Here is a 144179-nt window from a genome sequence, read left to right on the forward strand (position 1 = left end):
TTGGAGGTGGAACAACCCAAGCAGTAATTAATGAACTCTGCTGCCAGTCAATCTTGTCTAAGCAAGCACTCAAAAAGGAGAGAATGAGACATATATTTATAAACATCTCAAAATTAGTTCTGTTTACTAACTACAGGTACTTTCCTGATCTTGTGTGTTTATTCAGAATTTTCACTGACATTGCTGAAACATCTAACGGCCATGAAGGACTTGGAAAAGGCAACTTTGTGATCAGGCAGAAGGCATCTGATTCACTCTGCTCATATGGCAGGAAAAGTTATAAAGGATTGTGACGTGTATTTAATGGTGCGTCAGAATTTGTGGCCTCAGGGAGCTCTATGCTATATTTCTGTCTCATTTTTGTATCCTTTAGTAATGAAATTCTGAGAATAAACTGGTACAATGAGAGAGTAACCCTATCATATCGCTGTTAGGCATATAAATATTTATATCATTTCTTTTTCTTATCAAACTGTCACTCTTTTTTATTTTTCCCCCACTGAAGTCCTAGATTCTTTACTATGCCTTCCCTGAAATAACTTAGGAAGGCTCATGTAACATCAGAGGAGAGCTAGAAACATCTCAGTATGGAAACTTAGTAGGTGTGCCAGGTGGAAAGGCCAGACTAGTAGGCACAGCTTAAGATCTGGAGCTGTACAGAAAACTGACCGCCACTAGAGAGCGGGAGCAGAGCGAAGGGAAGAAAGCAGTGCAGTGTGAAGAGGTGAATATTTTTGTGAGCAAATGGTGCCAGAGGGCTCTATACCCCTGGAGAAGACATGCTGTAGCCACAATGTCAAGGACCAACAGAGAGGTGAGCAGCTAGAAAAGCCCTCTATGAAGGAGCCAAGTAAACAAGATTACTTTCTGCAGACCTAAAATGAGATAGCTCATGCCTTGAGACAGAGGAAGAGCACCATGACTGGCAATAAAATTTTACTACATTAAAAAGAAAAGTGAAGAAATGAAAAGAAAAAAAAAGGTAGGGGGGGAAGGTGGTAGGGGGGGGGAGAAAATTCAAACAAACAAAGCAAAACACAAAGAAGCTTGGAAGAGCTCTATATTTCAGACCTTTGTGATCTAGACAGATTTACCAGGTAGCAAAATTCAAGTGATGCTGTTCAGTGCTTGTTGAGGGAGGTAGTGATTGTGTTCGCTGCAACCAGGTCAACTACTTGCTCAGCCTCGTAGTTGACCTGAAGGAGGAAGTGGAGAGGCTGAGGACTATAAAAGAGTGTGAGAGGGAGATTGACTGGTGGTGTCAGTCCCTTTCAGCCTCAGGTTCTCGGCACACAGCTGAGGCTCCTCATGGAGTATGTAAGCCCCTGCCACCTTACAAACAGGTAGTAAAGGGGAACCAGCAGTGATCCCCCTGTCCTTTCTTCCCCCTAGCAACAATTTGAGAAGGGAGGAGGAGTGGAAACAGGTACCTGCTCGGCGGAGGGGGCATCCCCCATCCCGACCATCCCCGGCTCCCCAGGTGGCTCTGCATAACAGGTTTGAGGCCCTGGAATTTGAGGGGGGATGAGTGAGAGTGTGGAGACAGGTTCATCCATGAGGTTGCCTCAGGCAAAGCGGTCGCCTCCAAGCTTCAAGACTGCATCTACCCATAAGGACAGAAGGGTGATTGTCGTAGGTGACTCCCTTCTGCGAGGAACAGAAGGCCCTATATGCCGGCCCAACCCTACCTGCAGAGAGGTGTGCTGACTTTCTGGGGCACGGATCAGAGACATTCCAAAGATAATTCCTGGGTTGATTTGGCCTTCGGATTATTACCCACTTTTAATAATTCAGGCTGGTGGCGAGGAAGTTGATAAGGAAAGCCTGAGGTCTATCAAGAAAGACTTCAGGGGAATGGTGTGAATACTTGAAGGACCTGGGGTGCAGGTGGTCTTTTCTTCTATGCCCGTGGTGTCAGGGAAAGGTACAGGGAGGATCCAAAAAACCCAACTCTTAAATAGATGGCTTAAGAGCTAGTGCAGACACAATAATTTTTTTTCAGGGAGGTTGTGGATGCCCCGTCAATGGAGGTGTTCAAGGCTAGGTAGGACGGGGCCCTGGGTGGGCAATCTGATCTAGTAAATGTGTATGTTAGGTGGCCCTGCTAGGCAGGGGGGTTGGAACTACATGATCCTTGAGGTCCCTTCCAACCCGGCTCATTCTGTGATTCTGTGATTCTGTCAAATCTTCTAAAATAGGTATGAAACTGAGTCAGAAGACTGAGTTAAGCTGCATAGTTTAAGTGTGCTGCAGTGAAAACACTTACAGATTATCTACAGTGTCATCTTGATAATTCAAGTATGAGCAGCCAAGTTCTCAAAGAGTTTCCATATCTGCACCTGCTATATTTTAAGACATTGTACATGAAGGAGAAAGACTGAATAGTCAAATATGTGCATGTATGTGTTCATGTGAGAATATATTTTCATTTATATAATGTCAAATTGGTTTTTCACCATGAAAAATTAACATGAGCTTTCCAGAATTCATACCACAATTAATCTTTATATCACTTTATAGCAAAGAGTTTTGGTAGTACAACAAAGAGCTCTGCAGGTTTTGCATAGTGGGAGATATCTAAGTAGTAATGGGATATTCACAAGAAAAAGTAAAAAATGAAGCAAATGGACAAATCTCAAAAGATACAACCCCAGCACAGAGCCAGCACACACTGTGCAGCACTCATGCAAGTGCAGGCAACAGGTTGAGGGAGGGCAACCTGGAGCTCCCCAGCACCAGAGGGTTGTCCATAAATGAGCATGAACACTGACACAGCTACAGGCCTGAAGCACATGGCATACAGGGAAGGCCCAATATTTAGCCTGGTAGAGAGGAGAGGAAGAGCTGAAATAATCACAGTGACAGAAGCTGGAAGGCTGGAGGATCTCAGGGGATCCTAGTCCAACTGTCTGCTCAGCCATGATTTTCACAAGCAGCTTCAAGGCTAGAAGTGTTGCAAACTGCTCATGCTGCTTGTCACCAGGCCTCCATCATGGAAAGAAGACTTCTAATATCTAGTGAGTATTTCCACAATTGGGCTATTTGCCCAACAGCACTGAGGTCTCCCCTTATCCTTCTTTTCTTAAAGCTAAGAAGATAATCAGTAAGACTTATTTGCATATACAAGGACTTTCTCACTCAAAATTTATCTGCCTTTCTAACATATCTATACTATCTTAGAGCTAGCTGAAAAGCACCAAAGTCAGGCACTGGCTTCTGTGAAACCAGCAAAAAACTTCTATCAGTTTCCATTTGCTTAGCACTTGTGGTGGGTGATGCGTCACACCTTAGATGCAAATTTTTCATGGGCCTATGTGATCACAACCTACACTAACCAAAAAGTATTTATTTATATTTTTCACAAGTCTTTGCCAACTAAAAAAAAATCATGAAAGAGACATATCTCCACCAATATTTTATCACTTGATATCATAAGTTTACTTCAGACTAGAGTCTGGCATGTATCATTATGGGACACGCTGAATGTTGTTAGTTTGTGGGGGTTTTTTAATTCATTTTACAAATGTGCAAGATGCCAACTCATGGGAAAATGATAATGCCACAACAGGTTTCAGAGTAGAGCAAAAGCTTCTTTTGGTGATTGTCAGTGAGGAGAAGAAAGAACAGAAAACACAGCAAATCATACTGGAATCTTCAGTGGAAGGTAGTAAGGGAAATCTATTTTCAGTGAGACAGTTAATGATATGTTGTATAATTTCCTTGCTCCTTCAACAGTAAAGCACTCTAAGAGACTGGAACACGAAAGGAATGAAACTGCTGTACTTATGGCCTTGGGTGGGACAGATAGCAGAGGCACTGCTTTAAGGCTGACTTGCTAAATATATCCAGGTGAGGCAACAGCGCAAAATGTCATTTAATTAGAATAACAAGTTTGAATTTGACAACCTCCTGATGAATATGGCATATTTTGCTTTAAAACCTTGATTCATTTTCCAGGCTTAGGACTGCTAAGCATGCTGTATAAATATAGTATGCATATAAATTCTTATGAAGTTTAAGTGAGCCCCCTCAGAAAAATGCTCCTTACTGCAATCACAACAGTGGGAGAAACTGCTGTGCAAAAAGTGTAGAGACAGGTTCACATGCATGAAGATGTGCTGGCAGTGGCTGTAGCTGATGGCATACCTCAACTCCAATAGTCAAAGTTACTTACAGAGTAAAATTAAACAGAAGAGGAGGCAGACATGAGGAAAGTGATGGGGCAAGCTCTGAGTAACTTTCTACCATGTGCAGGTGTCCTCTCCCACGCAGCCAGTGATCCCTATGAAATCCTGCATTAATACTTTTTCATCATGTACTGCTGGATGTCCCTGCTGGTCAGTTTCCCACTGTTACCACTGACAGCAGTTTGAGCTGGTAGCCCTGGACCTGTATGGCTGGTTGGCTGTAGAACTGTGTGCAGACACGTGTCCAAATGAAGATCAGATCTGGGAAAGTCGGGAGCAAAGGGGCAAATCTCATGACCATAGGCTGGCTTCTAGAGGTAGAATGTCTCTTCTTTTTGTGTTTGAAAGTCATTTATGTAAAATGAGGAGACAGGAACAACAGCAGACATGAAAGATTAATATTAGGTAGACAAGAATTAAAACACAAGAGAAAAGAAGGAAAAATCACTGTTCTGTAAGTTCCTTAGAACTTACATAATAGGGAAAAATTAATTAATTTAAAATTCCAACATAAACAGGGGAGGTTGAATGCAATTCTGGTTAATCTGAATAACTGGAAGCTATTTTGTGAGAAAGCAAATATTGTTTCAAAACATTTTTGCCTAGAATCATTTACCTGATGCTAATACACAACAGAAAATTTTGTTTTCAGGAAAGGAATTTTCCTCATCAGTATGACACACGAAAAATGAGAATTTAGCTGAACAGAGAAAAGCGTTCTCTGTCAAGACAGAGATGAAATCAGGGATACCAAAGCTTCTGAGTTAATTTTGTTGATCTGATGACATTTCAACCTGAGCAAACAGGGAACCAAATGTGCAGGTGCAGTGAGTGCTGTGTGAGCACTGAAAGCCAAAGTTTCAGGCTCCAGCAGCACTGGAAGGGAAGCAGAGGCACAGAGAAAAGAAAGGTGATTGGATGTGGTGATGCACTGGAAGAGGTTGCCGAAGGAGGCTGTGGATGCCCCATCCCTGGAAGCATTCGAGGCCAGGTGGCTCTGGGCAGCCTGGTCTGGTGGTTGGCAACCCTGCACATAGCAGGGGGGTTGAAACCAGATTATTATTGTGGTCCTTTTCAACCCAGACCATTCTATGATTCTATGATTCTGTGTGCTGGATCCTGCAGTAGAACTGGGCAATAGTTATCAGGTCACAGTAGACAAGGTAAGAAAAATAGTACTGAAAGTTAAAATGTGGAATCTTTCAGAGATCTGACTTACAACCAGGTGCTGCTGAGCAAAGGCTGAAGAGGGCCAAGGGTAACCTTAGACTAGAACTTCTACCACAAGATCAACTCTAGCCTGTGTTAGAATAAGTATTTGTGTCTGAAGATCTGCCCATTATGTGCATCAGTTCTTACTCTGCCTTGTGGGCAGTATCTCAGTATTGGAGCAGTACCTCTTGTCTGCAGAAAATAACTCGTTTTAAAATGTTTGTATGGTAATAATCACTTGTCTGATAGTTCTTTCCTCATTAAAGCAACCATCAAGACTGCTGCTGCAACAAATACAAAAACAGTAATTGAAAAGCAGGAACACATAGTTTACAAACAGAATAGTTAGAAAACAATGTGTCTCAAATGGATGCCTTTCCCACAGGAAGGTTTTGTTTTAAAATGATATTGTTTGATCAGGTTCTGGTAGTATTAAATGTATGAATATGCCTGGAGATCTTCATGCCACCAGCATCGCAGGGCAGCAAAGAGAGGTTCTGAGGTAAACATGGTCTGCTGCTCTTGGCTGTAGGCTGTGTTTGAGAGCGTTTATAATACAGTGCTGCCTGCTGGGTTAAACATGTGCTTAGATTGTAAACTAGAGGGTTTGAAGGACATACTTTTGTAAGCAGCTGCTGTTGGGCTGACTCAAGGTTTTTTTCTTCTCCCTATGCCACTCTTTTCGGGTCGAAGTTTCCAGGCCTCAGCATGGAGGAATCTCTTCTCTTTACCCAAAGCCCAAATTCAGCAAGTTTTCATATACCTTTGACTACTGTGTATTTGCTCTACTTAGAGAGGCAAACCCATGCTGAGAGGATTGTCAGATTAGATTGCAGTACCCAGGATCTGCAAATATTTGCGACTGTCTCAGCATTAAGAAAGCAGGTATACTATCTTCAGCTAGCTCCCATTATGTTACAAAATGAAGTGCATGTGTTATCCCCTAGAGGCTTTCTAATAGCTGAAAAGAGTGTGTACACATAGCAGCAGATGCTACAATAATCTGTTATGAAAATTACTGCCGAGTAGGCTAACAAAAAATCTGCACATCTGTGCTAAAGTCTGGGGGAAGGAGAAATCAGAGATGAGAAATAAATCTGCAAGAACTGGAGGATTTCTTCACAGATTACAAAGTGTCACAGATATCAGACCCTAACTATAACTTTGCTAAATAAGCCACCATCTAACAGCATCCTTGTGCCATTTCTAAGAACAGAATCTAGCTACGATCACAGCCTGCAACATTTGCAGGGGGAAGCATACAAACGGGACTGACGGCTTAAATGAATTTACATATCCAGAGACACCGCAGTAATTACTGCAACTGATGAGGGCACCGGAGGAGACATCGCTGCCGCCGCCGCTCCTGCCCACAGCCCCGGCCCCTCCCCCAGAATCGCGGGCAACGTTGGGATAGCTCTGCGGGGAAAAGGCTGCCGCGTCACCCCGATCCAGGCCACCCACTCGCCCTTAGCATCACCGACACACGCCTGAGCGAGGAGGCTCCGCTGAGATGGCTGCTGGGGGAGCTGATGCCGGTAGCCAGAGTGTGCCTCTCACCCACCCACGAGAAGTGCTAAGGCGATGATCCGACAGGTCAGAAAGGCTATTACACTGGCAGAACAACACGACAAACCATCTAGATCTTTCTCAAGAAGTTAAACATCTAATCCTGTTTTTCCACACCTCCCTTTTCATACAAGAAGCAGGGTGGCAAATAAGCCAGAAGATATGACTTCCCTGAGTGTTTCACAAGGCAAGAACAATTCAAAGAGTAAGAAGGGGCTGTACTGAATGTTTTGGGAGTCCAGAGGCAAGGGTTGGGATCTGGCAGTGTCTGCAGATGCGTAGCAGGACACAGTGGAGGCTGCATCATTTGGAATCCAGAAGCAATGTTGGGATGAACAGGGTTATGAATTTGTTAGATTTTGCCATCCTGGTCCCAGAGGGCTCAGCTGGGAGTGAGGGGAGGCTGTACCAGGCCAGTGGAGTCACACAGTGACACCTGCCACTCTTCTGAGAGCAGCAAGAGTGGAAACGTCTCAAAGTGAAGGCAAGATTAAAAAAGAAGGCATTGTTCTCACGTTGTCACAGAGCGTCCCTGTTGATTCAGCTGTCACGTCTACCCGAAAATCAGAGACAAAGAAGGTCAGAACTGATGAAATCTTCCTGTAGGTATGGTGGGCGGAACAGTAGGCGCAGGTAGGCTGGTTATTTAATGTGTTGCAAAAAATCCACTTGTCTCTTTAGAGGGATCCTGGAAACAGCTGCTAGTGGGACAGCCTGTCAAAACTGTGGTGGGCAATGCTGCCATAATCTTTCGGCTCTAAACAGTACAAAGCTATTGTACTTGTAGGTATTTTGCATGCTCTTGAGGCTGGAAATAGCTCTTCCATATTAGATGCTTCCAGCACTGGCATTAGATGCTGAAAACCACTAGCCTGACATTCCCAGAGCCTTTCAGTACAAGATGCTCTCTTTTTTTGTGGATCACAGCAAACAGCAGCTGGTGGGATGTTTGGAATAGTTCACATGTTCCTCAAATTGCAAATAATAGGTATAGATCACAGCATCTCTTCTACCCAGACTTATAGTCCAGCACAGGTAGTTAAGTGCCCCAATGTCTGCTGCTTTGTAACAACAGCAGGCTTAGTCTGAAGGAGGGAGGGAAGGAAGAAGGTCATTCTCAGAAGACGAGTTTTTCTCAGAGGTATCAGAAACTATCAAAACAAAATGTAGACATCTAAAATAAGTGTTCCTACCTGAGGAGCTCGAAGCAGCTGTTGTACCGATGCAGAGCTCTGTGTGATCCTCAAGGAGGGCAGACACCTCCATTTGGATACAATGGCACCTGAAAGGTTCAAGTACAATCTGCTTGGTGTGGACAGTTCAAAGGACGGGGTTAGCATCTCATGTTATTCTCTTTTCTGTATCCTTACCACATTATTTTTCATTTGTTAGTAGCTACATGTGTACATAGACACACCTGAAAGAAGAACTAGCTTATTGTTTATGAAGTAATACCAGCAATTTAAGCTTCTTCACAAATGGGGTCTCTTTCCACCCCTCTATAGGCCTGCCCTGTGCAGCAGCACTGTGAGTGCAATTAGCTGGGGGGCTCAGCACACAGCATGGAGAGCACAGCCAGGGGTCCTCCTGTGCGTCAGCCCTGTGTGCTGTGAGCTTGCAGAGACACTCCCACCAGCTTTGCTGCCAGCACTGCCAATGCTCTCTTCCCAGGAGGGAACTCAGAGCGCAGCCAGGCTCTGAGGCTCAGTGTGTGGACTCAGGGCCCAGGGGCAGAGCCATGCCCATCTATCTCAGCCTCTCCTGGGATTCATTGCAGTAGAAGTAGGCTTGGTGCCTTTGCCCTGCATTGGTGACAGGCACAGAACAGCACGTTGTGCTTGCAGTGGTTTGAACAGATAAGGAGGTCTGGTTGTTTGGAAGAAGGTTTTGGGTTGTGCCCTGATACAGCAGATGCTGTAACACCCTCTGTTAAAATCCCTGCGCCACAGACTGGACTGAGAGAAAAAAGTTTCAGCAGCCTGTACCAGATTTTCTCCTTTAAAAAAGGGAAGGAGCAGCTGCTTTTTGAATTTTTCTAAACATTAATTCCTTGAAGTGTTTTCTCACTTGTGGCCAGCCTTTCAGCCATAGTGATGAGGCAGTGATTAAAATGGAGAATAAGTAATTCCTGCAAATATAAGGCTGCAGTTTATGGACAGATGCTGAGGGAAAACTCTGTATTTTTTTCCATCCTCAAGTGGCCCAATTAACAGATTTGAGTTCTCAGTAAGGTCACAGTGCCCTCTGCTGAAACATGAAGCCCCAAGTGAAAATATATATATTTATACAAATTAAAAAAAAATTTAAAAAAAAAAAAAAAGGAAGAAAGAAAGAAAGGGAAAAAATCAGAAGAATTAAAATATATATAATAGCAATATTTTTTTAAATGCCATTTGGAGCTTCAAGCATTCTGTTTTTGTTAATTTAGTTGGAGCCATTGTGATTCCAACCTTATAGCTCTGCAATATAAACTGTGCAGCATTGCTCATGACAGAAACCTCAGGAAGCATTACTGATGCTACAGATGGAGACTTAAAAGCCACTGGAAGCATGTTTTTTCTTATACAGATAGAGGAAAGAAACTGTATACTAGTGGTAATTTTTCAAAACTGGCATTAGCTGCTACAAAACAAAACAAAGAAAAGCTAGATTTTTAACAATGTTTTCTAAATGTTTGGAGGTTGGAATTAGCTGATTTTAATGTCCCTTCCAGTCCAAGCCATATATCTGTTGAGTTTGTGTTTTACCTTGCTTTTCATTGGCAGAGGAAGGGTTAATAATGAGCATTCATTTTGCTGACCACCTTTTTTCTTTATGGGTGTGGTAACCCACAATGACTAAGAAGAGTGGAGAGAAGAGCATCTAATAGATGTGTAAGGCTGAAATAATGTTGAATAACTAGGTTTAGACATTTGACATCTGAAGAAAAAGTAATCCGAAAGTAATGAAACAGGCAAAGAAAAGGGACTTGTGGCAGAGATGGGCATGGTCCGTCCTGGTGTGCTATGCCAGGAAATGCATGGGTCCTGAGCATCAGTGCAGTAGTTAGGGATGTTACTTAGGCACTGGTCTGGGAGTGAACAGCTCTGTAGGCAGAAGCTGAGAGTCTGGCACAATTGCTATTGCAGTTATCAGTGGGCACCACATAGCCCAGTGCATTTACTATCTTCTGTCTATGACCGTACCTTTCAAGCTAGGGCTGAAAGACTGAAACTGTCTTCACCACCAGGTATATATGCTCCTTGGAGTCTACAAATGGGATGGCTGTTACTTTGATGTTCCAGAGCTTTAAAAAATATTCCATCTGGAGAGGAAAACCGGTGTGCTGCCTCCTGCCATACTTGGTCTCTCCTGGTCTGCAGAGCTCTGTTGACATCACTCATCAAGAGGCAGCAGCTTCTGAGGTTTTGTTGCTGTGCTTTTAATTACTGGATACAATGGCAGAGCAGTCTGGGAATGCTTTTTCTAGTTGATTAAGCCATGGTTTGTAGCCGTGCTGAGAGTCACTGTGGCTCAGCCTCAGATTTAGTGAAGCCACATATTTTTGTTTGAGGATGGACATCTGTTGGAGATTTTCAGAGAGGAACATCTGGAACAACACTCAAGACAGAGCTAAGAGACAAGAAAAATCTCTTCTTCAGTAATTCCTATTGCCTCTTTAATCCCTCCTTGATTTCCCCTTGCTCCCACCCAAGATACTCTTTCATCTGTGCAAGCAGCAACCCACGCTTTACATTTCTGTATGCGGAACTCAGCAGATAGCTCCAACTAAGTTCACCCAGGGGTTATTCTAATTCTCTCCAACAGGATTCCAATTTGGAGGCTCACATTAACCCATTAATTAAAGTGACCTCCTTTTTATTATTGCAGCTTTGGCTTAATTAGTTAAAGTGATGGCAGGACATCCTTTGTTGCAGGGAGATGCTGCAATACTTGACAGACAGGTGCCAGCAGAAAAGCAGTGTAACACCACTGCCACTCCGGATCCTGCACACCAGTGCTGCAAACTGCCCAGCAGTGCCAGCTGCTCCTTACAGCTCACTGCTGCAGGCTCATCCAGAGTTGCCAAAACACCTTTTGCAAATAAGCACGAGCCTGACACTTTATAGAAATTAGTGTTTGTTCCTACAAGGCACAAGGAAAGCTGTGCTTCCAAAGCTGAACTCCAAAATGTTTAAATTCAAAAAGATTTGGCTACAGAATCTCTTATTCCTGGGCTGCTCAGCCAATTCATTTCTCTCATAGGCTTCTGGCTCTGGTCAAGCAGGTGGAATACCTCTGCTTCTCACAGTGATGCTCTGTGATTATTCCCTCTCTGCAGAGTGTGTGCTTGCAGTTTTTTTCTACATCTGCTGTCAAGGCCTATAAAGCCAGCTGGGGCAGGCTGCGGATTGGCACGTTGTAGCATTTCTTGCTTCATGAATGTTTGCTAACCGAATGTACAAAAATGTAACTTCCTTCCATCGAGACTCTCTATCCGCACACTAATCTTTTCCTGAACAATTTCCTTATTAAAAGAACTTCCCTTTTCCTGGTAATATCTCAAAGAAATTTAATTTGATAATAAATATATTCAGCTGCCCCCCTTTGTTATTCCATAGCTGGTGCCTTTTGATCTGAATGTCCTCTAGAACAAGAATATGCATTGCTCTTTTTCTGAATCAAAGGTGACACCCACTTCTCTGGAACTCTGAAATAAATTATGCTGTGGCATGGGAGAGGAAGGAAATCAGTAGCCACTGTATAAGTTTTGTTTACTCAACCAGTGTCTTGGCCTAATACACTCTGTTCCCTGGCCCCTCTTACGGAAGAGCTGCTTCCTGTGTGGGAACCCACTCTTCTTTGTAACATACTTTGCCTGATAAAGAAAATTCACACCAGCACTTACAGACATTTCTTACTGGGTGTTCTGTGAACCCTGCAAGTAGCCCAGGACAGCCTCTACACACCCCAAGGTCTGGGTTCCCCATAGGCATGTACATATGGACTGCATTCACTTGGTAGCAGTGTAATTGACTTTGCACCTTCTGAACAAGATGTTCAGTTGTACCCATGCATACTATCTTTCATATAAAATATAAGACATATTGCTTCCAATGTAGCAATGCTAGGAAAGATATACACAATTCTGCAAAAGAATCGTGACTACAGACTGAAACCAAACTCCACCCTTCCCACTGTTACACTGGGAGAGAGATTTTTTTATTTTTTATTTTTTGCCTGAAAAATCTCATTAACACATTTTTTGCATGAAGTTTTGTTCATTAATTGTTTACAGATCTAGTAAAAAATTTAGTTTGTCAGAAGTAGAATCTAGAGCTAACAGACTAAAAAGAGAAACTTTGCATTTTCTTAAGACCCTACTTTGCTGCCTGTATCAGGAATAACAGCTGCATATGTTCCTAACAGTGTGAACTTAATTTTAGAAGCTGGTTTGTGTGCCTCTATTAAGAATAATGTCATGGAGACTGAATAGGACTGTCCTCGGGTTGGGGGATAAGAGTACACAATGACTTAAGTGTGAAAGCAATAAAACTGAAGAATCATAAAAGAAACAGACAAACAAAAACCCCAGCTAATTATTTCTATAAAGAATAGACATCAGCATTTCAAATCTTCATACCGGTGCTTGCTGTAAATACATATGCTCTACCAAAAGGAATTTAATCCAGGTCACTCACCACACCGCCTATAGAGAACCTAAATCCATTCTGACTCCTGAACTCCTGATTACAAAGGCCCTATTTGATACTCATTGAGTTGCACCATACACAAAACTGACAGTGGAGATCAGTATTTCTGGAAAACTTCTGTGCTTTTATTTCCTCCTGTTTGAAAGTGAAGTGCCCCTATTCTCAACGTTTATTTGAAAACTCAACTTTCATGCAACTTCCGTTGTCAAACATGTTGCTACAACATGACTCAAGAAGATAACATTCAAAGGAGAAAGTACATTTTGGTTAATGGTTCTGCTGAAAGAGTTATACTGCACTTTGAGATAGATAAAAATGGTGGGAAAACAGGTGAGGTATGACCTACTCCTCAGAAAAAAAACACAGGCAGCAAAACAGTTGCAACACCAGAAAGTAAAAATTCTAAGGGAACAAAACAATTAACCAGAGAAGAGTCATATCCTTTATGGAATGGTAAGGAATGGATGAGGGGAACTCATTCCTCAAAAGCAAAAGGCAGATAATAGGGCTTCTAAGCTATAAAGACTGCTTCTGTCCACTCCCAACCGTTAAACCCTGACTGAGCTCTTATTTTACATTTATCTGCCACTTTGCACAAAGCACCGAAGTGGCAGTTTGTGCCATCATGATTCATGTGAGTATATATATATACTTGTCTCTTCCAGTCCTTGGAATCGTACTATTGTGAAGGGCAGAAAAATCTGATATCAATACAGGAATCGGGAACACTGACAAGAAAAATTATACTCATGTCATGCTGCCATATGAAAATTTATGGTAGACTATTAAAAAAGTCATTAAAAAGCAGAAATGTGCAGTGTTCATTACTGAGTGATGCTCATCATAGGATCATTTCTGAGAAACAAAAATAATGAGACTACAGATAACTTGGTGTTTTCTACTATTACAGAGAACATGCGCCACAGTCCTAATTTGAACCAGAGATGCAAGAACACTCTTAGATCATAGGTCACACCCTGCAGATGGATGGAATGAAACATCTTCTGCTGAAGAACCTCACAGGCTCTAAAAAGATTACTTGTCACCATCTGAGATCCATCTCTGAAAACCACCAGTTATACAGAACATACCCTTAACTGATTCCAATGAATATTTTGAAAGCATTACCCGAAATTTTACACAAACAAACAAACAATCAAAACAAAACAAAACAACTTACCCAACAGCAGTTAACCATTATAACCTTTCTAAAAGTCCAGTTCTGGCTGAGTACTATTTCTTGTAAACTTGAACTCAAGAAAATATTCTTGAAATAACACTATGTATGTTCCATTTTGAATAAATAATATGTGAAGGCAGGCCACTGCATGTTCTAAAAACATTTCCTCAGAAAGAAGTTATAAATCAGGATATTCAGCTGTCCCCCCATTCAACTTGGCCGAAGATGAAGTGGAGAATTTGCCTTGCAGGCCTGGAAATTAACTCTGCTTTGTACTTTTAAATACAGTAGACTGAGAAAGTTGAAAGATTCATCCTTTAAGTGCAAAGATTAAATAGAACAGTTACCTCAAGATTTCTCTGTGATCTGACCGAGCTAACTTCCCACTAGTACAGAAGCATTTCAAGAAATGCACAAGACTCACTATTTTTTTGAGTATAGGCTTAGGGAAGGACTGAAGAGCAGACAGAGGATGTTTTATCAGAAAAGGCTAGGCAGATCTTAGGAAATCCCCAGATTGATATAATGCAGAATCATCCTATGGTAGGAACGCCACTTTGCAACACCGGCAGGCCTGGGTTTGAATCCCCCCTGTGGTGCAAGTGGTAGAAGTGCCGCTCTGCTACACAGGAGGCTTGAATCCCGGGGGTTGGTCTCAATGATCTCTAAGCTCCCTTCCAACCTGCATGAGACTGTGAGACTGTGAGACTGTGTATCCAAGCAGTCACATTTTCAGTTTCTTCACATAAAAAAAAATACAATAGAAGAGGTAGTTCCATGACTTACCAGCCACATCATTCCCAGTCATGCAAGTCAACTCTCAGACAAGCATTTTTTTAATATAGGAAGTTATAACTGATATGGAAAATTACACTGCTCGTAAGCCAGATAATTTAAAAGCTCATAAATTGTCTCAAGCCAAATCCAAACGTGAACTTACATGCTTCAGTGCTGTGTAGAGTATTGGAACTTCAACTAACATGCAACACAGGAAAAGAAAGTAAACATTAGGGAAAAAAAAGTGCTTGTGAAATGTGAGGCAGGCCAGAACCTTCCCAAAGTTACTAAAATAACCTGTATGATGAGAGGAGGTGAAAACGTAGTTAACCAGGAGAAACTCAAATGTGTGCAGTTTTGAAGTTCAGCTTTATTGATTCTTTGATTTGGTAGATGTTTGGACACCAGGATACACATTAAAGCTTTACCTCAAACAAATATAGCTGTGGCGCATACTTTATTCCTGTCACTGATCACTGCACTGTGCATCCTTCCTGTAAAATGTGAAAAGACATTGAGGGGAATTGAAGGAAATCACACCGTGAGGCTTGCCCAAAATTAAGATAACTGGTTCCTAAAGCACACCCTTGCTATTATCTCAATACTTCAGATAATTTCCAGCCATTTGTGTAGTGGCCAGAGAGATCATCTAACTGATTGTAAATTTCTCTGATCTCTGCTCCAAGTAGTTCATTTTTTTTTTTTTTTCAATTGCTGTTTTCTGTTTTTTAGAATCTTAGAACAATTGCAAGAATAAATGCAGAATGAGAATGCACCCACATGTGCCCTAAATATCTCCTGCATGCTGTGCTAGAGCTTTAAACTCCCCTTCCTTTGTCTATTCTGGTGAACTTTTATTTATATTTTTGACTGTGAAAAGACACAATTTGAGTGAGGAATACCAATGTTCTTCAAAGAAATACATTTCTATACAAAGCCTGATCCTGAAAAAGCAAGTTCAGTGAATTTTGGATGCGGTCTGTCTGAAGACAGAAATTTCTTTTTTAAGGTCTCTGTGACCTTCAGGCATGAGGTGAAAACTATGTGGCTCACTCTTACTTTAAAGGGTGAAAAGACCTCCAAGATCATCTAGTCCAACCACCAACCCATCACCATCATGCCCACTAACCATGTCCCTCACTGCTACATCTCCACGTTTCTTGAACACCTCCAGGGATGGTGACTTCACCACCTCCATGGGCAGCCTGTGCCACTGCATCACCACTTTCTGAGAATAGATTTTTCCTAGTATCCAACCTGAAACTTCCTGGTACAGCTTGAGGCCATTACTTCTCATTCTATCATTAGCTACCTGGAAGAAGAGGCCAACCCCCCACCTTGCCACAACCTCCTCTTAGGGAGTTGTAGAGAGTGATAATGCCCCCCCTGAACCTCCTCCAGATTAAAGAATTCCAGTTCCATCAGCTGCTCTCCTTAATACCTGTGCTCCGGACCCTTCTGCAGCCCTTCTCTGGACTCACTCCAGGACCCCTGTTGCACTATAGGCTAACAATCCCCTCCCTGCTCTAGCATGCTACAGTATTTTTTGATGGAAGCCAGGATGCAGCTGGCTGCCTTGACCACTTGGGTACTCATGTTCAGCAATCAACTAACATTCCCATATCTTTTCCCTCTGTGTAGCTTTCCATCCACACTGCCCCAAGCCTGTAGCATTGCATAGGGTTGTTGTGTCCAAAGCGTGGGACCCAGCACTTGGTCTTGTTGAACCTCATACAACTGGACTCAGTCTACTGATTCAGCCTGTCCACATATCTCTGGAGGGCCATCCCACCCTCAGATCAGCACTTCCTCCCAGCTTGGTGCCATTTTCAAACTTACTGAGGGTGCACTCATTCCTCTCATCCAGATAAGGATTTTAAATAGAGCAGGCCACAGTACTAACCCTTGGGCAGCACCACTTGCAAACAGTCTCCAGCTGGATGTAACTCTATTCACCACCACTCTATTCTCTGGGCCCAGCCCTCCAACTTTACCAAGCAAATAATCTACTTGTGAAAGAGCACAAAGATATTGCTTGTACAGGCAAAGAGAAAATTAGGCAAAAGCCACAGACTGCCTGCTTTTCCAGTAGACTGCAAGGGAAGACAGTCTCAAAGGCTTCACTATAGTCTCCATAGAATACATACACAGGCTTTCCCTTATCTAGTGGGCAGGTCACCATCTCATAGAGATCAAGTTGGCCAAGCAGAACCTGCCTTTAGTGAACTCGTGGTGGCCAGGCCTGAGTCCCTAGTGTTTCACACCTGCTTTGTGATTTCACTCAAGATGAGCTGTTCCATGACATCTCCTTATGAAGAGGTCAAGCTGGCAGGCCTGTAGTTAGCCTGAATCCTCCTTCTGACTCTTCTTGTAGATGGGCATTGCACTGACAAGTCTCCAGTCATCTGGAACCTTCTAGGTTGACCAGGGCTACAGATAAATGATGGAAAGTGATTTGAAGAGCACTTCTGCCAGCTCCCTCAGTGCCACTCGGTGGATCCCTTCTAGCCCCTTGCACTTTAGATGGTCTAGGTGGAAAAAAACACTTTTTGTAATGCTTTACAGAGACCAGGCTAAGCTCTAGCTGGACTTTTGTCTCCCTGAGTTTCCTGCCCCTTCTATCAAAGGTGGCATACTTTTTGTGGTTTTTTTTTTTTTTCTTTCTCTCCACCCCACTTAATACTCATGAGAAGCCCTGCGTTCAGCCAGCCTGATCTTCTTCCCCACTGGCTTGTCTTATAGCACATGGTGATGGCCTTGCAGGTTATGGCATTAGGTGTATTTGGAAAAAATAAGTCAGTTGCATTGATGATTTTAGCTGTACAAAGCCTCTGCAGGACACAAGCAGGTAATCACTTCTGGAAACAGCCCAGTCCAATGCAGGACTTAAAGTAAGGTCAAGCTACATCTGCTCCTTGGATGAAGGTGCCACAGACTCTCTTTTAATCCAGTTCAGTGCTTCACCACCCACCCAGTAAATTGTTTTGTTTTTTGTTTATGTGGAATTTCCCATATACCCATGTGTGCCCTCTACCTCTTGCCTGTCACTGAATACCACTGAGAAGAGCCTGACCACATTTTATTTGCTCTCCTTGCTGCAGGTATTGATACACAGGGCTGAGGTGCCCTTCAGACTTCTGTCCTGCAGGCTACTGGGGACAACGGCACTGTAGTGGCCCCCACCACACTGAGATGCAGCAGCTGAGACTTTAGGCCCACAGAGTTTAGAAAAAGGCCCATAGATTCTGTAGTAGAGTTCTGTAGCTCTATTCCTAATATTCCCACTTGGTCTTTACAGGGTAGAACACACACCATAAACCCCACAGCTAAATTGTTTGAAATAAAATGGTTTACAGTGCTCAGACAACACGTATTATACAAAGTTACTTGATGCAAGAACAGAAGAGACTCAAGCTTCTATTGCTTTGTCAGATGTAAAAATTTATTTACGCTATTTATCAAATGCTTAAATTCACACAAAAGATGACATTTCCACTTCAGGTTCAATTGTCCATCAGTACTCCTTATACTGGAGCAGCCTTGAGGTTTCCAAGTACAGGTTTTACAAAAGATGGCTTAGAACAGCAGAATCTCAAACAATGGCCAACTTCTGAAGCCTAAAGGTCACTATCCAAAAGGCATTTCTCTGCTAAGCACAACCCACAGATCAGAACAATGGAAGTCCTAAGATTATTGCAATCCCCAGACACTAACCCTACTGCACTCAGAGCATGTAAATCACATTGTCCTGCACTAATAACACCAAACATTATAGCTAGTCTTAAAAATTTACCACACACACAAAACACTTTTTTGTTTTTTAAGCATTATAACAACTGTGCATCAGAACAAATGCAAAATTCATAATCACCCATTTGGCTTGGTTTTGCAATAAAAATAATATCAGTCACCTGTATGTTATCTTGATCTCATGTACTGTGCTCTTTTCCCCTCCCTTCTGACTAAGGAAAAAAAGGTATTAGATCAGGCAGTTCAATGGTAGCACTGAGGTAGCGTATTTTAATTGAATAGAATAATAGGTCTGCTAATGTGCCTCCTCTTCTTTAAAGCACACACACACACACAAAAAAAAATCCCCTGTTTTTCAACTTCTTTGGAGAAGACAAGTGAACAGTTCATTTTTATCAGCCACTCCATTTTAAATTCAAAGCACATAGCATCTCTGGATGGCACATATATAATAACAGCTAGAATGAATGAGAACACATACAGTAACAAGGAACAAGGTCAGTTTTATTAGAACTATAGTTACATTTTCAGCTCTGTGGTACCTATTGCTCCCTATTATGAAATGCATCTTTACAGTCTCTGAAATCTAATTTCAAAGACTAGAATTCTGAAAATGGGCAGCTGTGTCTCAGTTCTTCTAAATGATCTCCCCACTACCTGTAGATAAGGTCAAACAATTGCAACAAAACCCAACAGAAATCAAAGACAGTTAATAACTGAAATTGCCAACATGGTTATATTAAAAAGAATCAAAAGTTAAGGCAAAATAGATAGCATGAAAGAATGAACTGAGCACACTTTCCACTCAAAATTTAGAGCTGTGATAGCCTTAATCACAGAAGGAGTAGAAGCTCAGCTTCATAACAAACTGAGAACAGGTTTCTCAGTTCTGCCTTTCTGCTTAAGAGCTTTAAAAGTCCATCTGTATCCAGTCTTAACAGACAAATTAATTGATGAAGTAATTTTTACAGACTCCTATTGGAGTGAGTAGTAAACAGTGATCCTGAAGAATGGCAGTCATTTTCTGCTCTGTCACGCTGCTACACACGGCCTTGTTAAAACTCTGTTGCACAGTACACAATCCCCACCCAGCCCCAGGCTAGGTCTCCGAATCCCCCCTCTCCACCTTTCGTACAGCAAATCAAAAGTTTTACTGCAGTTAAAACTCCTGGAGCACAACTGCAAGCATAACAGGAATTGTTTTTTTAACACCCGGGTTTGAGAAAGTAACTGAACTTACTGCTAAATAAACTCTCAGGAAAACATGTATAAAGCAGAAGGAAAATGCAAGTAAACTAAGAATGACCAATTCAAGCTGTTTAGAGAGACTTAAATGTTAATTTTTCAAGTAATCCAAATAGCACTCCAACACCAGCTATAAAAAATTTAAGGCTTTTATGAACACTCTCTTAAATACAAAAGGAGTATTAAACAGGAAAAAAAAAAATGTTTACAGTAAATACAAACATCTGAAAAATCTCTGAAACCTGTTTATACAAATAGTAATAAATTCTTTCATATTTTGTACAACTAGAAGGTGCACAGACTGGCATTCAAGCGGTCAATGATGGCAAATGTCTGTCAGACAATAACATGATTTCCTTGTATAACAACACAGTTTAAAATGCCATAAATTAAAAATAAGTTAGTTCACATTTTCTTCCCCCAGTTTTTATGTACAGCTTAGTCTTTAATGAGATCTTGTAGCCTTCTTCAGAAGCTCGAGGTCTTTCTGTTGACTCTTGACTGCTCTGGTACAGCCATATTCTTCCAGTTGCAAAGGGATATACTTTTCTATCTGAATTAGCCCATGACCAGCAGGACTGGTAAACAGCTTAATCCAGGATGGCTTAAAGTTTCCTCTGAAGCCCAGAAAGGCCATGCTTCCTGCAACAAATTGTGCAGTGTTACAGGAGCCCATTTATAACACACAGGTCAGCAAGAACGGAACACTCTACCAAAATCCTTATATTAATTATATTAACTGAACATTATATTAATTAAAAAATGTTCAGTTATTACTCAATATTAAATTCTCTAAAATCTTCAATTTGAAAACAGAACTACCACAACAGTTATAAAAACTGTTCCTTCACACAGAACTTACGCTACCACCCAAAAGGGTCGAGAACTGCCCCATGGGGCCCATAAAAAGCGATTATCCCTCAAAATACCAAAGCACATAATTGCAACAGGAAACACTGGACTGGCACAGGAAATTGTTTAGAAGTAGAGTGCATATCCCTCAAATTTGTTACATGAGACACAACATAAAGGCTTTGGAAAATAAGCCCAGGTTTCCTTTATAATCAAGTTACAGAGAACTGCTTGCCACCCATCTGTATGCAATACACTTCATATGTGTTTCCTCTGGGTTACACCAGGCAGACAAAGGGGGAAACCTAAGTGCTATCAAAGAAATGCAAAATTTCACCAACCATTGCTCTGAAGGTAAGGCGGTTTGGCTGTCCCCAAGGACTTTAAGGCTTCTGATAAGTTACTAGGAATTTCTACCTTGCCTCTTGTGCTCAGTAGAACTACAGACCTGCAACAGAAACAGAGCAGACACAGCAGTAGTTACAACTGTGAAGTTTTCCTGGTATCCTCCACAATACTTTTACAGTTTGCCATCTTTATAGCCCACTTTCTAATGAGTTTTTATGTTAAAGCTGTACATGGAAATAAGACAACATTCTCTGTAAAGTAGTGTCTAGAAGACCATACAATTGGAAAAATATTAAAAATACACCTCCTAAGTTTAACTCAAACCCCTTTTAAATAAAAATTTCCAGTGGCTTTTGTATATTAAAAAATAATAATTGAACCACTGATCCAAAATTAAAGTACCAGAAAATGGATTTTCCTGACACCATCTTTTTTTTAATGATAAAATTTTTCACTCTGGATCAAGAGAAAAGTCACTCCTAGCCCAAGTAGGACATCTTGTAGCATAGTCTGTGTCACTGTCTGTAAGTGCTCTTTTTGAAGGCAAAGTCATAAAGAGGCGCTACGACATGAGGTTCAGTTTCTTTTTGAAGTGACAGGCAGGCAATATTGGAGAATTTTAGTGAATGGCTTTGCTTTCCAAGCAAAGCAAAGTTACCTGTCATATTTCTCCTTTTTTTTTGGGGGGGGGGGCCCTCACTGCAAGAAAGACATTGAGGCCCTGGAACGCGTTCAGAGGAGGGCTACGAAGCTGGTGAGGGGTCTGGAGCACAGGCCTTATGAGAAGCGGCTCCTCATAAAGGAGCGTCTGAGGGAGCTGGGAATGTTCAACCTGGAGAAGAGGAGGCACAGGGGAGACCTTGTTGCTCTCTATAACTTCTTTAAGGAAGTCTGTAGTGAGCTGGGGGTTGGCCTCTTCTCTCATGTAATCAGTGATAGAACTAGAGGCAATGGTTCCAAGCTGCGGGGCAGGGGAGATTCAGGCTGGACATTAGGAAATATTACTTCTTGGAAAGGGTAGTCAGGCACTGGAATGCACTGCCCAGGGAGGTGGTGGAGTCACTGACCATGGGAGTGCTCAAGAAACATTTGGATGTTGTGTTGAAGGATATGATTTAACTGGGAATTATTGGTGATGGTTGGACTGAATGATCTTCTAGGTCTTTTCCAATCTCGGTAATTCTGTGATTTTTCTCAACTTCAATACACATTTTGCTTGCTTTCTGTACTGTTACTTAAACTTTATTAGTTAAATTCTTACTACAGAGCAGAACATACTGGAAATAAACAGTCATTACACATACCTTTGTGGAATTCCAGACTTTAAATAGCCACCTACACGCTTAATGTCTACTCCGGAAAATAAATTATTTCCTGACACTGTGCCAGTGCAGGCATCAACTACAACAACGAGTATACCATCATCCTTGAAGGAAAACATAGTGTTATTGACCTGTATGGGAGGAGGGAAAAAAAATATCATACATTTACAATGACTTCAACTGCTGTTTGACTGTACTTAGTGAGACTCCTGAACTTGCCCAGAAGCCTTCAATCACCAGCTTCAGTGTGGAGACCAGTCAACATTTGGGAAGATTTACTACCTGTTTTAGGAAGCTAACATTCAGATAATGAACTGTCTGCACTTCTTGTCAATAGCACAGTTAACCATTCACTGTGGATGCATGATTTTGTCCCAGTGCCCCCTTTTGCTCTTACTGCTCTAGATTCAGCAAGATTCCTATAGAATTTTTCACATTTTGCTGCCTAAGGAACTCAAACGTTTCACTATTTCAACCAAGCTAACACACTGACCTTGCAGAGCATAAATCACTTAAAACTCTGTGGTGTGAGCCTATCTGCAAATGCTATCCTCAGCATCAAATGCAGGTCTGCTTCAGCATCTGAACAGAAGCAAAGCAAACATTTTACACAATACCACACAGAATCAGAGAATCATTTCAGTTGGAAGAGACCTTTAAATGTCATGTAGTTCAACTCCCCTGCTATGAACAGGGACATCTGATGGTTGGACTAGATGAACTTAGAAGTCTTTTCCAACCTTAATGATTCTATGATTCTATCATCTACAGCTAGGTTAGGTTGCTCAGAGCACTGCTCAGCCTAACCCTGAATGCATCCAGGCACAGGGCATCCACCACATGTCTTGGCAACCTGTTCCAGCACTACTTTCAGACTCACTATGACTGCATCAGAACAACTACTGAAAACTATGGGCTATTTCTTATGTCAGCAAAACTTAATGGCATGAACAATTCATCCTATTAAGCCACCAATCTGTTACATCAAGAATAACTTCAAAACCATACATTTAAAACAAAACAAAAACATCTGTTAGTTGTTTTTTCTGGTTGCTCTTCCCCTCCCCCCAAAAAACAAACAAACAAAAACTGCTATCACTAAATGTACAACCACACAGGTTTCATCAGGAATTCAAATATTTTAAGTTCTTCCTTGCTGGTACAGTCTTCTCTCCAGCAGCAAAGGATTTGCAATTAGAAATATAAAAGGAGAAGTTGGGAGCTTTCTTTTCAGAGATCAGAAGACAGGTTTCTGACCAATCATTTTCTAAACCATGAACAAACACTTTTTATGCTGGTGAAGAAGAGTGAGCTTAGCATTATGCAGGGCAGTACAATGGTTTCAATACCAAGACCTACAGGGAAAGAAAGATACAAGAAAACTACAAAGAATACTCACAGAAATAAATGCTTGCTGATCTCTGCTTAACTCTTTTCTACCAGATAAATTAATCTGCACAAGGAGGTAGTTTTTGTGAGGATCACTGGTGAATACCATCTGGATAACAAACAGAACACTTTAAGTACAGATATGCATATGTCACTGACACTTTACCATGTAATATTTTGCAACAGATAGCTCATACTCCAAAGTAACATGACATAGTATAGTATATCTTATTCCAGTAATTTTTCTCATCTTTTATAGAGAAAACACATGATGCAATTTTAAGTTTATACAATTATGAAAAATCCAAAAATGAAGAGAAGGTTGGCCAACAGTATGCCTTGAACTACAGATCTCTGCAGGAAAGTTTTCCTGCATGGTACACAGTTGATGGAGTAGCTCTACTTATGTCATGCCTTCTCTATCACATGTATAGCAGGAGGCAAAGCACAAATATGGAGCAGTGTTTTTCCTTCATGCTACAAGAGTCCCCCTGTCTTCTTGAGCACAGAAAACATGAGTACTGCAAATTGGTAGGTGTTGTATTCCGTGTTGACAAACTGAAACTATGCCTTTAACACAAGTAGTATGAAACACCAACAAGATGGATGAGAAAAGTTTTTGCCTGTTTTCTTTTACCTGAGTTGTGCCACACTTTGTGCATGGTACAGTAGTTTTTACTGGCATTTGCTTTATGACAGCTGGTCCTTGGTAGTACTTTGGGTAAGCTTTTGCTATGCAGTTACTGACCCCTTTTGCTGAATCTTTGGTCACAATCTTGATCCTTTCACATCCCTGAGATGAGCAATAACTGTGACCATCCCTATTGTATTTGGCTTGAAGAAATAAAAACAGTAATCTGTGCACACAAAAAGAAAAAAGGGAAGGGAGGTGAGAGACTGAGAATATAAATTGATTACAAGGAAGATAAGTATTTATGTTAAACCTTAGCAGCTACATTTCATGATTTTCAGAAGTAGAAAACTACGGTACTGACTTCTGTAATTGTTCAAACTTCTTCTAAGTATTTAGAGCTTACTAGAATTGTGAAGTTCCTACTGCCATTTCTGAAGTCTCTAACAGTTAAATGAGATGTTGCTATGAATGCATATGTTCTGAAGAAAAAAAAAAAAAACAACAAAAAACAGCCACTCCTCAAAACAGAGGCAGGAAGCTAGGAAACAATAAGACAAAAGTGTAGAGCATAAATGTTTTCCATAACTGTAGATCTTTAGAGATACCAACAGTAACTGTTTGGATATTCAGCTGTATTTACCAGCACTGGACAAAGCAGCTACACTGCTGCACATTGAACAAATGCCTGGAAATGTAATTTAGGGTGTTACCAATGCAAAGGGGCCAATAATTTGTCTATTATATATTTAACTGTTATCACTGGTAACTAATGTTATCATTGTAGCTCTTAGACAAAGGAAACATAAACAATCTTTAGAAAGCTACAGTCATCTGCCCATTTTCCAGATAAGGAAATACATTCTCACATTAATCATTTATTTCCACATTAAATAACAAAATTCTAACACACACAAGTGATGTATGTAGGACTTAACTGCAGTAAATGTTGACCATACCTTAAACCTCTCAAAAGGATCTCACTAGCCTCTGTTAGGAAAACTTTTGAAATAGAAGCTAGGAGTTTTAAATACTATCCACAATTTTCAGGAATATATAATTCACAAAACAGTCTTGTCACAGAGACGTTCTCAGAAGTTTAACAAGAATATACAGATGTTTTCTGAAGATGGGAATTAACTTCCTGCAAGACACCTCTCTGCAACACTGCAGATATCACCTTTTCCCCGGATGTGGGATAGGGAATATCTGTATAACTGCAGTATTCTTGAGAATGTATTCCCATAACCAGTAGTGCATTTTATAGGTTCAGAGTCACATACAATATTCTTTCAAAGAGACTTTGGACTCCTTTTTAACAGCTTTCCTCTAGCACAAGTGTCTCAATCAGTTCTTTTCACTGCTATCATGCTGTCTATTATCATGTTAAAATCTTTTATCAGAGTCAAGTTATAAGGGATTACCCAGTACTGTTGTCAAAATAAAACTTCTTGTCTGATCGATTCTTTTCAAGCTCCAGCATTGAAGATACAGGCACGTAGCGTTCTACCTTGCTTGACAGAGCAGATGACTTCCTTTGAAAGGTTTCCAAAACTATAGTAAAATCAGTATTTGGTTGATAACAAAGACCAACACGAATCCAGTCATTCCTGAAAAGAAATTCAGATGATAATGAGCAGCACACAGGTCACTCCAAAAACATAACAGGAACACAAGAAGTTCCTAATCCTTCTTCCACACTTTCTTTCACTAATTGTGACAGTAACTAGTATATCTTTAGAAAACATTTCATTTTATGCTTCAGACATTTAACTAGTTTATCTAACAATAAGATCGAGTACCGCAAACTATGCAGTTCCAATTTTGCCAGACTTCACTTTTGGGTATATTTTCTTCTCCAAATGATTTCTGTTAAAGACACTGCACTAAATATTAACTTGATTTTAAGTACGTGTTTATTGATTCATCTCCTGCTTTTCATACTTCAGTATTTGTAATTAAAATAAAAAATAAAGAAATAAAAGCAAAAATTCATTCTCACTGACACCTACAAGTCTCAGCTCACTAATTCTGCAGGACCTCATTGTTACCTTATGGTTCAATGATATGAAAGAAAGAAAACGCACTTATTGAAGTTGATGAGGTAAAGATATGTGACATTTGGTGCTTTTCCATTCCAATGAATTGTGTAGCCCTTCTGAAGCATCACTACTGGCTGGTACTGCTGAAAGACAGCTCTCTGATTAATACCTCTAAGAACCATGGGATTGGATGGGTACTCATCTCGTACAATAGTCATGGAAAGATTCTGTCCATTCCATGTTTGAACATAGACCTATACAATATGAAGGAAGAGGAAAGATTTGTAATCTTTAATCAGTACAACATTAAATGAAACAGCAAAAGACAGGCTGTATATAACTGCAACAGAACTGCTGCAGAACTGCTGTGATCTTGAGGTTTGTAAATATTTCACAGAATCATAGAATAGTAGGTGTTTGGAAGGGACCTCTGGTGATCATCTAGTTCAACCCCACTGTTTCCCTATAGTAGATTTCTTCTAAAAAGGATCCATATTTTGCCTGTCTTGCCCAGCATCAGAACAGTACTTGACCAGTCTCATAAAGAACAGGAATCAGACCTATATGATATTTCTATTCAGAAGATGTGTTCCAATAAGAAAAAGGTAACAACAACAACTAGTAAACCTTAAAACCCTGCCTGTGAACAAAATAAAAAACTCCAGCAAAAGAAAATGGCTCTGATACAAAACAGATAGGAGTTCAAAATGGAATTCCTGGCATATATATTCCCAACTTGCTTTTTATCTTGCAACAAGTATTACATAATCCAGTTTGCATCCCGAATAAAATGTTGCATACAAAAATAGCTGAAAATTGTAATTTACGCTTAAAAGTATTTTAAAAACTCCTTTCTTCCACACATTTTGTTCACATTGTAGATGTGTCTCAAATAGAAGTCAGAGTACTAGCCTGTGCATAGGTCCCACTGCAGATCACTCCATTCCATTCTGTATAGTTAATGCATTTGGGGTGTTGAATCAAGTAGTTATCCATTCTGCCCACATATGTATCTTTGTAATCAGTCACTGAACCATCTAGATCATGGAATATTGAGGTCTTGTCACCATCCAGATCTACTTCTTCAAACCAGGGACCAGGTTTTCCAAAGAAGGCTTTCAGAGAAACCTGTCAACAGCAATCAAAATACATACATATTTCTTTTTCCACAGGTGACGTACTAATATGCTCAATCCTGCAAAAAATGAAGGAATTTGAGAAGGGTTGATCTAAGATACCTGTGGCAAGAGCAATGCAATCTTGCATAGTAGACATTTTGTTTTTCAGTAGTAGGCTCAGGAAAGCTCTTGCTTTTGTGTTAATATGTCATAACTGCAACTGAAAATTCATTATCAAAGATACACCAGACCTTACAAAATCTCTTTTCAATTTTATTCATTGGTCAAAAAAAGAGATCATTGATGCAACTTATGCTAGATATTATTTTTCTTGTCTGGGAGACAAAGAATGTCAAATGGTCTCCACACAAGTCAAACTGTGGAGTAGGGCTGCATGCAAAAAAATAACATCTTTTCCATAGGGGCCTTTGGAAGATTATTTAAAATAAATAAACAAGAAAACTAATATACTCCCAATGGCAAAATAAAACTTACATTTGGACCAAACTTCACAAGAGAAATGTTGTTTCTTGGTGTCATCTGCCAAGGATTTTTCATCAAGAAGCCAATTGCACTGGTAAATCTGTCTGGAGTTGGCACAAAGTTCCTGAACGTGCACTTAGTAAGGTGAATAGGCCCATCGTAAATTTGAAAACCTCTAATGGGAAATGTCCTGTTAATAAAAGCAAACATTTACAGCACCCTGTAACAAAAATCATAACAAGCCTACACCTGAACATACATTGCTAAGGAACTAGTTCCTTCACTCACAATGTACTTACCGATTTCTAGGTAGTGTGCGCACCTTACTGTCTATTCCTCCAGATCCTGAATATTTATTTTGACCACCATGAAACCCGTAATTCTTGCTCTCCCCTATGAACAGAGATTCGGATACCACTTGACTGGCACCTTCATCATTCGGAAAGCTCCCATCACTATCAAAGCAATGTCAGAAATAAAAGCTTTTAGCCAAGACTCTCCAGTAAATTAAAACACCAAGACACAGTCCTGCTCCTACTCTGTGATAGTCTTCATAAAGCAAAGCAGTTCATATTCTTATTTGTAATATAAAGAACAATAAATTTAATCATTAACATTCTAACTGTTTGAAAGGACAAAAATCCTCGTGCAGAACTGTACATTACATTGTCTATTTCCCCATAATGAGCAGCACTCTTATTTACAGCCCACTTCCACAATTCTACAACCAATTTTTTACAACCTAAGCAGTAGCAGGTTTTAGCTTTCTACCCAAGGTACTATGTTTCCTTTCATTGAAATGAGAATCATAGAATCACAGAATCATAGAATTACTCAAGTTGGAAAAGACCTCAAAGATCATCAAGTTAACATTATCATCACAGCCTAACCATAGTACCCTAACTCTAACAACCCTCTGTTAAATCCTATCTCTGAGCACCACATCCAAATGGCTCTTAAACACATCCAGGGACAGTGACACAACCACCTCCCTTCCCTGGGGAGCCTATTCCACTGTTTAGCTACCCTTTCTGTAAAGAAGTGTTTCCTAACATCCAACCTAAACTTACCTTGGCGCAACTTGAGGCCATTTCCCCTCGTCCTGTCACCAGTGAGAAGAGACCTGCCCCACTCTCACTGTAAGCACCCTTCACATACTGCATGAGGCTCTGCCCACACTAATAATTCATTCATTCCCCTTTACTTGCACTGAACAACTCAGGAGGAAAATCATAGCTGCCCAAGGCATCATGCTATGCCAAAAAATCCTACATAATCATAACTCTTCTGGTGAGAAGCAAATTGTTGTGTAAAGAAAGCACAGGTTGAATAAAGAGCAAACTTTGGCAGATGTCTACTTGCAGCCTTAATAATATTCCCATTTCCACTGGAAAAATGGAAATGGGACTAATAATTAAAATATAGTCTTATGAAAGTATACCTATTAATTTTTACTGACAGACTTATCTAAGATGTTTTTCTAAACCTTTAAGAAAACACAGCAGTAATTAAGTACTCACCTGGCAAATGTCAAACCAATTCCATTGTCTGCAAACCTAAAAAAAAGTTCATAAAATCAAGCTTCAGTCACATCTTCTGGACAATAAAATATTCTAAGAGTACATTGTGATATACACTGGAAAAAACCTCTCGATCAATAGAATTGAGAAACATATAAGTAATTCTTGTAAATATTCTGTTTTTAAAAGAAGAAAACAAGAGAAAGAAAATAGTTTTTCACGTATTTTAAGCAGGAACCTGGAAGCTTCAGAGAAAACTAGACATCTCTGGATAAACTAGTAGTCCCAATCAACTTTTACACTTTTTCTTAGATTTTGTAGTTTCTTTTTCTCATTTAAAAGTTTCTCATCTAACCACATATGTACTTAAAGCAAAGGGGTTGGTGTAAAAGTATTAGAAGACAGAGCAGTCAGTTCCCATGTTTAAACATCAATCTTCTATAACCTTGCTGCAGTATGCTGTCATAAAAACAGCTTCTTAACAACATGGCAGTTGTTTGCTTCTGGATGCCTACCCAGAGTTCTGAATGAGGATATCTCCTCCCCTGACCCAAGCACCATGATCATTGTTTTTGAAAGAGATTAATCCATCAATCAGGGCAGCAACTCGAGGTTTTTCAGGGTCTGCATCTTGATGAGGACGAAACCTGTAGCAGATAAAAAAACCAACTATGTTTTATATAAAAATACCATTTGTTTTATATGGGTCAAATATTTTAGTCTGAGAGAGCCTGGGAAACAAATACACCTTTTCACCTGATAGGTAAAAAAATCAGCTCTGCTTTGTGATGGAAGTGAGAGAAGCCTAAACTGTATGCATCTGTAGTTATCTACTTCCAGAAAAGTATCTGTCATGTGCCACGAAGAGGGGACCGAAAATTTCTCTTTCCCAGTAACTCTCAAAGAACTTTTCTCAATCTTGCCAAGTTAATTGATCTGCATCACCTTTCTTCAGCTTTTTCTCACTGCCCTCTCTGACGTATTCTCTCCCCGCTTCTACTCCATCATTAATGTCACAGTTTAATGCAAATAATTAAAGTTCCTTTGAGGGATACAAAGGTGCACTAGACAAAAAAGGCTGGAGGTTTATATAAATGTTTGTTATTCAGAGGGCAAGGCATGTCATCATTTGTCTAGCTGCTGTCAAAGACGAACCCCATTTAATACTCTCAAATTTTCACATCCCATCTTCATACCCTGCCACAACGTCATAAGTTCTCACATGGCATTCTACCTCTCATAAGTTCTTGACTAACTGATGGTGATGCACAAGACCTAAATGGGATTTCTGTCAAAATGTCACAACTTCTGTTAAAAAGTCACAGCCATAACTAACAACCTGTTAGTTCCCAATGCAGGAAGTATCAAATATTACCAAATTCTGCAGCTTTCCTCTTTGTATCTGCAGCTACCTCCAGCCTAAAGAAAGCTGAATCAGAAATAATCTTATAACTGTACCTTCAATCTTACTTCTCGGTTGGGGCAACAAAACGTTGACGTTTCTTGTCACTTTACACAGGATAATCTGAAATTTTCCCAGATTCTCCACTATTTTCTCTCTCTTCATAAGCCAAAAATAATATGGATGGCTGTACTATCCCAGCAAATAATCTTCAGTAAAAGCATACAACAGAAGTGTGACCTCCAAGCCCAGAAAGCACACTAAGAAGCACTCAAAAGTAGATTATCTTGCCTTTCCTATTACTTACTGCTGGTATGCCTTTTCCTAACAATTATTAGAACTGAGCCATAAATTAGAAGCAGATTTTAAAATGGGCCTCAACTTTTAGTAGCAATTCCAGTAAATACTGTAAGCATAACATGTAAGCATGATTAAAGTTATGTTTTCCAACAGGCTGAAAACTATGTAGGCAAGAGCTCAAAAAGAAAAAGCCAATTCCTTCAGGCAAACCATGCTTTGTTGCTCCCAGACAGATAAAAAAAAAGGGAATTTACTGCTCATTTTTTATTTATAGTGTTTTAATTTTTTTCCCCCTCACATGAAAGTACAATTTCAGAACATTACCATTATTCACTCAGATGAAGGATAATATTCTTTACCTTGCATTGTTGTCCAAACAAAGATATTCCCTGGGATCATCAGCGCTAGCATTAGTTGTTTTAACACCCTTATCAATGAACAAACCAGCCTTTAAAGAAAAAAAAGGAGGGTGGGGGTGGGAGAGGAGAAGAAATTTCATACTGCCCAGCACTAAAACGACAGCAAATACTAGATTGTTAAGATTACATTTCATTAAAGACTCTTATATCATTCAGACTGGTTTAATAGAGAAACAGGATCTCTCCATGCAAATTTGGAATAAGAACTGAAAACCCCAGGAAAATAACTGCCTGGAGTTAAAAATAAAGAAGTAATGGAAAGTCATTAAGTTCACTTTGGAATTTTTTCACATTTAACTATTTGAGGTTTTACACTTATTTCCAGATGCTCTTCTAGAAAATTTGGAAGCCAACCTTTCAGTGAATGCAAAATATTCTCACAAATGCTACTAATGGAGAAAAAAAAAATAGATAGTGCTGTAAAACAATGCTTTGTATTTTAATTTAAAACATAACTGTTCTCACTACCAAAGCTGACTTTTGCCCAGACAGTCATCAACTTTAATCTCAATAATCCAGCATGAACACTTGAGAGAGTAAAAAAGAAAAAGGAAGAGTTCATGCTGCTGAACATGTATTATGTATGCAACTAACTGCAGTTACCAGTGATCCAAAGTATCATCAGATATGAATGTTGCTACGTGAGCAGATCCTTAGGCCTGCTCCTGGAGGCAGCTCTTTAAATATGGATTTTCAACATATGAACAGCTATCCTTGCTTAAAGATAATGAGCTATGGAACTTTTTCCCCCCCCTCCACAATGCACTCTTATGTTCACTGTGTTTTAATTCCAGTCTGAACAAGTGCCTCACAGCATCAGATTTATAATGACTACAACACAGTGCATCATTTCTTGGTATCCCAGATACCCAGTTGTCAAGTAAAATCAGCTTCAGATATGACAAGAAGCTATGGGCATGCTGATTACACACTGTTTTGTAATACCTAGACAGAGCTGTGCAGTTCAAACAAACCATCATTTAGGCATGTTAAAATTTAAGCAGATAACTCCTACTATAAATGAAGAGCTTAAAAAAATTTCTGAGGTAGTACCTTACCTTAAAATTAGAATGAACCCTGTTGTTATAGAAGATTCCCAGGGGTGTGAGCTCTGACTTTGTTTCAATGCCTAAACTATGAGAATCTCCAGTAGCAACCTTGTGGAACAAATACCATATTCCAGCATCCTGCAAACAAGAAGAGACAACATAACTCAGAAGAGAGTCTGAAACTACTATCAGTTCCGACATATTTACATCTAATCACAAAATAAGTATATGTTAAAGAGATGAATGTTTTAAATAAGGAGGAAAATAGCAACACAGTCCACAGCAACCATATACAGTGGAAGATATTGATCAAAACAGTCTCCAGAGAATTCTGCAGCAAAGAAGACAACCACAAATAAGGCTGCACTGAAGTGATTAAGATGCATTAAAAATTGTTTCCTTCTCAGTTAAATCATTTAACATCATACATTTCAGGTTCTCTAATATTTCAAGACAAAAAAAAAAAGTCTCTTTTCCCTCTGTGATCCCTGTATTTTATTTCTACATGAATAATCAATTTCATTTTGTTTGTTAGTAAATCATGCTATTTACAGAAAAATGCTCATAAGTCCTCTCCTCCTTACTGCTACACTCTAAGATTTTTTCATCTTCATTCACATCAGAACGCAATGACAAGCAAAGAAAAAAAACAACACACTTTTCTGAAAGTGAATAGGGACATCAAAAAGCCTAGCCAGTTCAGAGCTCTGTGCCAATAACATGCAGTAATAATTTCAGTTCATTTCCTCCACTTCAACTTCCTTGCTCTTAAAGAAGCTGGAGTTATTTGCCAAAGCAGGCCCATAGAAGTTCCTTTTCTAAACACATCTGGGTTCAAAAGGGGTGGTGCAGCAATAGCACCGTACAGCAGATATCTACAGATACAAAAAACGTTGCCCGTTTGCACTGTGCCCTTAGAAAGTTTAAAAACAAACAAGCAAAAAAACAACTGCATAAGGAGTATTAAGGTGTTAGAAAAGTAGCAAAGAAAAAGATAAATATATATCGTGCACTGTATGTTCCATATAATGAAAAAGTTTTCACCTTCCTGTTCAAGAAATATGGATAAAGTCGATTCATTCTAGCTTAAAAATCACTCCAAGAATATACTCATTTTCCAAACAGCCCTGGAAATTCTGCTTCTGAGTAACACATTTCCAACCGTAATGATGACATACTTCAACATTTCTGTGATTAACAATTCCAAAGAAAGTGTACATGTTCCACTAATAAAATACCAAAATCTTACTTCACATATAATTAAATACAGTTTTGTGCTTGGCAAAAATCAAGCAATTTTTATCCAAAATACATCATAACGCTTCAAAAATAGGTTAATAAACTTAAAAGCTCTTTAAGCACTTTTAAGCACTCTGGAAAAAAAGCTCTTTTTTCCCCTCTTATATATAGCTGAAACAAAAGAACTAAGTACTGCTGATACACCCTTACAATAGGCTCCATTGTAACAAAGGAGCTGGAGAGAGCAGCTTTTATTTACTTGTGAATTGTTATACTTTATACCCTCAAAATCTCTACAGTGCAGTGTTTATATCAAGACAGTTGAAGCTCTTTGTTTCTGAAACTGAAGCTAGAGACCTTTCATGCCAATGTAAGAGATGTATGTACCAGAATGGCAGAATTTCAAAACCTATACAAACACACTCTCTGAAAACACACAGTGCTATACAGAAGAAGGAATACTCTACAGAGGCAGAAGACCATGAAATAAGCACCTGATCAAGCAACTCATTTCCTGTAACCTAGCCAGCAACACTAAAACCAGGTAAAGCAATGTTATATCGATAGAAAAAAATGGAAAGATACTGTGCTGTGAAGAGAACTGTTTTTATTTAGTATGTGTAGTCAGGCCTTTCTTAGGCATATAGACAACAAGAATGTTCAACCCCCCACCCCCCAAAACAAATAAATTAAAAAAAGCTCACAAGCAGCAGAATAAGAAGTTTTGTGATTTTCTGCATTACAGACATTTCAACACATTTAAATGTTTTCAGTCTTGTCCTATTGTTAACAATGGACTATGTACTTTCTGCCTAAGAATATGCTAACACACCCATGTTCTACTTCCAGCATCAAAAAGTCTTTTCCTTTTCCTGTTGCCACTGACCCATTTAGAACAATCCACCTGAAACCACCCATGTCTCAGCAGAACACGCCCCTGCCAATCCCCAACAATCTGCACAGAGTAGTTCAACATTACTCTGCAAGCAGCTGCACTGAAAAAGGGTTGAAAAAGTAAAATGTTCACAGGTGGTAAAAACATAATCAGCAATCACTCCTGAGAAGCTAGTGAGAAAAGACAGACACAGTGAAAGCTTTTCTGCACTTTCTAATTCAGTGAACTATTTTCATTTCAGTGACTAAAGCTATAAAAAGAAAGACCTTCAGAGCAGCGAAACAGTAAACATGTGACAGGGCCTACAAAGGGTACAGAAACATTATTAACAGGAAAAACACTAAATCTTGGAAATAAAAGTATTTGTTTTCACACATACATATTGAGACTGCTGACAGATCTACTAATTAAAAAAAGGAAGCAGTCTAATCCACATTGACAAAACCTTAAACACGCAGAAATAAAAAAAGAAAAATGTTTTTTTGTTTTGTTTTTTTTGGTGAATAATTGGCACAAGTAGTTGTGTTGAATCACATCCATATGCATGTGCCTTACCTGTGAACCTGCTGCTGCATTACTTATAAGATGATTGTTGGGATGAGAAATCCAGAATGTTGAAACTGCCCTGAAATATTATTCAGAAAATAAGTTAATATGGAAAAGCTACAGCCCCTTCAGAAATAACTCACTCTTGCAGAAATCGACAGAAACACTAAACTGATGTCTAAAGTAACTACTTCCCACACAAGCACACATCTAATGTGTTGGTTTTCTTTTTTTAAAACTTAAATACAAAATATTTTATAATAGATCAGACACACAGTGCAACTATAAACTGTTTTAATAAGCTTCTACAACAGACCAGTGTTATGCAGACAAGCCATAGGTGACAACTTAACGGTACTGGTACCTTTATACAGAAATAAGAATGTAGCCTTAAAAAAAAAAAAAAAAAATCAACTTATGATACTTGATAAGACAACAAATCTTGTAATAAATCAACTGATGTTTTCTCTTTAATGAAAGACTAAACGCTTTTACTTCTTTAAGCAGCACTGCCACGTGAGCTGCATTTAAGGTGTTCACATTCACTAAAGATTGTACATTAAAAAAAAAAACACATTTCATCTGTATATTGTCAAGAGATCGTCAGCAGTTTAATTACCGCAGCAGGTTCGGTTTTAATTTTTTAACAATGAAATACTCACATGCAGTCTGTGGCTGGCACAGGAACGTAACTTCCATACACTTTATCCCTTATGCCAGTACACATGGTGCTGTTTCTGTCTGTAGGAAGAATAGTGCCTGGTTTCGTGACTAGTCCAAGGTTGTGGAAGAGAGTATTCCTCTGCTCAATGCCATCCTCTATGAAGAAACAGTGACCTAGTGTGTCATAACCAATGGTGTCCTTTATCTGCAGAAACACAAGTCCATTATGTCAGTAGCAATAGCATTTACTGAGATTTATTTGACAAGTGCCATTTAGTTTTGCTATCTTGGCACAGCTGCAGAGTGAAGTTTCAGTATCAGTGACTCAGATGATTTAAACATGGAGCTGTATTTCTCTCTTACAGACACACTATGCATGGAGAGCTTAGCTGCCTGCATTTATCTGAAAAGCAGAATGACAAGACCTGTTAAAAATAAGTCATTGTTTGCACTCGTTTATTTATTCATTGCAATTAAAAAACAAATAAAATTGCTTCTGAGCATTTCAACTTTAATGGGACTGTTTTTGCTCTACATGTTCTAACATTTAGTTCAACACAGCCTATTTTATTCTCTTGGCACCTACCAGCAAGCCATTAGTTGCATGAATAGTCACACATCTGGAGAAACAATGATGAATGGAAAGACCATCAAGGTAAGTCTTAGAACTATAACCTCCTTTTTCATCCACATCCCCACAAAGGTGAAAGTGAACAGGGTAACTTCCTATCTGCTGCTGGCCCATTTGCTTTAGTTCCACATAGGAGAGATGAACAGATGTAAAATTCTTCAAAATCTAGGAAGATAATGAGAAGTCCAAAATGATTTATTTGCTTTTTAACTAATGGAAATTTAAGATAATACATCACCTATACCAGATGCACACAGTTAACACCAGCCAAAACTATGAAGGCCATGACAGCCATTACTGTCCTGTTCTATATCCTGCCTTATAAGAATGTACTGATGACAAGCGAGCACCTCTCCCTGCTGCCCCAGCCTGTTTTGCCCCTACACAGGACTAGCCTGGAACAGACTGAACCCCCAGACCCTCACCATCAGCCATGGCAGACCAGGCTGCCACCACTAGAGCATGTAAGGTTTCTGTAAGCTGAAAACGCTCCTAATGTGGAAGCCAAGGTTTAGCAGCAGACACTCAGCTCCTCTGAGCAGGCTCCTGCGAATGGTTTAACTTCAGTGACTCAAAATGTTTGTTTTCTGCTCTGCCTGTGAGGCATCTGAGGGTCCTTGCTGCATCAGTGCCCTTGTGGCAATCAACACCACGCTTTACAAGACTCACAGCTTGCCATTTATCTTCTTTCCTTACATTATCTCAAAACATAAAAGAATAGCTTAAGCTCATATATTTCCCTTGCACACAGAAGTTGCCACACAGTAGGGAAAGGGTACATTTTCTTTCCCCCTATTATGTAGACCACTATAAAAAATAAAATCTGCATCCAAATCTATTGAAAAGGGAGACTTAAACTGTGACCAACACACAATGCGCACAAATACATTTGCATTTAAAACCTCTCCAGCAGTGAAGAGCTGACATACTGCTGCTCCATCCTTTCATTTAAGTGAATACAAGTTGCAGTATTGGTTTCTACAATGCTACTTTTGCTCAGCTTTCTTTATGCTTATGGTAATATAAGAAATCAGCAGCAGTTTGCTTTACATAACCTTAGCACATTCAACTGAAATAAATAAACCAAACAAAAAAATCCACCATGGTTCCAACTCAGTCTCTTTCCTCACCATGCCTATCTTCCGCCTGATTTTGGAGATGATGTGGATCTCTAGGATTGAGTCAGTGCTCATCACTTGGGGAGAGAGAAAGGCAGGGAAAGGTGAAAAGACAGAAAATGGAGATCAACTTTGAAAATGTTTTAAGTTGAATGTGCAGGTATGCAACTTGTAAGGTTTTTATCACCACCACACAGCGTTGCAAGATATGGTGCGTGCTTCTGTAACACTACATACAAAATATATAATTTAGATAATCTGCTGCAGTGCTGTAAAGTTAAATTAATTTTGAGAAAGCTGAGGATGAAGCCCTTTCTATGAAAAGCAGCTGTATGAATTTATGTTCTTTGATTTTCAAATGCTTTCAAGATTAGCACTGACTTTTTTGTTCTCAATGTACTTTTGAGATGACAGAAAGCTACTTAATGTTTTTCAAACCTTGATATGTCCACCAAATGTGTCATAGTTGAAAAACTGACACTCCTTTTCACGATAGCAGGTATTTTCTGTCTCTCCCTTGATTAAGATGTTCCTTGTGAGAACTCCAACTTCTGCCCTCATGTCCACTCCATCAATAACTTCTCCTATGTGGGGATACTGAGGTTTTTCTGTCCAAAAACAATTTTGAGAGGAAAAGAAAAAATGAGGAAAAAAGAACTGTCAATGAATAAACACTAAACAATGAGGGCTGTTCTGAAGGTAATGCCTTCTATTTTATTGTGTTGGCCCATGATGTCAATAGGCAAATGCTGGTGGAATGGTTGTATAGGCTGAACTTTTCCACCAGTATTCCATCATATGTCATTGGCATCTGACAGATGCTAGCAGAGGGTCAGTCGCATAGACTGATGTCTAGCATGGAAGTGCAAGCAAAGCAAAGGTGCATCACTGAATACCTCCGTGCAGAAAAGATGGTACCTACTGACAGTTACTGATGCTTACTGAATGTTTACAGAGACCAAACAGTGGATGTGAACTTAGTGAGGTAGTGGGTGGCGTGATTCATCAACGGCAACAGCAATATGAAAGACAAGTCATGTTCCAGACAGCCATGCACAGCTGTCACACCACTGAACAAAGAGTGCCTCCATCAGATCATCCATGCAAACTGGCAAATCATGACCAGGAAACTGTGTACGAAGCTGAACATCTGCTTAAGTGCATCAGTAATGATAATGAACACTGAAAAACTACAACGTTTGGGCCAGGATGAACCAACAAACTCTCATACAATAACAGAAAGAACACCTTATATGAGTTTGTCAGGACCTGCTGAACCCACACAAGGCTGAAGGTGACAGTTTCCTGGATGGAATCATTACCAGTGACAAGACGTGGTGTCACCATGAAGTCCATGGAGCAGTAACATGAATTTGCCAGTGAAGTAGAAGTTCAAGACGCATCCCTCAGTAGGCAAAGTGAAGTGCACTGCCTTGAGGGATAGGAAAAGGGTCATTTTTCAGGATTTTTTTGGAACCCAGTTAAACAATAAACTGACTGCTAACTGCAATGCTGTCTAAACTGAAGGCTCAAACTTACTGAGTCAGCTCAGAGAAGACATCTTGCAACACAGTAACACCAGGCTCCATAACCCCTAAAGATCATGGAGCACCTCACCAATTCTGCCCGGACTATCTGACCACATCCACCACATAGTCTGGATTTGTTATCTTTTGACTTCTGTCTGTTTGGGCCAAGGAAAGGCAACATTTTCTGAGCAGTGATGCTGCTGCAGCAGCTGTGGGTCACCTCCACTGGTACAGATTTTTATAAGTGCAGTAAGCAGGATCTTCTTCACTGCTGGAGATAATATGTGACTAATAGTGGTGACTATGTTGAAAAATACTGTTTTGTAGCTGAATATTTTCTCTACCAAATAGTGCTATTGTGCTCTTTGTAGCTGCTGTATCTTCCATGGAAATAAAGTAGGAGGTAATACTTTCAGAGTAACCTAGGTAACTTGAAATTAAACTAACTGTAGCACCAAAAAAAAAAGTAATAAATTCTGATAACTTAAACACAGTGTTCTATTATCTCTTCTTATGCTAATGTGTACACAAAGGCATGTAATTTGGCACACGATAAACATGAACTTAGCAAAGAACAAGCAAATTTGCCCTTCCCAACTGAGCTCAACAAAGTGATACCTTCAGGGCACATCTTTCAGGGCACACAATCAAAGATGCTCTTGCATGTTTCATTATCAAACAGGCTGCCATCTACATAGTTTCAGAATAGTAAAACTACTAACCCTAAAACAAAACCAGTATTTATTTGTGGATATATCTTAGTTCCAGTCCAATACTTTGTGAATGGATGAAAACAAATTTAAGAACAATGCATTAGAAAAGTTTTAATTAAAAAAACAAACAAACAAGCAAACACAGATGCAGATTTGCTTCAGAAGAGAAAGCATTGGCTGCCCAACGTGCTCTAAACAAAAACTGGAGACATGTAAACAAGGCCAAACATCTTTAGAAGAGTCTGCATAGCCATTCTGAGGACACAAACTAAAATTAGGCAAAAATAACCACAGATGCTCTATTTTTAAAATATTCTTCCAAAGAAAGCACCGATCTGTTATTTTCCTATACAAACTAAGAAAATTATCTGGAAACTTAAAGAAGATATTTATTTCTTTTCAAAATTTTCACTATCCCTTCTCAAAACTTAACTAGAAGGCAATAAGCTAAGCTGGTGGATACCACACGAAGAAGCTCAATACTGTTGTATTTAACCTGTTGTTTAGAGAGAGAGAAAAAAAAGGGCAGATCTGTAAATGAGACTGCACTTATCTACTTAAAGGTCTGCCTGTTGTTTTTCTCCTGTATTTAGCTATAATGTATACATTGAGTGCAACCAGGCATTCTATTAAACAACACTTTGTTTTATGTTGCACAAAAAGAAAAAGCTTAAGATTTAATAAGATGTGCATTCTTCAATAAGTAAAATTTATAATTCCACCAAAAATTCATGTTGCTCAAAAAAGCATTTTGTATTTTTTTATTTTTTTCAAAGCAAAAGATCCTTTAAATGCATATACTGTTTCGCAGTGAATGCTTCCCAAGACAAAAGAGTTGGAACATGCTCTTAAATAGTGGTGACAGAAAACCCTCTTAAATTTGCTTGCACCTTGAACTATCTTGTTCTGTGAAGTACTGTTTAATGCATATCAAGTAAGGAACATTAGAACAAAAGCAAGTGTCACACACAATGGCACTAAGTCAGCTTTGCAACTTCTTGCACCCTGGTATTCTCTGGTGTGTGTCAAGGAAAAGGCTGAGATATCTGAGTTCACCTTATCTAGAATTTCACAAGGCTGGATAACATATTTTAGCTTCACCAGCAAATGTTGTGGGATGCTAACAATATTGCAAAGTCAACACAAAAACTGGCTGTCCCAGAGACAGAGGAAGAAGAAAGTTTGAGGGAATACATACAAAACTTCTGAGAAATGAAGAAGAGGAGATAAGAGGAAGTCGCATAAGTACAGAGGTTGAATGGGACAAAACCACATCTTGAAGAGCACCCATTTACTGCTACCAAAGGTGGTTGGTGAGCTGCAAACCAACCCCATAGCCCACCAGAAGAGAAGGAGGGGAAAAGCTCTAGACTGAGGCTGATGGACTGTCAGGGAAGGAGGGTGCTGGCACACAGAGTGGCTATGGGGTGGCAGAAGGAAAACACAGATGTCTGCAGAGTGAACGAGCCAACACCATGGGAGGCTCTTGTGAAGTCAAACAGACTGAGTCAGATAATAAAACAGGAAATGGTCAACAACATGCAAGACCATTTTGTGCGCATCACACCCAAAGGAAAAACAGATTGCAACTAGTTAGGGATATCCTGTGTGAGCAGAGACTTGGAAGAGCCACTTGTTTCATAACCTTTTTACTTGTGCACGGGTGGAGGGGAAAAGAGATTTGAAAACTGCTGTTTTCTTCTTTTTAAATAGCAGAAAAAACAACGTACAGTGATAAAAACTTTGGAAGAGAAGGGCATTAAAGACAACAGAAACAGTGATAACCACAGCAGCCATTCAAGTTTAAGTAGAAAGAGAATCAGTGAAAAGACAGAAAGGAGTAAAAGGACAGTAAACAAGCATAACTCAATCCTGGAGGAAACCTAAAGCATTCACTGAGACTGTGAAGAAAGGCGAGAGAAAAGTTAGGTCAACAAACTTCACAGGTCAGACACAGGTTTGACATTATATAGAGAATTATATTGTGCTCCTGTACATGGCAACAAAACAATACAGAGACAGATGAAAAGACTGTTGTTACTGCTTGGGCTGAAAGGAACCATTAGGGCTATGCTGCTATTAACTTTTTCACATGATTCTTCCTATGATGACCATTGCCATACCTTTGACTTTGACCTGGTGCTTTGTACACTCTGGGCAGAGAAGGAGGGTGAACTCCTCTGTCTGATACATTGAATAGTCTGTGCTTGCAACCACAATTCGGTCTCCAGGCTCCCAACTACTAACATCATCCAGAAGATTTAGTATCACCCCACCAACAGGTTCTACTTGGAAGCCTGAAATTGGGACACCTAGTTTAAAAAGGAAGAACAAAAATAAGAGTTAACACAATGGAAGTATATGAGATTTTACAAGTTCAATACCACTACTAAGTGCAATCCTGCTCTGAAACATGACAATGTGAAATACCACTGCAGCCTGCTTTTTTGGTGGATTTTAAATAAAACCAAGGGCAGAGATGGAAGCAACCATGACAGTAAAAACCTATGAAATACTAACAAATAAACATACAACAATATAACAAATACCAGCAATGCGTAGGCCCAGCTTGCTCTGCTTCCTTCAAGTCCTTCCTTCTACCATTTAACTCTGTGCATGGATAGTCAAGGACTTAGCAAGCCAGAATAGGCTCAACATTGAGCTCAACTCTATAGCACAAGCAAGTCAAAGATGTACTTCTGTGGATTTGTTATTATTTATAAATACCAGTCAATATTATTAATTCCATAGGGCTGTGATGAAAAGAGGATGGTATAAAATAGATCAATTACTAAAAAAGTACCCTGAGAAATGGATAACAAACAAACAAAATCTTAAAAAAGATTATTCTACAAACAGTATATTGCTAATAATTTAACAAACAAGAACAGCTGACTACCCATAAAAGTAAAATGCAGAACAAAGATCTCTGAAACATAAAAATGAAGGACAAAAGCATATAAATGGTAGCCCTTCCAAGGTTTATACAATAATCTGTAACTAACATACTAAAAATGAAGACAATTAACTCATTGTGCCACTTGCATTCTGCATGTAGCAAACAAAATTGTGACTAAGAAAAGATGCTGTCCACACACTTCATCCAATGATCTGGCCATATGAGTAGAAAAAACAAAACTTAGAGCAGCTGTCAATTTAAACTGTAACAAGTAGTTCCAGCAAAAATCAAACAAAATAACACCTAATGCAGCTTTTTTTTTTTTTTTCTTTTTTTTTTTTTCCCTAACCACAGGGGTAAATGCTTTCCTACCATCGTTCCATTCACTGTAAGCTCTCACAACAAACTTCTGACCATCCACTGTGAAAAATTCTTTCTGAGCAAGAGCTTTCCCACCGGTGCTGTGATTCTCATAGTCTCTCACTGATTCATTACATGAAGAATTCCCACCACCTATAACACCAACTAAAGCCCAGGCTTGCCTGCAAAAAAAAAAAAAAAAGAAAAATAAAAAAGAAAAAAAAAGAAAGAAATAATAAAAGCACATGTTTAAATATAATTGCCCTTAAATTCTTCATGAACAGGAACAAGATGAGACAAAGAGCGAAGAAGCTATTTACAATCCTTTGGTGTGCATTCCTAATTTCATTCTAAACCAGTTTCAAAATGAAGAACTAAGATGGGTATAACTCATTGGAAAGGTGCATAGCCCTGCATAACCATATGTCCTGTAAGCAAACTGGCAAACATCACAGCACTTAACTGAGAAGACTTTCAAATCCATTTTTTTAGTATAACGTCTAACATACAAAAGAGAACCACAAGAGCTGAGTGCCAGAAGTGATATGGAATCCTGTTCACAGGCAGCTTTTGGGGAGCACAGGAAGATGTCGAGCCAGTGCTGGCTCCGCTAACACAGCACATTCCCATAACAGGGCTGCAGTTAGCTAGCAGTGTCTGCACAGAGGAGGCAAGGAGCCCCTGGGGACCAAGCTTGCATCAGGACAGACATGGCCAGCAGCGGCTGCTGGTGATCAGCACCCCTGACATGCAATACTTCTTGAAACTTCCCAGACACTTGGACAAAAAAAGGTACTGTATTCTATTGCACAACCTTTGCATAAGGGATCATCAGTGCTTCTGAGGGCTCAGGAGGAGAGATTTTTTTTTCTTCTTCCCCCTCATGAGTCCTTCCCTCAGCTGAACACTTGGCTGAGCACCCATGGGGAGCAGGGAACCATCCCGGATGTCTCTTCACTTCCTGCAGCTCTGCTCAGTGAAGCCAAGTGTTTGGAAATGGAAAACCACACACCAGAGAAAGCTGCCATCAGGTTCAAAAAACAAGAATATTTGTTGTCCTTGACTGCTCTGTAATGCTGTAATTACGTGCAAAGGATGTAATCATCTATTAAAAAGTTGAACAAAATTGCATCATTAACATTGAATCATTGACACAAAATGAAAACAGTAACAGCTAGTTGGACTGCAGCCCAGTGCCATTCAAAAGCAGATATTAAAACCTTCTTCAATCCAGTTGCCTTTCATTTCAGTCCTTTTGTGCTCTTAATTGTTATGTTTAAAAGGCCAAATCAAAGTGCTTGGCATTAACCTCTTCACAGGAATAGTATATACTGGGCCACCATTTAAGTAGCACTGACAAAAATCTTAGTGTTTCATATATCAACACTTAAAATAAATACAAAGCTATTTTAAAGCACAATATTTTGCATGGGGAGGCAGAAGTTGAGAACAATGTAGTGGATTATTCACCTCCAAGCACAGCATCTATGATTCCATGAAACCCATATCCTTTTCACCAGCTTTACAAGTTTAAGTAACTGCCCTGTTTTCACTCAAGCAAGCACTCAGGTGAGCATCTCACCCATCTCCCACAACAAATAGGACAGGACATGTTCATGTGCACTCAGAGTCTCTATCAACAAGAGAAAATGGATAGGAAACAGTTCTGCAGGGAATAATAATAATAATAATAATAGTAATAATAATAATGATAAAGCAGCTTCTTCCACTGCACTGTGGGTTAAATATTTCTATTACTTCATGCCAGCACTGAGGCCACCAGTGGAGGTGAACACCAGGAGTGTCAGCTCCAGGTGAGGCAGAGGCCGGCTGACCAGCACCTGACCAACTGCCCACTCATGCTTCCAGAAGATGGGGGCTGGTATGGGATGCTGAGGCGTTGGTCCCTCCGGCAAAACAGCCTCAAAGGCACTGCAGGCCGTCTCCCCACTGTGGGCCCCCATGACTGCATGCTTACGCAGTGGTTGCCATAAACATGCCCTTGGAGGAAGCAAGGTCAGAACATGCCATCCTGACTGATGCCCCAGCCCAGCTCTGCCAAAGCAACTCAAATCCAGATGTTAGGGAATAGCAAGGGCAAGAACAGTAGAGAAAAAACAGGGTACTGATTTCCTGGAACATACTAAGAAATTAAACCAGCTTATGCAAAACCATTTTAAGAGAAGCTGATGGACTGGATGACAGTAGATTTGATGCTCCATCCACATGTGCAGTTAACCCTGCACAACACAAAGCTAGGGTCAGAATACTTGAAAGGTTAAATTTCCTGCTTTCATAACATTGACTACGTTTCTCCTACAGCCCCACCATTTCAGCTCCAAAAAACATAAAAGAATGGTCAAATGACACAGGCACACCTGGCAACTGTACTTCAGTTACACAACACATTTTACAGATCATTCCCTTGCAGTATCAGTGAAGGGGACAAGTAACATGCAGTCCGATATATGATTATGTGATTAGTATGATGACATATATGATCAGAGTCCCTTCCTTGTATTCAGCTTCTAGCCTGGCATTCCTTGCTCCCCCAGATATAATGTCATATGCATTAAAAGCTTTATCTAGCTGACTAAACAGTTTGATTATTTGAACAGAAGAAAGTCCTTTACTGTACCCACTCTTAACTTCTATGAAAAACAGTGAAAGAGTAATTACAAATAAGCACTGAGTTCTATAGAAATACTTGCAGGCCGCAGTCTCTTCTCTATCAAAGCACTGTGCACTGAATACTGCAACCGTAGTACTACACAAAACCTTCAAAGGATCGCCAGTATTGTAAGAACAGACACTGTCCAAGTTTTATCACCCCTACCCAAAGAAGGCAGAATCCATATCTAATCTTTACTCAACATAAAAGGGAGAACAAATTATTTACCTGTAACTCAATCCTCTGACAAACTTACTTCCCAAAAGATTTTGAATAGTCACTCTAGTTTCTTCCAGCAGGTTTTTAGCAGCTGAATCTCCTACAGCAATAGCAATAATGCGACCAGGACTCCTATTTTTCAGTAAGTTCTGGAGTTTCAAGCTTTCTTCCGAAAACTCATGAGTATCAAACTTCAGCACTTCCAAAACGCTCGCCGTGTCCTGATCAATCACTCTCACATTTAGTCCTCGGGAAAAATTCTTTTTAAATGCGTAATGACCACAGGCCAGCCCTGAGAAATTCACAGACTTTGACAGAAGAGTCCATGATAGCTTCTGTTGCCCATGCAATTCCAACGTTCCTTCAGGGCCCACACCAATAAACTTTTTGCCAAATTCTGACACATCAGCATCTTCATTTGACTTCCCATACAAAATAATAGTTGCTTTGGATTTATAGCGGCATTTCTCTGCTCCAACATGAAGCATTCCACCATCCTTTATCAGGATAAAACGAGTTCTCAAAGTAATATTTTTAGAACCATCTTTATCATCACCAAAAACAAGTAAACCTAAAGGAAAAAAGCAAATATATAAAAATATATATAGGTTAAATCAATTCTGAGATAGACTTGGAGAATTAAGATCTGCAATAAGAGCAACAGAACAATTAAGATTTATTTTTCCACACCAATTAAATAAGCTACTAAGCTTACAAATACATTTATGAATATTTAGGAAAATAACTTCTACTTTATACTGTCTTTGTAAAATGGCTAGCATACCATGTTTGCCATCAGAACATAACAGGATTCCATACTTGGAAAGCTACTACACGAGTCTAATTTTACTATATCATACAGAAAACCATGCCATTATTCTCAGTGACAGACTTGATAGTGTTCATTCAACATCTGGTACATCTGGCCTGGCAGAAGGCAGAAAAGTGGAAGCAGAATTGTTCAGTATCAATATTCTAATGTATTTTTCATGTAATCATAAAAATACAAACTATGCAGTGAAATGAAGCATTTTCCTCATCTTGCCATTTCATACCTCCATCCTGTATGGTTATAGAATGTACTGTAGCATCTGAGTCCAGACGAAACAGATCTCCCTTTTTGATGACAACCTTCTTTTCAGGATCTTTCCCAGGGCTCCAGTTTTTCAGACGAGGATTCTGATCAGGACAATTCTCTGCAATGTAACATGAAATTCATTATTTATTCAAAGTTGGAATCACCAACAGGAACGCAGCAATGTTGGCAGCATGATGATGAATGTTATTAAGGCAGTCAGCCACCCACAGAGGACTCCTATCTCCTTCTGTGGTTACAGTACTGCGGCAACAGGTTTTCACATTCAAATCAATGCAGCCTAAAAGATAAGTGAGTGATGGTAAAGCTTCCAGGAGTGAGAAGGGACAATACACCAAATTAAATCACTGAGAACCACAAGCACACTGAACTGTCAACATATCTCTTGCTAGGCATCCTTTGTTTCTGCTTTGAAAACTTCTACATCATCTACAAGAGATGAGGAGAGGTAAGTGGCAAAGTCTTAGATTCACAGCAGTTACTCTAATTCCTAGGTATCATACCTGAAATACTAATGTGGCGGTAAGGCACAGAACCTCCCTCAAGGTTACAAGCACCTGTGTGAGAAAGGCTGATCCCCTCTTGCTTTTGAGCATCCCGATCACTTCTTTCAGCATAGATTTGCCAGTATGAGAGAAAGAGGAGAAATGAGAAAAGACATCCTTTGTATATTTGGAGTAATGCTTTACTACTTAGTTTCCTGGAAGGTAAGGCATTTGGATCTAAACTAACTGTGCTTTTTCAAATACCAGGCTCTGAATCACACTAGAGCTGAGATGTACATAATCGTTCTCAAATATCTGAGGAAGATTTAGCACTCGCAGGCAATGGTGCTATATGATGAGGCCAGAAAAGGAGAAGTAGCATCAAAAAGTGACAGGGTTGAGTGATCTCAGGTGCAGCTACAGCAGTGTGGTACTTACCACGTGTCCTTTTACAATATGAAGCAGCTGAGTAATGCAGCAGCACAAGAGGTACTATGAAAACAGGAAGTATATTTCATGGATTTTTAATTTTCTTACCAAATTACAGACAGCAAATATATATATATTGGAAAGAACATAACCAAAAGTTCCAAAGTAAACATGCTAGAAGCTCAACTGAGAGAAATAACTCTCAATAGCCCTTTCAAACAAACCTTATCATCTGGAGAAAAAGCCTCATCCATCTGAAATGAAACCTGGGGAAAAAGACTACTTGCAATAGCCCCTTCTTGCAAAATCTAACGAAAGAGAAACCTACCCACAGATTTAATGCAAGCCATCCTTAGTTCTGCTGACAAAGTTGTTTTCCTTTGCTGTTTCTCTCTCCACATTTAAAATCCTTTCCAACCCAGGAAACCCACAGAAACCAAGATTTGACTGCCAGTGGAAAAAAAAAAAAATTAGCAGAACTGCATGAGGCCAAAAGGCATCTGAAGTAGTAATATTAAAAATAAAAACAAAAGTGGTTGCTTTTTTCTTTTCTTTTTTTTCTTTTTTTTTTTTTTTTGTGTGTGTGGGGGGGGGGAGGAGTGGCGGGTGGAAGGGTGCAACCTAAGAAGACAGCATTTAAAAAGTGAAACTCAACACAAGCAAAAGCTGAAAAGCAAGAAACTTTGCTGTCTTGCAAGACTGCTGAGCAGACACTGAAAAAATGCAGTTCTGCTGCCTGACTCATGCAGAGTTCAGTAAGCCCCTTCCCTCAATCCTGCACAAATACTGTGAAGAAACACGCACTTCCTGGCTGGTAGCAAAGGGCAGTTCGGGGAAACCATGAGTCAGCAACCTGCTAATTTCTGCTCAGCATGATTCATGGAGGGAAAAAGATTTAGTAACTGCAAGTTTTTCTGTTGAGTCTCTGAAAGATGAGGTACAGCACAGCAATTCAATAAAATAAAATCAGGGTCTAACTTATCCTATGTTTGAGCAAGGAAGCCATTGGAATTAGAAACGGTCACTCCTGCAATATGAGCATGCTTCTGAAGCACAGCGGATCAACTTTTTGGCAAGAGAACCAGATGTGCTCAGCAAAAGCATTTTGAAATTCTCCCTTAGTAATTGCAGAGGGTTGCAGGGAAACGTCAAATATTTAGTACTTCACCATATGTTACCTCCAAAATTACTGATTGGATTTTACAGACCACAGTCATTGCCTGTGCAGCTAAGGTTAAATGGAAGCAGAAGCATAACACAGAAATTGTTAAGTAGCTATTGCCCTGCCAAATCTAACCACTCATGCTGAATTTTTTTTTTTTTTTTTCAAATCAGGCTTCTACTTAAGTGCATTTTTGTAAAAAGAGGCCAGCTGCCTTTAGGGTTTAGTTCTTTCTAATAGGGAAGAAAAAAAAAAAAAAAAAAAAAAAAAGGATATTTCTGTACATAGTTAAGAAAACAGACAAACAAAAAATACTCCCCCAAAATTCTAGAATCTTTCATGTGTTGGGGAAAGGATGTGAAGTTTGGCAGGAGAACAGAAAGGAAACAGTTCTCAAAACACAGTTAAATAGTTGCTTTCTACCTGCTTAGCCACCAAGTCTGGAGTTCCTAAGGCCTCTGGGAAAAAATGTTCAGTGTTATATTATGCTGAGCCGAAGTTTATCACAGTTTGGCAGCTAAATTTTCTGAGGATCCTGTTTACCCTGGGCAAGCTCCAGCTGAGAACTGCAAAGGCCAAAGAGAACTTTTCCCCCTAAATCTCCATTACTTCTCTTCCTGACCCTGTAGCACAAGCCTCTGGAAATGGGGAAGGAAATTGCATTTCCAGTGCTCTACATGTGTTAAGACCTCCTCAGAAAAAAAAAAAAAAAAGCTGAAAAAAAAGGGNAAAAAAAAAAAAAAAAAAAAAGATGATGACAGGAAGATAAAAGCAAGGAAGAAAAAGAAACCAGCTGACAAGCAAGAACAAAAATGCAGACAAGTATCATTTTCCCTGTGGGGAGGGTATGCCGGAGGTTTAGGATTTACACGCAATTACTACTAAGTCTCACATTCCCTACACCGCCTTTCAAACAGCCATTAAAAGCACTGACAATATGGATTTCCAATTAGCCCTTAGCAAGAGCACACCTAGCTGGAACTGGAGCAGTTGGCTTTAATACTGCATGTGCAAGGATAGAGCTAAAGGCATTAACATTTCAACCCATCAAGAGTATTTTGGCAGAACTGCTGCAGTAACACTGTGACAAAATTAATTTTTTTGTCACTTTTTCTCTCTGGTGCCTGGATGAAGTTTCTCTTGCATCAGGACTTCCAACACAGACATGTCTACAGACATGTGGCTTTCCTTTTAAAAGGTAATGCAGGGAAAATTCAGAAAGACACAGTAAAACAACAGATGCTGCAAGCTGACTGGACTTCCACAGAGAAGCAATGGGACACTGGGGGAAAACAGCCCCATCCTTAGATTGTTTCTCAGCTTCTATGCATGTCATAGCAGCAAAGACAAGAAAATGGTCTACTGAAATATTCTGTATCCTGGTTGAGCCATCAGCTCCTTGCTGACCAGGAGTTCAGTGCAGGAATTCTAAACATCTTAATGCCTCAACCAGCAACAGCAGAGGAAAACAAACAAAAAACCCCACCCCAAAAAGAATTTTCATTTAAAAAACAGGCAAACTCATCTCTTGCATATTATCAGATTTTAAAGTATAGAATGAATATAAATTTCCATAGCTTGTGCAGTACAACCTCACTTCTACTGAAACAACCACCAAACCCTACAATCTGAATTAATTCCATGGTGTAAAGTCTTGGTATCACAGTGAAAAGGTTTGTTTTATTTGTTTTGGAGAAAGCTTTTTGTTGTTATTGTTGCTTTTTTTCCTTCCAAAAGTACTTATCTGTGTCAACAGCCTAAATCACTCTTCAGCCTTCTCTTCAACTTGTAAATGGAGCACTTAATGCACATTTGTGCTCCTATTACAAGACATCAAGATCTCAATATAGCATCGATCTTCCATTGACAACTTCCCAAACATTTATTTTCTTTTCCTCCCCAGTTTCTAGGAAAGCTCAATAACTTCACCTGAGAAGAGATCTCTGCAACCCACCATAAACAGTGCCCCATTTAAGATGCATGAATCCATTTCATACTGCCATCTGAAGTTCTCCACTGGTTATTTTGTTACCTAGTGTTGCACTGACTCTGGAAACAGAAACTTCTGAAGGACTACTCCAAAAGACACTGTGCAGCCTAAGCTTGTGTTACAACAGATAACAGTTTTCAAATTAATAAATCATTTTGGAAACCTGCTTTCTTCCTCAAAAAAAAAAAAAAAAAAAAAAAAAAAAAAAAAAAAAAAAAAAAAAAAAAAAAAAAAAAAAGAAACCAAACAACCTGCTCTCCAAAGGACACTATCACCCTTCAACTGCATGTCACAGCAGTTAGCAGTATTTGGCAGAAGGGCTGTCTAGTTAGTGAGCAGCAGTGAATCATAACACCTCTTCGTGCTTTACAGCCAGACAATCTGAGAGGCTTTCCAAATTCTGTGAAAGCTGCTCTGCTTTCTAAGACAAGCTGAAAGCTCAGGGCTAAGAGGTCAGAGCTCCTTGCTCAATTTAAACAAAGCATATAAACCATTTGGTATAAACTCATAGTCTTCTACATCTTTTACTTGAACACCCTTCTACTGTTTTCCTTAGTTACTGCTTCAGCAGCCAGCATTTCATTTCACCTATCCTTTGCAAACATCAAAATCCTACGTACAATAATCATGCTCTCACAGTACTCACTTCTTCCTCTCACCAGTTGCCTTTATTTACTGCTTTGCCTTTTTCCTTCAAGTAAGCAAGTCAAATCTTTCACAACAGAAATATAAGAAGTGCCAATGAAAACAGCAAAAGGAACTGAACTTATCTATAAGCACAGCTTCCATACACACTAAAACTGCAATGTGTTCTATTTCTGCACTCAATTTTTAACGGTATTCTTGATGCAGAATTACTGCATTATGTTCACAGGAACTTCAACTTCTAGGATGACTTTGTGTAAGAACTTACCATCTGGAGCATATTTTGAAGCTATTCCCATAAAAATCCCCAGTGCAACAAAAAGTGAAAAGCTGGAAACAGCAAAGCAAATGAGGGTATTCTTATGTCTGTTGGCTTCTGCCTGTCGGCGGTGCTGTCCCGGTGGTGAGGATGCGAACATGGCCCGGGCTTCTTGTCTTGCAGAGGTAAATTCAGCTGACACGTGGCTCTGTGAAGGTGGTGGGGGACGAAGAGGGGCGATTCTCCCCGGGACATACCCAGAAGACCTGTGACTGCTCCCATTCTGAGGCGGAAGGAAAGCAGGGGAACTCCCCCTGGCACCAGTGTCTTGCATGTTATAAAGTCACTGCAACGAGCACACACAGAAAAAAGATAAGAGAGAGGAGTTCAATATACAGTACATTAAAGCCAAAAAAAAAAAAAAAAAAAAAAAAAAGAAGAAGCAATTTTAAGCCACATGTCTTCTCCTTAATGTGTTCCTTTAAACAGTATCAGTCACTCTATAGCTACTGGTCATTTGCCATGGTGTAACAGTTTGAAACAATAGCATACAACATATCTTGAATAAAATTAAACTTGAAAGGATCTGGTAAGGGAACACAGCACAGGCACAAACCATTTATGTTAGGTATTTTCCAGAGGTTTGTCACAGTTGACTTGCACTGTCCAATTAAGAAACAAGCTGAACAGTGAGAAAGCTAGAAACTCCTTTCTTCTCCACAGTTATGCAAAGAATGCCCAAATGTATTTCTTCTCCATGCAAAAGCTGAACAAGCTCCTCATTGTTCCCCTTTATGGAAGAGAAGCCAAAGTGGACAAGCTTTCATTCCACACTGGAAGCATCAAGAAGCATGTAAATTTAATAGGTAAAATACAAGACAATTTTATTTACAGTTGAGAAGATGCAACTTATTCAGCACTTTTTATTAACTGAGGCAATTTGGAGCCTACTCCTATCTACGGACAGCGGGATTTGGTTGCCAATAAAGGTGTGCTGGGATTGATGCTGCAGCAAAGTCATCTATGTCCATCTATTCCACAAAGCTGAGATGTCTGGGCTTGGGCATGAAGACTTAAAGCAATGCAACTGCTCCAGGGCTCTCTACCTACCACTAAGAACTGAGCACTTTCATTCCAGTTACTTGTGTTATTTCTATCTTTTCCTGAAGTAGCCAGCAAGAAAAGCCACAAGAAAACATTCCTTCCCAACCTGCTCCAGCCAACAGTTCTAAACTTCTGCACTTTTCTGCTTGCTTCAAAGGATCCATAACTGCATTCAACTGCTTTCTTAAGCTCTCTGGTCAAATCTGTTACACAGCAAGGAGTATTCACAAAGCTAGCATGATTTTTAATTAACATTTCTTAGGGATAGAGGATTTTTTTACTAGGTTGCTCAAATTTCAACTCACTGAAACCGAATCTTCGAAACCAAATCCTAAAAGAGATTTGAGCATAAGTTAGATGTATTAAATCACAAAATGAATTATGAAAATAAAAAATACCAACAATGAAAACTAAAACTTCCAAATACATAAAGATCCTCTCTTTCATTTACAATGGGAAGTCTGAGCCATGATCTCAAGTGCCAGGCACACTGGTGAAGGAGGAACACTACAACTGCAATCTTCTTCTGAAACATAGCAAAGGAGCCTTTTGTCTCACATTCTGTAAAATCTGACACTCCACTGTTTCAAGGCTAGAGAGCTGTTATTATTGAACTGGCTGGATTACCCTTTCAGGGGAGACAATGCGCTGCCAAGATGTATTCAAAATGACAATAAAGGCACTGAAACACTAGCTGGTGTAGCCAGTCCATAGCAAAACATGCCAAATTCTCCAGCAGTGTTCCTTGCACCTGTTTGTTGTAGCAAATTGATTTCCACCATTCTCTTCTTTGAGAAGCTGTTTCCCATACCTAATCCCTTGCTCTCAGACTTCGCTGCCCACTGCTTTATGAGCACTGTGGAACAACCTTCTTTCACCACATGCTTTTAAAACTCAGCTAGGCATCTTTCAACAGTAAGATCTTAATAGTTTCTGTGTTTTAGAAGTGCTGCTAAAAACTTAATACAGAAGGAGCTTTTCAATTTAATTCAAAGACCGTCTTTATGCCTAACTGTAACAAATACTTAAAACTTTTTTGTTGTTGTTTTTTTTTTAAGAAAAAGAACATTTTGATCCAACTTTGAGTTTGTTTGAGGTTGGTTTTTTTTTTTTGTTTGTTTGTTTTTTAAATGGTTTGAGCCCCAAACTCCTTAAGCATGGCTAACGAGCCTTCAGATATGGTGTTTACCTGTCTCACTGACAAACTGACTATATGGTGTCGTCATAACGTGAAACATATGGAGTTATTAAGTCATTTAATCGCTCAGTTGCACTAAATCCAAAACACGCAAAGCCTAACTTACTTTCACAGTGTAACTTTACCACAGTTTTGTCAACAAAGGCATCTTTAAATACTGCTAGCACTTAGAAGAAAAAAGCCATTTATTATAACAGAGAGTAAAAATGCTTGTGTACTATTTCAAGCATATTTTCTTTTTAAAGCATCCAGTCTTGTTTGCAAGGCCCATTCTGCAAACTGTAAAGAGTTTTATAACTATATAAAACTGTATACGGTTGCAAACACCGGTCACCCCAAGAACAGGTAGAAAATAGAGCTCAGAGGCACAATCTTCCACATTACAAAATAAAAATTATGAAATGCAGCCGTAACAAAATATCGAGCACAAGAGATTTACCATATGGTTTTCCATTACACGAGGTGTAACCATTTCAACACTTCCTTCCCTCTTCCTGTGCCATTTGAAATTATCTAGCTGAGAAAAAGATCCTCACCCCACAGCGCAGCTGCTGGCTTCTCTTTAAGATGAGCTCAATGATCTGATTCAAGTTACTGACTTTTTTATATCCATTGTGGAAGTTTTCAGATGGCACCACACAGATGTAAGTAAAGTAATGAGCCACACAGCCAGTAATGCCCTGGACAGTGACATTATTTGGCTGTACAGAGATAGAATAAAATGCATGGGAGGAGAAAGAAATATGTGTTGGAACTTCAAAAAACAAAACAAAACAAACCCCAATATATTTCAAGTTCCCATTTGCCAGAGTTTTTCTACTTTAAAGCTTCTTTAAAGTAGAAAAGCTTGCAAAGGCTTGCCATTCCTCTTTGAGCTGTGCCTATGCTGTCCTCCTTTACAAGCAGAAAACAAAACAAAATAACAAAAAACCAAAGGTCACAGGATCCAATGTGCAGCCACAGACACCAGAGCAAACTGGCTAACCTCCAGGACTCCCCAGGACTTTCCAGTCCCACAGAAGCACAAAGCCTCATGAAGGAGCTCTGAGATACATGTGTCTCCCCCTGATAGTGCAGCCCTGGGCAAGAAAACCACTACTTTGACAAGCCTATTGCAATTGCAGTGAGTTGTGTCACTGTAGTATTTTGCTTTGTAGCTTGTTGCAGTGAAAGTCAAAGTTTTTGCACAATACACAGCTGCTTAGCTTACCTACCAATGTGGTAGGGAACTGTCTGTGTAAACCTGCTCTTGGCCATGCCATTCAGGCAGGCTGCTGTTTCACTGTTCTCAATCTTCCCAGCCTTCAACAGAGTATTACACATTATCATCAAATCAATTTTTCACCATCAGCATTCACTCAGGGATGCATATTGGTACAGTCTTCCAGTTCATTGCAGCGGGGACGCCTGAAATTCACTAATTCAGCTAGAGGATGACTGTCATTTTGACCCATTACATTGCTGTTACCACCTCTGCGCTGGAACACTGGATGAGATGGTATGCCACCCTTCTGAAAAATGAGCACATCTCCACGCAATCCACATTCCTGCTTATGCATCCCCTCCTGCCGCATCAGCAAGCAGGTATGTACTTCTCGTATTCATCATGCCCCCCAGTCTAGTCCAAACCACCCTAAAATAAAAGTCCGTTTTGCATAGAAGCTTAGTAGAAGAGCAATTACATACAAGTTTGTTCTGCCAACAGAGCACCTGAGCTGCACAGATAACAAACTCCAATACACATCAAAGCAGGCTGCAACATCTCCAGGGCCCTCATGTGTTCCTTCACTTCTTTCTACTTGTGCCACACTGCACACTCATATGAACCTATGGGAAAAAATCTAGGAATGTACATGCAATCACAAGACAACATTGGGTTCTCCTGAGGCATGAGCACATGCTCAGAAGCAAGTGGCATGCTTATCTGTTATTCAGGATGGGGCTAGTTTCATGAACAGGAACTGTATTATTCTGCACTTTTCACATTAGCTAACATCACCCAAAAAGTGAGAAACACACCAAGTTATTTCACACTTCAGATGTGAAATAAGCAGCATACCAAAGCATGTCATATTTGCTATGAAGCTCCCCTGTCACTGAATCTTCTCAAAACTTTGTAAGCAAAGTAAACTAACTTTCACACAAAGGAAAGAAATTAACGTTTCCTTTAAAGGACATCTTACGGATCATACGAGGAACAAAACAGAAAGGAAGCTAGAAGAAATTCCACTTCTGTTGTTCTTGGCTATGAAATGCTACCAGTTGCAGTGCTGACCTATTTCCACATGCTTTAATCTCAGAGTATGCAACTGCTGTTAAGTAAAGGACCAAGGAAGAGTGGGAAAAAAACCACACACTGAAAGAATAATAGTATTTCCCCCTGTAACACAGTGCCATATTGGCTGCTTTCTTGGCACAGAGACCTGACTGGTGCAAGATCAAAGGGCAGCCAGAAGCACAAGAGGGGCAAGGAGCCCTACTAGAGGGTTCATGAGCTACAATTACCAAACAGAACATGCTGTAAATTTCTGAAGTACAGCACACACCTTCACAAATCTCCACGATGGCCATTAAACTGCTACAGATATACGGATTTCAGGGAAAAGTTTCAAACATGTCAGAAAGTCTCCAGTTCAACATGACTTAAACTATCCCTTAAGAAAAAAGGCTAGGCCACAGGATCACATCCTCTATGATCCACACTGCCTTCTGCTGCCTTGTTTCAAATATTAAGCCTATGCACTCTCATAACACAAAGCTCATTTATAGGAACCTACTTTTTCACAAAGATGTGCAAAAGCGTACAGTAAAGTACTACCACAGTTCAGTAACTGCAGGAAATCACAACAATGTCAGCAAGAGCCTGAAAAATCACTATTGACTTAAACTGCAAAAGCTCTACACAACTTCTGTCACACACTGCTTGCAGAATGCCACCACCACTGAGTCTACTTCCCTGACCAGCAATTTCAGAAGAAAATTAGAAGACAAACAGCAACACTTAATGAGCAACTGAGATATACAACAGGTAATAATTACAAAACTTTCTATGCAGTAAATAACATCGACTCAAATGTTCTTAATTTCCAGTGCAGCAAATACTGATTTTTACTCCTTTTTTTTTTTTTTTTTGAGGGGGTGAGGAGTATGAGTAGTACACAGACATCATGCAAAATTAGATGATAAACAAACACAAGCTGAGAACACACTTCTAAAAACAAGCCCTTCCAAAGTACAGATCAAGAGACAGTAGTACAAGAATGCACAATATCTAGAATATAATACAACATGCATAGATAGAAACAATCGTTACCAGCTCAACTAGTAAAATCTTTTAAATACACAAGTCCTTCTATGCTTTAGATCCAGCTCTATACAAACTTCTGGTGATATGCAAAGTAATTCAGTAATTATCCATGGATTAGAAAGGGTGTTGGGGCAGAGAGGATGTTAAGAAGACTGCTTCCCAAAGGGGACACGGAGTTTGTAGTGCATTGAATACATGTTTCACTGTAGGAAAGAATACAAAACTATGGTATGCCAACTGAAACTGCTCACATTTACAGCTTACAGCAGGCACGTCCAGCCCTCAGCCTGCAGGCCACATGCAGCCTGGCCCAGCCCATCCTGCAGCCACCCACTGCCCCACACCATCATGGTGGCAGCTCTTCCCACCAAGCAGCCCAGCCTGGCCATGGGCACATGCCCATTGCTCACAGCAACAGAATATCAGTGGGTGGTGGGCGCTGTCTGGGCTGAAACCAAGACAGGGGGAGGGCATGGTGCAGTGCTAAACTCAAGTGATTGCAAATACTCATTTGCACTGTGGTACACTGGCTAAACACAGTCTTGTGAACTGCGAAAAACATGCAGCCGTGCTTTCCAATTTGATAAAGGGATCTGAGAATGAGTTTCAAGATTGTCAAGAAACACACATTTTCTGCGACTCCACTTTAAGTCAACATAAATACATTACCTGACAATTTTCAAATACATTGTGTAGAACTACAAACAAAATCTGAACATGTCTCCATGTCTACCAGACCTTTACAAGCCCCCTCTTACCAAAGAAAAATACCCCTCACTGCACAATAACATATGGCTTTTAGCAGTATGCACATTTGCAAACAACAGTTTTCAAGGATGAAGCACAGGAAAAGTTCATTAACACTTCTGATGAACACTTTCAGAGTTCACTAAGAACTGCAGCAATTGCTGCCAAACCAGACTGATGCATTAGGTTCACAAAAACAAGGTCCCAATAGTTTCATGTTTTTGTGGCACTTTTATGCCTTAATTAAAAAAAAAAAAAAAAAGGTAATTAATTAATTAAGGTAATTAAGCCCCCCCCGGCTTTCTTTACTCTACAATAAAGGTGTTTCTTTTCTCAAATGACTATTGGGCACACTTTTGTCTTTTTTCCATAGCTTGTGTGAATGTGCTCTATAGCAGTCACTTGGTTTCATGTACACGGTTGCCAGGAAAGCACATGACACAGTGGATGAAATGCACATTTCAGAAAGCCCATGTACAACATTTAGAGATTTTCATAGTTTTGAGACTTCAGGGACATAATCTGTCTTCTCCACTGCCTACACACCAAACACTGTCCTGCAAACACTCACCTGTTCCTAACAGATGCCAAGACATACCTATTTTTAGTTTGCTCTAACACACTTATCCTTAGATGTTACATCTCACTGAATCAAAGAACAAAAGCCAGAAGCCACTGTGGTCCATGCATCTGAAACAATGTCTAATGCTTACAATGACTTCAATTTTGTTCCCTTTGTTTCTGTTTAACATGGTTAATCTTTATAAATCATTTGCAGATTGGGGAATTCTATTCTGTTTTCCATTTACTGTTGTTACAATAGAAATGTTTGACTGGAATAAATCTTTCAGAAACCCCCCCTTTTTTTGTATCCTTCTGAATCTACCAGCGCCTCAATTACAGAGGTTCCTGCAAAGTGCAGTGAAAATACTGCATGCCTGCTACAAAAGACAACGCGAAGGGAAGAATTTCTGCCATGTTCCTCATTTTCAGAAAGGAAAGGTTTAATAATTAGCATAGGGTATCAAGAGTGGAGATTTGCATTTTGATCACACATCTGTCATTAGCTTGCTGTGTGAGTCACAGCTCATTTGGGCCCTGAGTCTGTAACATGGGAAAAAAAAAAAAGGTCCCTGGCTACACAGGGATGATGTGAGGCTTCTTTTACAGAACACTTTGGTCTCCTTCAGCTCAGCAACATATCCCAGCACAAGCCTACTTCTAAGCAAACAAATATGTCTGTTCAAGTCAATGGCATCCATGTGAAAGTAACTAATCTGCAGCATTCACCTTAGGGAACCTGAAGAGGATGTTGGTGGAAGAAAATTAAAAACAAAGCAAAATAACTACTTTTTGCATTAATTATAAGAAGCTGTATTTACAGATATTCACAGTGTCTGGAAGAAGAAACATCACTGAAAACTACTACATCTTAGGATACCTAAAAAGATAAATCTCTGTAATACACTCCAGAGGAGCAAATTCCAGCTCTGGAGATAGCCACTAAATGGCTGATGAAATTGATTTCTGGTCCAGAGGAGGAGGGCATCTAATTCCTTCTTGTCAAGCATTCTGATTGAAGGATCCTTAAGAATCAATAAACACATATGAACAGATATGGCAGTACAAAATATGAAACAGAGTGAGGAAGGTGTCGTCCTTACTTTCAGCTTTGGTCAGTAGACATACATGCCCCAGGAAACTCCTGAGTGCATTGCTAGAAGCACTTAATAATCAATGACCTTTCATATTTAAATTCCATCTACAGCACTAATCAGTAGCACAGCATGGTCTCTTCCATGACTGTTTCTGCATTTCTTTCTTGCTTCTCATATTGCTTTCTCTCTCAGCTAAAGCTCTACGTGTTTGTTTTCCAAAATCACATTTCAGTATCTTATATACTTTCCTTTGTTCTGCTTACTTGAAAAATTCTCTTTGCAATTTTTTTTTTTTTTTTTTTTTTTTAAAGCCATCCACCAGCCACAAAGGAAACAATGCTGGCTGAGAAGTTGCCACCCCACAGCTGAATTACTGTAGCTGCACACTCACATTCTTTCAGAGCTGCCTTGCATTTCTATGAGCCAAGGAGTTTGCATTAAAAGATGATTAAGCTAAGGGCTCCAAATCACATCCACTGAGCAAACAGCTCTGACATCAGCACCTCTAGGCTATTTGATCCCCCAAAGGATTCTTCATCCTGTAAAACGATGACTAAGAGGATATATGACAGAAGTCCACACAGTCTGGAGCAGCACAGAAAATACAAATGACATTTTCTAAATGGGAAAAAGAAAGGGGGGTGGGGGAGTTAGAAGATGTTTCTGAACATGACCCTGTATTGCAAGTTTTGGATTTTAAGAACTTACACAGGTTCAAAAAGTGGTCAAAAATGAGAAGCCAGTCAAGGACAACTGCACAAAGAGCTTAAGAAGTTCTCTAACTGAAAGCTGTGTCATCTATTACTCACTGCTATCAGACATCAGGTAATTGTCTGGATGGACATTGCTCTACCATGACACACAATTCTTCTAAATTTCAGAAAATAAAAACTTCTTCATCATTTCCCAACTGTACGATTCACACAAGAGTGTATGGGATGCATCAAAGGAGAAGCAATTTTTCAAAAAAACAAAACAAAGACTTTAATCCACTACCAAGAATGTGTTCTGCTGAGCTGGTAGCTGCATTCATATTTTGAATTACTGTGGTAAATTCCTTTCCAGGGAACTCTAAGAACTTTGCATCCAACAGCCAAGCCTCACAACATCCTGCCAGGTGAAGCCAGGCATTCTGCATGGCTGCACTACATTTTTCAGCCCACAGTGCCAAAAAAGATAGCAGAACTACCAGCACACTCCCTTTTGTCAACTTACTTCACAGCAAAGGAAGAACATCAGATACAAGTCTTCAAGCATGCATCCTCTAACATCTTGAGCATTTCCTTTCCCTATTGGCAAGTATATCACTTTTCTCCCTCATATCTTTCTTCAAGGTTTGCCACTCCTCCCCCTTCATTTCCTTTCTCCAAGAAAACACTTCTGTGGATTTCTGAACCTACATCTACAAGCAGTTCATTCCCATCTGTCTTACCAAAACTGCCTTCACTACATCAGCAGAGAAATACTTCTAACTAAAAATGAAGCATGAAATGGATGAAGTGTAATTGTGCCTTGATTCCAAATCAGAACTATACTCCATAAGTTATAGATTTTAATCTTGTTCTGACGTACACTTCGGGTGACTTTAAAAAGTTGCTTTGCTAATGCAAAGAACAAACTGTTGATATGCTTCACACTGTGCTCCCAGCAGTTTTGGAACACAAAGAGGGACCCACCAGATAGTAAACCTCCCACTGAGTGCTGTCAGCAGTTTTTCAATCAGAACAGAAGCAGGCAAGGTGGTGGGAGCAACCCCCTGGGGATGAAGGCTGCAGAGCTCCCCTGTCCCAGAACACGGGAGGGTGCACCCTGCCCAGCCCCAGCTGCAGGTGGTGGCTGGGGGAGAACAAAGCAGTACTGCAGCTCCGAGACAGCGCTCTGGAGCATCACTTCCTCTTGTTTACAGGTGGGCATCACTGAGGCCTGAGCAGTCCCAGCACCCATTCTCCTTCCCTTACCAAGGGGAAAAACAATCTGCAGAGTTGCGCTCAAAATGTACAACAGCAATATGTGAAAAATGCTTTTTGCATACCTTCCTATAGTGTACTGCAAAGCAAGGTAACAGCTACTCTTGGTGTTAAAACCAAATCAGTAAGTTACTATATTCTTCTGCAACTGAAGAATGTTTCTAGTCTCAATTGTATACAGCGCATGGGCACCTATGCACCTCTTTAATTATCAGAATGCTGTTACTGGGCATTTTACTCAGACTGAAAAGCATCTGCCCCAGATGCCATCCCTCTCATACCATCCCTCACCTAAGCAGGAACCCCCAATCCCTTTCCATGTACAAGCCATTCTCATGCATCTCACACGAGATTTTCAGAACTTCAGGCTATAGAGCACATAAGCCCCACAGCTTGTTTGTTCCCAGGATGAGCAGATCTCATCATGCTCTACCTATTTTTATAACCATGCCTTACAGGACAAACAATCTTTTTTTTCCCCTGCCCCGTGATCTGCTTCATCAGTGCAGAAGTGTGACCTGTGTCACCAAACGGTACCTGTTCCTGACACACAACAGTCACAGCCTTCAGAATATCTCGCAGGCCCAGCCAGAAGCAGCACTGTTGTTTTCCCCACGCTGTGGTCAGCGCTTAGTCCCCACCAACCACACCAAGTATGGTGGGCTTAAAGTAATTAAAACAAACCAAAAAGTCCACATTTCTAACAGTGCTCAGCACAGGTAACATTAAAAAGATGCTTTGTAGTGGATCCTTTACAAACTGAGACTGCTGATCCTCCTTTTTCTGCTTTTTTTTTTGTTTTGTTTGTTTCTTCTTTTACCCCTCTAAGTTTTTTTCCTTCCTGGATTCCATTCTTAACCACGGCTATTGCCTGCGGTTTATATAAAACTTACCCCTCGTGACGCTTTGCCCGGATCAGGCCCAGGACACAATAGAGTCAACAGAGCCGGGAGCTCTGAGCCCGACACACCCGACCAGGCAGATTTCACTCTGCCAGAGGCGGTGCACAGGATCCCCGCAGACAAAGCACCTCTGCAAGCTGCACGCTCTGCAAAAACAAAGATGCACCTCACCTCTCCACCACCCCACCGCTGCCCATGGGCCATTCCGCACCAGTAACTCAGACGTGCTCTTACAGATCTCCTGTGCTGCATCAAAGCCTGACTGACTCTATTCTACAACTGCTTTATCTTCCTCCGTGCGTTATCTTTGCAAAGACTCGGGTATGGTTTCATCTTTGTATCTACAGGGGAATGTCTAATCTCTCCGGTTTTAAAGAAACCGCGCCCCCAGTTCACCTTTAAGAAGCAAACAAGAACAGCACCTTCAGCACGCGCCCCGGGCATGAATGGGGCACGTCTGGCGCCGCACGCCCGGCAGAAGGGCTGAGAAAAACAACGCCTACTGCTTTTCACGAGCCTCTGGGCAAGGAAAACACTCCCGGGTTATCACGAGCAAGAAAGGCAGCCCATAGCAACCCAGACGCCCAGGGACGCCGATCAGTCGGCACCGCTATCGCTGCGCTGCGGGACGCCCCGCTGCCCGGGGTGAACCCCCCCGAGGAGCGTTCGGAGAGCAGCGCCGGGCGCGGGGCAGCACCTGCCGCCGGACCGTGGGGCACATACATCCCCCACACCTGCCGGCCCGGCGGCACCGAGCGTGCGCCCAAAGCCGGCCTCCAGCACGGGCCCCGGCCGCTCCCTCCCCTTCCCCCCTCTCCGCGCCGCCGCTCCCGGGAACAAAAGAGGACGGTGCAGCCGGGGCGGCAGCCGGCCCTGCCGGGTTCCCCGCGGTTCCCAGCGCCCGCCGTTCCCGTCCCGCCCGGCGGCGGCTCCCTCCGCCTTAGCCCCGGCGCGGCGCACGCAGTCGCTCACCTGGGCCCGGCGCGGCGGCGCGCTCAGGGCGGCGGCATGGCGCTCCCCGCCCCGGACACCGCGGGCGGGCGGCTCCGGCTGCTCGCCTCCCCCCACGGCTCCCGCCCCGGCTCCCGGCCTTACGCAATTGGCGGCGGCCGTAGCCACCCTCCCCCCGCCCCGCCACCTCGTCGGGGCAGCGATCCCCTGCCCCAAAGGAGGCGGCTGCGCCCCGCCGCTGCCGGACCTCCTCCCCCGCCCCCGCGCCGGGGGAGGAGCGGCGGCTCCCTCCCGCCCCTCGCCCCACCCGCGCCGCGCCGCCGGCCCGGCCCCCTCCGAGCCGCCCGGCGCTGGGCTGCGCGCGGAGCCGCCCTAGGAGCCCCGGCTACGGCAACGGGGAAAAGCGGAGCGAGCTTGGAGGTGCTGCTGGGGGAGCGGCTGGGATCCGCGGCTTGCCCTCCCCTGGCCCGAGAGAAAGGTGGCAGCTGGTATCGAAACTTCGCTTAAAGAGAACAGAGAATAAAGTAACTTACAGGAATCAGAGCCCGGGCAGCCTCTGGTCCGGGAAAAGAACCGGTTGGAAAATCTGATTCTGGTTTCTGGGAATTTCTTTCTTTCAAAATCTGATTTGGACTATAATTAAAAAATAAAAATAAAAAAAAAATAAAAATAAATCTGATTTCAAGGAACCAGTGCCTCCAGCTGTTCAACACCAAAGAGCAACACAATGGCAGCAGGCAGGCGACGACTGGAGCTGCAGCGCTTATCTCTGCCGGAGACGCAAAGCTCCGGGAGCGCAGCCGCCCAGGTTGTCGGCTTTGATGTGGATCTGACAACGGACCTCTACTTAAGTTTGGGACCTCCCACCGCTTCCAGCGCACTGAGGCTGGGCCAAAATCACTACAGATCAGAAGGGGGAGAGAAAAAAAAAAAAAAAAAAAAAAAAAAAAAAAAAAGGAAGGGGAAAAAAAAAGCCCCGCTCAGACTGTAAATGTTTTGAATGAAAGGATTCTGGAAATACAGCCAACATTTTCCAACTTATTTATTTCCTTGGGAAAATTCCAGACAGCTGGAAACAGAGTGATAACTCATTTACACTCCTACAAACGCTGCGCCGCGTAACCTCAGTTCTAGCGATTTCCTCTTTGTTTACAGCAAGCACATCCTGTCCGCGCTGCTTGCAGCGAGCGGAGACATCTAGCGACCGAGCCGCGCACCGCGGCAGCTCCGGCCGCTCCGGACATCGGAGGCTGCCTGGGACCCATAGCCCGCAGGCACGGCGGGGGCCGGCACGGCTCGCGACTCGTCCTTCGCACGGAGCCACCGCGAAGGAAGCCCGTGGGTGGATGAATAAAGGCGTTTTAATCTCGTTTTGATCGCGCTTTTGTCTTGTGTTGTCATTCTTTTTTTTTTAAATGCCCAAGGGCGCGATTCTTTCAACACGTAAATCGTGCTTTGTTCCAACAAAGGCACTAGCAAACTGAATGTGCACGTTTGCCAGTGACGTTAGGTTTGAAGAACGAGTGAAACAGAAGGTGGTTAATCTTTACTTAATGTGAAATTCAAATATTTCAGGTGCAAAGCAAACACCTTGCTTAAAGCAAACAAATCAGCACTGCTCTGGGTATCCATTTTACACACACAGTTATGCTTGTCAGTGTGTGCGCTCAGTAATCAACACTCTTTCAGTTATCCTCCTTCATATAATCTGGTATAAAATAATGCTGAACAGGCAAATAAAATAGTGCTTCTGTTCTTCACTAACATTGAGCAGCACACATCCATTGGGAAGTTATGAGTCCAAAACCAGAAGAAGCTGTTTCTGGGCTCTTTGCTTGTGTAGAAAATTAGGACGCATGGACTAGTCTCCAAAATTCACAGCCCAGAGCGTGGAGATCTCCTTTCAGTCATATCAAGGTTGCTACAAGGGGGTGCAAGGTAGAAACACTTCTATGCATGTACAGTAGCCTGAAGCTCAGTGTATTCTATGCATTACATGCACATCCTGTTAGGCAAATATAAGAGATCCTCTGTTTTTACAGCAGATCTTGCAGGATGGTGTTGCCACCCAACAACTACAGTTTGTAAAAGCCATGGTTTCAATGGCTTTAACAGTATCTATGCCTGGAGAAAATGTGAAGAAATGAAGGAGTGGAGTTTGAGATTGCCCGAGCACTATGAATCTCTGCATCAAAGCCGAGTGACACAGGGGTGTGCTACACCTACATCTAGTGTGACCTCATTCCTCGTCTGCTTTGGGTGTAAACAGACAAATCCTTGTGTCAAAAGTGTAAGCCAAAGTTTAACAGTAGCAAAAGACAGACTTGGAAGAGGCCATCAATAGGGTGACTATGGTCTAATGATTTCAAAGAAAGAAAGAAAAACATCACCTTCTGTCTTTCTAAGCAAAAAGAAATTCCAGTAGGCTGGGGGAACATATCCAGTTACTGCTTGAAGTCATGTCCTATCTCTGCATTCCCACCTGGATCCCCATGACTCAGAAATGTTGCTGTTGGTGTACTGCAGACAGGAGAGGGAATGCACATCCTTCTCTCCTTGTTTAAGCTTTCCTGGCATGCATCCCAGGTACTCTGTGGTATTACCTTTTCCATATAGTAACCATGTTTTCAATTATCATACTAAACACATGCATTTTTAATTACTTATTTGGGATTTTAACATACCAGGTGGCAACAAGAAGTGAAATTCGTGAAATAAAGCAAAGGCTGCCAAGCTAATAGTTAACAAAATACAATGACAGTTTAAAACAACAACAACAACAAAAAAAAGACAAAAGAGTTTAAGCTGTGTACTGGAGGAATGCTTGGATAATTTGTTACTGGCTTTTAGCAGGGAATAGTTTCATTGTGGTTTCTCATGTTATAATGTTTTATGTTCCCCTCTGACTTTCCACCTCCATCTTTGCTTGCCCATTGAAGGACTACACCTGCATGTCAAAACAAAGGTGATGCTCCCTCTATTCTGCCCCTGTGAAGCCACATCTGGAGTACTGTGTCCAAGAAGTTCTGGGCTTCTCAGCTCATAATGACAGCACTCTCGTACTCTTGAGAGCCCAGCAGAGGGCTACAGAGATGCTGAGGGGTCTGGAGTATCTCCCAGATGAGGAAAGGCTGAGAGGCCTGGGATTGTTAAGTCTGGAGAAGAGAAATCTGAGAAGGGATCAATGCTTATAAATATCTAAAGTGCAGGAGTCATGTAAATGGGGCCAGGCTTTTTCCAGAAGTGCCCAGTGGCAGAACAAGGGGCAATTGCCACAAACTGGAACACAGTAAGTTCCATGCTAACACAGGGAAGAATATCTTTACTGTCATAGTCACAGAGCATTGGAACAGGCTGACCAAAGATGTTGTGAAGTCTCCTTCTCTGGAGATACTTAAAGACTCATCAGGATGAGTCTGGATGGAACCTGCTTTATCAGGGGGTTGGACCTGATGATCCCCAGAGGTCCCTTCCAGCCCCTACAGTTCTGTGATTTGGTAACACACAGTTGGTAGTTGGTTTTTTTTGTTTGTTTGTTTGTTTGTAGATCCATGAGAAACATTTCCAAGTTCCTGTTAATGAAGGGGTCATAGGCTGCACTAGAGGCTGAAAGGAGGATTCACAGACTGGTATTTCCAAAAAGTGAAGACACATGTGAATAATAAAGGACAACAGGCTAACTTACATTTATAATGGTAAGATAGTCATGGAAGAAGATGTGGTTACATTTTTTCCCTTCTACATTTCTCCTAGTGTAGAGTTTGTTGAAAGACAAAATGCATCAAATTCATGTTGCATTTATTTTTAATATAATGTAAATGGAAGTTGCAGTTCCCTCCCAAGCCACTCTATACACTGTGTAGTCTCAAATTAAGAAACCAAAATAACTTTTTTCCCCAAAAAGTGTTTTTGTATTTTTGACCAGCATGACTCAAGACACTTAGTCTGATTGCCTTCTGTATTAAAAACATTTTCCTTGACAAGGCTTTCTTTTGAAGATGCCCACCTTCAAGTCACTTCAGTTACTTTGAATTGAGTTGATATATATGCCAAAATTAATAGGAAATGACAACAGTAAACTTGGCTTACAAATTTGCTATAGTAAATTTAGCTTGTATTTATCAGAAAATGATTGTTAAATGATCTACTAGGTGTATAACCCTAGGGGCCATTTATTCCTACCTGCTGGTTTGGCCCAGAAACAGAAGCAAAATATTAGTTTAGTCAGTCCCAGGCGAGTCATGTCTGGACTGCGCTGCTTGTACTCCAGAAGTTCTGCAGACTACACAACTGTTACAATTCTTTTTTTACAAATTATGGATTATGAGCTCTTAAGAGACATTTCATAATACATAAGGAAGACTAAAAATTGTTAAATGCATACTTTTCTATGAACTGTCTATCAGAATTCAGTGAAGGTGCTTGACATATCTGTGACCACATTTCATCTCATACGTTTAGCATTGTCACTTTATTGCAATTTGCATGCAGAATTATGCATATAATATTTTTATGCCATAAATTTATGACCTGCAATTTTTGATCTTAATTTTTACTAAATAGAGAATGAGTTTGATTAACATATTGTGAAATTCATACGAGGAAGAACAGAGCTTAAACCATGCATGTTCACTCGCATTAGCAGAAATATAGTAGATATATGAAAAACGAAATAGCTGTTTCACTCTGGGAGAAAGAGGGAGTCTGGCTTTCACTGTTAAGAATTGCATTTTAAGTGATTTACTTCTACTGTTAATTATTACATATCTGATTAATGGCACAGTACAAACACTTTGACAAGTAGGAATGCTCCTCCAGTACATCATAAAGTCATACAAGCATTAATAAATACTTCTGGAAAAAGAAAAAGAAATAGAAAAAGCTGCAGCGCTTCCCTAAACCAAACATAACAAGCTCTGAAAACCTGTATTTGAAGGTAACCCACATCCTGCAAGAAGAAGCATATGCAGGTAAGAATACTTCTTATATCTTTGAAGATGTAACAGGTACATCGCAACCTTATGATGCTGAGGGAAGGTACACTTCCCTGGCATGAAACTGATGTTTAAAACATGGCTTTGCGTGATGCAGTGCAAGACAAGATTATTAGCTATTGCAAATCATTGTGCACAGCTTTGGGCTCTCAACTTTAATATGCATTCACACCATAATACTCAAAATTATACTCTTTTTTTTAAAAAAGGTATTTAAACAGTGTGAAGAGAGGCATACTTCTTTAGTAATACTGTAGAATTCTGCTTACCTTGTAATGTATCAGCAATCATACGTAAAACTGGAGGGCTTTGTTTCCAGTAAATTTTCAGTTTTCTGTCAATACAGTGTGTCACCAAACGGCTGACTAAACCCTTTTCCTCTTGGGAAGAGAACAAATACAATGGCTAATCAGAGTTACCGGAAAAGTTATCTGTTGGGTTCTCTGCGTAAGAGATCATCGTGACCTTTTTTCTTTTTTTTTCCTTTTTTTACAAAAACAGGATTTAAAGTGTCTCATGAATGACAGCCAAATGTAAAAACAAAACGTATTTGTCCATCAGAAATGAATCCTTTTGTTCTCCAAAGTGCACTTGCCACACTGCAGAACATATGTATCTTCAAACAATGGAGAATTCAAATTGAGATAGTCAGTAATCTCCAAAAACACACCACTTTTTAAAAGTCAGCTCCTAAAACAATACTCTGAGTTGAAATATACCTTGTACCAGCACAACAATCTATCTAGAGCTGCAGCCTGTTTCCTGCAGTAGTTGGTGAAGATTGATGGCAAGAGTACAAGAAAGAGCTAACTAACTGTACCTGAACATTTCATTGTCTTCTTCCCACAGCCTCTGGGGTTGTCTACTCTCCCACCAGTGGCACACTTACATTTTCCAGCCATTAAAGGAACCTCTTGTTTTCTGAACTCATGTAAGTTGCTACCATCCACAGTGTCTTGTAACATAACTGCTTCCTATGAGTACACCTTGCTGTATTTGGAGCTTCCACCTACTCATTTCATACTACATAGTTCTTACACTGAAAGAAACATCCCTTTTCCATACCAATACAGCAGGTTTTCTTATACTTGTTTCCTCAGTCCTTAGTTGGAAGAAGCTGTTTACTATTGCATCATCCTTAGTATGCTTTATCATCTGCTACAATATTATTATTATTATTTAAGACTAGAATAATTTTTATAAGACTAGAATTGCAGAAGGCCCCAGAATACGGGCATCTTGAATAAACAGACCTCATTTTTTAATTCCTTCTCCCTAAATCAACTCTGAAGTCTTCTTGCTTTTTTGGCCACTGCTGAATGCAGTGTACATTTACTAAGCAAATCAGATGTATACTCAGAGAGCAAAGATTTATATGATGACTTCTCAACTGAAATTTCAGGCTGAGAATTCAATAAGAGCGTTTATCTGACAAAGTTATTTTCTCCACGTCTGAATTAGGCCAGGGGCTTAAGAGGGATGAAAAGGTAGTCATAACTTAAGCCCTGGGGAAAGAACACCGCAGGTGGTTCTATCAAAACAAAACAAAACCACAGTGCCACAAAACCAACCAACCAACCAACCAACTAACCTGCCAACCAACTAACCAAGTACATCCCACACAACCAAGCCATTAGGCAGTCTGAAGTAATGACTGCAGCAACAGACACTGAGCAGAAGTCCTGCCAGCTTCACATTGACTGCAGGACCAGTTCCCTCTGTTTTTCACTACACATGGTGTTTCCTGGCATACATTTACCTTGCTTACAAAACATAAGGCAGCACAGCTTGTGAACCTCACTCTTAGCTGAGAAAATACAATGATTAGACCTTTCTGTAGATTCAGGCTAACACTCTGGGGAGACCTAAAACCTTACCACCTTTGTGTTGGCTTCTGTCACAGGGGTGGTTTCATGCAGGCTTTGGAATAACTTTCCTAATGGATGTGAAGAACCAGAGCTGTACTCAAATTCTAAGGAATGAAGAACAAAAGAGACAAGAAAAGAAACAAACATGTAAATGCTTGGTAAACACACTAATGTGTACAACGAGAACTACTTACACATTCAGAAGAGGATGTGGCCTTCAGCACAGCAGCTTTGGTGAGGGCAAAAAGCTGTTTGAGTCTGGCTAAAACTCGGGACTTCTCCTTGAAATACTTCCTGACTGAAACACAAATCCTCAGAGACTTACAGTCCTGCCAACAGAAGAGGGTAAAGTGTGAAATACTGTAATGCTACTAATGCTTTAAAGTCAGATGTCTTCCCAATCAGAAAGGATTGTGTATTCCACAACTACAGAGATTATCAGGAAGTTTGTTATATTAGTTCATTGAATTTACCTAATGGCTAACACTTCAACATTACTGTTTCAACACATGTCCCTTTCAGGACACAGAAAAACCCTAAATCCTACCAGTGCACTACTTAGCAACTATATCTTTCTGGCGTAACTGAGTATAAAAGTTATAAAAATAAAACAATAGTAAAAACAACATTGGGAAACATTATAGTTGAAATTTAATTTTAAATAAATAAATAAATAAACAAAGAAGATTAAGTAGACACTTCTTTTTAAAACTTGCTGGTTTTGGTACACTTCAAGGTGCATTCATTTTAATTGAAAGAAGGAAGAGCAAGTGCCTTTTTCCCATTTAATTTGCATTTTTGCTAAAAGCTTACCTCCAGTGAGCTGTATGATTTGTATAATCCATAATATGTAACCAGGAAGAAACAATACTTCTTCAGGGTCAGAGAAATATGAATACAAATCGCAGACTGACAGAAAGCCAGACAGTACATAAATCATCTTCTATTTAGAAACATCATCCTTGAAACAAAACATTAAAGGAGAGGTAACGAGATAAGATAATGGACATAAACTTTTTTGTATGCAGTCATTTCAGAATGCCACTGAAGTTCACCCAGTGCTCTCTGATCCTGTATAGTAAATATTCTCAGTGGCATGTTGCTAGATACAAAGAGCCTGCTCAGTAATAATGATCTCCATTTTTGAAATGTATGCCCCTATTTGACTCTAAAATTCAGGACTGAATTAGTCACCAATAACCTGCCCTCACGGGGACTGCAATTTATTTGATGCATTTTCAATTTCTTGAGAGTTATTATACAAACATAATCTAAGCCATTCTGTAATTCTATGAAATATATTCAGACTGTCTTAATATCTGCCTTGGAGAGCCTGAAGCTGTACAATTACATTTCACAATATGGACTGCGTATCAGTTTAATGACAGAGATTGCTGACTTGTGCAACAAAAGGTATGAGATGTGAACGGCTCCTGTATAGGTGCTACTCCTAAAGTTCAGTAATCACATTTGAAAGGGAAATATTAGTAATTACACCTGATTTGTTCCAGTAGAGAGGGGAAAAAGTTGATAAAGCTGATATCTGGCCATAATTGTTCTGCATATTCCCATCCAGAACTAAAGTGGAAACGCCCCTTGCAGCCTGAAATTGTATGCTTGGGAATAAAGCTGCATGCTTCCTTTAAAAGAATTTCACTTCCAACCTGGTATTTATTATGCCCATTGCACTTGTCATATTTTCAAATATTTCACCAGTGAGAAAGTCAGATAGCTACATGTGTTCTCCTTACTTTGTAGATAAAATGCTGACCTTCTCATAAGCGGCTGTCAACACCTGAAACTTCATAGGAAGCCTACTGCTGCTAAATATTTAGATAATTCTAGTAATGGAAAAACTGCATCTCAATGCAGTCTTGGTAAATCTAAAGCGTAAGGTAGCTACATTTGACATCTGGTTGACACTTACCTATGTATTTGATCCTCCACTGAAATCTTTTCTGGATTATAAATATCCCAAATTCAGAGAAGTCCTGGAGTTACAAAGGCCAAAGCTGTGATCTTCCTTGCCATATAACCCAAAGCACCTATAGCTATGACCTCAGGAACCTTGTCCTTCACCACCAAACTCCTAGAATTCAGAACTGGTCTCACAACTAGGAGCACATAAGGAGAAACGCAAACCCAAATGCATTTGTTATCTGGTGATTTTAAGTCCATGCCTCTTCCATCATCCTGAAGTTTAATTCAAGTGTTTGCCTTGATATTTCCAGAATCTCTATTCTCTCTAGATTGCTTGAGTTGCATCTTTATTTTTAAAAAGAAGTATTTTTAGCCTGTGTTCCAGCTGGTGCTTATAAGTATGACTTTAGTGTCCTTTAAATGCTCAAAATCCAAGAGGTAAATCAGAAGTACCCCATGACTGGGTTTGTTGGTCTTCAGGGAGAGGGATAAACTCAGAAGCTTTTAGTGATTCAACATATGTTTTTAATATACCGGATTGGGCTGGGCTTGAGTTCACTGGCTCTTCCTTGTTGGAAAGACTCATAAACATCCTTAGGGAAACAGCTCTCCTATAAAACTTTACAGAATGTATTTTATTTGGAACTGAGTATCAGATACTATTCACACACAGCTCTATAGAAAGTATATTCTTAAAAAACCTAAATGATAGCATCATTTCCATTTCACAATGCACTATTGTCTTACTATCACTCTGCTTGTATTCTCTCACAAACATTATAATCATTAAACACTACTCAAAGGGCAGCAGATATCTAACAGGATACAGACAATTTTATCTTTGAGTCAACATCAACTGCTTCTCCAGAAGCTGAAAAGAATGATGGATTTCTGTTTATGAAATGAGTTTAAAAAAAAAAAGCACAGAGGACTCGCCTGATGCCATTATGAGGAAGCGTACTGAACGCAAACCCATGCCTGTTTTCTGTTACAATCTTACTTCATATTTACAGCATGAGGGTCAAGCTCAAGAAGATTAAACACATCTTCTGGGTTCTTCCAGCTTTTGTGTTTAAGCAATTAATGGCTGTTGATGAAGTCTTTCAAAAAACTAATAAAATGACAAGCAAGTCGGGAAAACAAAAACAACAACAACAAAAAAACTCAAACAACTGTGGTCATACATTGAAACTTAGGTATAAATCTATCTAAGAGGAGTAATTTTCCAGTCTTCCTGTTGACACTGATGGACTTTCTATATTCCTACACAATTCAAAGCCTGAACCCTTCTTCTGAACTCTTATCAGCCAAACTGTTTGTTGTAACAAAGATTCTTCATCTTAGTACATTTAATGCATTAATATCCAAAAATTCAAGTATATGTCAGCAGAGGGCATAAACAAAATCAGAGAGCTTTTACTCGAAACCTCATCTTAAAAATAACTTTATCTGTTATTTTAGTAGGTTTTGTTTTACAAGCAGTATTGCAGTTCATTACAGCTTAAACAAAAATTAAGAAATACTCTTTAAATAGAAGTCTGTGTTTGTCTTCCTATAGCTTTTAACTCCTAAATACAATTTTTACAGATTTCCACAAGAAAGCACACGCTAAGATGACATAATGTTTTCAGATTCACCCTTCTCAAGAAAGCTCAATATGATTTATCATGGACATTTCGAATTTCTCATTAACATAACATGAAACACAATGGAAATTTAAGATTCAACACATGTAGAAGAAGTTATCCTTGGAGCAGTTACTCTGTTCTTATCTGTGCAACCAGAGCTTGATTGCAGGTCTACTTTAAAAGGGTTATTTATAAACCCATTTTAGTTCACAGATTGTGCTCAGGTGATCTTGTAAGAATACAAAAGATCCTAAATAGATTAAAATTCTCTAATTTGGATTGGAGTCTTCAAAAGTCTGACTTCAGTAAGACTTGTGCCTATTTCTGGAAAACTGTAAATTTTGCTCCTTTTAGTTAGTAAAATTAAAACAAGAATCTAGAAAATTAAAATCTGGTCAGATTGAATGATCACATATTTATTTTTCTCTGTTGTACTAACTACTTATATTGGGATCAGTTCCTGTGCATGACTGTAGACACTCAGATTCCATTGCCATGAGGAGCCAAGACAGCTCTGCATCTTGTAATGTCACCCAGACCACCAAAAATGTTAGCAATAGCTTTGGAGAGCTCTTATCATTTAGCTTTAAGCATTTCATTACTGGTCTAGCCCAGTGATCGCCAAAATATCAGGGACTGGGGTGCATGCAAGATAATCCATTGTGGTACAGGAACAATTTATTAATGGTACAAAAGAATACATAAAGAATATTTAAGTTCAAATTTACATCACCTTTACCTCATCTCTTTTAAAAATGTTATTTTGACATAATTTTATAATACACAATATTTCAGTACAGCAGGGCATTTATGTATGAATTAATTGAAACACATATCAGGGGTGTAACCTCGCAAATATTTTCCATATAGGAATGTATAATGCAAAACACCTGGAGACCAGTAGTTTATCCATAGTACAGTGTCGGTATCAACAAATTAAAGCACAGGGTGCACCATAATTAAACACTTCAATCAGAATAAACCACCCTCTCAATGTATGATGAAATACATGATCAGGAAAAAAGTAAATTCATTCCTCTTTGTCTTCTTTCTTCGCTTCCTCTTGCATTTTCCTTCTACTTCTATGTTTCTAATTGTATTTGGCATTTTTCTATCTTATATTTTCTCCTAGTCACAACTGGACCGGTTTAATTTTCAAAAATATATTTAATACAGACAAAAGCTCTTAGGTCCTTTTGTCTTTCCTCCCACCTCCCCCACTTTCCACTTAAATTTTTTTTTATTATTATTATTTTTGGTTCTGCCATAGTACCTCTCCATTCCTGATATCTCCCTTTTTTCCTTTCTCATCCAACCCTTTTGCCCTCCTAACCAAGAGCCCCTTTCACTTTGTCTGCAGACCCATCTTTGGGCCTTCCTGTTGTCTACTTCCTTCCACCCTGCAACCTTAACCTTTTTTCTTTTCCTCAGGGAGACCTTACATTTTCCACATCCTCTCTTTCCTGTTATTTTCTTTCCCCATGAAAAGAGAGAAGAGAAATGCTCAGGAGGAGAGACGTGCCTTTGTGGTGTTCTGTTTCCCCTAGCCTTCCGGCTACCCTTTCTCTTGGCAGCAAACCACATGTCGGAAAGCAGGAATAGCTGAACACATGCTGCAACAAGTCCCTTCCTGCCTCAGTTCTGCACACCACCAAAATGCAGCATGCGAGCCCTGGCACAGACACAGCTGGCAACAGGTTGGGAGATTTCTAGGAGGATGCTTGTGGAACACTGAGACCAGCAGAGGGACAGCCAGACAGGGCACAACAGGTGAGAAAAGGCAGCAGATAATAACCTGCAGTGAGAAATGTCCATGAGCTGCAGCTAAACGAAAGGACAACATGACTATAGAAAGCATCTTTCAGCTTATCATGTGACAGTTACATTCCAAAGCATTTGTTTCAATTACAGCACTGTTACAGTGGGAACTTACAACAGGCAGTCTGGCAGTACATGACTTAGTGATCAAAAGTCACAGCTACTTCAAGTATAAGATTATTTATTTAGCTATACTGCTGCTGCAGTCATTTTCAAAAAGACATTCCCTTGTGTTTCAGCATGTGCAATGGCATAAGAAATCATCTGCAAGGAAGTGCAAGCTAGAAAATACTGACATAGATAGCAAGTGATTTACCTTTTTGTTTTCTTAAAAACTCATAGAATTAAAAAGAAGGGTCACTGTAGGAATCTACTCACATTTTTTAAATCATACCAAAATGTTACAGTATGTATATGGGATAACTTCACTAACAAGTTAAAGATGAGCACTCAAATCCATCCCCAAAATATATGCTGACACTTGGTTTTTCTGCTTTTAAACAGTGTGTTAAAAATCACACTGCTTTTGAAGTTAACCACTTCCTTTTCTGACATACTGCTTCTCACACTATTTTTGTTCTGAATTATTGCATTGAAGTAACAGTATCAGCATAAATATCATCTGCTTTCCCTAACAACCTTTAAAGCAAGTAAAGATACACCTATAAAAGTATTGAGCTATAATGCACAGAAGCTAAATTCTACAGTTTATAAACATCAGCTCTTCTCTCAAAAGCAATTTGAAATTATGTCTCTGTTTCCAGCAGTGCAGTTTCTCTGTGCAGTTCCACCTACTAATTCTTAAGCAGGATATAACAGAGAGTATCTACAATAATTGTGATGATAAAAGAAAAAATTGAGAGAAAGCTGCTGGCAGTAAGATGGACAAAATGACAACAGATTTATTATTTACCGAGACCTGCAAAGCAGGAATGAACAAGACTCACTGCAACTTGTAGGAAATGGATTTGAACAGGAGCAGTTTGATACAGCAAGCAAGGAAATTTATGGATTCGTTGCTACCAATGCCAGAATAGCATCAAGAAATTTTAAAAGGGCACAAGCAAATTATTGAACGGAAGATAAGCAAATGTTAAAAGTGAGTAAGTTTGAATGAACCCTTAAACATTTCTTGCTCAGTAGCTTCAGAGGGTGGCACTTTTTCTATCTGTAGTGAATTTACTGGAAGGAAGCATCTCCTGTGTATTATCTGCTGCTGTGCTTGCATGTTCTGAGCCACATGTAAGCATGACAAAAGTTAATGAAAGAAGGACAAGATTACAGGGCATTGCAAAATAACTAACAAAACTGAAATTCTTGTGTTTGCTTAATGTAAAACTTTCATTATGCATATATATATATGCTGTCACTCTACATGCAGTCTATACTGCATACAACTGCAACACAATAAAATGAAACAGCAGGGTGCTTCACCTCCATAATTGCGACTGGAATTGCTCCTTTAATCAGATCTATGTGCTGTGTAACATGGAAAACCAAACCAAACCCCTAAGAACTATAAAAGAGAAGCACAGAAGCATAGACTGTTAAGTCATTCGCTATGAATAAGAATCAGACTCCTGGCTGTCATACTCATGACTGACACCGTTGAAACTATAGATACATAATACACATTTCAAACTTAGATCTTTCTGTGAACTGACACCGATGTACAGAAAGATGAATATTTTCATTTACAGTGGATGCTCCAAAATTAATGCCTCTTCTTTCATAATGTTGTCCCGTGACATCAGAGGCTGATGTTGGTGGTAAGGCAGTAGAGGCTGAACCTTCCTATCAATGTCCTGTTACATGTTGTTGCTGTGTGACAGAGGCACAGTCTGACAGATTGGCATCTGACACTGAAGTGCGTATGAAGCAAAGGTGTGTCACTGCATTCTTCCATGCAGAAAATATGGAACCCATTGACATTAACTGACACTTGCTGAACATTCATGGAGCCAAAACAGTGAATGTGAGCACAGTGAGACAGGGGGCGGTGCATTTCTGCAGTGGTGACAGAGGGTCACCTCCACTGCTGCAGACTGTAACAAGTGCAGCATGCAGGCTTTCATTCATCACTGACAAAAATGCATAGCTCATGCGGGTGACACTGTTGAAAAGTAGCGTTACATAGCTGAGAAGTTGCTCTATCAAATAACGTCACTGTGCTCTTTATATCTGTTGTGGTTTCCACAACAATAAATAGGAGGAAGCGCTTTTGAAGCTAACTACATATTTCATAAAATGCTTAAATACACTAGACTTTGTAGTCTACACAGGCACTACACTTTGAAGTCATTCCTGGTTTCTTATTATTCCAATTGTTTAGCAAATTCCTACAGACAAAGTGCCAAATTTAATAGCACTTCTATTTAAGATATGCATTCTCACAAACCTCACAGAAAAAAAGAGAAAACTTAGTTATTGATTAATGACTAAGCAATAATCAGAAACAAGTCAATACTTCATTCACATATGAGCACACTCATACAGCTACATATCACATCAAAAAAGAAAAGAAAAAAAGTAATTCCCTTGATTTTTATTTTAAGGAAAAAAAAAGAAAAAAAAAAGTTTTTGGTTTTCCTGTAGCAATCTGTTGCTTTCTTGCTGCTGAAAATTGAAACATCAGAAGTGGGAGGCAATAAAGATAATTCTTGTAATTCAAATCTCCATTTATGAGGTGGTGTATGATGATCAGGCACAAATATATGTAGTGTCAACTAGGTGAAGGATTTGCAAACTATACTTTACAAAGCTACAGCATGAGTGGTATTGCAACAGATCTCTTGAGATTACCTTGTCTGATCAGAGCAGGATCAGCTACAGCAGGTTGTTCAGAGCCAAGTTCAGTCAAGTATCCCTAAATATAGGCACTCCATAAGCTCTTTAGGTAATCAGTTTCAGTGTTTGGCCAACATCACCACAAAGAGTTATAAGTAAAAAAAACAAAAAATGCATTCAGACTGATTTCTCTGCTTTGTGGGTTTTGGGTTGTTCTCTCACAGTTGTCACTGCTCCCACACATCAGGTATTTATACATATGGATAAGAGCCTCCCAAGCTTTTTCCTCTCCAGGCTGAACAGCACCAGCTCTCAGGCTCCCCTGTTGTGAGGGATGGTCCACTTGTACCCTTGATACAAACATTCTCCCATACATTCATACCTTCCTTGCACTGAGGAGCCCAAAACTGAACAAACTGCTCAAGTTGTCCCAACAGCTCTAAGTGGCAGGGGAATGTCACCTCCAAGTAGAGACCTAATGAAGCCGAGGATGCTGTTCTTTGCTGCCAGGTCATGATCAACAACCCCCTCTTAGGTCCTTCTCTGCAGACCTACTTTCAAGACTGATCTACTCATGCAGGATGTTTTCCTCCTGTTGTCCTCAAATGTTACCTTCCTTTCTCCTTCCCCTATAATATTAATACTAATAATGCCTATCATACACCAAGAAACTATGTCTACTGGACCTGAAATAGCCAATTAGATACCAAGTAGCTAGGCCCTGTGGAACAATGGCAACCAATTAAAAGCACAAAAGTAATCAAACAGAATTTTCTACTGTAAAAAGTTTACAAGTAAAATAAATCTGAAAATCACCAAGACTGAACACACACTAGATGACTTCCCTGCCACATGAAGACACCAAACAGCGGGGATATAACTTTTTAAAAAAATCTGTAACTAGGAACAAAAATACATAGGCTTTCATGCCTTTGCACATGTCCCCAGGAGATCACATCCTTAGAGAGTAATCACAGGTTACATAAATGAAGTTGTTTCTAAAGTTGATTAGTCAAGTTTACAGAACTGAAAAGAATTTACTGTCAGATGTCTGGTTCAAAGAAGAGTAAGGTCATGTGAGACATAAAAAGCGCTTTTCTTTTTCTGTGAAATATAGACATTGTCTTATTAATGAATGCTGAATCAGTTCTTATGCATCATGAGACAACTGCATGTATAATAAAACAACAGCCCATTGTCAATCTCAAAGTGAGAATTTACACTAGAGACAAACCACCATGTCAAATGTTTTCTTTCAAGCTGCAGTAGCTCAGAGTTGCCTCACACCAAACACATTTCCTGCGACAACATAACTCAATACAATATAAGCTGTGTATAAAAAGCTATTTTAATGCCTTCAGTAAACAGTGAATCTGAAAACTTCGGTGTAAACTACAAATCAGAACAAACTGGCAATAATTAACTATGCATAATTGGTCCTGAAGACACCAGAACCTTTACTTACCAGTGGAATATGGAACAGCTGCATCTACTGAAGACAAAATACTGCTAGTGCTTTGTTCAGCCTCAATAAAACACAGAGAAGTGAGCAAAGTGGTAAATAACACCTCTTTTGTCCTTTCAGTTACAGGTTGCTATAATATTTACCAGCACAGTCAAATAGTTCTTGTGATGACACTGATTATTTGCCTGCAATTTGCATTACTAGCAGCCAATCTCTATGACTATCTACAGTTCCACATGCTTCACAAGTTTCTGAAGAAGGTTCTGAAAAGTCTATATTCCTTAAAAATGAAAGCACTCAAGGGAAACATTTCCATAGAAATCAGAGTGGCTGAAAGCCATAAGAAACTGAAATCAAACTATGTAAGTAGTACATAAATCAGCTGAATTGCATCATATTTAAGTACATTACTAACTCCTGGACCAGGATGGAAATCTACAATTAAAATTACTCCATGTGACTACCAGTCTGAGTCCAGAACATTTTAAATCATATTTGATCAGAAAGGCACCAAATTGTTTTCGAATAAACTTAATTTTATTCAACAGTAACAGCCAGAGAGCATAAGAGAAAGTCACCACTGATTTCAAAGTGAACCTTGAATTCCCCACAGAATAATGTTTATAATGAAGTTCTGTAGCAGGAAAACTAAACTGAATGGCTGAAAGCAGTAAGAATTAAGGAGACATGTATGGGAAGGTGATCAGAGCAGTAGTTGCTCACAAAAGAAATGTGCTAATAAGATTAGCTGTAGGTTACTACTCTAATTTTCAGATTTTTGAGATTAAGAGAGGAGGTAATTTTTCCTTGTTTGGCTTTTGGGAAAAAAAAAAAAAAAAAAAGAAGAAGAAATGAAGAACAACAAGTCCATGGAATATTGTTTACTGTTAAATCAACACATCTGAAAGTTTTCACAATATTTGATGCTACATTTAATTATACAATAGTCTGAGTCACAGAACAAGCAGAACAATTAAACTACATAAGGCCTTAAAATTAGAAGCACAGTGTGTATTTTTGGATTACCCAGTTTATAAATAGGCTACATATAGTTTTTTTTTTTCATATTTTTATTCAAGCAAAATGCATTCAAGGAAAGGCAACTTACAAAGTTTATTTTAGTATTAGTTAATAGGAAAATGTCAACATTCTTTTCTTGCCGCTCCTCTCACTCTTGTCTAGGAGAGAGCAATAAGTAAAAATTCCATACAATATTAAAAAAAAGGAACTTTTACACTAAACATCCAAAAAGTAAGCATGAACAGACAAACTGCAAAATGTCAAATTTTATTACAAAGTTAAATAAACTTCCAGGTTCTTCCTACTGAAACACTGCATCTCTATACAATCACTGTTTAAAACTACATTGTCCGCAAAGCTTTCTAAGTTCTAAATGCACTATTTGTTTAAAAGTAGTACTTAGTGGCCTCAGTAGCAATCATGTAATGATATTTAAGTTGTAACAATGACAATTTTGACAATATTTTGGCAAGATTAGGGCAGCTAAGAAGATGCATGAATAAATTCGTCCCTTTCAAGTTATAAAACAGCACAAGGACAAAACAGAACAACTGAAGTAAAACTAAGCACAAAAGATATAAAAAGATATGGAAAGACCTAATTTGATCCCCTCCCTTTATAACAGGGCACAGGTCATTTCCAGTGATGCTTCATTCTTATTACATACATAACTGCTCAAATTGCATGGCTATTGCATTTTTTACATGACAACTCAGAAGCTTAGAAGTCTGGTTTTAAATTTACATCTAAGAAACAGAGTAAGTCACAGTACATTTTGAGATGTTTAAAAATATTTATAAACGTGTTTTTAATATGCTAGAGCATTTGGCAACACTTTTACAGCATCTGATTTTATATAATTAGATTTTCATACAGTACTTGTGTTTTTTTTGTTGTTTTTTTTTTTGTTTTGTTTTGTTTTTTTTAAGATCTATAAAGAAAAACTTCACAAATTAATACAAACTGCCAACCTTGTCTGATGATGTAATTCCAGTTAATAATACTGGCATTAAAACCTTCACTAATTATGTTGACAAATCATTACCTGTACATTTAATGAAGGCAACCAACATGATTTGAAAACACAACCTTCGGGTTTTATGTTATGTACTTATCAAGGTATGCAGTTCTGCAATGAAATGAAGAAGCATTAAATATACATAGAAAATTACAAGTTCACCAGTTCCTGTGACACAAACCGTTTTAATCTTTCAAGATATTGTCCATAGAGCTCCACATCATTATGGCCTGCTCCTTCTACCCACAGTGGCTCTACTGGTCTCTGGCAGCGTTCATATAAGGCTAGGCCATGTGAAAAGTCAATTACTTCATCTTCAGTCCCATGGATAATTAACACAGGAGATGTTATTTTAGAAATTTTGTCAATGCTGTAAGAGAAAGAATGTATCTATGAATGCTATCAGTTTTGTTAGATCTTCTTTAAAAGACCAGCGACTCTTGAATTCACTTTTTAAATAGTTAAAATTGCAGTGTGTAATTAGTTCTGGAACTGTTTAAGTAAAAAAGAAATATATATATGTATAGAACTTAACACCCTGGAAATCACTGAAGCAGCATTTTAAGCTAAAGAAAGGACAAACACTAACAGAAACTAGTAGGATTGAATAACTCAGCAATCTGAAAGTGATATTCATTACTATGTCCACGTTAAAAACATGAAACTTAATATTTATTGAAAATTATACTGAATCAGTTATAGAACTGCTTGCTTTTCAGAACTAAAGTTATTTTATACTTTAACTTCACGTTAAAGTTTTTGTGGGGGAAAAAAAGTTAGAAACTCACAAATATTTTTTTGAGCCAAGTGTACCAGTCCATAACAGTATAATAGTGGCAGAGTTCTGAAATACATGACAGGAGTTTTCTACAGCTCATTTATCCTACTCTTTAATACTTATTGAAAAAGATGCAGAAGACATTCTTTGTAGTTATCCGGATGAGCAACTCACCAGAAGAGAACTGCTTGTTATTGTTAGAGGTATTAAGGGTTACACAGAGGAAAACTAATCACTTTTCATACACTGCAACAATTAGAGACATTAAAAACCTTTAAGAAGTTCCACAGACTCCTTCAAATAAACTGTTTCTTATTGTTATCTATTTCCAGTTATCCTCACTTTTTTTTTTAAGCCTTTGAATGAACATTCTGAGAATTTAATTGTATTACCCATTTCTCTAATACAAAACTTATGTAACTGGAAAAATAATTAAAAAAAAAAAAAAGCAAAAAAACACCAACAACCCGCAACTTACTTTGGGAATGCATCAAAGCAGTAGGTCTTCTTTGTATCAGGAAAAGCTACTCGCATTCCTGAGGTCAGTGGAGAATGTAGAATTACAGCAGCACTTTCATACCTAGCAGCAAGATCCACAGATGGTACTGTTCCTATACTTTGGCCATATATAATCACATTTTCAGGGCGGATTCCGTACCTAGAAGATCAAATATGTTAATGAAAAGGCATACAAAATAAAATAGGTAAAAGCAATTTATAAAAAGGTGTCATGGTTCTGTCATTTTGCTATTGGTATTCTACATCACAACATCATGTACAGCATGGGTAATTAAAAAATGAATACTCCAGTTCCATGGATTGACAACTTTTCAGATACTTGCTTCTTAGAGAAGAGCTACATATCCCAGGAGACCTTATGGTCAGAGAGGAAGATAAGTCACAGAAGTCATGGGATCTTGCTATCTTGCTGGCCAGCAGTGGGCATGCTCCCAAGCCATGTGCCTTCATTCAAGTAGGCACTTTGGTTTTGAAAACTCTTATTTATTAGCCTTAATTTCAATTAGACTGTATTATATTGTGTTATCTTGCATTTCGATAACATAGTTTGTAAAATAAGTTTTCCTCCTTAGATCACTGCCACTGCTCCGTTCTTTTTCCCTTTCTCTCTAAGACAATCTCCCATCTCCCTTCCCACTTTTAGGAGCCAGGGGGCCCACAGGCCTACTGCCACCCCCTCCTTGTCACAGTCGTAGACTGATCAAGAAAACTCCATGACAAAAGGCAAACAAACCATCTCCATACATTAAATTTTCCTGAAAAAGACAAAACTGAAGCTAGAGCAAAAAAATAGATTATGGAACAATTTATTTAGGTTAAAGGAAGACTTACTTTGTGTTTGCAGTACATTTCCTGCCTTATGAAAGAATGACACTACATTTTTAAGCATAGACTTGAGAAGGCTGTTGCAACTTGTATACTAGTTGAGTATCTTTATCTGTAACTCCTGTGGAGCTACAACAGAAATTATTAGAGCCTCACTAGGTCCGTAGTTACCATTACCCATAGGATAGCCAAACACACACACAAAGTCAGCTTACTCCTCTGTTATCTGATAAAAACTGCATGCTGGTAACATTGTTCAGTTTCATGAAACATAAGGCATGCCCATACAGACAACACCCAAAGTACTACATATTCTCTGTAACAGTGAGATGCTGCTTTGAGTGGTCTATATTTGAAATACAGGCTAGCAAAAGGAATACTTCAACTACACCATTAATGTATCTCAATAAGCACTACAAAGTTCAAGTCAATTTTCTCCCCCACTAAGACAAAAAAGTCTTTTTCCTGTAGCTGAGGTAGTCAACAGTTGTGAAACATCTAGCTGCATCTATCCAGATCAAACCTAATGTATTTTTCTTCAGTAACATGGATACAAAGATGATCTGATTGCCATGCAACACAACAGTACTGCAAAAGTCTGAGCAAAATGTTATGCTAGCAAGAACAGCACCCACAGCAGAAAATAAGTACTGATACAATAATAAATACCAGCAAAGCATTTTTAGTGCACTAAAAATGCACACTGAATCTGCAGAAGTGTCTATCTGGAAACCTGTAGTTTGCGTTGGAGAGGAAGTACTTTAAATAGAAAGAGATATTGCACTGCATTCAAAAGCAAAACATAAATCATTCTCATGTATTAACAGAAGTTTGTGAGCTCTCTAGTTTACACTACACTAGCCTAACAATGCTATGGAATAGCATATTGTAAGTCTAATGTCTGACAAAATTCCTAGGGGAACTGACAACTGTCTTCATTTAAAGTTAAGGAAAGTCCAACCATTTCCTCTTCTACAATAAACACATGCATTTTTTTCTGCAAAAGCTAGGAGAGCTGTACCAGCTAAGAGCACCTATGCTCAGAGTTCTCAAATTGATTCATTAGCATAACTCCACGAAAAACAAAAATATAGTTAACAAGAAATTGTTCAAGATTTTTCAAAACACGAATGGATGTCTTTGTAACAAGTACTCTTCAAGAATTCACAAAGAAAAAAGCACAAACATGAATAGACTCCATTTATACCATGACAACTTAATGTTTCCTAGAAAGAGTTTCTAAGATATAACTAAAAAAAATAAATAAATAAAAAACCAAGACTTTATTATCAGTTTTATGTTTCTGGAAAACCCCCTACCTCAAAGCAGTTCTCAGAGTACAAGAAAAAACCCTCAAACATCTAACTTTCTAATTAAGACTTTTTCAGAATTCCAGCACACTACAAAACAATAAATTAATGTTCTGAAGTGTAAAGAAGATGTGAAGTCTTCACTATTTCTTTATCTTGACTGAAACACTTGAAAACAGTTACAATAAATCTAATACAGCACATTTTTGCATTCTGAAAATACAATGTTCTATCCTTTTCAAAAAAAAATCAGAACGAAGTCTAATTAAATAAATGACATGCTGCATTGTTAGAGTGACATTGACTTTGCACAGTACATTATCACAGAACACCACCTTGCAAATCCATCACACATTTTCACCAGTATCAGACTCTACAAGGTAAAGACTACTGCACAATGTTTTAAGGCAAAAATAAACACTTTTCATTGTATATTCTCCACTGCCTTTATTCTTCCTCTTATTTTTAGCTACCCGTAGGCTGAAGGATTTAGATCCAAATATTAGCTGCAAAAAGCAATACAGGAATAGTGCTTACTATATTTGGATTAAAGTAAACCTTTCTGCACCACAGCCAGACTGCCTTCACAGCACCACTCAAACAGTTTTTATAGCCTGGAAACAAAAATAGTTAAACCTACAACCAGTAGTGGTTGTTCAAAGCAGTTAGACTTCCAAATATTCTGATCTGGAAAATAAGCAAAAAAATCCCCTTAGGATCCCAAGAACAGTATCAGTGACATCTATTTCCCTAGCTTTCCCCCTTTCCCTCTCCACTCTTTCCTCACCTCCACTCCTCATGGGGAAAAAAAAAAAAAAAAAAAAAAAAAGTTGAGAGAAAAGGAGGAGTCCAAACATCCCTCAGTTCCTCTCTCAAAAGTATCACCTTCTAGCTGAGAAGAAAGCTGCTGGTAAATTACTTATCCATAGAATTAATTGCCTCTTCCTTTCAGCAGTCCCATAGTGGTAAATTCCAAGAAATTTCATAGAAAGTTACCAAATGTCCAGGTTCTAATTTGGGATAACAGGCAGTTAATAAGTCAAATTCTGTAATTCAATGATTCTTTTATTGCCATGAATTATTAACCAAAAATTGCCTGTTTTTCTAGAATAAGAAGTATCAATTCAAGAACAAATGCAACAGTAATACAGTCCTTTGAGAATGGCAGTCAGTCCTGAGGAAGGAGAAGCTATAAAGCTATATGCTGAAAGCATCTATTCAGAAGCCAAGAGGTCACAGCCACTTGCTGTGAAAACTGCTGGAATCCATGAAAACTTGTTACATTGATCACAGCAGTAATGCATGCTACTGTCTATTAAGGTAATCTTAGTCTAAATGAAGTTTTCTATTTTTTTATTGGTGGCGGTAATTGTGAGGGTGTTTTTTTGTCACAATTACCCAAATGGACTTCAGAAAAAAACCTGAAAGTAGCTGCACAGAGATGCACATTCTCAGAGAAAGCAGTTTTCCTCAGTGACAAGTTACTCAGGACTGAATTTAGCATAAAATCTAGACATTTTCTGCAGCACAAAGGCTGCCCAAAACATTTTCCCAGAGTAACCGAGATTTCAATTCCTTTAAACATCTAACTTATCCTTTAAGTTTACACACCAAAGTGCTACCTTCATGAAAACATGGAACTTGATGAGCAGTACTTTCACAGAAGTAAATAACCCTGTTCATGATGTGTGTGAATGTTAGCAAAATCATGTTAAAGGTATAGGTTAATGTCACTACTAAACTAAGATATTGCCAAAGAGAACAGTACTTCCCTACTTAGGTTTTCAGTCATGTGTTGCCCTCATTGGGCTCCACCAACTAGTTTAGGAAACTGTACTAATACCTTCTGGTAGTAGAGCAGCTACTTTTCTGCTCTTTTGAGCAGGGTGCCTTTATACTGAGTATTGACTAATGTACTGAGTAATGACTTAACAGAGGGACAGAGGAAAGAAGCCAATATACCACTAACTGTATCATCACACTACTTCCTAGTACTAGCAACCCAACCTAACTCATGGTTTTATTAGTTACCCTTATCTACTCTTCCGTGAGCCTACAACTGACTGCCTCTTTTAAACACTCCTTCCTGACCTCACCTTCTAATAAGAACTAGTGTTCTCTTCTTCTACTAAACAGCACAAAATATTATTTTCCCTTCTTTGTGACAACTATCACAAAGTGCTGTACCAAAACGTATTTACAGTTTCCTTTATATTTGTCTCTGTAAATAAGACCTTTTCTCTACTTGTCTTAGTGACAGTCTCTTATTTTTCTACTTTTTACTTAACATACATATTACTATGACATGCAAACTGCAAGATTTCTAAGGTTAAAGTTACCTTTAAGAACAACAACAAAAAAAACCCCAGAAGTTACTATGGTGTGCAATGTGGGCCCCTAGAGTATCTGACATTTTGCCCTTGATACACCCAAGAGAGACAGAAAGCAATTTATCTTATTATCTCTGAAGTACTGATGTTGATCTAAAAGATTTGCTCCCTTTGCAAAACAAAACAGTGGTACAACTAACCTTAGAAGGGTTTATTTTCAGTAATATCTCTTAGGTTTCTACTAACAAAGAGGTGCAATAGATGTTCTAGAAAGGCTGCTGTTTGTTAAGTCAGTACAACACTGACTTAACCAACTAACTGCAGTGCTTGAGGCAGATGAAACAAGAACATCCTAAGGGAGTTTTAAATGCACATTTCAGAACCTTTCATCATTATGCACAGAACGCATTAAATTACAGCTGCAAGTTGCAGAACATGAAGGACACAAACATCCCTAACTATCAACATTCCAGGTCATGAATGAAATTCATGAGATTAAAATTCTTCCTCAACTTAGATGCACCTTTCCTTTCTGCACATGCAACATACGACATTGCCATGCATTCAACATGCACGTAGTAGTCAACAAGACACATCTCCTTTACCTCTTCCAAGATAGATTGGCCTCTTCTAGTCCTTGCAATGTTACACATACATTTATTCCATTTGTAAGATTATTCTCACAGTAAATCAAGGTCTCTTTTCCTCATCAATTTAAATAAAAGTCTCAGTCTCTAAAAATATAGTATGTTCAGGTATAGAAAGCAATAGCCCTTCCTTCTCCTAATGAAGGCTAAAAGTAGTATAAAAAAACAACACTACTACTTTTGAATGAAAAAAACATAATATGTCATTTCTCAACAAATACTTCCAGCCATCATCAAAATAGATTTGAATTATGTTTGAGTTGTGGATATTCTATCCATTTTGACACATCAGTATGACAGTGAGATCCTTCAGCTTTTAAAATACAGTATGATCCACGGTAAGAAACAATGGCAAGGTAGCTTCACTTCTTAAAAGACAAATCTCATCATGAGTCAACCTTGGCACATCTTCAGGTTTCTGAATGACCACCACTTGCCCTGCATTTGCCTGGGGCTGGTTAAACCTTTCCACCCTTCCTAGTGTGTCATCAAAGGCCTTCAGAGACCAGGGCAGCAGAAGATAGGCGTATCCCAAAATGACTACCTGCATTTCAGCACTTTGTAGCTATGACAGTCAGAAAAAGAATGTTCTCACTTGTGGCTTTTATATAGCGCCATGAAGATTAATATGCAATACTGTGCATCTTTCTTAAACACCATGGCAGTGAATCACCTTGCCATCTTTCACAGTCAGCATTCACAAGGACAGCTACTGAGTCCTAATGAAATACTAAAAGCAGGTAAAGAAAAAGGACAATTCAGAACCTCTATCTACTCTTTTCATCTTCCGCTCCACTGCCAAATAGTTCTCCACATTCATCTACATGCGTGATGATATTCACATAACTTTGTAAAAGCCTCTCTTAAGCAAATTTGTACCAATCTTAATTTCACCCTGAATATCACTTCAAAGACTATTTCTACTCCATGCAGGAAAGTGGTGGCCATCAGGATAGTTCTTCCAATAAATAACTAACATGTCTTTAACACAAGCAGCAGTTTCAACTGCAGAATGATGTCCATGTCCATGTGAGAATTCCAGGTACCCCAGATACATCTTTTAATGCTGGATTCTTTGATCCCGTTTCTCAGAACAGCGAATGGAGGAAGCAGAGTGGCTATGATCAACCTTCAACAGATGTAACTTCCCTATTCCTTTCTTAGACCATCATACAATCAGTGAGACATGGTTTATAAGCCTATGATAACAAGACAGATTTCTCTCCTCCTATCAAAAGGAACTTCAAAGAAATTACAACTGTGTTTACAGTTACCCTACACAAAATCCATAGAATTACTTTGCTTTCACAGAACACTGACTTTATAAAGCATTAAAGACAATGCCAGTGTAACACTGACACAACAGGCTACACTAGAAAAAGTGAATCAGAGCTGCAGCAAACATTTCCCGGTCCTGATATTAAGTATTAAAGAGCAGCTGAACACTGTTTCAGGGCACAAGAGAATATTGGCAACCATGCTGTACGAACTAGTACATCCAGAGTCGTGTACTGAACCTCACTGTATTTCACTCAGCATTCAAACACAAAAACAAAACCAGCATTACCAGCTGGGAAGTTGTTGAAAGTATTATAGTGTAAACTACTAAGAACAACCACTTTTCAGCCAATGGAAAAGATTAAGTTCACGTCTGAGAAACCCACAAATTGGGCACTTCATACCTAAATATAAAACCTAGCTCTACATATTTAAATACTTCTACATGAATTTTTGACATAAAACATCTCACAGGTAGCAAATAGACTCCAGGCAGAATCATTCCTGAATAGAAGAGGGAAAGAAAAAAAATACAGAATATGGAGTTAGAGTCATATGTCCCTCTCCTCTCCTACAATGACTGTTCAGCAAAGGATATATTCAGATGGGATATTGTTATGAGCTATAACCTTATTTGATAAGGAAAGACATATTGTTTAAGAATGGAGGAGAGAATTCAAATTGGTATCATATTTACTTCCAGATTTTCCATACAGAAATTATTCTAAGACAATGGGGTGAGCCCAGACAAGGAGCTGGGACTCCTACACGTATGTCTCTATAGTATTTACCTTACTGTTTTACCATCTTAAAAGTACAGGCTTAGAAAACAGGCTCTGGAAACTACATCCTCCCAGGTTGGAATTTTATTTTCCTGTGTCCAGTTTTAATTTGTGCTAACAGCAGTGATTCAGATTCCTGGGCTTTGGTCCTATCATAATGCATTCACATAGATTAATGACCTCCTCTCTCAGACACTGTACTTTGCTAAAATAGCTTCCTTTATAAAACAAAAAGCTTTCTATCTTCTGGAAATGCTGTAGCTACTAGTCTGAATTTTGAAACAAAGGAGGTCTGAAAACTCATTAAGACCATTAAATATCTGAGAAATGAATTCTTGTTTTCTCTTGTCTCCCTGTTATACCAGTAGCTCTGTGGGTAGGGAATCTACCATAGTTTTTTCTTCTCCAATACTATCAACAAAGGGGATCCTGAGCTATGACAGTAAGGGTTATCTTTGAAACATGCAAATAACAACAAATGACATCTTACTAAACTTCATCCCATTTCAGTTTCTCAAGTATATCAGCACTAAATACTGATACTGCTCAATACTAACAATACCTGTTATATCACCAGTCTGCTTTGATATAAATACATTAATTGTAAAAAAAAAAAAAAAAATCTGTTTAATTTACCACTTCAAATTAAGTACAGTGATTTAGAAAGCATGCTGGAATGTCTTACCTTGTCCTAAGAGCCACCCAGGCAGCATCAATGTCAGCATACAGATTCTTTTCTGTTGGCTTCCCAGAACTTGCACCATATCCAGAATAATCGTATGAGAATATGTTGCAATTAATCCGTGAACCCAGTCCTATGTAAAAGCTGCTCATCTGACCTAGGTCAACAGCATTTCCGTGCGAGAAGAGCAAAGTATATTTGGCGTTAGGTGAGCAACGCACAAACATACAGGCAATCCTGTTACCTTTACTTGTTCTAGTCATGAAGCACTCAATGGCATCTTTTTCTCTTGATGAATACTGCCAGTCTGCTCTCCCTGAGAGATGTAAAGTCCAGCGACTACCACTTTCATCACACATCAGAGTGTACGTGGGATCAGGAGGTAAGAATGCCAGTTTGGAGGCAATTTTCCCTGGGCATGGTGGACAACAGAATAGGCAGCACAGTTCACTGAAGGAAAGATTATTCATCTTCTAGCCTGAAACAGGAAGAGAGAATGGCATCAGTTTCTAGTTAGAATAAAACATAAAAAGAAGAAAACTCACTGAATTTGTAAGTTCAACCTCTTAAGAAAACAGCATTGAAATGTAGTGGAATTGTTTAAACAAAGCAAAAGCTTAAATATATATATTAATTTCTATACAACACCTTTTTGTTACTAGTAGCTTCTTTAGAATGAGCATATTATTACAGAAGAGTGGTCCCTAAGACCTGCCAGACTCTAGAACTAGAATATGATAGCTTAGGCCAAGAACAAGCATGAGTTTTAGTTTCTTTTGAGGACCCTCACCTCAGAGCAACAGAAGCACTCACTCCCTTGTCAGGATTGGGGTTATATTATCAGTCTTAAAGAAATGACTTTTTATTCCATATTTTAACAAAAACACACCAAACAAAATATTTTAACACAAATAACTGGCGGAGCAATATAACCTATGCTATGAATTCAAAGCGCTTTAATAGGGAGGGGTGAGGGAGTTTGAAAAAGAGCAAAACAGTAGACACACAGACCTGAAGCAAGCTAATCAGACACAGCTGCCCTGATAAACAGGTATTGAGTTCTCCTGATTTACAAGGCTTTGAAGGAAGAGGAAAAGAAATCTTTATTGTACTAGTACTTCTCCCGTAAAGGTAGAGCATGACAAAATCTGACAAGAACCATGAAGTACATCAGCACACCTAGCATAAGTATTTACTTTCCTGTTGTGAACACATTTGATGTTTCATCTCAAGAACTCTCCCACCCAGCTCTACCACAGGTCTCAGGCTTAGCTCCTACTGGGTCATGCAAACAGGAACCATCCTACAGTTTCATGTACCAGCTTTGACTGCTAGAGTCAAGCTTAAAAACAGGAATAACAACAACAGAAAGCCAACTTCTGATGTTCACATTCCCTGTGGTTTCAGAAACACCCGTGTCAGTCAACAGTAAAGTCTATGCTTTAGACTTAGCATAGCATAGTTACTGCTATGATACCTGGCAGCATCAAAATCACATTTCAAAGTCTGTTCTCTAACTTGTATACACTTATTTTTAGAAAAGTTCCATAGGGCAATGATGTAAGAGCTTCTGAATATAGATGGCTGAACAGTTACCCTTATTTTGACTTTATGAATGGTCTCTTCCCTTAGTACAGTGTGTGACATTCATATAGCACTACACAATCATAGAATAAATTGTTGAAAATAATCACGGCAACAAAATCTAATAAACAAGATGTGCATTTCTGAAATACTACTGCTCCCTGTTGAGCATAAAAAAAAAAGGGTTAGTTGTCTTTTTTTCCCTCCTCCAAAACTGGGCAAATGTTTTCAACCCAAGTCTCTGGATTTCTTCAAATGAAATCATAGATTCTTAGGCATGAGTGATCAGCACTACCATTTAGAAGAGATGGCAGAAAGAGGCCACCACTTCCCATAAAAAGGTAGATTATCTCTTAACAACAGATCTGGAGTAAATAGCCTACCAGTTAAGGAAATAGACTCATGTATTTATGCAATAAGCAAATTAGTCACTTAAACTTGCAATTGTTCATCTGTTCACTTTCAAGTGACATTATTGGACGTTACGTTCAATCTGCAAGTAAAGACTAGTGGAAAAGACCTACAGAAGAGGCCCACAGATTCTCAAAAGGCTTTAAACATCTTATACATAAACGCAGGTAATGTCATTTTATGATTTTTGGTTACTGGTATTCCACATCACAACATCGTGTAGTGCACTGGGAGTTAAAGTGTCAGTGCTCCAGTTCTGGGTACCTGTCCAGAAGAAAAGAAGCAGCACATTCCCCAGGGGGCTTTGCAGTCAGAGAGGAGATCGAACTCCTGGCAAGGTCACCTGATCAGGCTTTTTCTCTTCATTGTTCTTCTCCTTCGCCTCTCCTTGCTGCTGCCTGTCCTGACTGCACGCACCACTTCAGTATTACTGTAAGGCCCACAGCTTTCAGATACTCCCTCATTAGAATCAAAGCTAATAAATCAAATATAATTATATTGTATTATAGTGTGTTACCTTGCATTCCAATACCATATTTAGTAAGTTAGTTTGTTTCTCCTCAGATCATTGCCACTTTTTTTTTTTTTAATTACTTTGGGGTCCACCTGTCTCCCTTTTCCAGAGATATGGATTTTGCAAAATTCCTCTGCCCCACTAGTTACAGAACCGGGCTGAACCAGCCTGTCAGCCACTGACAGGTAAATATTTATTTCCTGCTTTATAACCCTCATACATGTGAGCACCAAAGGAACTACTCTTTTTACCTTAATTAGAAAGCTCATATTCACAGTCTTTGAACAACAGTAATGTTGTAATCCTTCAACACGCTTTTTAGTTCTGCAAGCATCACCCATGACTCAGTATTCAATCACACCTCTATTTTTATAGAAACTATTAAATTGAGTAATTTTTCTCCACTTTTTCAGGAAAAAAAAAAAGTTTTTTTGAAGACCAAAGCTAGATAATATAATGTGCTTTATGATGGGGGAAAAAGCATTTTCATTTCATTTGAAAAAAATGTAGTCGTATCTTTAAAACTGAGGTACAAGTAGCCTCTTGAGTCCAGGAATAGCTGACTGTATTTTATTCCAACATAAAATACTAGCTGCAAAACTTCTTTTTCTATAATGCACTTGTCAGAAAGAACTCAAACAAGACTTTACATTATTTATAACCATAAACAGCCTTGCAACACTGTACATAAGATTTCACACAAAGTATTTGCTGTCTGTTGTAGTAATTTTAGCTGGCCTGTGGAATACACATTATTGTAACAATTGCAGATAATCAGCTGAGGAGGTACTGGGCCCCAGCATAGCTTAAAAGTGCTAAATATGGGTTGTTACCACATATGACAAATGACTTATGTGGAAGAAAATGATTAAAGTATCATTTCTCTCCTGCACCAGACTGTAACAGACTTTATGTAACGTCTATTTAATCTTTACTTAAACTACAGTTTCTTATTCCTAAGTCATTCTACACATGAATCATGGCCAGCAACAGCCTTTGCATAAAAGAAAATACTCACTGTTGTCTTTACTTGGACAAAAATGAAGAAAAAAGTAATAACTGGAGATCCCTAGCATCACTAACTGAACAAACGTATCATAAAACACCTACTGGTCTTCCTCAGGAGGACACCTCCAACTAAATGCAAACAGTGTTTTCATTATGCTGGAACTGGTTTGTCATTCATTGTATTCACATGAGTGTGTTCTTTACCTCTGGATCTGGAATGGCACCAGGATATGAGAGTCCCTAGGGAGCACAGTGTAATTCTGATATCACTGTTTAAAAGTTCAACTGAATCAGCATTTCAGCCTAGTAGTTATGCACATGGTGTCATAACTTCAATTAAAGCAGACATTATCCTTCCTCAGAAGGTGTACTACTCAGGTACTTCACTGAAGTGATTAAAGTTTATTTCCTTTAAACGTCAGGAAGACATGTAAACATGATTTCTTAATGAATTACCAACACAGAAACTAAGTATTCATTTTGTTTGCTTTGGTTTTTTTTTTTTTTTTTTGTTTTTTGGTTTTTTTTTTAAGACTTAAGTAAATATTCCTTTGCATTGCCAAGTCTTCACAAAAGCAGTTCAAATTTCCTATCTGGAGATCAAGAGTATTACTGAAACCTCTGGGCTTTTAATAAGCCTAGTACACAATTTATGGAACTCTACCATAGATGATACCCAGCAGAAATTACTGCAAGTGTAGGTGAGTAATGGGACTAATATATGCAGAGAACACCTAGGTTACAACCTTCTGAGAATGCATGATGAAGATCTGTCCTCATAATGCTAGAATCACCAGATAAAAAGATCAACACATTTCAACAACATAACAATAAAGATGACAGCGCTGCCCTGCATACATAGATACTAATGCTGGTAAAATTACTGTTAACAAACAGAATGTAGTCAGAAAGATGCAAACATCCTTAAGAAATATAAAGGATACTGTGTTTTCATGCTACATATATAATAGAAAAAGTCTGTGGAAGGAACTGTAATGCGTGAATTTTTACTACAGCTCCAAGGACAGAGAAACTAAACAGACCCAAGTGGCAGGATGGCTCTTTGTAGGAGAGCCTTTAAAAATAAAGGGGAGACCATTTCATGAAGTTTATCTAACTCTCTCATGAATAATAATAATTAAAAAGTAGCTTACAAAAAAGAAAACTTAAAACAGCCCACAGGCAGTATTAAAATTCAGCAATTAACCTTATGATTAAGGCTGACAGATGAAGGGAAAAAAATCCACCTAATCTGAAAGCACACCTGAAATATTTATACTGCTATTCCTAGGATAATGCAAACATAGTTATTTCATAAAAGCAATTATTCCAGTCATTCTTCCTCTGTAAATCAGAGTGGCTTCTATTATTCACATCTTGAAGTACTTTACTACATATTAGTACCTTAGCCTCAAAAGACCAGCCTGTGCAAACACTTATCTAGAAATCTTATATTTACATTAAATCTGAAGTATTCTAATCATGTAGTTATATTAAATTACTTACACCATAAGAACAATTCAGAAGAATGAAGTCAAATTCATAAGTACTATTGCCAGCTTGTAAATCTTAGTAGTGATCTAGCTTTGCAACAGGCAAGATATTCACATTGTGGTGTGCTGCCTTTTATGAATAATCATTTTTTTCTTTTCTTCATTATGCAGTCCTGAAATAATGCACTTGAATGCAGCTTCCCTCCCCCTTCCGCTGAAGGCAAAGCAACGAAAACTTAAGTACAAACTGTTACTGAAACCCTAATGTTAACATTAACACCTGTGTACATTGATACAGGAAGAAGGGTTTGAATACAAGTTTAACAAGTATCAGTCCAACACCTAAAGTGACAAAACGTTAAGTAAATCGGTGTACAAGTAAGTTGAGCCCTCTCGTCCAGTGCTATTACGAATGAACACCCAGCAGGCTCAGAAAATAACACCGAGGGAGTTTATTCAGTAATGAAAAACAATCCAAGACATGCTGTGAAGTCACTTACTAATCTTTCAAGGACTTCCCAAACAAAAACAAACAAGCAAAAAACCAAACCTACCCAAACAATCGCATTCAAGAAAAACATGCAACAGTAACAATCAAACCCTACAGAGGCATAACGAGACCAGATCTTGAGTCAGGAATACACAGGTTACAAACGAACAGACGAAACAAGCAGCTCCCTTATCTCACAAACTCCTGATAAGGACCGGCGCGTATCGATCGCAGCGCAGAGGCTTTCTGCCTCTGGTTAGTCCCTTCGCAGACCCAAAGCCTAGCGGCAGGCCCCAAGAGGCAAGCGGGACGCAGGAAGCGCCGGGGGCGGCCGTCGCCGCGGAGCGCAGAGCAGCACGGGGCCGGGGCGTCACACGGCTCTGCCCGCCCCGCGAGCGGCCACCTGCACGGGGCACCGGGGCTCCGCTGTCCTCAGACAGCGTTTCTGCACCCGGGTGTTTTCGTGTAGCTGCCTCCCGACCGAAGGCGTTAAACTTTTAAGCGATTTCCACTCGAGAGCAAAGCTAAGGCCAGCTTCACCCTCGCCGGCAGCTGCAGGACCCGAGGAAACGCAGTAAGTCGCCTCATAACAACATCCGATCTCCCCAGGCGGTTACCAGCAGCGCTGACAGAGGTGCTAAGACCGCGGAGCTTGGGGACCCACCGCTCGGGAGCCGCCAGCGGCAGCTGCTCGATCTTCGAACAAAGGCGCCCCCAGCGCGAGCGGGGCAGCGGCCGTCCCGCAGCACCCCGCGGGCGGAGCGACTGGAGAAGCCGCCGCCCGCCCCGGCCCCTCGCCGCAGCCACCCGGAGCCTCACCTGCCCGGCAGCCCTTCCTTTCCTCCCTTCCCCCACCGCAGCCGCCCCCAGCTCGGCCCATCCAGTCGGCCCGAGCCCTTACCTGCGCGGGGCTCCCGGCTCCCCCTCGCTGGGCAGCGGTAACCCCGCGCACTCCCAGCCGCCGCCGTACGAGCGCCGGAGTGGCGGCGGAGGAGGCGTCGGTTGTGCTGAGTAACGGCGCGGCGGCGGCTGCCGGCTCGGCGGCCCCTGCTTCTTCCCGAGGAGCGCTCGGAAGGGGACTTGCGGCCGGCAGAGGCCTCTGGCGGAACGGCTTAGGGGAGCAGCGCAGACTTCACCCCACAGAGCGGCTGCATTTGACCCGGCGGCGGCTGCCGCGGCGGCAGAAGGGACAGCAGGGCGGAGCCGGCCGCAGCCGCGCGGTGACCAACTGCCGCCGAGCACCAATCGCGGCACAGCCCGCAACGCGGCTCTGACCGCCGGGGCTCCGCATAAGAGCGGGAGGGCGGGACGCCGTGAGCGGACGGCGAATCGCCGCTGGCAAACGAGTGTAACTGACGGTGGTTTCCGCCAATGGGAGGTGGCAGGTCTGGGGAGGAGCGGTTCCGGGGCACTCGCCACCGGCAGCGGCGGTTGCCGGGGAATGAGCTCGGAGAAGGGGAACGTGGCGCGCAGGCGGCCCCAGCGCCACCAGAACGTGCGCGCCTTCAAGAACGACAAGTACGACACCAGCGCGCGGCTGAAGGTAGGCGCAGCGCTGCGCCCAGGCACGCAGTCGGGGCCGGCCTTGGGCCCGCCGCCGGGAAGCGTGAGGGCTGAGGGGAGGCCCGGGAAGCGCCCGGGGGCAGAGGTGGGGCGGGGCGGGCGGAGCGGTGTTACCCGAGGCCTCGTGCGGGGTTCTCATCGGGTCGTAGCCTTATAAGAAAGGAAAGCTGAAATAAAGCGTTCACCTCTGGGCAGTGAGTGCGGCGAGGAAGTGTTGTCTGCAGGGCTAACAGCGCAACTTACGGAAAGGTGATTGCGCTGGTGGTCTCGTCTGTATCACCTTATTTCAGAGATCGCCACATGTCAGAGCTGATTTTGAACAACTTCAGCTGGCATCTCTGCACACAACAGGTGACACTCTTTGAGACAACTGATAAGGCACTCATGTTTTCTTTAAGGCTTTAAAAAACCTGGCAGTGTGCTTAGAGGTGGCTCCATGGTCTCCTGCTTCATCAGAGCCTCTGCTGCACTCGTGGCCGTGGTTTGATACTTGTACACTATTGTTACAAAAGACCATTGTTGTCTTTTCTTTTAAATAACTTCCAAGCAAGGAAAAGGAAATGGTTCACAATGTATTCCTGGAACACCTTCTATCTTACTTGCAGCTCTGGCAACATAATAATGCTGTGAGGATGAAGACCACACAGTGTCCTGATCAGTAGCACCACTGGAGTGGGGTGCTTTGTCTTGTGACAAAACACCTTATGAAACTGAGAAACACGAATAAAGCAAAACACAAGATGAGCAATCTGAAAGAGGAATATGTAGTGCTGTTGTTGTTATGTCAGTATCCCTTTAAGTAATCTGACTAGGTTGTCAAAAAGAATTTGAGAGGAGGGGAATAAACTGGTAAGTAAAAAACAATGACATCAAAGAGTTGTGGTTTCTTTTTTTTTTCTTTCTTTTTTTTTTCTTTTTTTCCAAGTGCTTCTTGTAGGACTGGTTCTACAGGTTGAACGGGCTGTTTTCCTGCTTCAAGCATCACCACTATTATTCATTGTTTGAATCACTTTATGATATCCAATAGTAATAGATAAGTGTGTTTTCCTGTACGTACCCCCTACGAAAGATCCTACAGAGCAGGTCAATCAGAAAAGTCCTTAACGAGAAACTTAGTTCAGTTTTGTAACTGAAATAGTCTCTTTAAAGTACACCTAGTTTTTTTTTGTTTGTTTGTTTGTTTGTTTTTAGTATATTTGTTATCTGAGAGAATTGACTCCACAATGCCATGAACTTAAAAAAACTGCCTATTTTGAACACAGACAAGATTCAGTGTCGTTATTAACTGTGATGTAGGACTGAGTCTGTAGGGTAATGGGAATGTTTGTTTTCTTGTGATGTACTTTTGTAAACAAATTCAAATTTTCACCTTCTTATCATAGTGATAAGTAGGCCTGATTCTCCCATTTAAGAAATTTGAAAAGAAATTTAACAGGATTTAGGTGGTGATTAATGTCATCCTACATAAGCTGAATGTTTTCAAGGAACTTTATTTCTCTTATCTTGTAACTTCTGTGTACTGGTGTGGTCCTGAGCTTCACACTGACCACACACATCTAAGCTGTTAAGAGACAAAGGAAGAAAAAGTGGCAGTTTGATCACAAGGACTGACACAGAAATGGGACATTCCTCTTTTCCATGTCTTACTGGCTCATTAGGTCAGAATGCTGAGAGTGGGTGGATCTCTAGTAAATCACTGCTATTTTGAGTCTGTGGCCTGTCTTTGGCTACTGTTGTTCGCAGTGCAGCTCAATACCATCTTGAAAGTCTGTAGAATGATTTTTAACTTAAAATTCATATCATTATGCACATGTACTCTGCATTAGTAATGCTGAATATCAAGTACAGCACCTTCAGGTTGTACTGTGTTTGAAGCTGACGTAGTTATTTTCATTGCTGTTTCTAGTCTTCTATGTGAAGAAGTAGCTGCAAAGGAAATTAGTATAATAGTAATCATTTTTTGTTGTTGTTTCTTGTTTGTTTTGTTTTGAAAAGTTTTATACTTTCAACCTGATATTGACCTTGGCATCCATTTTCTAATCTTAAAGACTAAAAGTTCTGATTACTTCTAGAACATGGTGAAAAGGCACTTGTGTTTCCCCTAATGACCAGGCGCTACTACCTGCATTACTTTGGGACAGGCTAGTTGAGGTGAAACAATGCAAGCTGCCTCTGAACTGTGTTTGGGTAGCTGCCTACAACAGTGCTGGGAAAGCCAGCCCGCATGCTAGGATGAACTGAAGAATGAAGAGCTGGACAGAGTAAGACACACTGTGCTATTAATTATTGAAACTGGGCATTTGTTTATGGGTGATTGCTTTACATAGTATATTCTGGAACACCTGTTTGTGACACAGAGCTGAGGAATATACATTATGTTACGTAAACATACACTCTATATGAATTGTATTACTTAAATCAATGTGGAAACTGGAAATAAAGGTAATTCTAGAGATGAAAGCAAGCAATATTCAACAAGAACATTTAAAACTCCATTGTTATGAGATGGTAGGCCACAAAATGATTCATATTTACACCCAAATGACTGATCTGTTCCTCGGTTTCTTCCCCTTATTAATTACACCCCAGATGATAATCCAGATTTTCCAAAATTTCAGAGGTTATTAACTCTGAACCCTAACTTTACCATGATGCTGATGCTAGCTATTTCTTCATCTGGCTGTATAGATAATTTGTTTTAGTGGAGGCACTGGTCAAGGCTGTGGGAAGGCACTGGGAAGAGGCTTAATTGCTGAGTCAATGAATGAGACTTAGAAGTTCAGAAAGTAAGAGACTGCCAACTGGAAGTGACAGATAACACTGGCTGCAAACAACACTAAGTTTGTCTTGCTGCAGTATAGGGCAGCTTGTCAGGATAAAGTCTGGTTTCTAGCTATTCCTTCTGAGTTTAAAAGTGAATTCAGGCTTACCATACAGTGTTTCATGTAGGTGGAAGAGAAGCAAACAGAACGTACATTTTGGACTGTAACCTAAGACTGCAGTGAAGACACACACACACACACACACACACACACACACACACACACACAAAATCAGTTCTTCCAAATATGCAGAATCTCATACTTTCTGAAATCCATGGTTGTTCTGGAAGAATGAAGTTTTTATGAAACTGTTTGCCAATGTGAAAAAAGGCTACATGTCTTGGAGATGAAGAAGGCCATTTGGAACTGGGCTTAAAGAAAGATTTTGGTTTCACATGTATTGAAGGCAGTATATATTGTATATGGGCAAGAGAAGGTTTCTGGGAAAACTGATTGCAGTCTCCGAGGTGTATATTATAGCCCTGAAATACAAGGATTTTCTATCACAGAGTTTTTGTCTGTTAGTTTGCACTGCTCCATTCTAGCTACATTGTTGTTGTACACTAGAGTTTGTGTGGAGTTTTGTTTTTCTGAGAATGCAGTCAGTCAGAAATGTTGCTACAGCCTTGTTGTTCCAATCAGTATCTCCTGTTTCTTATGAGAAGAAAGTTTTTGGATAGTGTTGATGCAGTGTTGATTTATAGTAGAACAAGCTACTGACATGTGGTAGAAGTCTGCTGTCAGTACAGTGAATCAAAACACACGTGCATGTACACATAATTAGAAACTTCCAGACAGACAGTGAGGCATCTTTGAAACCCCATTATTACATCTTCCTTGTGACTGCTTTTTTAATGCTAGCATAGGCTAGGAATTATTTTGTGAGCCAAGTTAGTAGGTGTAGGCACATCTGTTTAATACTTTCTGAACTGCTTTTGGCAGGTTGTTAAATGATTTAATGTTGGGTTACTTGAGCATATGGAGGGTGCTGTTTTATTGATGCAGTTGACCTGACAGTGCGTATGTAATATGCATATGGAATGTTTTGTGACTGTATACTTCAAAATTGTTTATATATTTCAGCATTGCATAATTTCTTTTTCTTTGGAAGACATACAGAAGTACTGCAAGAACTAAATGAGTTACCCTGATATTGGAGGAAGTATGGCAAAGAGGAAAGAGCTAGTGAGTAAAATAGAGAAATGAAAGTAAAAAACTGCTGTGACAGAAACAGAATGTAATCTGAGTAATTTCACACTTAGGGAAAACATTTCAGACTAGAAGCATTAAGCATTACCATGTCATTGTGTGTGAGAAAGCTGAGTGAAGGCTGAGTTTAGAAAAAAAGTTTGAATGGAATAAAAATGTTGGAAATCCTATTTCAGGTCTTTGTGTATGTAGTTGGATTTTTTATACTGTTAGATGAAAGTGAGCTCTTAAATGGTTGAAAGGAAAGAAGTCTGGATATGTGAAATGTAGCAAATACATACAAGACTGAATATTAATAGGAAAAACAAACAACAGAGACATTTATTTTACTATTAACTTCCATGTTATGGCTGAGATAGCAGGGAAGTTTATCTTCCTGTTTGTGACGGGAACTTATTCTTACATGTTTCTCAGTGAATAAAAAATAAATAAATAAAAATCAGATAGAATTACCTTATCCAAATATTTAATTTTGCATGATTTTATTTGCTTCATCAAGTCTTCTTTGCTTTTGAAAAGCAGCTTGTTTTAGTAATAGTAAGATTTAAAATCAGATACTGTTTCTGGGAAAGATAAACTTAGAAGACAAATAAAAATCAAGGTTTAACTGGGTAAATCTGCCAGCTTAATTTGCTTTACATCTGTCCATCCTTCTGCTTTGATTTTCTGAATCAGCTGGCTGGTAGAAGGATGTTAGAATTGGGTCTCAGTTTTGCACTTTGGCTATATTTCTTATCTGAGAACAGAACAGTACAGAAGCAGTACATTTGATACTGGTGTGCATCCCTGCACACTTCCTGTAACTGTATCTCTGTAATGAGAGATAAGCACTCCAGTCTTTATATTTGGAATGAAGTTGGCCTCTTAGTTCTCCTGACTTGCTGTATTTGCTTACCACTTCTACAGTGACTCAAAAATCTGTCTCTGCACGAGCCATCTTCATTCTTGCAGCACAGCCCTCCGCTTAAATTATATCTTTCTTCATTTCCCCTAGGGAATCTTCAATTTCATTGCCCCTCTCACTGAAGCTTTGTTCAGTCAAGGTGATAGGCATCTCTTCAAAATGTGACTGTATGTTAGTGACTCTGTGTGATATGTGAAAATTAAATTCATAAACACTGAATTTCTTTCTCTTCATGACTTTTGAGTCTAAGCTCTTAGTGATTTGGTCAATGTACTTAATGTGTAGCTTTGTCCTGAATGTTTGGAGTATGACTAATTGAACCAGGATAGTGGAATAGTTAAAACTTGATGTGTAAAAACGATCCAAACACAGACCTGCTCTGTACCTGATAGATACTGACTTTATGTAGATAATGTACTTGTTACTATGAAATGGAATTACTTTACTTTTAGAGCTTCTGTATTAGTCATATTTTACTGAAGACCTTTTGCAGTGGGGAAAAAGTGAATTAAAGAGTACTGAGGGAAGACTTATCAGAATGAGTTCAGGTAAGTCTCAGGACCTTGTCTGAAACAAAGCTGGCAGTGTGTCATGTGGTGAGTCCTTTGTCTTACTGCAAGGGGCATTTCCAAGCATTCTGAGTGCATTCCTATGAGTAATGTGAAGAGACATCTTTGTAATTTGGCATGATCTGTCTTTTAGTTTTATAAAAAATAAAATGAGAAGTTAATGACTGGAGGATTATTGTATATTCAGGAGCTGTACTTCGTAAGGGAGGGAGAAGGAGAGAAGGGGAAGAAGTGCTGTTAATAATAATTATATGCATTTCACCGTACCATAAAAAAACATCCAGTTGCATTTGAAATAAGATGTCTGTTCTACAGACTTTGAATTTCCTTCAAATGAGAGGTGAAAGTAATGCCTACCTTACTCTTTGCACTGTTTATGCCACACACGCCTTCATTGTGGCCTCCTGAATTCCAGGTGTGTTACGCATCACTGAGCCAATCCCCGCAAGTCATGTAGGGACAGGGTTCTGTCCCCAGCACTGATAGTGTGACACATTATTGGAAACTGGGTGGTTGTCAGCAAGGAAGCTAACACTTGTTTTGAAAGGTGTTTAGCAGCAATCAGCTGTCTTCAGTGTGCACGCCTGCAGTGTTTTGAAGTTTATGGGGTTCTTCCTTGACAATACCAAAAGTAGCTGGGTACAGTAAAGCACGCTTGTGAATACAAATGCCTTTGTGTCTCTCTCCCCTCTTGCATTACTAATTAATGCAAATTAGGACAGTGAGAAGGAGAACTGGGAAGGTGGGGCTTATTTGCAGATATTTAGAAGCTTATTAAAGCTATCCTGCTTGGAATCTTTGTGTGAGCACTGAAAAGAAGGCTTATCTTCAGATTGCATGCATTTTGAAAGAATGAGCACAGTCAAACTGACCTGTATGATTGGCAGGACTTAGCATTGATTTTCTTCTCATGAAGTTTCTGTGTTGTCTAAGTAACTATGTTTCCTGGCAAATTTGTTCCCAATAGCTGGCATCAGAGCATCAGACCTTTCTTTATTAAAGCTTTTTACAAATTCTTTTTTTTTTTTTTTTTTTTTTGAGGAGGGGGAGAATGGCATCTTCAATTTCTTTTTAACATGCTAAGCCAGTATTCCATCATTTGAAAGATTTTTTTCTGTCTTTTAACTTTCCAGACAAGAAGTGCCATAGCTGAGCAGGTGAAGTTGAGTAAAGATGAAAAGAAACACTTTCCCATTTACTGGGAAAGTAAATCCCATAGTAGAGTCTTACTCATATATAGTATTTCCTCTACCACATAGCTTTTTAAGCATGGAATAAGATACTGTGTGTTTAAAGCTAGACTTGTTATTCTAATTGAAACTTCTGTCTAATTGAAGTAGACTTTCTTGGAATAGTAAGAAGCTCTGTAAGGTCATAAAACTAAGAAATTATTTTAGTAGCTGCTATATGCATAGGTGAACTTCTAGATTTATTTCTGAAAGAATATTATAAAGCCAGGTATGGGTTAATGCAGGATCACTCCCAAAGAACTTTTTGGATATTTCAAGCAGTAAATGTGATTTTGTCCACCTTATAGTTTTTGAATATCATTTTGAATCTGTTTCAAAATACAGAATGTCTTTTTATTATTTGCAGTGAAATTTTTGTTTTCCTAATTATGCATACATAGAACTGCATAATGATTGTAATTACTGCTGTGTGGGAACTGGTATTCATTACTTGGTCTTTAAGGCAAGTGTGATTTGTTCCTGTTCACTGTCTCTGAATAACTTGCCTTGTGCAAACCATACCAGCCAGTTGGCAGTTCATATTGCCAATCAAACTAAACACAAAAAGTTACAGAAAATCTTAGAGTAAATTTTATGTTATCTTGAAGATTTATTGTAGTTTAAAAGACCATTTTTGTAGTTTGATCCTAGATACTTGAGTTCAAAAACATCCTACATTTTTGTACGGGAAGTTTGTGGCGCAAGAAACATGGAATGGTTTGCCAGCAAATATGTCAACTCAATTTTATCGTGGTCTAAAAAACCTTCTGAGACTACTCACCTCAAGTGTGTACACAAGTTGCTCTGAAAGTAATGCCTCTTATTTATTTCTGTGGAAACTATGACTGACACAGTGAACACAAAAACAATACTTGGTAGAGCAAATTCTCAGCTACAAAACCACTGTTTGGCCTCCGTAAATGTTCAGCAAATGTGGATGGATGTTAGAGGGTGCATTTTTTTTTCCTCATGGAGGATTTTAATTCCACACGTTTGCTTGATTCGCACTTCATGTCAGATGTCATTGTGTCAGACTGCCCCTTGACTGCTATCTGCCCCATAGCAACAAAATGTAATGGAATATTGGTGGGAGGGTTCAGTCGCTTCTGCCATTTCATCAGCATTCAGCTCTTATGGGCCAACATCATAAAATAGGAGGTGTTGCTTTTGGAGTAGGCCTTGTAGTTTAACAGTATCTTGAGCAATAACAAGCAAAATGTTAAGCCTTGTGAGGTATCTTTTCCAAATAAAGGCAGCTTATTTCATGGTTCATTTCTACTTTAAAGGTCTAATAATGATAATAATAGAATAACAACATAAGAACACAGTTCATACTATACCTATTACTTATGGTAGTGTTATAACTATGTTAGTAATACTAAAGACCAACTCAAAGTAGAGGGTGACCTCACCACTCTTTCTGCTGAACAAAATAACAAGGGTTAAACATATAAAATGCTTATATTATCATCAGATAATTCTCTAAATATAGTATGAATCACATTAAGCGAAAAAAATGTTTTCTAAGCAAGATTGTACTCATAAAAATATGAAAGTTTCTCTGATTCCAATTATTATTTCTTTATTTAGAAAATAAATGCTAAACTTCATGATGGAGTGTGTCAGCATTGTAAAGATATCTTGGAGTGGCGGGTAAAATTCAGCAAGTATAAACTACTATCAAAACCAAAAAAATGGTGAGTACAAATACCTAGTCTTAATCATTGGCAGTATTGTTTGTGAACTTTTTGGAGAATGTTCTGTTTTTGGAAACTCATAAATGCTACTGTTGTGTTTTTTAGTCTGGAGTCTGCAGCAATAATCAAAATACAGTATTAATTTTCAATTTCTTTAATGTTTTTATCTTAAATGTTAGATAATGTAGCAAAGCAACTACTTCCTTCCTCACTGTTAAAATGTTTGAATATTTTTAATGATCATTTTGAACCTGTAAGTTTCCCAAAACACGTCAGTTCTTCCTCCAAAAGAAAGAGTTAAAACTGAAACACTTAAAGTGTGATTTTTCTCAGACCTTGTAGCAAGTCAGAGTTTATATTATCTGCACAATTCTATTTGTTTATTTACTTATTTATTAAGTTTATAAAGACTACCTGGTGAAGGAATGATGAGCAAGGAAAGTTTTCTTGATTTTGATATAATAATAGTGAATAAATAAAAATTCAATACCAAGCTCAGTGTTACCTCAGTTCATACAAAATGTTAACAGTACTTGTTTTTCAGTACCCTTTAACATGTTGTTTCTTTTTATTATAGAAACCATAGTCATACACATCAAACGTTTAGTGCTACTTGCAAACATAGCTGTATTGAGTATTGTTGAATAAGTACATAATAAAAGTGATAAATGCCTCTAAATAATTTGAAGGTTTATGGCATGTTAGTCTTCTAAAGTGGTCACTTTCTGCTTTCTTGTACATGTGCATCTGTAGAGGTTCTTACATCAATGCCTCCAGATGCAGCTAACATTTCAGCAATGAAACACTGAACTCAAGGAAACTATAGGTGGAATGTGGTGCACAAAATAGTCAGCTTTGTCTCACTAGTTCCTTCTGTATTTGTGTGTTGTTCTTAGTTACATGCTTACGAAATATTTGCTTCTGAACGACCTGGAGAGGTTATGTGAGCACATGTATAATTTCCTGTGTGATTGTGTCAAAAGTTTTTTTCTTAAGTTTGAAAGAGAAGAAATATCTGTTCATACTGTATCTGCCACACGTGTGAACTTTTACTTTATAATAGAAACTATACACAAAACATATTTTGGTTTTATTAAGTGGTCTCATCCTTTTATGTTTAAGAAATAAATATTATACTTAATGTAGAAGTCTCCAGTTTTCAAAGTGAATGTTCTGGGTTATGCTCACCATTAAGTAGGAATTTTAAAAAAGCAATAAAACTTTCACAGGTGACTAAAAAGATCATGCAGGTGAGCATGGCATGGCAGTAAGAGTGTGGTGCACAGTTCACACATGTAGGGAGTGCAGCAAGAGCACAAGGAGGTCTGCTTTCTTCTCATCTGGTTATAGTGGGGAGTAGCACTCTATTGAGAAACATGGTGACCACCCACCACCCCAGTTGGTCTGAGGTAGAAACCTAAATGAAGGAGGCACCACAGCCTTTCCGGGCTGATGTGTACATTCAGATGGACTTCCCAAGGAGTGACAGAGCTGCCCAGAACTTTGAGCCTGAGGGCAGAGTGGGATGTCATGGCTGTGAGTGTGCCCAGATTGATGAATTTTCTTGAGCTGGTGGCCAGGTTGCATGAGGAAGTCACCAGGCTGAGTTGTACCCAGCAGTTGGAGAGAATATAATGCTTGGTGTCATACAGTGGCACAAGCAGACCAACAGCCCCGTCTTAAGTTTCAGAAAGGGGAAGAAGATAAGCAGACTTCCAGCCCTATGGAATCAGATAGCAAAAAATATTCAGGATGTAGGAGGCTGGACCTTTGTCTCTGCTAAGGCCAGAAGGAGAAGCCTTTCCTTTGCCCCTGAAATACCCTCAAGCAACAGATGTGAAGCTCTGGGGATGGAAAGAGAAGAAGGTGTGGGTAATGGCTGAGAACTGTAAAGGAATAACCATGTCAAGATGGTCCAACCAAAAACCTGAGTTAGAGCCAGTGCAGTTTAAAAAAGATGAGCATCTGAATGATTAGGTCTTTTGCACCGAGAAGCACTGTGGACCCCATTTGCTGGCTGGGTAGTCACTGCAGAAGTTTTCTGTCTGCCAGAAGCCTGCATCTGGGACATCCAGAAGAGGATACCAAGTATGAAAAAGCTGGAGGACTACTGTCTGCTGTTGAATTTGCAAGCTGGTTTACAGAAGGCTGCAACTAGGAAATTAGAAAACATTAAAAAAGACTTTTTGTCCCTTGGGAAGATGATGAAGGTATTAGAAGCCTCGCTAGTGTTCTCCTCAGTCTTCCTGGTTGGATACAGGGAACAAGGCAGGAGAATGAACCAGTTTGTGAATGGATGCATGGATGGTGTCACATTAAGGGCTTTTGGTACTGCGATCTGGAATGCACCTTTGTATAAACTGGACGTGTTTATGTTGGTTTGGATGTATCTGAGGAGGAGGGAAAAGAATATACTGGGCAGCAAGCCGGCTGGACTTATCATTAGAGCTTAAAACTAAATTTGTTGGAGGAAGGAGATGTGCTGCTGAGTGATAGAGAAAATCTGGAAACACTGTCACTTTAGGAAGCAGCAGAGGAAAACCTCAGATTTGTCCCAAAGGAATTTGGGAGGGCTGCTTCAGGATGATAACGTGGTCAGTAGGCCAGCTGACATGATGCTGTACAAATTCACACAGCATAGTGTGTGCAAAATCAGAAGGAGTTGGAAACTGTGCTACAAATAGAGAACTCAGACCTAATTGCTGTTTTAGAAATGTGATGGGACCAATCACACGACTGAAATACTATGATTGAGGGCTATAATCTTTTTAGAAGTGATAGGCAAGGTAGTAGTGGCGATAGAGTTGCCCTGTATGTTAAGAAGATGGTAGATTACAAATAGCTGCCTCTGAGAAACAGTCATGACCAGATTAAGAGTTTGTGAATTAAAATCAGGTACCAAGCCAATAAAGGACATCTGATTGTCCAGGTTTACTGTAGGCTGCCTTATTATGAAGGACCTGTTGACAATACCTTCTTGGTTTTAGCTGCAAAAGGCATTGTGCTTGTAGCATCTTCTCCTGACAGAGGGTTTTCAACCACCTGGAAACCTGCGGAGAAACAACATTGCATGATGCAAATAATCCCAGAGTCAGTTAAGGATAAATTCCTGGTCCAAATATTGAACAGACCAGCCAGAGGTGAAGTGTTGCTGGCTGATAAGCATCATTTCTGTGCCTGGGAAGATTATGGAACAGATCCTCCTGGAAGATATGTTAAGGCACATGAGGGATGAGCAGGTGATCCAAGACAGCCAGCATGGCTTCACCAAGGGCAGATCGTGCCTGACCAGTCTGGTGACCTTCTGTGATGATGGAATGACAGCATTTATGGGCCAAAGAAGGGCAACTGGTATCATCTGCCCAGACCTGTGACAGGTCTTTGACATGGGCCAACCACATCCTTATCTCAAAACTGGAGAGAGATGGATTTCAAGGGTGGCCTATTTGGTGGGTAAATAATTGGTAGTCACAGCCAGAGGGTTGTGGTAAATGGCTCTGCATCCAGGTGGAGGCCGGTGACAAATGGTGTTCTCCCTGTCTTGGGATTGGTGTTCTTTAACATCTTCATTAATGGCCTAGACAGTGGGATTGAGTATGCTCCAGCAAGTTTGCAAATGACATGAAGTTGAATGGTGTAGTTGATATGGCAGAAGGAAGGGATGCCATTTAACCTGGAAAGGTTAAAAAAAAAAAAAAGAAAAGCATCCAAAAAGATTTGTTAATCAGGGAAGCATGAGAAATAGAATAAATGGCGTTGCAGGACAGTTTCTTCTAAGTATGTCATTGTAGTTTTGAACAAGTAAATTAGACTTCATATCATTTTAAACTCTAATTCCGCAGTGATTTCTGTTTGTTCCTACAGCCATTGGTTACTGTGCTGGCTGAGTAGGCTAGTGTTCTGAAAGACCTAGACTATTAAGAATTTCAATTGGTTAGGCTTCTAATTTAAATAAATACATACATGCTTTAAAAATATGACTTTCAAGCTAAGAAACTGAATTATTTTCATCACAGAGTATGGAAATCGAGAACTTTAAATATAAATCTTTTTCTATTTTTTTTAACCTCTGATAAAGTTATGATTTTTAGTACAACCGCAACTTAGCCTTTAATTTTATTTGATGTATTTAAGTATTAAGGATTAAACTATTAAAAACAGACTAGCTTGCATTAGTATTGTCCCTGATCAGTGAGATACAACTGAGAAGAGCTGTAGACATAGTAGAATCTCACAAGACATTGATATATACTTGATGTTCATCTTTAGCCTGTTAGTCAACAATTCAAGTGTTTAGAGTTGTACAGGACATACTAAAAGTTCCTTGACAGACTTTGAGTACCAGAAGAATCAAGCAAAGATTACTTATTTTAAGACAGCTGCCTAATGTGGGTTATTTAATTCTGGGTTTTGTTCACCAAAAATACGAGGCATTAGAAAGATCAGCTGAACATTAAGCCATAGCATTTCAGAAATTATTTGATGTACAGAGTTCTACCATATTTGAAACAGTAACTAAAAACCTCTAGAAAATTAGGATGGTTTTGTTTAGCATAAAGTTCCTTGCAGGCATGGATTTATAGAAATAAACGTCCAGCACTGGTTTTGTTTATATTCTGAGAAGTTCAAGAAAAAGACATTGTACTGTTTTGATTGAAACTCTTCAGTCTGTAAAAATCTATGCACTTTCTTATGCCTTATTCTTATTAGCTTTTATTGGTAAGACAAATGAATAATTTATGCAGCTTTTAAAGCAAAATAACCTATTGAAATGAATGGAAAGATTTATTTTGTCACTTCAAAGGAAAATTTTTTTATTTGTTTAATATTTCTTCTTCGGTTCTGGTTTTAGTAAGAAAGTATGAAACTGGACTATAGAAGTGCTTCTTTTGAAGGCTCTCTGTGTTGTGCATGTTGTCTTTCAACACAGAATATTTAATAAATGTTTACCAGAGAAAGAAGTAATTATGTTTTCTTTCTCTTCACAGTGTGAAGTGCCTCCAGAAAGCTGTGAAAGATCCTTACCATATTATTTGTCGACCATGTGCTAGTAAACTAGGAGTTTGTGCCAAATGTGGAAAGGAAAAAGAAATTGTAATTCCGTAAGTAGCTTGTAGATTATGTAGTTTCAGTACTGTACTTCTTCTTTCCCTTTTTAATAAGGCTTGTTTGGAAACTATACAAGATACTGTTACACTTCATGCCATATTCTGTATAATCCTGACAGGAATCAGTAGAAATCTGATTTCTGCTGAAATCAGGGTGGGATGCTTATTGATGTTGGTGAGGGTGGGCCAAAAAAGCCTAACTCAAATAAGACACTTTATTTTGATACCAAGAGAAGATTGCATTTCTTCCTTAGGAACAAAGCACTCTGAAATAGATTTAAATATGCAGCACCATAAAATATGCATAAGCCAATTTACTGTTTGCATTTTGTGTATCATTTGATGACTCGGTTACCAGTGAACAGAAATAAAGGTGGGCTGATACTGAGCATGGTGTTACTGCAGTGTTTTTAGCAGGCTTTTCTCTTTGGTTCTTTTAGTAAAGAAGTCACCTTTATTGAGCATCCTATATTAGCTTACTGGTATGTGACTGCTCACCAGCAGTTGACTAGTTAGTCAGACTACTTATATACAATCATACATATATACATATATATGCCTCTGTGCCTGGGAAGATTATGGAACAGATCCTCCTGAATGATATGTTAAGGCACATTGGGGATGAGCAGGCAATCTAAGACAGCCAGCATAGCTTCACCAAGGGCAGATCGTGCCTGACCAGTCTGGTCACCTTCGGTGATGATGGAGTGACAGCTTTTATGGGCCAAAGAAGGGCAACTAGTATCGTCTGCCCAGACTTGTGACAGGTCTTTGACATGGGCCAACCACATCCTTATCTCAAAACTGGAGAGAGATGGATTTCAAGGGAGACCTATTTGGTGGGTAAATAATTGGTAGTCACAGCCAGAGGGTTGTGGTAAATGGCTCTGCATCCAGGTGGAGGCCGGTGACAAATGGTGTTCTCCAGGTGTCTGTCTTGGGACTGGTGTTCTTTAACATCTTCATGAATGACATAAGATGGTGGGAATGAGTGCACCCTCAGCAAGTTTGCTGATGACACCAAGCTGAATGGTGTAGTTGATATGGCAGAAGGAAGGGATGCCATCCAGAGTGACCTTGATAAACTTGTAAGGTGGGCCCATGTGAACCTGATGAGGTTCAACAAAAGAAAATGTAAAATGTTGCACTTGACTTGGGGTAATCCCAGCTATGTACACTGACTTGGAGAAGAATTCTTTGAGAGCAGCCCTGCTGAGAAGGACCTAGGTATGTGAAAAACATGTCCTGGTATGTGAAAAACCTAGCATGAGACAGCAGTGTGTACTTGTGGACTGGAAAGCCAGTGGTATCCTAGTCTACTTCAGAAGACAGGTGGCCAGCTGGACAGGGGAGGTGCTCTTCTCTCACGAGGTCCCAGCTGTAGTCCTACATCCAGTCCTGGCACACAGGAAGAATGTGGAGCTGTTAGAGAGGGTCCAGATGAGGACCACGACAGTGAGGCCAGAGAAAAGACAGGCTGAAGGAGCTAGGCTTGTTTGGTCTGGAGAAGAGAAGGAAGACTTCATTATGGCCTTCCAAGTATTTAAAGGGAAATCATAAACAGGGGAGTCAACTTTTTATGCAGGTAGATAGAGGTAGGACAAAGGGAAATGATTTTAAACTAAACAAGAGAGGATTTATTTTTGATGTCGGGGGAAGTTTTTCACTGAGAGGGTGGTGAAATGCTGGAACAGGTTGCCCAGAGAGGTTGTGGATGCCTCATCCCTAAAGGTGTTTAAGGCTGGGCTGGGTGGGACTCTGGACAACCAGACCTAGTACTTATCTAGTGATTGGTTGTCCTACTTGTGGTAGGACAGTTGGAACTTGATGATCACTGATGTTCCTTCCAACTTAAGCCATTCTATGATTTTATCATAAGTAAATACATTTTATTATTATTATTATTATTATTACTTGGTCTCCTTTCCCTTACTGTCAACTCAACATGAAAGTAATTTTGGATTATTTTCTCCCTTCTCCTTCCTTCCTTACTCTCCCAGGTAGAATGTTGTAACCTTCATCCCATTCTTTTTAAAAATAATGATAAATTCCAGAAGTAATAGTTGCTAACTTAATACTGATTTCTGCAGGATTGATAAAGAACAAGATGGAACAGAGAATAAGACTACTGAAAATGGCCAGGAGAGTGGACTGGAGGATGAACTGGATTTTGACACAAACTTCAGTAGTACAGACAATGAAGAAGATTCTGATAGGCTTGAAGACAGATTTAAAAGCATGAATTTTGAAAGGACAGAGATCCAAAAAGTTGAGTTTCTAGAAGAGACTGTACACAATCAAGTGTGATAGACTGATGCTTTCCCATGACCTCTGCTCTAAAAGCCTGTTTTGACATTTAAAGTCTGAATGTATTGGCACAGGGTGTTTTGGTGCTTCAGAGTTTGAATCTTTAAGTGCAGTTATTTCTTGTATAGATGTTCCCCTCTCTGTTATTGTTATGAATTCAGTATTGCACAACTGTTGTATTGCCATTTGAAAAACTACATGGACATCTGTAGGACAAATAAAAAGTACTGTCATTTAAAGAAAAAAAATAAATAAAAAAATAGAAATGTCAAACCAATTTTAATAGATTTTGAGGGAAGAACTTGAATCTGTTGTCAATGAGCTTCCAGAGTTCATTACTGGAATATCAAGTGATCACTGGTCTTACACCAGCTGTCTCTTTTCCATGGAAAGAGTGCCTAAGTACCATCAATATCCATTTCATGTTTGTGACCTTGTTTTTAGCAATATTTTGAAATGAAAGAAAAGAAAAAAATAGGATAAGGCTTTATAATTTTTCATACAGGTTCCACATTTTCTTTCAAAGGTAGGCATAATGTGGTTTCCTCTGATACAAAAACACTTAGGTGTCATGTCGGAATAGTGGTATAGAATTATGTTTAATCAGTTACAATTTCAAATGTGTATAATTACATAGCAGGATATGTAGTTATAGTCTTCCTGATTTTCAGTTCCTTGTAGGGGTTATTTCAGTGTAACATTGAAACATCCTTTAAAAATTATCTCTAAGGAACTGGTTTAATTCGTATTTCTTTTCGGTGCTGCCCCTCTGCTTTTGAAGAAAGATATTTTTCTATGTCCCTTTTCAGCATATATAGATTTTTGCAAAGTGTTTTATGACAGCCCTGAGCACCAAACCATTGCAAATCATGGTCTTCCCTGTTCTTGTTAACATGTCATTACACTTTGTCTTAGTGAAGAGCCATAAGTAAAGTTTAATACCTATTTGAGTAGTATTTTATGCCTACTTGCAATCATAAAGCACTGGAGTTTATGACCAAAACAGCCCATCTTTGTTCTCCACTCTCTGTAAATATGTTGTTTATAAGATAAAGAACTAGCTTTATCAATCTCAGATTCTTTCACACAATTTCAATAAATAAAAACCAAATTCATCATTTTAAAATGTATAGAATGGCGGTGGCTTGGAAGAGTGTTAAGCTGCATGGCAGGAGAAGTAGTGTGGTGTTTAGAAGAGACTAGAAGATGGTCAGAAGGTCACACTGCATTGACTGATATGTCCTCCCACCAGGTCAGCGGTGACGTCTGTCTTTGTGTGACATTGCCTGTTGTTCTGCCAGTCGACACTGGTAAAGACCGAGTAAACACGGAGTATCCCCAGCAGACACTGGAAATAATGCATGGTGATTCTGGGGTGTAGTTAATAAGTAATTTGGCACCAGCTGCAGAGAGGTGCTTTATGGAGGGGAAACATGAATTTTCATGAGAATGATATACGTACAGGAAACATTCTTTCACTTGGAAAAATTTGATAATGACTTAGCCTTCTGTGCAAAGGTGAAAGGAAATCCTGAAATGATAGGAAAACTTACTTGTGCTATTGGCAATAAGAAAAGGGGAAGGGCTGCCTTGTGAAAGTCAGCATTATATTCCAGCAGTATGGGGGAAGAGAAGTTGAGCAACAAGAGCAACAAAAACAAAAGAAGTTAGAAAATAGTCTGAAGTTAACATACTTACATGTAACTAGTTGTCTATTCTGAGTTTACTTGTATGTGTGTGAAGTGCTTGTTGAAATGAGGATTTTCTAGAGATTGAACCCCTTTAAATACTGATCTTTGAAATATTTTGATGAAAAAAATCAAACAAAAGATCAATTTTTAGGAAGAAATTCTTTCCTGAGAGAGAGATGGTGGGGCACTGATGCAGGATGCCTACAAAAGTTGTAGTTGCTCTGCCCCTTGTGGTGTTCAGTGCTAGCTTGAATGAGGCCATGTGCAACCTGATCTGTTGTGTGGGAATCCTGTTCTTGGCAGAGGGTTGGAGTTTTAAGGTCCCTTCCAACACAAGCCATTCTATGATCCCTCTATCTGAACAGGTTTTATGGAGACAATCTCCAGGGTAGTTACACAATAAGAATCATCTTTGGATTTTTTTTTAATATCTATATATATAGATTTAAGTGAGATTTTGAAGGCTTCCTACTTCTTCTGCAAGGAGTATAGTGAGTTTGTAAACTTAGCAAGAGGGGAAATGCTATCACTGTGACAGCAGTTTACTGAGATACTATTAAAGTGTTCTATATAGGATGACTGACTTAGGGGTTTCAGGAATTTTACTGAGCATTGTGGGTAGATGCCTGATACATTACTGAAGAAGGGAATTATAGATGTTGATTGTCATCTGAAGAATACAGAAGATGAAGTGATGCTGCTGATACAGGTGGATTCCTGTTAACTAATTGTCCTTATGAGTATTATCAATTCTCATTTAGTGTGACTCATCACTGATAGTAATTAATTAGATAATGGTCTGTTGATGCGTGAGTAAGGTGTACAGGGTGATTCTCACTTCACAAGGGGAAATGCTTATCATAGAACTTGTCATTGTTGACTTCATCAGGTTTCTGGAAAACAAAATTCCCGTATGTGTGGAGGTGTTCAGGGAATCTGGATTTACTGCAGCATGAGGAGAGTCCTTTATGGATGTTGCTTCTTCCTAGCATTATTTCCTATCTATCTTTTTTTATAGTTTATATGTATCTCTGTAAGATATTCAAGTGTTTTAAAGTATTACATGATATAAAAAGCACTGATGATTATTTACTCCTAGTTTTGCACGGGGCTGGGCTGTTCTTTTCGTGTCTTGGCTACTGATTAATCTATATTCCTCTAAAGTATATAATACCAGCCTCTGAAGCTTTATAGGACTACTGGTTAATTAAGAAGAGGGTAAGTAGTTTTCTCCCTATAATGGGCATGTACTTGGATGCTGAGATGCAAATCATGGCATTAGCAAGGAAAATAGAGGGAAAAAATAGCAGGTAGAAAAAAATGAGCCACCTAGTAATCCTCTAGCCCTACAATTACGTGAGTTTTCTTTGTTAAGGAATTCTCACAAATAAATAGACTCCAGCAGAAAATGCAAAACTGCTTCTCCTTAAAGGAAGCATCTCTGTGACTTAAGCTGTTAATGAGGAAAGGTTTCTAAGCTGCATAGAGACCTTAATGACAAGATATTTAGGGAGCTGGTCATGCGAACTAACAGCATTTGTTTCTTTTCATTCTTCTGCCTGTCTTTTATCTGAAAGCTTTTAAGAGGACAAAGCTACATATGAAAAATACATGTTCTATACACATGCTCTCATCACATACAGTGCATATGTAAATTAGAGTTCTTGTCCTCAGAACGGTTGAGAACATGCTGGTATCTGAAATGAGGTAGATCTATGCGAGGATTGATAGTGTGTTCTCAGACAAATCACCTGTAGGGGGCTAGAAATGAAATACTTGCCAAGTTTCCAATATTGGATATTTTTGTTGGAATCTTTAAAACTGTTAAGATGAAATTGCAGAGAAGTTTGCTTTTTTTTTCTTTTTTTTTTTCTTTTTTTTCTTCCACCCCCCCCCCCCCCCCATTTCTGTTCCTACCTTCACAAACTGAAGTCATAATACAATACAAGCCATATCTAATACATTGGAATTTTTACCTGAATTTCAATTGTGTATCATCTGTATTTCTGTTCACCATGGACAGAGTTTTAGAAAACCGAGTTAAAGATTTTGGTGTAATTACATAAGTAAAAGGTCTTTGAAAGCAGTACCAAACAGTGTTTGTTCATTCATGTACTGCTGCAACTGCAGCACAGAAGACCATGTTTCTGTACAAGAATATGAAATGGTTATGTGTGTTCCTGAATGGTAGCACTCACTTTAAATGTCTCTTTTTGGAACACCTTGCATTTCTGAGCCTCAAGTTTGTCATACTTATGTTTCCAGCACTTCTCTTGCTGTTTCCTACATACTACCTGAGCAAGTGTGACATAGCGTGTGAAAACAGTCTATGAGGATTAACCATAGTTTAAATGTTTGTAAGTGTAGCAGTAGTGAAACTTGTAACATTTGTTAAATCAAGAAGTGCATGGTAATTACATCACAGCTTGAATTGCTGTTTCTCACAGACTTCCTCATTATTTATTCCTCTTTCCCACAATCTGGTTCTGCACTGTGCAAATTGCTAGTTTGAATGAGAACTGACACAGCCTTTGAGCTGTAACTACATTTTTCCAGGTTATCCTGTGTGGCATCTGCAGAGTTGATGCCACAACCGTAAAGTGAACTGCTTGCTTCGAAATAGTGACGTTGTGAAGTGTGTGTGAAGTGAAATGAAGTTGAATGTCTTGGGGAAGAGATAAAAAGACCCTATGGCATTTCTTGTTATAGTTGAGAAATGCAGAATAACCCTAAACCTTTCATTTCCAAGGAAAAATGAATCCGATAAGAGAAGATAAAATCTAGTATTTCACCAAGGGCAGATTTGCTGTTGCTTTCATGACAAAGATTTTAAGGAATTTCACTGGCATTAAGTAATGTCTCACACTCAAAGACAGTAACAACTCATCAGTAGTGGCTGAGTCTTTCTCAAAAGAAGTTAGTGATTGAACCTCCCAGGATGGAACAAGCTTGTTCCTGCTTCATTTGGAGAAAGGGCATAATATATATTCTTATATATTCTTTATATGCTATAGAAGTGTAATCCTGTGCTCTGGAAAGACCCAACTAATGAGGAATTTGGCATAAGCGTCTAGGTTTGTTAAGATGATCTGATGCTATTATGCCATAACATTTTTCTTTGGGTAACGTGAAGGACTAAGACTTCTCAGAGCTATGTGATTTTTGTAACAACAGCATTTTTACTGCCTCAGCAGAAAGTTCTTTTACACTCTATACTCTTTGTATTAGCTTGTGTTGCATTTGGGTATAAATAATTATGATCATTTGTAACATTATGATCTCTTCTGCATCAGAACAGAATTACAAATTGAATCACTGCATTCAGCTACTAGCTGCTCCATTCACATCCCCACAGCTTAACTTTTCTCTGAGGACTGAGGAAGCCAAACAACGGGGATGACTGTCTGTGTGCATTACTTCAAATGTCCCATTAGCAGCTGACTGGCTGCGACACAAAAAGGGCTGCAGCCCTCACCCAGCACACTTCAGAAATGTGTCCCATTGGCCATTCTCGTTTCCTGTCAGTCCAAGCATGTGGCGGCCCAGACCTCTCTTCTATAGAGGTTAGAATTAGAAGTGTGCTTTATTCTCCCGAGCTGAAGGGCTGGAGAGGAGGGAGGTGGAGAGGGAGGTGGAGGGAAAGTTTGGCTTGCCATTAATAAGAATGCAAAATAAAGAACAGTGCTTATGCTTCTAGCCTTTCAATGCAGAAGAGGGTCTCAGCCAAATATCTGAGGGTGTCAGGCAGAGTTCCTGAGCCAGGTCTGTCCAAAATGCCCTGTGGAGATAAAAAACAAAGGAAAGGGCACTGGCTGAAATAAACACAGTGCTGAGCTTGTGAGTATGGAAATACAGAGGTTCACACAGCCCACAGCCGCCTCTCTTCATCTTCACAGATTCCAGCTGTCATTGTAATGAGTGTGGAAATTAATCCAAATAATAACCCACTGCTTTAGCATAATTGATCTGACAGCAAGTTAGTGTTTATTGCCTTCTGGCATTCTTAATGAGATTTGAAAGCAGGCTGTGAGGAATGAAATACCTTGTTCCTGTCTGAGCTCTCTTAATTTTAGGTGAAAATGAAAGCAATTTTGTAGTGGACAGAAACTGTTCTGTGTTGTAGCTGTTATCCTGGAGCCCAAACAGAAATTGCCTAGAAAGAATTACTAAACCAGTCCCTGAAGTTGAAACTAGGCCATAACAGTGGCAAGAGTTATCACTGTAGTGTGATGGTGTTTCCATTCCTAACCAATCCCCCCTACCCATCCCTTTAAGCCGTGTTTAGCATGGTTAATGTTACTGAGCGAAGTTCTGCTGTGTACAAAGCCACTTCATAGACAAGACCACTGAGTCATGTTGTTCTCCATCTGGGACTGCTGTGTGACAACGAAACTTGATTTGCTGATCTTGCATATATATTGGTGGTTAAGTATGTCTTTTCTAATGGATTTAACATCAAGATAGTCCACTGGGCTTCATGTTTGACTTACTTACTTTGACTGAGGTTTGTTTGCCTTGAACCTTCTTATTTACAGGAGTGCTTTGATGCTCCATTGATGACAAGGTCTCGAACCTGAATGGCAGTTCCTGGTCCACAGTATACTGTGTGAGGTAAGGCAGATACATAAGGGTCATAGGAGCTGTGAAGTTTCACAGCAGTCAGCTGAGAAAGAGTGTCAGTAGAATCCCTAAACCTTAAATCTTAACCAATTCCTTACCAGAGCTTTTTTTTGTTTCCTGTGTAAAATGAAGTATAACCTTTTGTAGGCTAATTTTTATTTTTTTTTCCCTTAACAAATGCAGAACAAGGAAAAAAAAAAACAAAAAATCTTGCATCTGGAAGCCAGCAAATACGCTGTTGGTATGGGGTGCATCGCTGAGCAAAGAGGCAAGACTTTCCGGTGTGCCGCGGCCAACATTCCTCTCTAGAAGATACTCCGCTACGACACCAGGTGTCACTATAACAAAGTGAAAAGGTTGAGTTGGAATTCGTCTTCTACTAAGCGGTGACAGAGGCTTTGAAAACCACCAATGACCTCAAGGCATTGCCTTGTCCTCACCAGATTTTGTCTCACGGGGATACATCAGTGCAGAAAAGTGTGGGTGTTCTGCACTTCTAGCAAGGGGTTACAGCTGCTCAGGAGAGGGGCTTGGATCGACTGTGGAAAACTGAGCCAGGAGCTCTGCTTTTGTCTGGAATCTGCTTTTAGGGAAGGCTTAAAAAGCCACACATCCCAGCCTGGGTTCCACACTGATAGCTGTAGTGCTGCAAGTAGGCAACGTGTGAATGTGTGTGAATTTTTAAAATGTGTGTTAGGGTCCTCATCCTGAGCTCTAGCCTTTTTTGTGAGTTTAAAAATGAAATCAGCGCACCAATGACATATAAATCACACCTCGGAAAAGGATTACACATTGTAATCACAGAATGGATTAGATGGGCTGGGATCTCAAAGCCCATCCAGCTGCAACCCCCTGCAGTGGACAGGGCTGCCCCCCACCAGCTCAGGCTGCCGAGGGCTGTATCCAACCTGGCCTTGAGCGGCTCCAGGGATGGGGTACCACCCACTGTCACTGGGGTTATATTAACATCCGTTTGTGCATTTTCTTGGTAGTCTTAGAAAACCAGCACAGAACTATTGGGACAGAAGGAAACTGAAAATGAAAAATGCTGCCTCCAAATGACATTCCACTGAGCATGTAGGTTTTCAGCAGCTGCTTTGCAGAACAGCTTCTGAGCTGTAAGTAGATAAAACCCAGAAAAACAGGTGTATGCCAGGGTAGAAAGAAAACAATCTTCAGTTAGCCAACAACAAGAGGAATTGAGAAAGAGATGAATATTGACTTCCCATACTATCTTCTAAATAAGCACTTGCCTTCCCATGGTAGGTTAGTCTTGGCTAACCACCAGATGGCCATGCAGCTCCACACTCGCTACACAGTCCTGCAGGATGGGGAGAAAGTAGAAGGAAGGTGAGAAGAGTTGTGGACTGAGAAAAGGACAGTTTAACTCAACACAAAAGCTGGGAAACAAGCAAAGAAAAAGCAATGCATTCAGTCACCACTTCTCATCGGCAAACAGGTGTTCAGAGCTCCCTGGAAAGCAGGGCACCACTAAGTGAAAAGTCACTTCACAAGACAAACACCATCAAAGATAACTTCCTTTCTTTCTGTTTCCTTGAACTTTTATTACTAGCATGGCAACATACAGAATAGGACATCCCTTTGGCCAGTTAGAGTCAGCTCTCTTGGCTGTGTCCCCTCCCAGTTTACTTCTTGCACAGTGACAGAGCTTTAAAGAATAAAAGCCTCTCCTGTGTCCAAGCATTGTCCAGAAATGACCAAAGATTGGTGTCTTACTAACAGTTCCAGACAGAAGCCCAAAGCACAGCTCCATGAGGGCTGCTATCAAGACAACTAGTTCTACCCCAGCCAGGCACAGTTTGCCTTATGTGCCTTTAGTGTGTCATCTGAATTGCTTTGAGTGTTACCTGAATAGTCTCTACAGCAATCTTAGTTCCGAGTACCAAAAGTATGAATTACTGTAGCACTGTTAATACATACATTTCTAGGCACAGATTTAGCAAATCTGTAAGAAAATTTGTGAGCATGCACATAGGGACCCACATATTTCAAACTGTTGAAAAGCCTGTATTTCGCTAACAGTTGCTGTATACACTATGGGGCAAAAATTCATGAAAAGCAAATCCTTTATTGAAAGAAAGGTGTCAACAGTGACAGCAAGAGGAACTGCAACAAAAAGATGAGTTATGACCTATTCCATATTTCCAGAGCCTTCGGTATTTAAATACATATATATATTCATATATATATATATTTATATTGGAATGTATATATCTCTATATATATCCATAATGTTCTGCATGTTCATCATTTGAAGATCCAGAATCAAAGAATGATATTTGAGTCTATGGAGGGAGGTGGTTTGTATTTTCTGCTTTAGAAGTTCCTGAATCAGGTGGGAGTGTGCCTTCTGGAGAAATGTGCATACAAGAACGGTGATGAGCAGGATAAGTTACAACAGAACAACAGTGCTTCAGATTAGAAATCTGAAAACTATTAACAGTCCAGTTATGAAAACTGAGCTCTTTTTTTTTTTTTTTTTTAATTCTGTTTATTATTAATTTCATGTTCTGGTCAGTAATCGCTGACAGTAAGCCATGTGCATAAGAGCATTCAGTTTCACACTGATGTGTTGTTTTAGTTAGTACAATGGGTCTGAATAGTGCTTCATAGAACAGTACAGCAAAAAACTTTTTGTTCTAGGACATACGGATGGTTTTTCCTGGGACAAATCCAAACTGTATAAAAATCAATGGGAGTTTGGTATTAAATCTAATGCTCTATTAAGTTTTCATTTTAAAACTTGTATTGTGCTAGTGATTGACTATTGAGCCTTGTTCAATTGTGCACTATTAGAGCAACTTTTTCTCCACCGAGAGGTCTTCATGGGCACATAGAGTATCAGTCTAATGTTGCATAATGTTGTGATTCACAAAAGTATTTGGTCACAAATGGTAGCAACCTTGTTTATCCAAACCAGTCAGGTTTCTGAGGTAAAGCTATCACAGGCTATTGCTTTAGAGACCTCAGCTCTCTGACAAGGCAGATTTTTGTTTAAACCTCTTTCCAGCCCAACAGTTATTATAATAAATACCCACTTCTGAAGCAAATTCTCACTTCTGAGCCAAATCCCATGGCAGCTGAGCCAAAGGATGGATCTTTTAATGGTGCAGAACCTGGCAGTGCAGTGGAGTGGGATGTTTCTGCTATTTTAGGCATGTTTCTGTTTCTCTAGCACGTTTTTCAGGGAGTGGTAGATATAAAGATCTTCAAGAAGGAGACTGTCTCCTGTTGCTGACCAGACTTCCCCACCACCCATGTGTTCTATCTAACTGTCACAGAATCAAAAAATCTTAGAACCATAGAATTTCAGAATCACAGCATCACAGAATCTTAGGGTTATAGAATTACAGAATCACAGGCTTGGGGTGGAAGGAACCCCAAGGATCATCAAGTTCCAACACCCCTGCCACAGGCAAGGCCACCAACCTCCTGATTTGGTACTAGTCCAGGCTGCCAAGGGCCCTATCCAACCTGGTCTTGAACACGTCCTGGTATGGGGCATCCACAATCTCTCTGGGCAGCCTGTTCCAGCACCTTGTCATACTCTCTGTAAAGAACTTTCCCCTAACTTCGGATCTAAACCTTCCCTCCTTGAGCTTAAAACCATTCCCCCTACTCCTATCCCTTTCTACCTTGTAAAAAATTGACTCCACTCCTGTTTATGATCCCCTTTTAGCTACTGGAAGGCTGCAGTGAGGTCTCCTTGCAGCCTTCTCTAGGCTGAACAAGACCAGCTCCCTCAACCTGTCTTTACAGGGGAGATACTCCAGCCCTCTAATCATCTTCACAGCTCTCCTCTGGGCCCTTTCCAACTGCTCCACATTTTTCCTGTACTGGGGGCCCCAGACCTGGTTGCAGTACTCCGGGTGGGGTTTCATGAGGGCAGAGTAGAGAGGGACAATCACTTCTCTGTCCCTGCTGGCCACCTTCTGATGCAAGTCAGGATACCACTGGACTTCTGAGCTACAAGAGCACACTTTTAGCTCACGTTCAGTTTTTCATCCACCAGCACTCCCAGATCCTCCACAGAGATACTCTCAAGGAGTTCTCCCAGTCTGAAAATGTATCTGGGGTTACTCTGACCCAAGTGCAAAATCTTGCACTTTGCAATGTTGAACTCCATTATGTTCCTGCAGGCCCACTTTTGGCATTTATTGAGGTCCTTCTGGAGGGCAGGGTCACTGTCACAGTCCGTACAACTTTTCATTGTCCTGACAGTCCTCACCATCCCCTTTAGATGGCTTAATGCAGAGAGGCTTGATTTATTCTTTCTGCTGAGAGTATTTCATGCACTGAAAGCGAAGTAGATTAAATTTAACAGCATCAGTCAAATGTTCTCTAAATTCCTCAATAATTTTTTGTTGTGATCCAAAATCATTTCTATGGCAACTGCAGAACAGTATTTCTATATTTGTATCATCACACTGGGGGTGGGCATCAGTGTTCTTAGCTGTTGGAAGGTGTTTTAAGTCGAACCATTATAGATAAATCTAAGAGTTGATTAAAACAAGAGATCATTTCTTGCTGTTTTGCTTTTCAGAGGAGGTGCAGCAGACAAAATGTTCATTTTTGTTCTCGGTTTCACTCATGAGTCACTTGCATTAACTGAACTTAATGGGGTGACTGGGTTAGTTACACCAACAATATTCAGCTGTCAAGAACTCTTCCGTTACGTAGAGGAAAGCATAAGAGAGTCAAAATTAGTATTAGATGTACAAATTAAACTGTTGATATTAAAATTAGGTAAAATTAATATTTGTTATCATAAGTAAGTTTAGTGGTATCTCATGATTCTCAGTGTTTCTTGAAATTGAACATTTCTGAAAGGAGATGTTTTTTAAGGGATAACTGAGTTTGATTCACAGTGCTTCTTGTCTTGCTGAAGGCATGTAGGTAGCAGGACAGGTCAACACACAAATAAACTCTATGGAGCACAACGCTGCCATCTCAAGTGTGTGAGAATAGAGCAAGTCATAGTTTGTAAAGAGACATTATATGACTTTGTAGGAATGAGATTTAAGATAGCAAAATCCTTTCCACAAATTCCTTCTGGTTTAAATATAGTAATATGTAACAAGAGAACCAGTTTTGGTTATCAAATGGCAGACATTCCTATTGGTTGATTGCTGTTTTTTTTTATATAATAAAAGAAAACATATCTCTTTACAAAATTCGACATATTTTAACCTTGCATCATTTTGTGCAGCCATAACATGCATATTGTCAGCGCGGTATAGCAGGAAATGGCTTATATGATATAGCTGTTTGGATGAGAAATAGTTAAAGGCAACTTGTTCTCCTCTGTAAACTGTTTCTTAACTAGGAAAATATATAGCAAGATGACAGCATTGTTTAGTACTAGGTTTCAGATATTCATAATGGGAAGGTATCCAAAAGGCATGCAAAAAAGCTGATGATGCAATTGCAACAAGAAGTTGTTGGTGCTTGCATGAATTGGTTGAAACTTTCAGTGAAGATAGGTATTTCCAGAAGCTATTTAGAAACTGGAGTAAAGGAATTTCTTAAGTTCAAGAAGAATTAAGGTGGGAGGAAGCTCCATTCCAAGGATAACCAGCTCCTTTTCTTCCTAAGTAGGAGTCAGCTGATCGGAATCTGAGCAAGTCACAGGAAACAAAACAAAACAAAAACAAAAAACAAAAAACAAAAAAAAGAAAGAAAGAAAGAAAGAAAGAAAGAAAGAAAGAAAGAAAGAAAGAAAGAAAGAAAGAAAGAAAGAAAGAAAGAAAAAAGTCCTTCTTTTGGTTGAGAGAGATAAATTAATAAATATGAATTCTGTTTTCATGAACACTCTCTCAACCATCATTTCCAGATGTTAGCTTATTTACTAGTGATTTCTTCCTGGTTTGAAAGGCAGCTACAGGGGTGAACACTTTTCACTGCAGAAGGCCCTAGAAAATGCCCCATGCACCAGAAGCTTTACATGTTTAAAGAGTCCTTTTGCCCTTCTATGACAGTGTGCTCCCCCTGCTCCCACCTCTCCTTCCTTTCCCTCTATCCTTCAACCTGGATTTGCACGCAGGTAGATAAAGCAACAGTACTGATAACACTCTTGCTAAAACAGATTAATGACCACAAATCTGTCTCAAACTTAGGGGGATTTCCAGGGTCAGGGTCTGAAAAAACTGATGGAGCATGCATGTAAAAAGCAACATCTGACTAACAGTCATCTTATCCCATCAGTTGTGAACAGTCCAAAAGCCCCTTTGAGCTCTCCTGCATGGCAGTGAGCTGCAAGACAAAATCTCTCAAGCAGAGATGCTTGTTGAGATTATGCTTGAACAAAGATCCTTTACACCTTAATGTCAGAACATGCTGCGGACACATAGCCTCAGTAAGTGACTAATTGTTTGTTCTGTGCTTGGTCACCCTTGCTAAGATCACATCTTAGATAGACTGTAAGCTCTGTGAGCTTCACTAAGATTGTATCTTAGATTGTGCACATACAGTCCCTCAGACATAAACGATTCCCCTGGCCTGGGACTAGGCATGGATCCAGCTGCACTTAGGCTCCTTACCTGCATGGTTCAAGGAGTTTAGAAAATAAAGGGATCTGCACTGAATGCTGTGACTCAGTGGGAAGGCCTTCTGTATACATGTGTTTACCCTACTCTCTGTGCAGTCAATATGTAAGTGTATCCAGTCACCTCAAATCTTATTCAGCCACTGCCTTGTTCACAATTAAGCTTTGATAAATCAGTATGTAGTAACTATAGTGTATCAAGAAATATATCTTAGCTTCCCTGTTTGGAGTGCTGTATAGCGTAGTTTGTTTCCATTTGCAATACTTGGTGTAGAGAATTTATTGGGTTCAGTTTTCACCACAAGAAAAAGAAATCAAATTATTTTTGTGTCAACTAAAATTAAAAAAAAAAAAAAAAGGTCTCAACTGGTTGTGTTTGTCCTTTTCCTTTCCTTTCCTTTCCTTTCCTTTCCTTTCCTTTCCTTTCCTTTCCTTTCCTTTCCTTTCCTTTCCTTTTCCTTTCCTTTCTTTCCTCCCTTCCCTTCATCCTTCCCTTCATCCTTCCCTTCATCCTTCCCTTCCCTTCCTTCCCTCCTCCCTTCCCTTCCTTCCCTTCCTCTTCCTTCCCTTCCCTTCCTTCCTTCCCTTCCTCCCTTCCCTTCCCTTCCCTTCCCTCCTTCCCTTCCCTTCCCTTCCCTTCCTTCCCTTCCCATTCCCTCCCTTCCTTCCCTCCTTTCCCTTCCCTTCCTTCCCTATCCTTTCCTTCCCATTCCCTTCCCTTCCCTCCCTTCCCTTCCCTTCCCTCACTTCCCTTCCCTTCCCTCCCTTCCCTTCCCTTCCCTTCCCTTCCCTCCTTCCCTTCCCTTCCCTTCCCTTCCCTTCCCTTCCCTTCCTTTCCCTTTCTTCTCTTTCCCCCATGTCTAAAGCAGGCTCATTCAGTTGAATAGGTTTAAAAGCCAGGTGAGGTTAACTATAATCATAACATAGTTTCGATGGGATGGGCCATTTCCAGGAAATAAACAGTGTGTTCCCTCCCTGTTTCTGACTTAGAAGTAAGTAACCATGGTGATAGCAAAACCTTAACTTCTGCACAGACTCTGTAATTGTCATCACTCACAATTTTGCTCTCTCTTTCACCCCGCAAAACAATTACCTTGCTAAAATAAACCCGCAGCTTTGCAACTCTATGCTAACAGAAAACTTGTCATAATTAATCCTTGTTCTAAACTGGAGCTATTATATCGTGCAACAGATTATCTCTAAACTCATATCTACACAGGAATTCTGATGGTAAAAGCTGCAGAAAAGCTGACCAAACAAGTCCAAAGTACAAGATAAAAGCACCTGCATGACCAGTGAGCCCATGCTCCTTTCCCAGGCAGTGCTGGCACCTCAACACATGGAGCTCACTAGTACTCCCCTTCAAGCTGTCCAGTTCATTTCTGACAGGTGTCTGGAGTCAGTTGGCACTCAGTAGGTTTGTGCCTGTGGTGAGGAGCATTCCAGGAGCACCGGTCCAATGAGGGATCTTTTGAGTGTAAGGCTGGAGGAAGGTGAAGTGCTGAGAGCCGCCAGCTAGGGGCAGTGGGCTGCTGAAGGAGCTGGTTTGCAAAGTTCCTCCCACTTCACAAGAGAAGAGTCAGATATCTGATACATGGATGATCTTTATAACAGGTAATAAAAACTTTTATAGAAACTGCAGCCAAATGTTTCTGATTATGTGGCTCTGTCTAACAAAACTGGTGCAGCAAACATTCTTCCTTGTTAGCTGGACTTGGATCACTACAGTGGCCAAGATCCAGTTACGGGAAAATACCTCCCTTCTTCTCCCCGTGATTTGTAAAACTCTTGGAAAAGTGTAAAAAAGACCTTTTGTATTAAACTGCTTTTATCTCAACATCAAACATACACTTTTTTCTTTAGTTTGTTAGTTATTCTAAAAGTCTCTCTTATCTGAAATTACCTTGGCAGAAAGAAGTAATACAATGATGAAATTAGCTGTGAAACTATTTTCCAAAGTAGTTTTTTCAAAGAAAACTTCAGTACTTTAACTACATTAGCTATACAAAATTTTGAAAGATAGGTAGAAAAAAGAAATGCAGCCCTTGGGAGTGAGGTTAGAATGAAGGTTTCGTGGTGACTTTTTTGTATATGTATGCACAGCAGATTTTATTCAGGCCATTTCAGTACAGCCCCTTTTTGAACAGCACAGAAACTCACTCTGGACTAAAGTTCATTGGACGAAGTAAAGCCTCAGACAAGGAGGGAGCTAATCCAGATTGCATTTGAATGGTGAAATGATTCAGTTCCTTAGGGCTGCAACTGCATTAACACCAGAGTTAGGGAAAGTGCATACTAGTGGATTTTGGTGCAAGATGAGCAATGAACAACAGATCCTACTAGCTATAAGATCTTTTCCTGAAGCAGTTGTAAACTCCACACAGTGTTACAGACTGTCTGGACCAAGAGTAAAAACTGAGTTTATTGTTTTAACTAACAGGAACACTACATTTTATTTTTCCTTTACTGGAAAGGAAGGAAACAGGTCTGGGAAAGAAAGGAGATCAGTGTGGTTTTGGGGGGCAGTGGAGGCTTTTGTGTTCCTGTACAGATAAAGAGGAAGTTTGCCATTCCTTTTCCCCATGTGTGCTGCAAACACAGATGGAGTGGGCCCAGCAGAGCAGGTGGTTGGGCCGGCAGCAGGAGCAGAGCGTGTTAGGTGATCCCTTCCCCTTGCCTATGCCCCAAACTAGTCTGAAGTAAAACTGGAGTTGTGTGTGTGGTGTTAAAAATAACAGTTGTCAATTGAGCTCTCATTCTTTTGGAGGTATGCCAGAGTTTACCAGTCCCAAACTGAAGATAATTTCTCCAAATACTTGCTACTTCGTGATTCCTTGATTTCACCTAAGCTTTCCTCCTGCAGCACTTGTAACTGAGCTACTGTTTAAGTTACCAGGTGAGAGAAGCCATCTGCCTGGAAAAAGAGTTTCTTGTTTGGCTTGTAATGCAAGGACTGCTTTGGAGATGACAGTGTTGTTTTATTCTTCACTTTTCAGAAATGTGAATAGAAAACATACATGCCACTTAGTTTTTCAGCTGTATGCTGTCTGTCAAAAGATGCATAAACCAATTCCCTTAATTTCAAACGATGTTAAAATACATAATGATTTTAATCCCCTAGCCTGTAGCTGTTCTAGTCATTCTGCATAGAAGACAAACGTGTTTGACTCAGGTCCCCTCCCTCCATTTGAACAAAGCTGAAATAATTTTTAGGAATGGTATAATACCTTTTTCTAAGATGTCGAATATGTTTTAACTATACTTCCTGACCTTATTTGATATCTAAAAACATAAGAACAACATTGCTCTTTGAATTAATGAGAGTATCTTATCCTCCACCTAACATAGATGGCTGGTTGATAAGAAAACACTGAACAGAATGAGTCAGAGAAAAAAAGATATAAACACAGAAAATGTATGCTAGATTCTAAGCAAACTCCGCATGCTCTTGTTCTGCTTAGCATTTCATCAAGCTGTTCTGAATTTAGACTGTGGGAGATTTCTGGAGAACGTGTCTTGGTGGGAAGGAGGGCTTTTATTCTTCCCTTTAGCTATGGAATCTCTTGATCATAATATAAGCTTCAAATCAGACATAGGTTTACTCTTTCTCAGGTTGAATCTGGACTGATCTGAAATTCTTTTAACTAATTCACGGCCTTACTTCAGCAGAAAAATCTGCATGGCTCAACACTCTACCTCAATGGAGGAATGCTCTCTTATAGCATCAAAATCTATTAGTGACTTATTTCAGTTTGCCTTACAGAAAGACATACTACGAGACTGAGCAAGGCAAAGACATTCAGGATGTGGCTGTTGGAGGGAATATGGTAACTGCCATACATACATACACTGAAAAACAAATGAGATGTTTCTGGAAGGGCCACAAAAAGCACATGGAATAGAATGCACAAGAATTAAACCACTGTATTTTTTTAGTGTTTGATTTTTAGTAGTTGATGGATTGTTAATTAGTTGAACGTGAATAAAAGCATGGTAGAAGCTTTGTGGTTTGCCCAATCCCAACACGTCTGTCCACTCTCACATAACAATTGCTGCACCACCAAAACTCACATAACACCACAGGTGGTTAACCACTGTCTCAGCCCATTGCTTATGTTGTCAGGAAACAGAGGTAAATATTACCTCTGGGAATATATGAGGAACAAACCTTTCTCCCACAAATAATGTCTTATATAGCTTGTTTTATCAGCATTTACACATTTATTTTCCAGTGTTATGCCCCAATATTCAGATCTTTCAGGGAATTAACAGAGTATGAACACTATTTTGACTACCACGGTTACATTATTATAATTTAATCTTGCAGCTGGTTTCTGAAAAGTATTGCTATCAGAAGTGCTGGCAATCAGCCCAACTGGTCTAATTGTAATTTTTTCTGAGTAATGGAATTATATTTGTACAATTGTGCTGATTTATTTAGATTACATTTCTCAAACTGTGCTTCCAAAACTGAAAAAAAGTCAAAAGTTACCTAATGGAGGCTGGAGGGTGCTGATGTTTGATGACCTGCCCACTTAGCTCATGCTGGGGACCTCTCCATGCACTGTCACAGCACATCTATAAACAAAGACCCTGTTCCCCACTATATCCCTTCTGTGGCCAACACCATGACCCTCTGAGATGTGTCCATTCACTGTATCCTTGCAGCCTGTGGGACTTTATGCTCCAAGTTCTGTTTCTGGTCAAAGCGGAAGCATATCTCACCTACAAGTAAAGTGAAAAATAAAGATCTAACTAGGATGGTGGAAAACTTAACAGCCTAATTCAAAATCATTAGTCATGGAAATGTAATTATTACAGAAAATGAAAGAATAATATTGCATGTGGAGTCTTCTGTATAGAAGAAGCTTGGTAATAATACAATTGAAACTGTTGTACACAGTTGGTAATCACTACTTTTTTTTTTCCTGGTATTATGATCACCTTTCCAGTGCTCCTCTACATCTTGAAGTTAGTAGCTTTGAATCACTGGAAAGGGCAATACCAGATGATGTTAGTCTCCTGAGTCCTTTGGAAGGAAATTATTTTGGTTGATGCTGCTGGTTTCTAATTTCTCTTCACAAGATCCACTAGAAGTAATTTGTATGTTTACTACTAACATGCTTTTATACCTGTATTCAGTGGTCCACTGCAGCATGCTACACCCAAATGTAGCATGTATGGTGGTATTTACTTATGTCAGTTTCTCCTCTCCTCCTCTCCTCTCCTCTCCTCTCCTCTCCTCTCCTCTCCTCTCCTTCCTCTCGTCTCCTCTCTCTCGCTCTTCCTCTCTCTCCTCTCCTCTCCTCTCCTCTCCTCGCCTCCTCCTCCCCTCTCTCCTCCTCCTCTCCTCTCCTCTCTCTTCCTTCTCCTCTCTCTCCTCTCCTCTCCTTCTCCTCTCTCTCCTCTCCTCTCCTCTCCTCTCCTCTCCTTCTCTCCTCTCCTCTCTCTCCTCCTCCTCTCTCTCCTCTCGCTCTCCTCTCTCTCCTCTCCTCTCCTCTCCTTCCTCTCCTTCCTCTCCTCTCCTCTCCTCTCCTCTCCTCTCCTCTCCTCTCCTCTTTCCAGTGCCAAGCTCATGTGTGTATAACTTTAAATCTTTGTACTACATCTTGTGTCTTACTTCTCAAGGCTTTTGCTATAAAACCAGGCCTGTATTTCATTATGCTGTGCCTTTGTTTTAGAGGTGAAAATACCTAATTCTGCATGGAATAAATGCTTGTTGCTACTATCTGTATAAAACTGTTGTTTTACTATACAGAAGTAAAACAAATCAGTCATTAACACTCGAACAAATTGCTTTTGTGATCAAGTAAATCAAAGCTACCTGTTACAAAAAGTTCAGACGTTGCAAGCCTGACAAGTGTGAGCCCTGAGGTCTCCAAGGTCATCGCAAAGAATGAGGTCTGTGACCAGCAACAGCAGGGATGTAATGCAGGGCTGCATGCTGTGACCATGTCAGCTGCCTCCATTTGTTCTCTCCTGGGCTCTGTGCTCATGTTGCCCATGAAGACGACTCCTTGTCAGGCAGCAGCTGAAGCAATGCATAATGCTCCATAGGTATAGACAAAATAGATGGGTATAGATAAAAATGGGACAAAATCACAGCTTTCAACTTCTGCCCTTTCTGGTTTGCCAAGTCAGTCACAGTCTTGTAACAGATCATCTCCATTTCCAGAAGCACGGAATGATCTGTGTTGGACAGGACTGCTGGGTGCCATCTAATCCAGCTCCATGCACAACACAAAATCCACCAGGAAGGCCTGTTAAACACTTCAGAGCCATGCCCAGACGATGCTTGCCTGTCTCCAGGGTGGAGACCACCCTTCCTGGGTAATCTGTTATGGTGTTTGACCATCTTTCTTGACAACTGTTTCCATATATCCAATTTAAATTTTGCTTGCTATAAGAGCAATTCCTTCCTGAAACTGATTACCAATATGCAGAGTCAAGGTCTTTCCAGATGGGGTCACTAAGGTGCTCCTGTTCCTCTTGGAAAGTTCGTCTCTTGCCATATTCAATTCTCATTTGTGTCTTTTTCACAGTTGCTACACTTTAGTAGTTCATAAACATTCTATTTTTCATAACCTTCGCCTCCTCATGTTGTCCTAAACTGTACTGAATGTATCTAAATAATGTAGCCCACTTCCTCCTGAGTGATAAACTTCTGTTTTTAAGAATCATATTTCCTCCAAATTGTCATCAAGTATCAGCAGGCATAACTTCTGAGAAATCGTGTTAAATGGAAATATTGAGCAATAGAAATTAAAGAAGCAGAACTTTAGTTCCAGTGCTGACATCTCTCCAGTCTGAAAGAAGATCTATTAATTCAGTCCATATTTCTCTCACCTGCAATTAATTCCTCATCATCTTACGGTTTTTATCAATAGCATTCATCTTCTACAGCTCCCATGTGTCATGAAACACGCACTTCATGTATCATAACTAGAAAAAAAGGACCCTTGGTTTTACTGCACGTAACTTTCTAACCTCACCTGGTCCAAGCCACTTGGAAAGACCCCATTATACAAAATCACAGAATCACAGAATCACAGACTGAGGCTGGTAGAAGCCTCTGGAGACCATCTGCTCCAACAACTGTGCTCAAGCAGATTTACCCAGAGCAGGGTTCTCAAGCCCATGTCCACACAGCTTTTGAATTTCTCCACTCCAAAGAGGGATGCTCCACATATATGCCACTCTACCGTAACCAAGCCAAACACTGAAGACTGCAAGATTGTGCTCATTTGTAAAGCTCTAAAGAGGAAGGTGGTGGCAGTTTACAAAGATATTCACTAGAACTAAACAAAAATGAGTTTTCTTCTTTGTCTCAAATAGTAGGAATAATATATAGTGATTTGGTTTCTCCACGTCTGGATCAAGGAAGAGAAACAGAACCTGAAATAGTAGGACAGATCAGTCTTTGGCCCATATGACCTCATGACTGCAAGTATAAAACATTCACTGTGAATGGCCATGCAGTGTAGACTTCTTGTGAAGGTAATAATAATAATAATAATAATAATAATAATAATAATAATAATAATAATAATAATAATGAATTTATTATGTTAATTCTCAGAGCCTTGCCTTGATTAAAATTATCAATGCGATTCCAAATTAAGTTGAGTAAAAGCTCATTAGGTAAGACAGGTTTCCTGTTTTACCCAAAGTCATACTGAGTAAAGAAATGTTTTAGGAAAGTAATATTTTTGAGATGACTGTCCCTTTCTGCTCCTATAAATCTAATGAACTCCATATGACTGTGCAACTCCAGTCATTTACATATAAACAAACAAATGAAAATAGCAGGCGTTTCAGTGGTTATATTTTACTGTTATGCATTTGGTTTAAAGCAGAAAAAATTGTCTTCATTTGTGCTAAAAATAAAATGATGGAGGACAATGTCAATCTGACAAATTACACGTGTTCAGTGTGTCCTTTATTCAATTGCAGTAAATTAATATTATCTAAACAGTGGCTATATAACTTCAGACCCTCCAGAAAGCATAAAGCACAGACCTGTTTCCTAGATAAACTTAGCAGAGATAATAATAGAAAATTAGTTGATTGGTTGTTTCACAGAAATTTCCTGTGAAGGACAAATAAATGCACTTATATTTTCCTGCTTGGAAGTAATGACTGGGCTTAATGTTCTGCATAGCTGTTCCTTTTTGACATGCTTTTTACAGCAAATTGGAGTGATTTTAGGGGGGGGAAGAGGAAGAAAAAAAGGAACAAACAAAATAATTCTTCAGAAACAGAATGTGTTCTTCTTTTCTTCCAGGAACAGAAGAGTGCAAAGCCAAGTCTTATGAAGATTGCATTCTATTGCAGTTACTATCACTTGTTCAGGCTTTAAAAAAGGACTCAAATGCGTATCTGGCATAATTTTTTTTTTTTTTTTTTTTCCCTCCCCATTGTGCAGGAATGTGAGTGTCAGAGCACAGATATTGCACATCAGCCATGCTTCACCTTATTCAAAAAACTTGTATGTGGAATTCCACAGGCAAAGGAACCCAGAAAATCAAGATGGCCTTTGTGGATGGCATACTCCAACTGCAACAGTGTTCCATTCTCAGGAACACAAGATATCTTAGGGTATCAACTATGGGACTTCCCACTGTTGGACCACAGTGTGAATGCATGCCCTTGCATTGCTATCTTCCATAGGCTCTGCAACGCTGTGGAGTTCAGGGGAGGTATGCAATAACTAGAGAGCAGCAAATGCCCCACGTGCCTTCAGAAATAGTGCAAAGTCAGCCTGGGGAACCACACGCCAGCCAACCTCTCTTCAGTCCCAGTTAAGATCAAGGAGCCCATGTCTGGGCACATGAGGAAGCAGACAGCAGCTGGGATCAATCAGCACAAGTTAACAAGAGTAAATCATGCCCGTCCCACCTGACTGCATTCTGCAGTAAAATCCTGAGGACAAGAGGAGACCTGGGTATGATTTACTGCTGCTCCAGCCATGCATCAGCCATAGCTACCCAGAACTCACTTGTCAGAGCTGGGACACTGTAGACAGGGGTGTGGTGGGGGGGTGTTGGGGAGGGCACCCCCAAACTGGCAGGAGGGGAGGCCCTGAGGCAGTGGGGCTGGAGGCCATGCTGTGTGAAGTGAGGCTGCAGAGTAGGACCTTTTCAGGCAGGAAATGGCTGCAGGTATGGCTATGGGGGGCACCCAGCAGCAGCTCCAGCAGCATCAGGAGGGAATGGAGGAGAGGCAGCAGGCTCTGCATGTGGGGTGGGGTGGGAGAGAAAGACAGCATCATGAGCTGAGACACGAGAGACTGAGGCTAGAGACAAAATTACACCATCCTGGAAGAAAGATTTGTCTGTTTTTTTCACAGTGCTTTCATGTGCCCTCTTTCACACAGTGCTGTCAGTTTGTTCAGTTTCAAATGACCGACCAATAAAGTAGTACTTCAGAAGAAACTTGGATGTAGATGTTCAAGCAGGACCTTTGAAGTATCTGGTTAACTCCTGGATGTGGAATAAATATTGGAGGGGACTGGTTGGGTTGTCCCTCTCTTAAGAGAAGGTACAGGGCTGAGGAAAATTCCAAGGCAGTGTACAGTGCATGTGCAAAGAGTCTGTTTTACAATGGTTCCCTAGGCAACACAACCTGCAGCCTTGGAGTTGGCAACACCAGAGGAGCTTGGTGCTGATTGTGAGAGGTACAGCTCCACAGCCAGGCTCTGTAGTAACACTGAAGGGATGAGAAGTAGGTGGTACCACAAAACTGATAAACTGAGTAGTTTTACCCTAAGCCAACAATATTTTTCTTTTCTTTTTCCTTCCCTTTCCTTCCCTTCCCTATTTTTATTTTATTTTTTTAAATTATCAGAAACACACCCCATGGTGAACTTTGCTCATTATAACCTCATAATGACACCAAAACACACCTCCATTCCAAAGGCTACCAACCTCCAAGGTGCAGTTCCCCCAACACTGAGCAAGTGCTCTGAAGTATTAAACCTATATCTTCAAAAGCAAAGCAAGAGAACTTCACATCAGGGACAAAAAATGCATGTATGACTAGAGTCACTCCACTTCCACCTGGAAGTAATAACATTGTATAAATATGGCTTAAAAGAGGAGGTATTTTAGGGCCGATTCCATTTCAGATGAGAGATAACATTATTGGAGTCAGTTGATGGGCTGCGCCTCCCTTGTTAAGAATAACTACTGGGTAAATTCTCACACTTGGTTATAATGAGTGCTTAACTGGGAAAGTTAGAAAGCTCTTTAGAGTTATACTATAATTTAACATGTTTGCTGTTGGTTATGTATTCATATTCTTGGTACTTGCACGTGCAGCATATGCCTATATAATACCAGCAATTCAAAAGAGTCAGCTGTCTATTGCTGATTCATTAATCATACCATTCATTAATCTAGCTGTGAAACTTCTCAGTGAACATGAGCAAAATCCTTGAGAATGTCATTAGTTTAGTCAAATGCAACTAAGTTGAGGGTGCGCTGGATTACTTGCAGGTCTGTAATTGGGATAATTCAACACATGAAACCAGAATTACAGCACCAAACTGAGTGTCATTCAGAATTCCAGCCCAGTCACTTGCAGTCTTCCTGATACTTAAGGACAAGCTGGAACACAGTGGGATTTATTTTCTTCCAAACTTTTTTGCCATTGGACACAACTCTGCATCAGAATGAGCACAGACAAGGGTCATCCAAAGCAGATAACAGTGCTAAAAGTCCTCATGTAGAATAATATTATACTGTCAGAATAATAAGGGTAGTACTGTAGGCTGAATTGGTTGTTTCAGGAAAGGCTGGGTTGCATGCTGGGCATTTACAAATCTAAGCTATCACAGCAGGGGCAGATTTTGACATTAGGCTGACACTGCAGATGGCTCACACTATGTGTAGTTGCTCTCCAGAAGATATGAAACTCCAGCTACTGTGGAAATTTTGGTTGCTGGAGCACAATGGAAGTTTCCCTAGCTGAAGAAGCATGGCAGAAAACTGTCTGTACTGATTAACATGAGCACAGCCATTTAGAAATATGATTTCAGTTCCACTCTGTCCACCATCTCCTTTCTCTGCCCCTTTCCCAGTTCTTCTCATTCAAGCAATGTACTAATGTGATCAATAAATAAGAAGGATAAGCCATGAGAAAATTTGTCATGAGCTGATAAGCACTGTTATATTTCATCAACAAAGCATTGCTGCTATAAACCTGAGCATAATGAAGTATCCAGTCAGGTCGGGGTTTGAATTTTGTACATACAAACAGATGAAATCTTTTGGGAACACTTCTTTTCCTTAGGTGGTTATTTAAACACGTCTTTATGAGAACAATTTATTTAAATCTGACTAGTTAACCTCAAGTTTTATTCTTTTTTTTTTCATTGTTGTTGTCATGGAAACCCACTTTGCTGACCAAACAAAAATGGCTCTGAGTCCACTCAGCTTCTATGTTTATTATATTAGCAGTTGCAACTATTTGTCCTTCTGGCAGTTAAACAAATAAAAAAAGGACCTGTTTCTGTGCCTTTGGCCTCTGCAGAAAGCAGAAGCATGAAACAGATGGAAAGCCTGACGCACATCTGTAGCCACAGCACTGCACCTCTGAAGGCAGCAACTTAAAACAGGCTTAGTGCATTCTCAGAAGACATGGTCAGATGGTATGCATTTTCATGCTTATGGGCCTTACCCATTTTCATCTAGCCTCTGAGAGCTTTAGTATTAAGAAACTGGGGGAGCGAGGGGGGGGGGGGAAGAAAAGAAAAAAAAGGGGGGAGGAAATGTTTTTCTTCACCTTCTTTTGAGCAAATGGAAGTAATTTACCCCATAAAATTCAAAGACAATACTTACAGCCTACTAAAAATTCTAAGATGAATGAAGGAATTGTACATACTGTACATCGTACATATACACAATACTGAATTCATTCACAGTTCACAAATCTGCTGTTTTTTGAGCAGTAGCAATGAAAGCTTGTCTGCTCTGCTCTTTACTGTAATCTTTTGAATACTGGCAGTTCATAGCATCTCTAATAATTTAGGGTGAACGCAAAAATTTCCAGCCACCCTGCACCATGTTTCTTTCTGGAAGTATACATGCTGTTAAGAGACTAGAACTGAGTTATAGATGCCTTGTATGTGGATACCATGTTTTGGGACTGCTCAGATCTCTAGTAACATTTCCCTCATAGTAACTGAAGCTAATACAAATGGGTGAATTTTGATGTAAAAGTTTACATTTGAAAACCTGTAAAACACAAACAGCATCACAGCAATAATAGCTGGGACACTTAGCTACAGTTTTAATGTTGCATGAATTGAAACAAAAAAAGGATAAGTCAAGTGTTCCTGTTATAATTAATAATTAACAGAACTCAGCGTGTTTTCATTATACCAGCGCGTGGAAATAATTGTATCTGTACATGAAGAATTCTAATTCATCTGCAAACTAAGAGGTCTTGATCCTTTCATCTAAGAGATGCCTTTGAATACATTTATGCTAGAAATTAAAAGAAAATGCCCTTCCCTTAAAGGATCCGAGATATCTGAAGATGGAAATCTATATTACATGCATTTCATGAGGTGGGGTCAGATGGCTGATGTGAGTAGAATCATAGAATCCTTGGAAGTCCTTCCTGTTATGATGCCATAAAAAATAAATCTTTATATTATTATAGAATTAAATCTGGAATGATAACAGTTTTAGATATATTAGATTATTAGATTATTTTTAGATATGTTAATTATATTATATATTATTTATTTCTAGATAAAAATAAGTATAAAACTACCCCAGGATTTAACGGACAATAGGTAGTATGTGTCTTTAAGCTCTTAACTGGGATTTGCCATTGGCTATGCAGTATGATTGTTCCTAAACTTGTGAGCTAACTCCTCCCAGTGTTCCTTAAGAATGACATGAACTGTGCTACTATCCCCTCCAAGGTTATTTTCACCTTTCTACTCATCACAGGTGGTGCCACAGCTGGCTACAAGGTTGTGCACCGGACTCACCAGTGCAAGAAGGATGAGTTGTTTCTAGAGAGACCACTGAAGGCCTGCAGAGACAACTCATGGATTGGAGCACCTTTCCTGTGAGGAATGACTCAGAGACCTGTGTTTTTAGCCTGAAAAGGCTCAAGCAGTACCTCATCAAATAATGTAAATACTTGATGTGGGGCTGCAGAGGAGGCAGAGGCAGGCTCTAATAGTGCACAATGCCAGGACAAGAGGCAGTGGGCACAAACTGGAAAACAGGCAGCTTCATTTGAACATCAGGGAACACTTCTGTATTGTGTGAGTCACTGAGCACTGTAACAGGCTGCTCAGAGAGGCTGTGGTGTCTACTTTCTTGGATGTTTTCAAAAGCCACTTGGAGATGGGCCTGGTCACCGTGTTCTGGATGGCCCTGTTTGAGCCAGGAGTCTGGATCAGATGACATCCAAAGATCCCTTCTGATCTCTACCCTTTTGTGATTCTGTGACTCCATGATTGTGTAGAAGAGTAATAACTTTGACATACTAAGTCCTACTGGTTTGAACAGTTACTAAAATATGACTAAGTTAGTCATATAAACACACAGTATAGTCAACTGAAGTTTTCAAAGGAAACCAGCAGTTGGACAGGTCAAAAGCAGTCATGTATAAACTTTATTTCTTTGTGTAGAAATAAATAAGGTATTTTACTAAAGTGAGCTCACATTGAGCTACATAACCTTTATTTCTATTGTAAATTTTTTACTTTTTATATACAGAGATTGGATAGCTGTAAATCACAAGCAAAAGCCAATTTCTTTTAACTCCCAAGACTAGATGGAAGGCCATCTGACTATTATTCAACAACAAAAAAAGATTTTTTTCTTCAGTTTATTTTTGCTGCTTATTCTTTTGTATGGAGACAGTGCTACATGGATTACTGAAGTACTTGCATAATGTATGAATACTTTGGGTTTATGCTATGCAGGATGTCTCTTTTGCTACTTCCTACGAGATTCCCTGTATACAATGAATGATCTTGCAATGCAGTAGTCAATATGTAATATCCCAGCAGCATTAATGACTCTGATTTCCACATAGTTACAGACAATAAACGGCAAAGTACTTTTCCATTTTCTTTATACTGAATAAGAAGAGCAAGTTTATGACTCAATAAAATATATTGATTTGAGAAGGAAGGCAAGGATCCAAATATATATATTTATGTATATGTAATGGTGTTTTATGTTCTTGAATATACATGTAACATTTAGTGTTTAATAAATCTTCAGGAGAACTGACTGCGTATACAAGGTCTTGAATTCAACTATTGGTTGTCAGAGTAGCTCCATTAAACACCAGCCTATGAAGTGAAATGACCTGTGAGTGTCAACATCTAGTACATATACAATATTGAGGACCTTTTGAAGCTCAGTAGAGCTTTTCTAATGACCTGATATAAGACATAAGAGGACTAACCTTCCCTACTAGCAAGAATGAATAAAAATTTACTGATGGTTCTCAAACTGTTAGCTAAATAAAAAACAACAACCACACTTTAAATGATGTTAACATGAAATAGAGGAATGACTTGGAAACATATATTATGCATACAGTAATCTGGTGGTGATTTGTTACTGCAGAAAGCATTTCCACAACTATCAAACACTGCATTTCAAAATTAAAACAAGATACTTCCTCAAATGTCTACCTCTTCGTAAACAGATGTTAACTGGGGAAGAAAGAGGCAGCAGTTATATCTAGAGTTCTGAGGAAGAAATTGCATTAATAAGGAAAATTTTCCTTCCATTTCTTCAAGGATGTAGGGTTGATTTTTTTCAGAAAAAAAAATATGCAAGCTTGCTTATTTGGTCCTTCCTAGTACTATTCATCATACCATCCATAAATCCTATCTATGCAGTCTTAATCAATTTTTTCTGTGGTTGCTGAAGGTGTATAGCTGTTGAAAGAACTGCATTACAAGAGCTGTATTCATTTATGGAGCTTCTAATAGGAAAAAGTGATTTTATTTCCCATGTGAAAGACACGAGTAGCTTTTTCTCTTCTTCCTTCCCCTCTTCTCCTCAAGCTGGTGAAAAAAAATCTGTATCTTAATCTAAAGTTCATCTAACCACAGATTGTTGTAATTAGGGGCTTGAAATGGCTCGGGGAACAAACATGTGATTTGAAGCCAGATCTTGACATGACAGAAATTGCTGTAGCTTTTGAGTCCAATGGAACATAGTGATTATGAAAGAACAACTTATTAACTGAAAGAACTAGCCGAAAGAACAACTAATTGTAGAGACCACTCCATTATATGGGGCACTGTGACCTCAGTTTTGTCTTCCTACACAGTCCTCGAACCCTCTAGTTGATGCAAAATGAAAACTTATAGATTCTTAAGCAGTAACCTCATGGATCACTTAAAATGCTCTGGTGGTAGAAGTCATAGGGCTAATGTAGCTGTTATACATCCTTCTTATAGAAACCTTCTCCACATAACTTCTACACATTGGCTAGCAACCCAATAAGCAAATTTTATTAAAACTTTTTTTTTTTTTTTTTTTTTTTTCCTGCTGGAATTGCTGCTAAGAGAAACATGCAATTTGTGGACTTTAAATCAGAAAACAGGAAAAAGAACAGCTCAGAAAGCACTAATTAAGCAGTATGTGCAACCTTAGCTATGCCATTTGTGGAATTAGATAGTTTGTTAGCAAGCAGACTTTAACTGTAAAAGTGTGTAACTCATTATCACACTGAAAAGAAAAATCTCAAGACAATTTAAGCTGGTGTGTTTGAGCATGACATAAAGAAATGAATTCTGAACAGAGCAGGTGGCTGCAAGTGGGAAGTGAATGGAACTATTTTGGGGTTAGGAGTTACTTAGTGTATATTTGTGAGTGCTGTTATTTTTGTTTAAGGCATGGGAACTGAGATTGATGTTAAGCATTAATACAGTCTTCAGCTGATCAGTTGCATAACCTTTAACCACTATCTGTGTCTGCTCAACCTCAAAACTATTTCAAATCAGTTGCCTAGAACATGAAATACAAGTTGGCTTTTCTGGTTATGTCCTTCACTGTGCAAGCTTATTTGACAATATAAATATTCTTTACAAGCCTTCTCCCTGGATAAATAAATTGGTCTCTATCAATTATAAAATAACTAATACACACAAAATCTTGGGTCTCTCTTCTTCTGTCATGCAGCCCAAAGCACAGATGCCTGTAACCACCCCCAATTTCATTTTGTGAATAAGAAATTCCTCAGTTGACCATTTCCTCTACTGCTAACAGGGCAGTGTGAGGAGCTGGAATGTCCTTGGCTCTGTGCAGCATCACTCAGCCACAGCCAAGACACAGGTGTGTTATTATCATTATGCTCATCTTCAATCCATTACGCAGCACCATACAGCAGCTACTAGTAATAAAGCTAACTTTATCCAGCTGAAACCAGGACAGCAGTGACTGATGCCGACCCTTTCACAGTTGCACAGCCATGGGAAAATCAGAAGATATAATGACCATAATTATTTCAGAGTCACTACCAATTAATTAGTTCAGTCATCTTCTGTATGCGTCTGGATTCCCAAATGTACACAGGATTTCTACCTTGCAGCAAGCAGGCTTGCTTTTAGGTTGGAGTTTGGAGAGGACCACCACTCATACCACGTGGTTAATAGAGGCACCTTGGAATGTTCACGAATCTCTCCGCTCAGAAACTTTGCTTGGATATTTCACTCGTCTGTACTGTTCTATTGGTGTGATACTCCAGGTCTGTCTTTACTAGAATGTGGTAACTCCCTTGTTTAAACCCCTCTAATGTTGGCAAGCACGTATCTCTGAAACAGCCTGATCCCAGATAATCAATCATTAGATCAGTAACTACT

At 39.6% G+C, this 144179-nt stretch overlaps 3 protein-coding genes and 1 long non-coding RNA gene across 9 annotated transcripts; 1 reads left to right on the forward strand and 3 right to left on the reverse strand.

Annotated features, from left to right (window-relative positions):
- Positions 1-18038: 18038 nt before the first annotated feature.
- Positions 18039-69239, reverse strand: CEMIP2 (cell migration inducing hyaluronidase 2). 6 transcript variants are annotated; one of them, XM_032441266.1, is made up of 24 exons: positions 69135-69239; positions 52047-52383; positions 47027-47167; positions 45981-46542; positions 43094-43263; positions 41946-42134; positions 38019-38188; positions 36418-36627; positions 35831-36036; positions 35178-35247; positions 32498-32626; positions 31380-31468; positions 29834-29965; positions 29319-29354; positions 28098-28253; positions 27811-27988; positions 27110-27325; positions 26243-26451; positions 25580-25765; positions 24162-24381; positions 23535-23633; positions 22118-22266; positions 20807-20913; positions 18039-20255 (listed from the first exon to the last, which is right to left on the reverse strand). In XM_032441266.1, exons 2-24 carry the CDS (start codon positions 52369-52371, stop codon positions 20059-20061), a joined length of 4146 nt encoding a protein of 1381 aa, XP_032297157.1. In that variant the 5' UTR covers positions 52372-52383; positions 69135-69239; the 3' UTR covers positions 18039-20058. The 6 variants fall into 6 exon arrangements, with proteins under 6 accessions (XP_032297157.1, XP_015704599.1, XP_015704598.1 ...); XM_015849113.1 differs by lacking the exon at positions 69135-69239 and adding an exon at positions 64405-64698; XM_015849112.1 differs by lacking the exon at positions 69135-69239 and adding an exon at positions 63893-64015.
- Positions 69240-81217: 11978 nt separating this feature from the next.
- On the reverse strand, positions 81218-98054 carry ABHD17B (abhydrolase domain containing 17B, depalmitoylase). The gene is made up of 4 exons (XM_015849126.1): positions 97942-98054; positions 91544-92018; positions 83646-83825; positions 81218-82759 (listed from the first exon to the last, which is right to left on the reverse strand). Exons 2-4 carry the CDS (start codon positions 92008-92010, stop codon positions 82540-82542), a joined length of 867 nt encoding a protein of 288 aa, XP_015704612.1. The 5' UTR covers positions 92011-92018; positions 97942-98054; the 3' UTR covers positions 81218-82539.
- Positions 98037-118228, forward strand: CZH9orf85 (chromosome Z C9orf85 homolog). Its single transcript, XM_015849127.2, has 4 exons — positions 98037-98583; positions 106927-107033; positions 112022-112135; positions 114232-118228. The coding sequence occupies exons 1-4, from the start codon at positions 98482-98484 to the stop codon at positions 114446-114448; spliced, it is 540 nt and encodes a 179-aa protein (XP_015704613.1). The 5' UTR covers positions 98037-98481; the 3' UTR covers positions 114449-118228.
- Positions 100280-104860, reverse strand: LOC107306198. The gene is made up of 3 exons (XR_001552035.2): positions 104465-104860; positions 100455-100529; positions 100280-100371 (listed from the first exon to the last, which is right to left on the reverse strand). It is a non-coding gene; the product is annotated as an uncharacterized LOC107306198 (long non-coding RNA).
- Positions 118229-144179: the final 25951 nt, after the last annotated feature.

The sequence above is a fragment of the Coturnix japonica genome, chromosome Z (assembly GCF_001577835.2).
Source record: "Coturnix japonica isolate 7356 chromosome Z, Coturnix japonica 2.1, whole genome shotgun sequence".
Lineage (NCBI taxonomy): Eukaryota > Metazoa > Chordata > Aves > Galliformes > Phasianidae > Coturnix > Coturnix japonica.

Coding starts and splice junctions, on each gene's coding strand:
- CEMIP2 (XM_032441266.1), bottom strand. CDS start 52,371: ATGCAAGACACTGGTGCCAGGGGGAGTTCCCCTGCTTTCCTTCCGCCT. Junction 47,168..52,046: donor TTCAAAATATGCTCCAGATG/GTAAGTTCTTAC, acceptor GTTACATTGCAG/AGAATTGTCCTGATCAGAAT. Junction 27,989..28,097: donor CGCACACTACCTAGAAATCG/GTAAGTACATTG, acceptor TTTTATTAACAG/GACATTTCCCATTAGAGGTT.
- ABHD17B (XM_015849126.1), bottom strand. CDS start 92,010: ATGAATAATCTTTCCTTCAGTGAACTGTGCTGCCTATTCTGTTGTCCA. Junction 83,826..91,543: donor TGGGTGGCTCTTAGGACAAG/GTAAGACATTCC, acceptor TTGATCTTCTAG/GTACGGAATCCGCCCTGAAA. Junction 82,760..83,645: donor TGCTTTGATGCATTCCCAAA/GTAAGTTGCGGG, acceptor TTTCTCTTACAG/CATTGACAAAATTTCTAAAA.
- CZH9orf85 (XM_015849127.2), top strand. CDS start 98,482: ATGAGCTCGGAGAAGGGGAACGTGGCGCGCAGGCGGCCCCAGCGCCAC. Junction 98,584..106,926: donor ACACCAGCGCGCGGCTGAAG/GTAGGCGCAGCG, acceptor TTCTTTATTTAG/AAAATAAATGCTAAACTTCA. Junction 112,136..114,231: donor GAAAAAGAAATTGTAATTCC/GTAAGTAGCTTG, acceptor TGATTTCTGCAG/GATTGATAAAGAACAAGATG.